At 40.6% G+C, this 143,456-nt stretch overlaps 6 protein-coding genes and 4 long non-coding RNA genes across 15 annotated transcripts; 5 read left to right on the forward strand and 5 right to left on the reverse strand.

Moving 5' to 3' along the window:
* Positions 1-1,029: 1,029 nt before the first annotated feature.
* On the forward strand, positions 1,030-7,935 carry LOC124190280. Its single transcript, XM_046582906.1, has 4 exons — positions 1,030-3,331; positions 3,449-6,934; positions 6,977-7,192; positions 7,808-7,935. Exons 1-4 carry the CDS (start codon positions 1,030-1,032, stop codon positions 7,933-7,935), a joined length of 6,132 nt encoding a protein of 2,043 aa, XP_046438862.1.
* A 3,789-nt stretch (positions 7,936-11,724) lies between these two features.
* On the reverse strand, positions 11,725-12,652 carry LOC124191537. 2 transcript variants are annotated; one of them, XR_006873470.1, is made up of 4 exons: positions 12,501-12,651; positions 12,345-12,420; positions 12,240-12,266; positions 11,725-12,010 (listed from the first exon to the last, which is right to left on the reverse strand). It is a non-coding gene; the product is annotated as an uncharacterized LOC124191537 (long non-coding RNA). The 2 variants fall into 2 exon arrangements; XR_006873471.1 differs by lacking the exon at positions 12,240-12,266 and having other exon boundaries at positions 12,501-12,652.
* Positions 12,653-12,731: 79 nt separating this feature from the next.
* Positions 12,732-13,724, forward strand: LOC124191539. Its single transcript, XR_006873473.1, has 2 exons — positions 12,732-13,033; positions 13,229-13,724. It is a non-coding gene; the product is annotated as an uncharacterized LOC124191539 (long non-coding RNA).
* A 508-nt stretch (positions 13,725-14,232) lies between these two features.
* LOC124191533 (NPC intracellular cholesterol transporter 1-like) lies at positions 14,233-28,202 on the reverse strand. Of its 3 annotated transcripts, XM_046584821.1 has the most exons (23): positions 27,972-28,202; positions 27,460-27,557; positions 22,290-22,408; positions 21,858-22,227; positions 21,647-21,794; positions 21,383-21,575; positions 20,615-20,824; positions 19,249-19,401; positions 18,970-19,187; positions 18,798-18,896; positions 18,544-18,734; positions 18,222-18,479; positions 17,956-18,157; positions 17,586-17,883; positions 17,396-17,523; positions 17,059-17,322; positions 16,695-16,989; positions 16,470-16,624; positions 15,989-16,402; positions 15,814-15,927; positions 15,583-15,745; positions 15,121-15,218; positions 14,233-14,750 (listed from the first exon to the last, which is right to left on the reverse strand). In XM_046584821.1, the coding sequence occupies exons 1-23, from the start codon at positions 28,056-28,058 to the stop codon at positions 14,739-14,741; spliced, it is 4,287 nt and encodes a 1,428-aa protein (XP_046440777.1). In that variant the 5' UTR covers positions 28,059-28,202; the 3' UTR covers positions 14,233-14,738. The 3 variants fall into 3 exon arrangements, with proteins under 3 accessions (XP_046440777.1, XP_046440776.1, XP_046440778.1); XM_046584820.1 differs by lacking the exon at positions 15,121-15,218 and having other exon boundaries at positions 27,972-28,201; XM_046584822.1 differs by lacking the exons at positions 15,121-15,218; positions 20,615-20,824 and having other exon boundaries at positions 27,972-28,197.
* On the forward strand, positions 22,288-28,078 carry LOC124191538. The gene is made up of 2 exons (XR_006873472.1): positions 22,288-22,405; positions 27,457-28,078. It is a non-coding gene; the product is annotated as an uncharacterized LOC124191538 (long non-coding RNA).
* Positions 28,203-29,469: 1,267 nt separating the features above from the next.
* LOC124191536 (pyridoxal kinase-like) lies at positions 29,470-31,339 on the forward strand. Its single transcript, XM_046584826.1, has 7 exons — positions 29,470-29,714; positions 29,838-29,937; positions 29,999-30,142; positions 30,250-30,370; positions 30,433-30,575; positions 30,664-30,746; positions 30,821-31,339. The coding sequence occupies exons 1-7, from the start codon at positions 29,619-29,621 to the stop codon at positions 31,046-31,048; spliced, it is 915 nt and encodes a 304-aa protein (XP_046440782.1). The 5' UTR covers positions 29,470-29,618; the 3' UTR covers positions 31,049-31,339.
* A 610-nt stretch (positions 31,340-31,949) lies between these two features.
* Positions 31,950-87,938, forward strand: LOC124191534 (monocarboxylate transporter 2-like). 3 transcript variants are annotated; one of them, XM_046584825.1, is made up of 14 exons: positions 31,950-32,048; positions 33,177-33,276; positions 33,418-33,569; positions 84,186-84,371; positions 84,519-84,666; positions 84,775-84,916; positions 84,989-85,123; positions 85,203-85,355; positions 85,983-86,112; positions 86,189-86,326; positions 86,534-86,859; positions 86,940-87,098; positions 87,177-87,245; positions 87,313-87,938. In XM_046584825.1, the coding sequence occupies exons 2-14, from the start codon at positions 33,185-33,187 to the stop codon at positions 87,613-87,615; spliced, it is 2,133 nt and encodes a 710-aa protein (XP_046440781.1). In that variant the 5' UTR covers positions 31,950-32,048; positions 33,177-33,184; the 3' UTR covers positions 87,616-87,938. The 3 variants fall into 3 exon arrangements, with proteins under 3 accessions (XP_046440781.1, XP_046440779.1, XP_046440780.1); XM_046584823.1 differs by lacking the exons at positions 31,950-32,048; positions 33,177-33,276; positions 33,418-33,569 and adding exons at positions 47,747-49,859; positions 51,690-52,163; positions 55,398-55,725; XM_046584824.1 differs by lacking the exons at positions 31,950-32,048; positions 33,177-33,276; positions 33,418-33,569 and adding exons at positions 69,538-71,905; positions 72,059-72,223.
* A 5,398-nt stretch (positions 87,939-93,336) lies between these two features.
* LOC124191540 lies at positions 93,337-94,023 on the reverse strand. The gene is made up of 3 exons (XM_046584828.1): positions 93,788-94,023; positions 93,625-93,687; positions 93,337-93,561 (listed from the first exon to the last, which is right to left on the reverse strand). Exons 1-3 carry the CDS (start codon positions 93,896-93,898, stop codon positions 93,403-93,405), a joined length of 333 nt encoding a protein of 110 aa, XP_046440784.1. The 5' UTR covers positions 93,899-94,023; the 3' UTR covers positions 93,337-93,402.
* A 10,186-nt stretch (positions 94,024-104,209) lies between these two features.
* Positions 104,210-104,899, reverse strand: LOC124191541. The gene is made up of 3 exons (XM_046584829.1): positions 104,662-104,899; positions 104,499-104,561; positions 104,210-104,435 (listed from the first exon to the last, which is right to left on the reverse strand). Exons 1-3 carry the CDS (start codon positions 104,770-104,772, stop codon positions 104,277-104,279), a joined length of 333 nt encoding a protein of 110 aa, XP_046440785.1. The 5' UTR covers positions 104,773-104,899; the 3' UTR covers positions 104,210-104,276.
* A 9,779-nt stretch (positions 104,900-114,678) lies between these two features.
* On the reverse strand, positions 114,679-115,512 carry LOC124191542. Its single transcript, XR_006873474.1, has 3 exons — positions 115,420-115,512; positions 115,266-115,360; positions 114,679-115,164 (listed from the first exon to the last, which is right to left on the reverse strand). It is a non-coding gene; the product is annotated as an uncharacterized LOC124191542 (long non-coding RNA).
* Between the last annotated feature and the right edge of the window lie 27,944 nt (positions 115,513-143,456).

Below are 143,456 nucleotides of genomic sequence, written 5' to 3' on the forward strand. Positions count from 1 at the left end.
CGACCCGGTCCTTCCGGTTCCATCACCGGAACAAGACGCAGCCAACTTCCGTCGAGTCTTAGACCGTCTCAACGCCGCTACACCCCCTCCAAGAAATTTCTTCCCGACGCCAGCCCAGGTGGCCGAATTTCAACAACAAATTTCGGAACGTCCCGCCCAAGACTACAGGATCACCAGGGGGCTGTTTACCGGCCCCAAACAGCATCGGACGATCGAGCCAGCCCAAGCAGCCGCCGAAGTGGAAGAGGAGGGAGCCGTTGGCGGAACAGAGGAAACAGAAGAAGGAAAATTTGGAGGTGATTTCAGCGACGACGACACTCTGCAGGTGCTCTGCGACAGCCTGTCACTAGAAGAGCAGACACCAGCCCCTATCCCGCCAACACCAATACAAGCAGAGCCAACACGGCAAGGCCGCTCAAGAGGGAGGGGGCTGCTGATGTACACGCGGGAGAGTCTCAAAGAAGCCTTCAAGGAGAGACCAAGGGAGCGATCCAAATCCAGGATCGCCTGGATCAGAAAACTAGAAGAGCAATAAGAAATTAAATTTCTCATCACTGTATTCCTAGGGATGTCGTATTTTCGATAAATACAGGATGCACCACTCTTCAATTATCTCACTCTAACTTTTCAATCTCAAAAAAAAAAAACATTCTTACATCAAACGGGAGACAAGCCAAAGGCCGACCTCCATAATAAAAACTTTTTTTCTTTTCCTCTCAACAAACAGGAACGCAGCATTCCAAAGGTGATTAGGTGAACGAGGGTCGAGCCAAAACTCAGCCGACCCACCGCTCATCACGCCATCTACTGAGAGGAAGGAGAGACGAAAAACTTTCACTCTCCAACAACACCGGCAGAGGCGCTGCAGTCAAACTTGAAGCAGCCACTCTCCAACAACACCGCAAGAGGCGCTGCAATCAAACTTGAAGCAGACACCTCAAGCAACCAAACAAACAAACAGGCTCAACAATTAATAATTAAACAAAAACAAACTAATCTAAAACCCTTTCTCTTTCAAAAACAATCAAGATGACTACTCCGACAAGCGAAGCGTCACGGAGAGGCATGAAAGGACATGTCACTCGCTGGATCAATAACATCCAGCAGTACGACAACGTGCAGATGGATCGCACAATCCACAACCTAGTGCTGGGAGCCGAATCCAACTTACGCAACATGTACAGCAAATACAAGCGACTCTCAGAGGGGGTCGCCAAAGACATGGAGCAAGCAGGAGCGACCCAAGAACAATTTCAAGCGGAAATCGACAGCCAAATCCAAGTTGAAGAGGATGTCGGTGACGCACTCATGATCGCAAAACGAAAAAGAGAAGAATTCAAAGAAATGCAAGACGCTGAAGAAAGAAAACGGCATGATCAGACGCTACTGCTCATGCTCCAGACGCAACAAGCAGCAGCGGACGCCACCAGGGCCCAGGAAAAAGCCGATCAAGATGCAGCCAGGGCCCAGGAAAAGGCCGATCAAGACGCTGCCAGGGCCCAAGAAAAAATCGACGAAGACGCTGCAAGAGCACAGGAAAGAGCAATCCGTCAACAAGAAAATCTGGATCAACAGAACTTGTTCCGACAACTGATTGCCGCCATTCCAGCAGCAGCTGCACCAGGAGCGCCAGCAGCTGCAGCAGCAGTTGCGTCAACTAAACTGCCAAAACGTCAAATCAAGCCGTTCAAAGGGGACGTGCTCGAATGGACAGCCTTCTGGGAAGGTTACAACGCAGCCGTCCACGAATCGGCCATTCCGGCGGTTCAAAAATTTGGATACCTTAAAGATTACTTGAAAGGTGAAGCACAACTGTGCGTGGAGAACCTGGAGCTGACAGACGCCAACTACACCGTCGCAATCACCCTCCTGAAGGCAAGATATGGCAAAACGGACGTCCTAATCGAGGCCCACACACAGAAATTGGACACGCTGCAACCAGTAAAAGACGTAGCTGATACCGCGGCACTCAGGTGCTTCCAGTTGACTATCCAGTCACACATCAATGCGTTGGAGACACTGGGAGTAGCAAGAGCCAGCCACGGGTGTCTCCTTGGATCAAGAATTTTGCGCTCGATCCCACTCAAACTTCAAGCAGAGTGGGCCAAATCAGCAACGAACAAGGTAACTGACATTGATCAAGTACTAAATTTTATCGAAGAGCAAGTTGAAGTCGCAGAGCGACTCAGCCGTCTGAGAGCTTCAACACAAAAGCCAGCCCAAAATTCTCAACAGCCGGCAAAATCAACACCACCTACTACACCGACAGCCTCTCAGCTCGGAGTCAGCAGCAAGCCGACTCCACAATCGAAACATTCAAGCAAAACAAGAAGAAATGGCAGTCCACCACCAAGGAGAGAGGCGACAGCATCATCTCCAAAAAAGCCAATGCTGCCATGCGTGTTCTGCAAGGAGATGCATTGGGCTATCAATTGCCCAATGGAGCTGAAAGAGAAAAAAGCAGTCATCACAAACGAAAAAAGATGCTCTAATTGTTTTGGTCATCACGAGACCACTGTTTGTTTTAATCCACACAGGTGCCAACGATGCCGAGCCAAGCACCACACATCCTTGTGTGCCGAGAAAGATACCAGATTCGGATCCTCAACGATAATTCCAAGCAAACCGGTCGCTGGGAGCAGCTCAACAACAGCATGTGCAAGCTCCTTTGGTGAAGTCATCCTAAAAACAGCAACCGTTTACATTACAGGCACGAATGGAAAACAAATCCGAGCGATTCTCTTTCTCGACGATGGCAGCCATAGAACATGGATTAAAAGGCAGATTTCGAAAGAGCTTCAACTAAAAATCATCCAAGTGGAACAGATCGCGACCAGGGCCTTCCGGCAGACAGAAGCCCCTCCAGCAGAAACACACAATGTGGTCGAGATGACGGTGCGGGGCACCTGGCCAGGAGCCCCAACGGTGCGTATTGAAGCTCTAGAAGCAACCGACAAAGTTGGAAGCACCGGCCCGTACCAAACCACAGAATTTGCAAGAAAGCTGTGGCTGGAGAATGAAAATTTGGCAGACGACCGATTCGAACGTGAAGGTGGAGACGAGGACGTTGGAATTCTTGTTGGAATGGACCAGATGTTCAACATCATGTTCAACGAACCAGCAACTATCAGCCCGTGCGGACTCAGAGCCTACACGTCCAAACTTGGGAAAGTCATCGGCGGTCCATCGCAAGAAAAATCATCGAAACAAAATCAAACAATTGTCAGTCAACTTCTAATCAATTCAAATCGCTCTCTTCCACAGATCACTTCACAGCCATCGAAATCCATCCAATCAAACAAGTCGGAAAGCAGGGAGACAGGAAATTCCAGTCTCCTTTCACTACCAGAAAATTCTGAACAGATCTGCTTTTACGACACAACAAAAGAAAACAAAAGGTTTGAAATGGAGAAATTGAATTTTGATCTCTCATTATTTTGGCGTCTAGAGAATTTTGCCAATCTGAACGACTGTGTTGCTGTGGAGAAGGACGATCAATTCCGCTCCTTCTGCAACGAAATCACACGATTCGAAGACGGCAGGTATTGCACGCCAATCCCGTGGACGACAGACAGATGGAGACTGGAAATCAACCACCAGATGGCAGCTACAAGATTGAGAAGCATGCTGTCCAAACTACGCAAATCTCCAGTCGACTTGGCCAACTACACCAAAGAAATCAACCAACTGATAACAAACGGATTCGTAGAAGAGGCTGATTTCAATTACGATGGCCTCCACACCTATCTACCGCATCATCCAGTCTACCGGACGGACAAGGCCACAACAAAAATCCGCCCAGTTTTCGACGGCGCCGCAAGATCCAAATATGGGCCGAGCCTCAACGATGTTTTGGAGACCGGACCGAATCTAAATCCTGATCTCCTCTCGGTCTTAATGCGCTTCCGGATGAACCGGATCGCCTGGATTGCGGATATTGAAAAAGCCTTTCTCAACATCGCGCTGCAACCCGAAGACGCCGAAGCGGTCAGATTTTTATGGCCGAAGGAGCCGAAAAATCCCGACTCCGAATTCATCGCGTACAAATGGAAAAGAGTGCCATTTGGGCTAAGTTCAAGTCCATTTCTTTTAAGAGTGACCATTAATAAACATTTGCTCTCAGTCAAACCCAGATTTCAGAAGACAGTCGAGCAAATTGAAGAGCAGCTTTACGTAGACGACTACCTCGGAGGTGCAGACATCGTGCCAACAGCAATAACCACAGTGGAAGAAACCGTCACGTTATTTTCAGAGGCCCAACTCAACATGAGGAGCTGGGCAACAAACAACAAAGAGCTCCGTGACTTTCTCACCGAAAAAGAAATGTCGAACCAGATAGTCGGAATCCTTTCTCCCACAATTGACGGACAGCACAAGGCACTGGGTCTTAGATGGGACACGAGCTCCGACTCATTTAAATTTGACCCTACATCTATAATGGAAGCAGCCGTGGAGATTGGAGAAAAAATCACCAAAAGGAAAATTCTAAGCATCTCAGCAAGAATATTCGACCCAATTGGTTTTCTAGCTCCCACAGTTTTACTCTTAAAAATAATCTATCAAAAACTTTGGGAAGGAGACATAGGTTGGGACGATGACGCCACACCCGAAGTGAAGAACACCTGGAGCAGCATCATGAAAGGACTGAAGGATCTACATAATTTGGAGATCCCACGATGGATCGGCTATTCAAAACCTTCCATCGTCTCCGCAGAAATTCACGTGTTCGGCGATGCATCAGAGGCAGCCTACGGAGCAGTAGCCTACGCACGGCTCCAACTGGAGAACGGAACTCCTTACACCATCCTCCTAGCCAGCAAAACGAGAGTGGCGCCTCTTCCAAAAAAGAAAGTAACGTTACCCAGACTCGAACTACTAAGCTCTTTGTTAGCAATCCGTTTAGGAGAGAAAATTCGAACCTCCCTTCACACCGAGTCGTGGAAAACGATCTACTGGACAGATTCCCTCGTCACACTCGGATGGATTAGAGGAGATCCTTATCGTTGGAGACCATTCGTACGAAATCAAGTAGAAACAATCAGAAAATTTTCAAAAGCGGAGTGGTGGAGACATTGCCCCGGATTGGAGAATCCAGCCGATCTCGCTTCGCGGGGAGCGCCAGCGCATGCGCTGGTAGATTCGAAACTCTGGTGGCACGGACCAGCCTGGCTAACAGAAGAAGAAAGCGAATGGCCGAATTCTCCAGAAAACCATTCCACCGAAACTCAAGAGAAAATCGAGGAAGAGGAGACGAAGAAAACGGCGACCGTCTCCTTTGCAGCGATCGAAACCGCCCAGCCAATTGAATGGCACCTCGAAAAGATCTCTACATGGACAAAACTACTCTTCAGAACAGCTTGGATCAACAGAGCGGTCAACCGTATGAGGAAAAGAACGCGCGGTCCAGGACTCGAACTAAAAGAAATAATCACAGTCGCCGGAACAGAAATCACAATCGACAAGATAGTCACCGAAGAGCTGAACGAAGCGGAGCTAGCCATCTGCAGACAGCTCCAAGTCGAACGCTATCCCAAAGCCTTTTGGACACTCCAGCACGGACTGGAGATTCACCCAAAGGAGAAAATCGCATCGCTCCGACCGGTCTGGGACAATCGAGATCGACTCATCCGAGTCACTGGAAGAGTAGCGCTCGCCCTCAGGGATCGAGACATTCAACCACCGATCCTTCTCCCAGCAAATCACCCGGTCGTAACTATGTTGATAATTAACAAACATGTATTCAATTCACACACAGGAGTAAAAACAACACTGTCAGAACTAAAAGAAAAATATTGGGTCGTGAAAGGACGCCAACAAGTGAGAAACGTTTGGTACACCTGTGTGAAGTGCCAGAAGCTGACTTCACCTCCTTTCCGACAAATAGCAGCGCCGCTACCAGCCAACCGACTCCGCGATGCCAGGGCATTTGAAATAACCGGAACCGATTTCGCTGGCCCGCTGTACTACAAAAACGCTACTCCGAAAAAGAAATCCAAATCGGCACCATCCGTCGAACAAGTCATTCCGGAACCTCCACCAGAAGAAGAGAACCCGGATGCAGCGGAGCTTCCCACCGAAGAAGCTCCCGAAGAAGAAGACGATGGCGACCAACCGGATCCAGCGCAACCAATCAACAAAAGGCAACCAAAAAGTTACGTGTGCATCTTTACTTGTGCCGTGACGAGAGCGATTCATCTGGAGCTGACCAAAGACATGACGGCTCGCTCCTTTCTATTAGCTTTCCGTCGATTCTCCGCCAGAAGAGGCCCAGTGTCAGTGATGTACAGTGACAACGCCCAAACATTCCGCTGTGTGTCTCGATTTCTTAAAAACATTCGATCCGACCCATCCGTTCACGACCTCCTCGCCATGAGAAGAACCAGCTGGATCTTCTCCGTTAGCCTCGCTCCATGGTGGGGCGGATTTTGGGAGAGAATGGTGAGGATCACGAAAGATCTCTTGAGACGATCCAACGGGCGTGCATGCCTCGCGTATGACGAACTGGAAGTGAGTTTAATCGAAACAGAAAGTGTGATTAACGCGAGACCGTTGAACTACATTGGAGAAGGAGCGGACGATCCGCTCCCGATCACTCCGAATCAGTTTCTCAACAATCGTCGTTCAACTTGTGCTACGCCGGAGCCAGCAGTCAACCTATTGGCTCCCGATTCAACAAGTGAACTACTCAAGAAAATGGATCAGAACAGGCGTGATTACGTCAGTGACTTGTGCTCGCGGTTCGTCTCCGATTACCTGATGCAGCTGGATAATTTTCACGCAAAAGGATCGTCAGGCAGAAAAATCCGCGTCGGAGAAGTCGTCGTAATCCACGACAAACTTTCCAAACGGCTCATGTGGGAGACGGGAGTAGTTAAAGAATTACTCCCCAGCTGCGACGGCCTAGTCCGATCCGCAATAGTTAAATTCCCAAACGGTAAATTATTAACCCGAGCCATTCAATGTTTATATCCCGTAGAATTGAGAGAAGATCAACCGGAAGATGTGGAGATCGCAGACGGTGCGTTGAATCCGGAGCCAGCTGAAGCAACTGCTCCGCAAATTCCAAATCCACCCGATCCGGCTCCACTCCCATTGCTCCCGATCGATCCAGCTGCCGTCGAAGAAGAAAATCCTGTGGCCAATCCGGCCGCAACTGACGTCGGCGAGGTCGAGTCCCAAGGCATGGGCTCTGGTGGGGAGTATGTTGGGAACGAAAGGCATCCCCAACGGCCGACGACTAGATCCGGCCGGACGACCCGGATTCCAGCTCACCTACGAGAATTCGATCTTCGGGGCCCCCGATAGGTGGCCCCTTGTTACCCGCCTGACTGTGTAAATTCTTTGTGCCCCTTCCCCCCCTGGTGTCAATGTAATGTTCCAGAGGGGGTCGGGCCCTCGCTGTCTTAATCTATTCGTACAACGAGTCAGGCTCAATACAATCAGTCTTGCAAATCTAAAATCAGTGTCATCTTTAATCATTTCAACTATTCGGTAAGGTAAAAAGTCTGACACACTACTTTCCTGCCGAACAAAAATTATGTTTCCATGAAGGCTTCTTCTTAGGCACATGTGCACAAGTTTTAACACTGATGTCAACACACTAGTGGAATTCCCATGGCCCAATAACATTCCGCAATTGCAACGTGACGCTATTACAATATGGCCATCTCTACCAGAAAACACGAAAGAAAGATACATCAAGAGAGCGAAGTACGAGTTTTTTCTCTATACAGGCAAAGTCATGGAAAATGAGTGAACATGAAATTATTTCAATATCTAATCCAATTGCATACGATTTAAAAAACAGGATCCAACGAAGGTGATGACATGGTCGACGAAATTCTACTGAAGAAGCTGCAGCGACCACCTCAACAATTAAGAGTTGTGTACGAGGAAGATTTCTTAACGGAGAGAAAAAATTGCGTTAAAAATTGAATAACGCTTAAAAATTCTCATGTTCTCTTTTCTTGAAAAATAAACGCAACTTAAGCTTTGAATTAAAAAGTGACCTTTTTAAATTTTTTTATGTGCGGCAAATCATTCATCTTCATTTTTTTCCGCTCCGACGCCTCGACATCCGGGTGAACAGCAAAATCGAATGTCGGTACGGCAACGAAGTTTCAGTAATCACCGGCTATCATTATACTCACCAATAGGTCTCGTGCGCCGTCCGGTCCTTGTGGTCCAGCCTGCCCTGGTGGTCCCGGTTATGCTATCGGGTTTGTTGTCATTTCGTCGTCTGTATGATGGGTAATCTTCTTGGGTTGTTGATAGATTTTTATCGTATACAGGGGCTTCTCTTGGATTCCTTTCGAATATTTCTTTTTTAAATTTTTTTTAAACGTCCCTACGGTGTTTACAAAAAAATATCGCCATTTCCTGCCCCAAGGGAAGAATGGAAAGAAGAGACGAAGGAATAAACTAAGAGGGGACAAAGGGGTGTGCGCGGGGTTCTCTTTCCTCGGGGCAGGATATAGTCTTTGAAAAAAAAATGCCTTTTACTTAAAAATTAATAATAAATAAACTACAATGACTATCGAGGGGAAATAAAAATTAAAAGATTATCTGATAACTAATGAGTGTAGTTATCCAATTATTAACGGGAACTGGAGACGACTGAAATGGTAAACATAAAACTAATACTGACACCGGCAAAACTCCATAAGCCGCCATGAAAAAACTGTTACTAGTTCACGTCCAATTTTTTTTCACAATTTCAGCGAACTGGAAACTTCGGACGTTAGCCAACTCTATTAAGTATTTCCTTTATATGTTTCTTCTCTGAATGACCAATCGTCACCTAATTTTGTACAAAATTCTGTCAAAATTTGATACGTGGAATATATAATAAACAAAAGAACAAAGGAGTAAGCACGTACTAAACAAAGGAGTACGAGCTTACTCCTTTGAGGAAACACGTTCTTAACAAAGGAGTAGTGCTTACTCCTTTGTTCTTATTCCATGATCTTTGAAAATACATGCCCGCATCTGCTTCTCCACGCTACGTTGCCAGATAAAACGGCTAAATAAAACAGGCCCCGAAGAGCCCTATCCATATATAATAAAAGAACAAGCTTTTTTGGGAGGAGCTTATTCATGTGCCTATGAGAGCACGCTGTGATTGGTCAGTCCAGTCGCCCATCAAGAGGGGTGAAAACCGCCGCAGGTTTTCACCCTCCTTGCTGATGGTCAAATAGGGGGGATTGCTGCAAAGGGGAAAGGGGGGAAAGACAATGGGGTAAATTTCCGCGCCGTTGCAAATAGAAGGGTGGGTACTGGCTCACACTCACAACGCAGTACGTGCATCGATTTCTACGCGGCAAATATCGATATGTCAAATAGCACCAAATTCAAATCGGCATTTCTGTTCGAAAAATACTGTTTTCCGCCCCCCTCCCCCCATAGATTTCCCCTCAGATCAAGTCACGTCTTATTTAAAGTTAAGCAATTGATGCAATTTTTTATCACGCGAAAATGTAGTTATTGGCGGGTAGAATAACGAATAGGAACCCACGGGCAGAATAACTTTGGACGAGATATCCACGGAATGATTTAAAATTTAAAAATATAGGTAGAAAATGACAATCTGTTGACTTGGCACGGGCAGATTTTTCAACGAGAAAAATTGGCGGGCAGATGGTAAACGGACATATCTGTCTTATAAAAAGAAATCAACTGAATTCCAATCGGCAGGCACCAGGCAGAAAACGAATAATTATCGAAATCACAACAATAGAAGAGCCTGTCACTACGCATGAAAAAAATTTCTTTTGTCTGGGAAGGGGCAGATTTCTACGATAACATTGGCACGGGCAGATGGGCAACGGCCCATGAGAATTTAGTAGTAAATGATCCATATTTATAATTTACCCATTTTGCTTAACAACCTGGGAAATAATCATAGGAAATTAATTAGTCGCAATCAAATTACATGGTTAAGTAATACGAATTGCTATCACAAGGCAACTACCTATGAAGAAACGGACGTTGCCAAAAAAGATTACATTTGAAGAAAAGCCTCCACGCAAGACCAAAATATCTATTGACTGGGCAGGGGCAGATTTTCACGAGAAAAATTAACAGGGCAGGTGGTCAACGGGACTACTTTTATGTTCACTATAGAAATTAGGAACACAAGTGAAAATTGCTGATCATTTTATTAGTGAAAGTTGCATCCATCGTTTTTGTTCTTTACGTTCGACACTCACGTTCCCTTACGTTCATTTCCTTTAAAAAAGGTGAAAAGCAAATGAGTTCAAATTTAAGCTAGACCTAAGTTCCCCGGTCTCGACCGGGCCCAAGTTACTAGTAGGAAAAGATAATAGAGGCACGCTGTCGACACAGATAAAGACCACTGGATGATTCTCTCCAAAAGAGAATTAACATGGCCAACTGTCGCCAACATTCTTGCTACCCTTCCTCCGATTTCTCCAATCTTGGACTACTTGTCCTGCCCTCTAGTGTTCGTTTTCATATCTACACTCTGCTTAATTCTATTCAATTGCAATGATTCAATTGATTTCTCTGCTTTTTCAATTGGAAAACGTCAAAATTAAATACAATATGAATTCTTAATAAAAATTTTCATGAAAAAATTACCTAGGACTTTTAAACGCCGGCAAAGAATTTTACCAAAACAGAAGGAAAACAATCTTCGTCTGCAAAACCCTTCGTAGCCTCGGTGCAGTACAGTACTTTATCCGCTAGAGGCACTACAAGCACTCCAAGAACTCGGGGCAGTAGGGATAGGGCTAAAAGGATAGCACATAATCAACCAGTCGTCTTTATCTATGCTGTCGAATTCGGCCATAAGGCTTCGTCCCAGCTTCTTTTTTTTTTTTTAAGTTGAGAAAAAGGGTGAGATCACCCCCCCCCCTCCCCCTATATTATTCGAATGAGACTAATGAAGTTCAATTCTGCTAGAAAGACGCTGCAACAGGTTTTGGTCGTTTTCATATGGAATCACCCTCTTGGTTAAAAGGGGCTGGATGTTAAATTGACAAATTTTTATTGGATGTATCTATCTGAAAAGGTACGCTCAAATTATAGCTAGTAATTTTCGCAACAAAGTATTGTTATGATTCGGGTTTTTTCTGTGAAATGTAGATACGACGTCAGTATTTCAAAGAAAGAAATGTCTTCCCGTCGTGGGAAGAGAAAGGAGAAGGAGAAGAAAGGGGATTGCGAGGCAGAGAGAGACGAGTAGGGAAGAGGAATAGTCGGGAATAGTTTCCCAATTTGGGGGCTTGTGGCTCGTTACGATGTGGCGCGTAACAGTATTGTCACGTAGCTATGGTATACAGGTCACAGTATGGTAACCTATCCTAACCAAACCTATAACCTATCCTAACATTTTCACCTTGCGGCTTGCGCGCGCTCGCGCATTCTAGTAGGACCATAAATGTAAAATGTTACCTCCTGAATCCTTGCCTGTGAGTCTGTTTGGAATGGAACCTATGTTCCGTTTGGTGTTGGGCTCTGTCTCTCTTACAGTATTATTATTACTTGCACTTTTTTAAGAATGTTTGTCATCTCATCATTTTAATTGTAATCAGTTAATTAATTTTTAATGGATAAGATAAGAAAAACCCCATTTTTTGGTAATGTGGTTGGTTAACGAACAAGAACAGTTCTTTTTTAGTTTTTCCGTTAATCCAAAGGTGTATACACACACACAAGAACCTTGCTAATACTCCTAAAACTTACAAATAAAAGAAACAGTCGTTGAACATTTAACTATTTATTAATTTTCTAAAGATGTACAGTTGGTGATGCAACAAAAGTGACTGAAGTATGAGTGAGTCACTCCCGTTGGTTTTATGATGCGAGGTCTAACCACTTCGCTAGTTACTTTAAAGGCCAGGTAGAGCAGAAGGGCAGCAAAGTACTTTGATGCCAGTCAAACATCTTTCTCCATCCCCAGTTGTGCTTGTGTCACGAACAACATGACCCTTTACGTTGCAACCTCCATCGCAAAATGGAGATGTTCCTTTCCAAACGCATCCATCACCTATAAAATAATTAGTTAAGCAGATTGAATTTTAATAATTCAAATAATAACCAAATTTCATAAGAAAATCATTGTAAAGGCTTCATTGGCCATTGGCCCCCCTAACCTAACCTAAACTAAAATCACTAGATCCCCTAGCGACAGGTACCAAGAGCTATGAATTCTCTATTAACACCCGGATCATTTTCATTTAAAATAATAAAAACTTATAATACTAATTTTTACATACGTGAATTAAAAACCTGGGCTACTTTATCTGTAACGGAAAAAGAGATTTTGTTATTAGTTGTTAAAAACTATAGTATAGACATTAAAGTTTTTTTAAAATGATTACCTAAGGTACTTTGAATATCAGATTGCGGTTTTGCAGCAATCAATACAGCCAAGGACAATACGGTGAAAAAGAAAACCTAAAACAACACATAATGAAATAAAGTTTAAAATGTTTGTGTTTTACAAAACAGAGCATGGCAGCTGCCGTTATTCCTACCGCGAAACGCGTGAAATGCATGATCAAAGCGTTGTATATGTTATTCGACTCCGCTCAACAAAGACAAGATGTATACTGATGCCAAACTGCGCAGGTTCCACGGCTTTTGTAGTTTTTCCTACGTGAGAGAATCACCATATTTAGAAAAAGAAGGCCAACAACCAACCAAGCTATAGTTGTTATAATAAGCCCGCCGTATGTTCTAAATACATTTTTCGGGGAGAGGCTATCAGATGAAGGTTGCTTGTAGTTAGCTGTAAATTCAAGGCAATGAATCTAGATACGCTTCCCTGTAAAGTTTCTAAACCTTGACAATTTATGTCATCTTCGTTTATTATGTCTTTTCTACTTCTATTTTCGTTTATGAAAATTCAACATTTTATCATTCATGCCACCTTTTTTTCTAAAGGTTGCACGATATAGGCCTGTAATAATGTGTGACTCAAATTTGAAATGTTTTTGCTGAATAAAACGAAGTCTGCAACAGGTCGTAATAAAACATCTTAAACAAGAATACGACGCCCATTTCAAAGGTAGGAACTAGGAAGGCATGATTAAACTTTTTAAATTGTTAAAAGAATTCGCATATCAGCTTCTCTACATATAAAGCATGTAGGCCAGAAATGGAATCCTAAAGCTTATTCATTATTTTCTACAGATTTTAAATTAATATGGAATTTTGTTTTTATTGTCCTGGCCTTCTCCCTTCTCTTATGCAAACGCCATAGTAACCATAAGAAATGTGAGCACCTCTTGCGTGACCATCCTCCAGGCACAAGCTATTCCAAGGTCACAATGCGAGATTATTATTTGTCTTTACAGTTCCAAGGTAATGATATTTATTATTATTACGCTGCCGTGTCTCACCGCAAACATTTTCGTTGAGGACCAGAGAAAAGGTGTTGAGGACGTTGAGTATTTGTGCGTATTTGTGTCTGGGTGACAATCAATCGCTGACTCATGTTCAAGGCCAACTCGATTGCAAGTACGTTTTTTTCTAAATGTTAATTATAAAAATTTCATGTTAAAAAACAAGTTTCATTACATTAAATTTATTCCGGAAAATTCCATAAAAAACGCGCAATGCATCCTTGAAAATCCAGCGTATTTTTCGTGATTTTAGAAGAAGGAACAACGCGTAAGAATGAAGGAAAACCCAGGTTGAGCAATAGGGAAAAAAAAAACTTGATTGTTCAGTTGCACAATTCAAATTAAGACGTGAATTCCAGAAAAGTTTTTGGTATACTAGAGAAAACCCAATGATTTTATAAAATATAAAAAAAACTCCTTGATTTGATCAGAAATGAACTTTAGTGGATTTTTATTACTCAAACATTAATGATGGGCCTAATTTACCTAGAAGCTGCCTAGAAGCGAATTACCAAAATTCTGAGCCTATACTATCGAGGTGAGTCACTGCTGTATACTAGCATAGACTATTATCATAGTCTATGCTAGTATACTAGACTATACATACTAGCTTGAATGAATTCCCAAACGTGTTTTTAAGTTGTTGCTAAATTGCTTGAAGTAATTTTTCGGCGACTAGGTACGCCCACAAATATCGGGATATTTTTTTTTCTTTACACATTGAATCTCAAATTATTATAGATATTGTAGATATTCCACGAAGAGAAGAAAAAAAAACAATTTCAAATGACGGGAATGTTAAAAAATTAACCCCTCAGAAATGAAAAATCAGGCGATAAAATGAAAAAAAAATAATCAAAAAGAGGAGGAATACTTTCTTGTTGAGTGACATTTACCGTCCACACTTGGAACATAAGTGAGGCAGGGTATACATTTAAGGTGACCGTAAGGGCGTAAGGAAAAAGAAAATTACAATAGCAACTAATCACCACATGCACGAAGACATGTGACATACAGAACAACGTATGGGGGGGGGGGAGGGGAGACGTGAACGAGGAGAGTGAGGGGGGGGGGGGGGAGGGTAGATAAGACAAGCGACAGAAATGGATATCGAGCTCAAAGCCAGATTCACATTCCATCCATCAACGACAGAGTCTGGAACGAACGACGATTATGAGGGAGGATGTGGATGCGACGCCTTGGCCACATCAGTCTCGCTATGAACATCAACCCTGGCGTTATGGCGGTGGATCTCATCCTCATGTCCCTCGTTCGGAATATCAGAAAATTGCGGATAACTTAGATTTTGCGTCGGCGACGGAGACACGTTGCCCGATTTACAATTTTTCAAAAACAGCTTGTGACGATTTACGCCAGGTCCTGCCAATTTAAAAATAAAAATTTGTTAATTCACGTTGAAGTAGTCAACTGTCATCACCACCACAACAAGAAGAGAAAATAAGAAAACAAAACTGAGGAGAGAAAAGAAGCGAGCACAACACGAATCCAAATACCTCAACCCCAGTCAACTGTCGTGAAGAGTTTAACGAAATGAAGGATCGACACATTTAAAAAAAAAACGGAGCAAATCAGCGTTAATAAGGACCAAAGTAATGAAGTGTGTGAGTAATGGAAAAAAGTTTTATAGATTTAAAAAAAATAATAATAATAATAATAAAAACGCAGGCAGAGTTCAAACGACTAAAACATGAAACAGCAGGCATGAAGTTTTGGAGTCTGAGAGCCTTACGTTATTCTCGGTTTCAGCTTGGCTGAGTGTTACGTGAACGGTTCGTCGTTGTAAGGAGACGCTGTGCTGCCACGCCTTCAGCTTATTTTGAGGGGGTCCTGAAAACGCGACCATACGGTGATTCACCAGTTAGACAAAACGGAACGAACACAAACCCGAGTAAAAATAAAGAAACATGACAAACATCATCCCGCAAATAGAACATCGACATGGCGATGTGACGAAACTACCAGTCTATCTCTTCAGTTCGCAAAGACAAATGTTGTTACTATCCCTTGGAAACAAACCCCTAGGTAATGGACTCGTGTTATGTCACGACTTCCGTATACCATCGGAATATTCTCGTATGTTTCGCAATTGAATAGAAAGTCAAGAGACAAATCGACGGAAAATACAGCGACAAAAACTACACCAGACTAGAAACGCATCATTTCGTACGCAGATAGAAAATGAAGTTCTTACCGATGAACGACAGCAAAACGGGCAAGAAGATGAGACCGTGGGCGGCGCCAATCAAGACGATACCCAAGTACATGCGGAAGTAAAAGACCTGGAAAATCTGCGATTTGGCAAATGCCAAGACGACTATTCCTCCGAATTTGGTCAGCGTGATGCCAGACAGAACCTGAGTTAAAAATAGATCTTTGAGTAATCAATTGTGCAGCCTAAAAACTGGGGAGGAATGTGGTTTACCGAGCTTCCCATTCTGACGAGAGACTCTTTGGATCTTGCGATACGAGTAGGTTCAATCGAAACGGCAAAGGCACGGACGATGTGACTGCAAAACTCGACAGAAATACCGACAGCCTATTCAAATGAAACAAATTGAATTAAACCGCGTAGGGTTAAAATCTGTAGAGAACCTTACCATGACAAGGTTGACGAGAGACACCGCATTGAGGGTAATGTCCCACAAGTACATAAGGCCAAACAGGTCGACCAAAATCATGATGATTGTGATGAGGACAACAACGGCTGAGTGGATGTCAAGACCAAGAAGGATAAACGTTACCACGAAGACAGCACTGATCGAAATGCTGAGACTGACCAGCACATCGCGCCACATGGTCAAGTATTGCTCGTAGTAAACGTAGAAAATACTGTAGGGGAACACCTCCACTTTGCTGTTGGTAATATTCGACAGTGTTTCTGAAATGCTGTCGGCAATGACTCGGGCTTCAATCAGGGACGAATAGAAATCTTTGGACGTCCTGAGGATTGTATGGTACGTCATAAAGTAATTGGCACCAACCACCTCTGTTACATTGTCGTATTGCACAGCCTGAAATTCAAAAAACAAAATATACGTTTAGGTTGCTAGTTTTGTCACACGCTAATTCGTATGGTACCTGTCCGTAAGCTGCGTGGCCACCCTTTGGACAATTTTCACAAGGGTTATCTTTCAAAAAATATGGCAACCAAAAGTTAAATGTATTTGGATCGGGCCAAAGGTTTTCCTCGTCGATGAAGGTCTTGTTGCATTCGTTGCAGTCCAAGAAAGGATCTAATTAATTTAGAAAATAAAAGCACCGTTAAAATATGAATGCGAAATGTTGCCAATAAAATAAGCGCACCAGGTTGGAAGGCGGGACAGAATTCGAATTCTCCGTGTTCGTCAAGTTTAGTTTTGCAACACTCTGAGATTCTGAACCAATCAAGGTAGTCATCGATCCAAGAGGCGGGCGTAGCGGCGATGTATGAGCGACTCTTGTTCTTGGATGCCAAATAGATTTGAGTGACGAGAGAGTCGGCGTCGCAGCCACGACCACCACACAGTTTTTGCTGCGCCAGCTGATCCGTGTAGTTGAACTGGCTTTCCTTGACGACGAAGTAAACGGGAGCACCGACAGACAGATACTTGGCAAGATACTGTCGACGTAATCAAAATACAATTTTAGTTTTGGGCATTTCAATTCACGTAATTGAGTGGAGACTTACGCTAAAGTAATCCAACATGTACGAGTCTTCAGGCATTGAAAGTTCCTGATCGAGTCCGACTTCAACTCGCGGAGTGAGAGCCACCGACGCGCACAACCAGCCAAAGAAAACGACCATGACAATGGCTCGCATAGGTTTCGACAAGATGAAAGGAGCGTAGGCATCCTGGAAAAGTTTGTAGAGGGCTCCTTCGGCGGCCGCAGCATATTTTGGATCGTTCTTCTTACCAACTTGAACGCAACAGCAAATGTCCAAGCGATTACTCTGTCGGCAGTCAGGTCAAATTGATAAGTTGAGGAAAACCGGGAAAATGTTTTAAAAACAGATGGAAATTTACCTCCTGTCTGGCTGTATCGAGGGAGAACAATCCGATAAAGCAAGTCATCTGGAGCAAAAAGTCAAGCAGTAGGGCCATGCCAGCATAAAGGGCGAACGCTTTCACGGCGGGCATATCCGATAAAGCACCTTTTGAAGAATAATAATATTAATTTGGATATTCTAAATTAAGGAAATGAGAAATTATTCACCGAGGAAAAAGCAAAAGGCTTCGGATATCGAAGAGAGCAACATGGAAGGTGCCACTTCACCGACAATTCGGCCAATATGCTCTTCGTGCGTCTCGTTGGCGCGACGGGGTTCACGTTGGTACGTTTGAACCAGGATGAAAATATTGTCAACACCCACGGCCAACACCAAGAAGGGGATGACTTCGATAATGATCAGAGTGGCGGGCACACCGACGTAACCGTAAAATCCGATAGAGGCGACGACAGACAGAAGCACAATAATGACACCTCCGATACCCAGCGTAATCTTGCTGTCAACCTGTAATTTAAAATAAAAATTTCGTTAAATTAAGCCGACCAAACACTTGAAAACAACAGTTAAATGTCTCACCAAAAGTCTGGAAAAGGATCTAGCTTGACCAAGAGCGATAGCAATATACGCAAACATGATGCAGTAAGAAATGGCGATGGTGATGACGTCCGACTGGCTGGCCCGCGTCAATTCGTCTTCGATGGAACGCTCCGCCATGTAAGCCACCGACATGTACTTTGGCATCTTGTTCTCCTTCCAGAATTTCATGTATTCCAAAAATCTAGAAAGAAAAGGCAGAAAGGTTAAATTAGATCTCGCACTAAAGTCTTCTTTGAAGGCATTACTTTTTTTCCCAGTCTTTAGCCGGACCTAATTGGTCTTTGTCTGCAATGTTTTGGACGATAAAGGTCAAAATAAGAGCAGTAGCGTTCATGTAGAGTGATTCGTCAGTAACGGATTCGTTTTCTCCGTTTCGGAAACCACCCAGGACGACGTACGGGAATGCCGGACCACCATATTCTGCCAAACAACCAATTTGTTCCAACGCACCCGTGGTTTCATTTTGCCATTTAAAGTTATTATCGTAGGGCATCAGTGGATTTCTGAAATAAAAGATAAACAAAACATTAGTTGGGTTTTAAAAAATCGAAATGTTCGTGTCCATACTTGGAGCAGTAAATGGCGTGATCCAAATACGTGTAGTTGTAACCATTCGTTGTTCCAACAACTGATTTGAGCAAATAGTCTTCGCGGCCCTGCCACCAGCCCAGCACGCTTTGAATGGTACATTCGTTGACATCGGGTTTCATGGGCATGTAGCAAATGTCATTCAAACGTGTGCCGTTATCTCCCATCAACTGTGTTCAAAGAAAATCAAACTTTAGATGACTGATGCAATCCAACAGTGGCAAAACACTCACCGCTTCGATATCGTGTTGCAAGTGCAAAGCTTCCAGAAGAAAGTCGAGTTGAAATGCGGGTCCAAACGTTTTATTCCCCGACAGTGTTTCATATTCAAACTGAAGGAAGATAAAAATAAATATATTAATTGAAGTTTTTAATTGTCACCATTTTTCCTTTTGGTAAACTTACGCCCTCAATTCCTTCGGCGTGAAGGATAACTTGTTCGGTACGGTAGAACGGGGTGAAACTTTTGTCGAAATAATCCTTTTCTTGACGAGAGCGACTCTCCGGGGAAGCCCACAACTCAACGGGATCGATCGTCACTTCAAGGAAGACAACGCCCACGGTTAGGGCGGCGGCAACCGACAAACCGAAAATGAGCACCATCCACGGCCACCTGGCACAGACTGTCAAACCACAAAATGTTATTCACTGAAAAGTATCATTAGCCAATTCACAATGACTTACAAGTTCCCCAGGCGGTGAAGAAGGATTCCAAAGCCTTTTCCATCGATGCTCCAGCTCGTTCCATAAAAGATCCCTCGACGTATTCATATTGGGAGTCGGTCGATGACGTGGTAGAGATGGTAGGCTGCAACGAACGACGTTTGACTCCGCGCGCTAAATTCAAAAGCAAGACGTCAAGCACAGTTTGGAAACACAGAATTAAAAGTCTTCAATCAAACTTTCGCTCGAATCCAATCGACTTGCAAAACATCGCCACACCAATTTATTACCGGGGACCGTTCTAATAAGTCCCACGTGTTACACTATCGGCTTGTAAATAAGTCGGAAGGCGTGGCGATGCTTCGGGTCGTCGAAATGGAAAGTGAAAGTTTGATGAAGCAATATTATCCAAGTTTAAAAACTTGTTGCGGAATGATCAGGTTGTAAGGAAAGAAATAGGGGGTTGGATCAAACAAAATTAGATTATGTTGAAACAATCGTAAAAGCAGTCGACGCATAGTGTTGCCGTAATACCGTGTAAAGCTCACGGAGCGCAATCAAGCAGATGAAATCAAAAAAAATATCCCAGATAAAAAATAGTGTAGAAATAAAACAGAGAAAGATGAAGACAACACTAAAACACTACGTAGAAATTTAAAAAAAAAAAGATTTCATCAAAACCTCAAGCTATTAACCAGTGCATGCAGTAATCGTGGGACGGTGATTCGTCAATTATGAAGCTTCTTCTTTTTTTTAAAAGACAAGTGAAACAATCAATCGCCATGACGTCAACGACTAAAAGAAACGCGAAATAGATCACAGGGGGAAAAAAAAAGTGAAAATAGATAACAAAAACCACCGATTAAACATTATACAATTATGCTTGCCGATGTGCTCCGATCTGAAAATAAGGCCGCGTTGGAATTTCCAAAGAAAGAAAAGTCTACACCGCGCCACCCATAGACGATACGTAAAAGATACTAATACTAATAATAAGGCGAACTGGCTTTTCTTCAAGTGGGTCAGTAGGTTTCGTTCGTTCCGTCGGCAAGCAAACGGCGGGCATAAACAAAACAAGGCCTTCTCTTTTCTCTTTTCCGTCTCTCCGCTATCCATCGTAATGACACGCAGCAGCAACCGCCAGTCAGCACAAACACACACACAAAACGAAGCATATCAACACACACACACACTCATAACTACGAGAATCGACACAAGAAAAAATATCAAAATACGTGCAAAAACTCAATCGATATCTCTGGAGATCCAGCGGAGATCCTAGTTGGCAAGTGTGATGGGGTTTCAGGTTGATAAGAAAAGGTATAAAGAGAATAGATAGAGAGAGAGAGAGAAGGAGGCTTAAAAGTAAACCGGCGGATCCACCTACAATGACTGTTTGGGTGTTGAGCTGGTCCTTGGCCAGAAGAAGCTTGTGTCGCCGAGGTGGGAGTTGCAGTGGTGGTTTTAGGTGGGTGCAGTGGTTCTATTTCGTCGTCGAGTGCTGGTAGCGAAAGGGTATGAGTGGCGGCGCCGGCAAGGCGTCTCCCCACCGAATCCCACCCTCGGCTGATCGTCTCCAGCCCGTCGTCCAGAATGACTACACGTACACACCGGACCGTTATACATACACAAGCTTGGTGTCTTTTGGTTTTGGCACAAAAGACATTGGGGGGACAATACGATCAATAACAACAGATGCGGACACCATCATAACGACCCAACGGAGTGTGACCCTACCCGAGTTCAATCATTTTACAATTTCTTACAGTTCCCTCATTTAATTGACATATTCCCCACACAGAAAAAAGCCCTGCACGGGTCGTGAGATTTTTCTTTAATTAAAATAATAAAAAAAAACAAGACGATAACCCAGCAAACATACACAATGGATGGGGCAATACGGGAGGAGCGACGACTAAATGGGACCCCTGAATGGAACAAGCGATTCCTTTGGTATGTGGAAGGTGTTGTTGTTAATCAAGTCCCACAGTTACGTCATATGTCAGTGTCTTTTCATAAAACACGGCATGTCCATTTCTTTGACCAAGTCTTTGGTGCCCCCATTATCCCAGTCGTTGTGAATTTTTTGGGGCCAACGAAAGTGTCGTCTCAGTCCACCGCAGGCGATTATATAAATTCAGATGAAATGACTTACCGACTCGGTCCACGTGCCACTTCCAGAAAACAGTCACCAAGAAGGTGCCAGAAACTGCAAGGAAGACCATCAACATGACGAAAGAGACGCCGTACATGGAACCGATGGTCCACGGCTCAGGCAGAGGGGGCCACGGCTTGGGAACCGGGCAACTGCCAGTACAATCGACGCAAGAGCAGGTTCCACTCGAGTTCTAAAGAAATGCAAAAGCATATTATAATTTCAAACCAAAAAAGAAAATAATAATTCGACGTTGATATTTACACTAATAGCTTCGTAGCAAGGGATAGCTGGAGGAGCAAAAGGTTCGACAACATCGGTGACAGTCTCTCCGTCAGGAATGTACTGGAAGTAGATGTCAAAGGGCGAGAATCCTTGATTGGCCATGCCAAGTCCCATGAAATCCAACAATCTACAGACAAAATTATATGAAAGGTGATTTTTATGAAATGGATTCAAAATAGACTTTTCATACCTGTGAGGAGAGCAGTCCTCGCCCCACTGGCCACAAATGGTCGGCATAACAAGACTGTTTGAAGATGGATTTGTAACTTCCTTGCACGAGTCGTACATCTCAGTCACATAAGTATCGGAGATGTAATATTCCAAAGCTTTGACGACTACGGTAGAATTGGTAATCGGTTCAGGTGTTGAATGCTCTTCTGTCGTGTTGTACGAGAGGAATCGACTGTGATGCGGATCGCAGGTCATGGTACAAAAGATCATCCGCAAGTTGCGGGCGCAACTCGGGCATCGTCCCACCAAATTGAGGGCCTGTCCAAAGTTGACAATCAAATCGTTGATTTGCCTTGAATCACAACAAAAATGCGGTTCTTCTCCAGGACCTGATTTAAAAAGAAATCCAGTTATTTGGCATCAAGTGGTGAAAACTTAACTGTTAATTTACCAAATTGATCAAAGAGTTCGGGACACACTGAATAGAGTGCTGCATGATCAGTGTCTGCTATTGGCATAGCTTCACCTGAGTAGGCATAATTGTAGGCGTAGTCACAGTCGCTGCAGGTGTGTTATAGTCTCCGCCTAGGCCCTGTCTCCCCCTCCGTCGTAGCTCGACATCTGAGCCCCCTTGCGGCTCATGTCGGCCCTACTTCCTTCCGGCCATGGGCCAGTCAGTCTTGCCTTAGTGTTCTGCCTGTACGGTACTCCCATCCCGTCGTTCAATACAGTTTGGTTAACTCGGACCTCGGTTTGTTTGTCGATCCTCGTTAGATCATAACATGGCGCAGTTGATAACTTAACCACTTATTTCGACTCGAGTGCTACAATTCTACTTTGCTAAAGTGGGTGCTTTCTGAGAGCATTTTCCCCTCGTGGCTCACGTGTTGGCCGCCATCTTAGACAGTTTTTGATCTCGTGTTCCCTGTGTGGTTTATCCGTCCTCATCTGCCAAAATGTCTGTCATCGGCAGTATTGGCGATATGCCACGAGACTATATGATCATTGACATTCCTGACGATGAAATCCAGCACCTCTCTCACGCCCAACTCATCGCTTTGGTGCACGAGCAAAGTCAGAAATTCCGAACGGCCATGGAACGCGAAAGGTCGGCTCATGACTCAGAGCTTGAGGCTCACATGGAAGAAGATCGCCTTCGTCGATCCGATGTTCGTCCCAGAAGCCATAGTGAAGTGCCGGACGAACTTGACCGTGATCGCCATCGCGAACGTCGCCGCCCAATCAACGTGTCGTGCATCGATAAAATGGCGGGTGATATTTCTTACCGTGACTTTTTGACTTGGCGCAACAAGTGGGACGATTTTTGTTATCTTCAACGGATTGCTGAATATCCGATACGTGAACAAGCTGCTGCATTGCGTATGACTCTGTCCTTGGAAATGCTGCAGACGGTCGAGATGGTACTTGATATCTCTCCTTACGACCTTTTATCGGCAGATGAAATTCTTGCACAGATCGCACATTACATTCGGAAGAAACGCAGTGTAGCTTTAGATCGCGTCGAGTTTGAAGAATATCGTCAAGACCACGGCGCCACTTTCGACGAATTTTATATTGGACTGCAACGCATCGCCAAGTGTGCTGATTTATGCCAACATTGCTTTGATCAGCGTATGACAACGCGTGTCATGAGTGGCATCTGTGACCAGGAGGTGCGTAAAAAACTGCTCGCTATCACACCGTTCCCATCGCTACAGACCGCAGTTGATCTATGCCGCAGTGAAGAAGCGGCCGGCAAAAACGAATCTTTGTTGAGCCGTTCTGGTGCGACTTCAGTGAACGTGGTAAAACAGCCGGAGGAAAAGGGAAATCGATCCCGCACGCATTTTCACCGCCGTGGAGAACACAGGGATGGACTCAGGTGCGGAAATTGTGGCCACCCCCCTCATGATTCGGGCAAAGATTGCCCAGCTAAAGGTAGAGAATGTCATAATTGCGGCAAGCCGGGTCATTTTTCGACGGTTTGTGACAAGCATAAAGCTAGGAGCGAGAAACAGGACTCAAGCGTCAAGAAACTCGCAAGCATTCGCCTTGCACACGTCGCAGCTGCACGTCGTGCCCCAACCATCCAGATCGGTATTCATAATCGGTCGGGTGGACACCTCTACACCGCCACCGCTATTCCGGACAGCGGCGCGGAAGCAACGGTAGCCAGTATGGCAATTCTTCGATTGATGGGTGAAGACGTCAATAATCTGTTGCAGAACGGTGTCGATAGCCTGACAGCGGCCAATAATTCGTCACTGGAATGTGCCGGTCGTCTCGAACTGCAGTTACGCTACAGAGGCCGATCAGTTACTACATCCATCTTGTTCAGCCCCGAGCATGACGGAATGCTGCTTTCTTGGTTCGTGTGTGTAGAACTAGGCCTTCTTCCACCCTGCTATCCGGAACCCATCATGATAAATACAATTGCCACCGCCTCTCCACCTCCAATCGACATGTCAGATATCCCAGCTTTGGAACAAAAGCTCTTGTCTGACTTTGAAGATGTCTTCGACGTGGAAGGCCCATTGAAAACGATGGCGGGCCCGCCAATGTCAATTGAATTACTGCCGGACGCCGTTCCGTTTGCAGTAAGCGGCGCTAGGCCAATTCCATATGCCTTGCGTGATAGGGCTAAGCAAATGCTGGATGACATGGAAGCCAACCAAATCATTGCCCCTGTCACCGAACCAACGCTGTGGACTCATCCAATGGTAATCGTCGAAGAGCCGAACGGAAAATTGCGGTTCTGTGCTGACCTGACGAAACTCAACCAGTACGTGAAACGCCCTTATTACCCGTTAGTTTCGCCAAAAGACGCTGTATCAAGCATCGCCAGCGGTGCAAAAGTTTTTACCACGTTCGACGCCCGACATGGATATTGGCAGATTCCGCTGGATGAAGAGAGCCAACTCCTGACCACCTTTATCACCCCGTGGGGGCGATTCAAATTCTTACGTGGACCAATGGGCCTCTCATCAACAGGCGACGAGTTCTGCCGTAGGATGGCAGCAGCACTAGGTCATTTGCCAAATCTTCATTGCGTCGTCGACGATTTGTTAGCCGCCCATGCTGATCTACCGACTCACTACAATGCTGTCCGGGAGATTCTGACCGCATGCCGAGAAAATAAAATCACCCTCGGCGCGGCCAAATTCAAGTTCGCGGCCAACTCGGTCCCTTTCGCCGGATATGTTGTAGGCAGTGACGGCATTGCTGCTGACCCAGAAAAGCTATCGGCGATTGCTGATTTTCCACGCCCGGTCAATATCACTCAGCTGCGATCATTTCTCGGTTTGGTCGGTCAGCTGGCCGACTTTTCCGATGAAATTTCAGCTGCCGCCGGTCCATTGCGGCCGCTCCTACGCCAAGGCAATCAATTTGTGTGGTCAGCTGACCAAGAAAAAGCTTTTGAGACCGTCAAACGCGCTTTAATATCCCCTCCCGTCTTGGCGAACTTCGACCCATCAGCTGAAACAGTTCTGCAGACGGACGCATCAAGAAAAAATGGCCTCGGATACGTTTTGTTACAACGCCAGGGCGACCATTGGAAGCTCATTCAGTGTGGTTCGAGATTTGTTTCAGATACCGAGAGCCGCTATGCTATGGTCGAACTGGAGCTGTTGGCGGTTGTTTGGGCTACAAAAAAGTGCCATCTTTACCTGGTCGGCCTCCCGAAATTTACCCTCGTCGTCGATCATCAGCCGTTAGTAACGATCTTGGACCGTTATACACTGGATTGTGTCGAGAACCCCCGTCTGCAGCGTCTAAAGGAGAAGTTACAGCGCTACGTCTTCCAAACCGTTTGGCGCCGTGGTAAAGACCACGCCATCCCTGACGCGCTTTCCCGCGCGCCCGTTGCTGACCCAATGCCGGACGATATGTTAATTCGAAGTCTTGACGACCAGGCACGCGTCACAATTTTCAACATCGTTGCAGCTATCGAATCAGATGAAGACGTTGAACCAGCCTCACACTTGCCAGATCCCCTGCTGGCCGATCTACGTTCCGCAGCGTCGTCCGACGATGAATATTGCGCCTTGATAGCCGCAGTCCAAGACGTGTTCCCTTCGCGCCAAGAAGAGTGGCCGATTTCAATCCGCGGATTCTGGAAGATCCGCAACGATCTGTGGACCGATGACGGCCTAGTGTTGTACAACAGCCGTATAGTGATCCCCCCCTCCAGACGTGCCGAAACATTACGCAAATTACATTCTGCGCATCAGGGCATAGAGCGCACAAAACGTCGTGCCCGTCAACTCGTCTATTGGCCAGGCCTAACCAGCGACATCACCAACATGGTGAGAGCGTGTGAAACATGCCAAAAGGCGTTACCAAGCCTCCAACGCGAACCTCTCATGTCTGATCCCAGCCCGACGCGCGTGTTTGAGGACGTCTCCGTCGACATTTTTTGCCACGCCGGCAACCATTATTTGATCTATGCTGATCGGTTATCGGGTTGGCCGGCAGTGTTCGAATTCGTGAAACGTGACCTTTGTTCCCGCGACGTGATTCGGTCGTGCATGCGGTGCTTCGCTGATTTCGGTGTTCCCGTCCGAGTACGTTCTGATGGTGGCACCAACCTGACATCGGCTGAAATCCTAAATTTTTTCAAGAACTGGGGCGTAATTTCCGTCAATTCGACACCCCATTACCCTCAATCTAATGGCCATGCAGAAGCGGCCGTCAAGGCTATGAAGAATCTGGTCCAAAAAGCAGCCCCAAACGGCCATCTGGACACCGACGCCTTCCAACAGGGCCTATTGGAGTGGCGCAACACTCCCCGTGAAGCTGGTCTATCGCCGGCCGAAATTGTCTTCGGCCATCCCATCCGATCCATTCTGCCGGCACATCACACCGCTTTTGCCAACAAGTGGCGCGAGCTGATGGACCTATCGGACCGCCTGGGCGATCAAGCCGAACGTGTGAAAGCCGCATACGACCAGCATGCACGCCCATTACGTCCGCTACGAGTTGGTGACTCTGTCCGTGTCCAAGACGCTGATTCTAAGCGCTGGGACAAGCAAGGCATCATTGTGTCAATCGGCGAAAGCCGCGACTACCGCGTCAAAATGCAAAGTGGCCGGATTTACTGGCGAAACAGAAAATTCCTCCGCCTTGTTTACCCCCCGCTCGCCACCGATGCCGACCCAGCTGCCCCGTCACCCGCAATCGACACGAATCCGGAGGAGCCCGGTCCACTGCCTCCGCCGGATCATTCGTCAAACCAGCGCCGCCGTCGGATTAATTTTGATCTCCCCCCTCGTCGCAGCAACCGTAACAGACACCCCAAAGTGCCTCACGATGCTTAAATTGATTTCCCTATTGTCATTTGATCCTGATCGCGAAAATTTTGTGTTTGTTAAGTTGTCATGTAATGAAAACTTGGTGGGGAGCTGTTATAGTCTCCGCCTAGGCCCTGTCTCCCCCTCCGTCGTAGCTCGACATCTGAGCCCCCTTGCGGCTCATGTCGGCCCTACTTCCTTCCGGCCATGGGCCAGTCAGTCTTGCCTTAGTGTTCTGCCTGTACGGTACTCCCATCCCGTCGTTCAATACAGTTTGGTTAACTCGGACCTCGGTTTGTTTGTCGATCCTCGTTAGATCATAACAAGGTGCCATACCAGACACAGTGGCCCTGTTTATCTTTGCTGCTTTTGGCTACTGTTTTCGGTGACCAAATGCTGTGGTGTTGAGCTTCAGAATCATGGAATAACTGAGCAATCCATAATGAAAGAGGAAAAACAAATGCATAAAAAGTTTGTACGAGATCATAACTTCTGCATATTACTGAATCAGCAAAACTAGTGACACATACATTTGCCAACATTTAACACCCATTGCAAAACCTGAAAATCAGTGAATTTAAATCCCTTTCGAACTTTCTAATTTATTGTACTGACAGCCTGCTTACAGTAAGAGCAGATGGTTGGTCTGATAAATCCTTCTAGAATGTAGACGTTGTAACCGCCTCATTGTTTACTACTTCGTTGGGCAGTATCAGGGCAGGGATCTTAAACAACACGACACTCATATGGTGCCATAAACCCTTTAGCTAATGTTAGAATTATCGCGAGAGCAAACCAGTCCTGACAACAAATTTATGAATTGGTGAAATTATTTCACTTACCTCATTATCGGCAGTTTCAGAGGTGACTTGGCCGTGCCAAATCGAGAACAGGAACAACATGAAGACGAAGGTCACGTCTCGCCTCATTTTGTTGTTCCTGTTTCACTCGAAAAAATTACAAGTGTTTCTGACCATTTATTTGGACCTGACAGACGTGACCACGTGACAGTACAGTAGGCCTTCAGCAATTGAATTAGAGTACGAACAGATTCGTTGAAAGATTTTTGCTGGATTTTTGCACACATCGGATGCTGAGTTGTTTCCAAAACCGCTTTAACCATATAAAAAATTTTCCAAAAGAATTTAAATTAGAAAAGAATATAAAATTAAAATTATGGCACGCCGAAAGGGTAAAAAAAAGTTTTAAAAAAATATATAAAAAAATTTGGGGAAAAAAAGAGAGAGAACCGTGGCCGCGTGGCGCCATTTAGCGAACGGAGATTAGTCAGAAGATGAAAAGCGTTTTTGTTGTTTGTTTTGTTTTTGGGGCGTCCCTAAACTGCGAAAGCGAAACGCGAAACGCGAAACGCCTAAAATGCGAAACAGCTGTGCGAAACGGACCCAAAAGTTGGGACCCTGTTTCGCATTTTAGTCTTTGGTCCGTACTAAACTGCGAAATCGGTGTGTGCGAAACGTGACAAACGTCGCAGTGTAAACGTCTTGGTAGCAGACGACAATGGACTCAACAAACAAATTGTTAGAGTTTAAATGTTTCGAGACTTCGAGTTTCGTGCAGTCGTGCACCTTATATGGCCGGTCTATTTGTGTGTTGACCATGAATACGGAATACCTTGAATGCAATAGGTGTTTTTAATTAAAAGATTGGTATAAAAAAATTAATGGGAAATTAAATTCATGTATCAGTCATTAACATTCTTAATTTTAAGGAAAGTTTTAGCCGATTAAATTTTAGCTTGATTTGGAACATGGGAGCTTTGATTTTTAGCTTGATTTAAGACACTCATGGCCGATTTTTGTCGTGATGGCCGATTTTTCTTTGTGCACGTAGCCTACTAGTTGATTTAAATAATTTAATGTAATGTATAGTAATCCCTGTGCCATTATCTAATATATTATTATTTACAAATATAAATATCACCATACCGTGCTGCTCTATGTCTTTTATTTGTTTAATCATAAGATGCGCATTAAAACATACAGGGGTAGTGGCGAAGAAATCGAATTTGATTGCCCCCCTTCCTCCTTTAAAGCCTCATCATAGCGGGAGACAATGAAAAATGGCGGCAATCTCCGTCAATTTGGACCTCTGTGGGGAAAAGGAAAACTTTTTGTTTCGCAAGATGTTTCGCTCTTTAGTATGCCCTCCGGCATTTGGTCCCGCGAAACGGTCCCAAAATTTTGGTCCGTTTCGCACAGCTGTTTCGCATTTTAGGCGTTTCGCGTTTCGCGTTTCGCTTTCGCAGTTTAGGGACGCCCTTGTTTTTGCGCCAAAACGCGCCACAACCATGCCATCTAGTGAATTTTTTAAGATGTATAGCAGACGACAGGTATCGTACAGAATGCAGTGAAAATAAGCAAGAATAAATATTTCGTAGTTTTTTTATTAGTGTTTATCATCTTCACCCAGCAGATAGATTACCTAATCGAAATCTACTCTTCGTGATTTTCATTTTACTGTTGTTCAAAATGGACTTTTCTGAATCATCACCACAAGTTTTATCCATCCAAAGTCATGTCGTGGCTGGTTATGTCGGTAACAAAAGTGCCGTCTTTCCCCTAAATGTAAGTGAATTAGTATTAAATACTTCATCTTTCAGTGGGAACAAGCAGCATTTTGTTATCTTGCATAATACTGGTATTCAGTGCATTTAAGAGTTGACCTACATTTTAATTTTTACGATGCAGGTTCTAGGCTTTGAAGTTCATTCCATTAATTCTGTGGAGTTTTCGAATCATACTGGTTACGGAAAGTGGAAAGGTCATGTGTTAAATGCCAAAGAATTAGGTAAGATTAATACTATACATCAGTTTAGTTATCATTCTCTGAATAATTTTTAACTTGACAGCTGAATTGATGTCTGGATTGCAGATCAATGACTTAGACAACTTCAGCCATTTGTTGACAGGATATGTGGGTTCTGCATCATTCTTAGAACAAGTATATGAGAATGTCAAACAGCTCAAAGAAAAGAATCCTAAGCTTGTTTATGGTATGAAATGTGCAATTAAATTGCAACAAAATTTAAACTTTGTAAACAAACTTACAAAATATTTTTCAAAAAATTCTACCAATAAAATATCTTGCTTTTCATTTTAGTTTGTGATCCTGTCATGGGTGACAATGGTCAAATGTATGTTCCTAAAGAACTTCTCGAAATTTATCGTGATAAACTAATTCCATTAGCAGATATAATCACACCAAATCAGTTTGAAGTTGAGTGAGTAAATTAGCCCTCATTATCTAAACCAACATTTTGATTTAAAAAAAACTTTGTAACAGACTTCTAACTGGAAAGACTATTACCAATGAAGCTGATGCTATTGAATGCATGGAAATGTTACATCAAATGGGAGTTAAAGTTGTGATTATCACAAGCTCAGTACTTGGTCCCAATGGAACTCTAACAGCTTTTGGAAGCACTAGTAAATATGACGTTTATTTTCATCTATCAAAGGATTGTGTACGTTTTTCGTTAGGTTAGCAATCCACATATCTACTATTTTCATTCAGAAGGAGCAGATTCCACGGAAGTTTGGAAGCTGGACATTCCACGCCTACCTCATCTATTTACTGGAACTGGAGATTTATTTAGTGTAAGAATTCAGCTTTTGTATACTTTTTGATGCACTACTATTGCATTGGCTCACTATATTCGTGTGGAATCTAGGCTTTGCTTCTAGCCTGGTTACATATCAGCGGCGGAAATTTATCGCTAGCCATGGCTAACAGTCTCGGCAGTTTGCAAGGTGTCTTGCATCGAACGTCAGCTTATGCCGAAGAGCAGGTCAAACAAGGGAAACCCTACGGTCCCAAATTACTGGAACTTCGACTGATTCAAAGTAAAGAAGACATCGAAAAACCACCCCAAACCTTCAAAGCTATCCGTCTGACATGAGGGAAAACGACTGCTGTCATCTTAGTGCACAAGTGATGCAGCGACGATGGGGAAAACACGGAGGAGGACCAATAGCGACAATAATTTTGTCTAAGTCACAATATGTCAGGAGACATGTATATGATGTAGTATTATATTAGTTCCGTAGACTATGAATGAAAAACTCGACATAGATATTATTTTACGTAGTGTAATATTTTTGCTGGAGCTGTCTTGTTTATTGTCTGTCTTGTACAATCTTGGCGTTGCTGTTTTCCAAGTAAAAATAATAAATACAGTTGGATAAATACATTAGACTTGAATTATTGACATTTTTAGACAAATTATGTAAATGGGTAGGATGAAGGTTATTTGTGATTAGGCAATGGTGATAACATGATTAGAAATACCTAACTGATATAATTAATAATTTGATTGCAATAAAAGTGGGTTTATGATTTCCAGTATACCATTATTTCATCCTGCCTTTTAAAGTTACATGTTACCAATTCTTAAAAAAGACAAAACATCATTAAAAGGCTGAATCAAAGTGAACGGAAGGAAAGTTAGCTACTGCCTATCCGTTGCCCATTATTAATAAATGGTATCCAACCTCTTGCTGTTCATCAATCATGTCTTTCATAATGGAGTTCGAAAAAGTCAAGATTTTCATGTTCTCTGGAGCGTTTCCCACTATAATCGACTGGTAGACGGTCTTTCGTGGAGGGAGGCGCCATTAAAATACCAACCGTTTTGAAGATTATCAGCTATAACAGGTAGCGACACATCATCATTAGGCTTTTTACTCATTCCCAAGAGAATGCTCCTCCTTTCAAAGCTCTTTCGCGGGATCCAAGTTTCCATCTTGCCCTCAAATGTGGATTTCCTCTTCGTCGAGTTTCAGTTATTCTCCAAAGTCCAGTTGGATCGGAAGCAATATTCTGGTCGCGATCTACTCGATTTACATTCACAACACACGAATTGGGCATTTCCACATACGTTCAAGTCGTTGCGTCGAAAGGTACATTATTGATTAACTGCGAGAGTGTCATTTTACTGATTCTAGAAAAGGGTGAATTACCAGACCAAAAATCTATACTGGGTCAATACCATTTGTTTAACTACTTGTTTTAACACACAAACTCGCTACTTTCTTTAAATTGCATAATTAACGATACGTTCAAATTCTTATATTCGGATCCTTATTTGTATTGAATATAAAAGTCCTTGTAGAAATACGATCTCATTAATCCATTCCAAAAACGAATCGGCTAAAAAATGTCTTAGTTTTACATCGGTCTTTTGATGTATTGATTTTCTCTATCTTGGTCCCATTTTTTTTAGGAAAAGTAGGTACTAACATTTGTTTCAATAAAATTCTTCGCATTTATATCCAGAATTTACTTGAATATTATTATTAAGAGCAACTGACTAATGTTACAAGATTACATATCAAACGGGAATTGTTTTTTCTTGTGCAACCCTCACGTTACTCGATCCATATTAGCTACTGTATTATTTATCCTCCTACTTTTTTATACTGTTAAATGTCAAGCTTCTCCTACTTCTGTACTACGTAGACTAGAAGTCAAACTTCGCCATTTCACTACATAAATTTTTTAAAAAGCTATGACGGTTGCGGATTATAGGGAAAACGCATTCAAATTTCAAAGACACCCAGTATTATTGATATGTTGTTTCTAGGCGATTTCATCCACCCAACAGAGGCAATAATAATAACAACAACCAAAAAATTGAAAATTCAAATGCCAAATCTACTTCTGTACTTCAATCGATAAGACTACAGTAATTTGATATCCGCGTATAGGAATTTCAGTCAAAAATATATGCGCAGCTGTATATACAGTATAGCCGGGGATATATTGGTGTTGACTCTGGTATAATGTGATACACATCGGATGAAATGTAGGAAAACGGCGCAGGGCTGGAAGTGCGCAAGCGTCTCTTGTGAGCTTTTGACGGAGCCAGTTTCCATCAAGTCGAGATGACAAGTGCTCAGCTTTATAGCTCCAGCAGCAGCGTTGAGAAATTGCGAAGTTGTGACATTTGTGATCGTCAAGATCCGTGAAGGCCCGCAGGAAAAGTAATGACCTGCTGAACTTGTCTTTTGGCACTTCATAACTTATAGGTAATAATATGGATGACAAACGATTGCCGCTAGTTGCTGCTGCCAACGGGAATTTTGATAATGCACCGACCATGGTCACGCGAGCTGCCCTGACACTCTGGTATATATATTCCCACAATCTTAATAACTTTTTATCAATTGAATTTATCTGGTGTGTGTACACTGTCTCTAATTTGCACTATACCCCAATTGGCCCATTTGAACTCGTCTGCTACCTGATGGCAACTCGTTTTTATATTAGGTGCCAATACTACTTAGAAGGGGGTTGGGGTTGGGTAGTGCTGGGCGCCAGCGTCGTTTCGACGATGCTAACATTCGGTTGCCAATGGACGATCGTCGATTACTTGTCTCGCACTCCCGCCGTCGTCTGCAACTCGTCCGCCGTTCAAAAAGGTAAGTTGGCGCCATTTTTGCTACTATCTCAGACCTCCTGTCAAGGGTCAAACGGCTCGTAAAAGAAAATAAGGCCTAGAGGCCTACTACATAGACCACCAAACTCGCAACGGTCGACGCAAAACCCACATCAAAAAGGTGCGCAAGTGAGCATCGTGCATCTCGACAACCACCGTTCAGAAAAATCGAAAAAAATGTGTCCTCTTTTGAATGACGAAACATTTCCATTTTGACACACGTCGATCGCAGCGTGACACGTCACGCCACGAATATTGAAATCCGGCTTAGCTATATCAGATTTTCGGGAAAAAATACTTTTCGTTCAGCGAGAGCCAAAACTTTTCAGGTTTCACTGAGCGTATACATACAACATACCCCGCAAGGCCCGCATAGACTATTGGGCGATGTAAATACATACATCAGTTTTGCGCGCGTCTCTGCATAAAGTCACATGCCAAACCAAAAACTGCAGCATCGGAAATTGGAATTGCTAATATGCCCAGTGCTGGCGTCTCTGTTCTTTTTTTCCCAAACAATGCTTTTTTTTTCGTATACAGTGTATATGTATACATTATATACATCTTGTTCGTTATGTGTGTCGTACGCAGACGTCGAAGCAACTCTATTTTCTTTTTTTTACCCCGAAACCTTTTTGTTATATAAGATTCATTCGGTTGGAAACGTGCTGATCGCTAAGCTAACCCCCCAAAAAAGCCAACGCAATTTTCGCGTTGGCGTTCACATCCGAGTGGGCGCCGCTTTGGCTTATAATTCGGTTACGTATATACCGGCACATATTGCGCACGCTCCCATCTGATTACGGTCGGATATGAGTCGATGGCACCGTTTTTCTATAGACGTGCATGCGCGACTGATTGGCACACACTTTAGGCAAGTGCCTTGATTTGATCTCCGCGTTCCTAAAGAATAACAAAAAAACAAACAAGGAAAATGGAAAGTAATTTATGCTTTATTTGTTTCCATGCCAACATCTCTACGGAATAATGCAGCCGACGCTGAGCGAGAGCGCAAAAGTTGTTCGGGGGTATATGCGGCCTATAGGAGATATATGCGTGCGATTGACGCAGTGGCATCATTCGAACGCGGTACACGCATTGTGTAGCAGCAAGACCCCAATAACCAGCGTGCACTCGACGTTCTAAGTCAACAAAGTTCTATACGTTTAGAAACTCGTGTGAGAAAAAGATCGGAAATGTTGGGCACGTTGCTTTGGCGGCTTAGCATGACCCCCCCCCCCCATCCGACACAGACGAGAGAAGGAATAATAGTAAGTCGCTGCTTTGAGAAGCAGAGAGAGAGTCTATATAAACCGGTACGTATACAGAAAAAAGAAAAAAGGAAAAAAATTTCCCATCGTTTTGCCCACCAACTAGATATGAAGGAGTTCCGCGTTCTGAAAATAAATGTGTCTCCTGCCTCATTGGGTATGCGTCCAGGATCACGACAAGTCGTGATGTTACCAGGATGTTACCCAGTACACCCCCCTCCCATCTACCACCAAAGAAAAAAAGAGCCATGACAAAAGGCACACAGAGTTCCAGGATAGTTTTGGGACTGACGGCTGCTGGCGTGCGACTGGCGTTCAAAACTGCCATGTGAAAAAGAGATCCCGCACTTGGAGCTGCAGCGCCACGCCCACCGAGAAAAAGAAGAAGAAGACATTGAGAGGTGTCACGATATTCGACTGCGGTAATTTACAGATGTCGAGTGAAACTATGCGTCCGTAGGAGAACTCTATGAGTTTAGTGGGCCACAAGGGGGGAATGACGGACGGACGGTCGGCCAGTGATGATAATACATCAGGCTTGTTAGCGCTGTGTTGCCCTCGGAATGTCTATAGATACGACTTACGAGAGAGCAGAGAGAACAGACTTCCTCCAGCATTCAAACAATTGCAATAACAACCTCAGCAGCAGCATTCTCTGGCGCTGCTGTTGTATATTTTTAAAAACGCTATCCCGCGACAAATTTACGATGCTGATGTAATATTCTTTCTCGGTTCCTTTGGCAAAGCTTTGTTTTCCTCCCAACCAGCGTTCTCTCTCTGTCGATATCCTTGCTGTCGCTCTTTAAATCACGGCATTTTTGCATACATGTGTATACATAACATGTAAACGTGTGGTTATTACATATTGGAAATCGCATCCTGTTCGACATCGCCAAAGGTCAAAACGACGAGTCGTTCGACCTTCAATGCTATTTAACCTTAACAATAATATGTTATACCTTTATATTCTAGCTATTAAGCGTGTGGATAAATGTGAGTTGCATACACTATAGCGTCAATGTTATGATATTAATTTCTCTTGATTTTATTCAACTCTGATTATATCGTCTGTTGAACTTTACACGACTGGTGAGCGAATTCAGCGTTTTCATTTTAAAAAAAATACGAAGAAATAGAGAAGAATGTCAATACTTAATCGTGAATTATTCCTGTGTCGTCAAGGAAAAAGAGCATTAGGCCATTAGCATCTGCCCCTTTTTTTCTCCGCTCCGTTCACTAACTGGATTTGCGTGAATATTCCAGGAATATTCAATGATTCGGTTATCGCAGAGGCTGCCGATATGAATACTAATCATTTGAATACCATTATATATATATTTGTTTATCGACATTCTTTCTCTCTACCACACACACATGTTCTGGGCTCCCGTCTTATTATACCGGTCTTATATAACTTTGGTCGCCTCACGAACCTCAATTCACGCGACAGATGTTCGCTAGCTGCCGGCCTGCCGCTGCTGCCTGCCGTCTCATACACAGACGATAAAGAAATGCATAGCCAACCGATTAACTATAGTCTCGATTTTGTCTTTTACAAATGGATGACACCGTTAGATTGCGTATAGACACAAGACAGGAGGGAGAGAGAGAGAGAAGCACACCACAGATCGGTGCTGGTCCATCTCGAAGTCACCGTGAAAGGGGTTCTACCAGAATAGGCAGCAGGTCTCTCTTATATACACACGTGTCGTGATTTTCCAATATTATTATTATTCGCCGGCCTTTGTTATACGGCTGGAAAATGCCGCCTTTCATTTGCATTGCCGTTTAATCTTGCCCCAACATTGATATCAGATCACAGTGTGTGTGTTGGAATGCAATGCTCATCCCTATATACATTGCTATAGCGGTCTTTTTTCAGCCCTATTCGGGTCATCGCCGATGGACAATCGCTGCTATTCTTTTCTCTTCTTCTTCTGATATCGGCAACCTTGCATTCAGCTGGAAGATTTTGAAAAAAATGTTTTAAAAATCAAATAATCTTCTTCATTTCCTCGTTTGTCCCGGCGATTGACTGGGCAGCTAAGCTTTCGCCGGTGTCCATATTATAGTTGAAGTCATATTTCGAGAGAGGGCGCTCTTAATGAAAGTACACGCTCCTAATATATTCACGCACTCATCAAGAAAATGAAACGAAAAAAGAAAAGAAAAAGAAAAAGTGTAGAAATAAACATTTTGTTTTCTTTCTTCCAGCACACGAGCAACTTTCTATCTCTTATCTGAAAACTGCTGTCGCCCCCCTCGTCCTATATTTATTTCGTGAATTTCTTCTTCTGATTAAATTCTTCTTCAGTGTGATGCTTGTGAAATCGCACGTACATGTTGTCATCGACACCCTGCTGGCTTTTTCCTGGCGGGTGTTGACGTCACCTCCTCGCCGGCCAGATCGCGGCCCGTTGGCTCGGCACACGACGAGAGATTGGCCGCTGCTGGACGCGACGAGATTGAAAACACAAGAGCCAGCAGCATTGTTTCATCTACCATTTAACATCGCCTTAAATATTCTCTTTTTGGGAAAAAAAAACCCCCAACGGAATAACAACAATCGCAGATGGATGCGGACGATTGGGATCTATTCCGCAAGTTGATGGATTACCGTGGGTTTTGCGCCGCAACGTGTGGGTTGCACGACCTGTCTACCCCCCCTATTTTCCATTCGTCATTTTTCTGGGGGATATATAGAATAAAAAAAGCTCCGAATAGTTGAGCTCTGGACTCGGTCTACTCAACGGGCGGCTGATAAAAGGTACATAAATATACTTATACTTTTAGTACATCTATAGCAATATGAAAAGGAGAAGGAGGAAAGAAATTGCTGGGCATCATGATGTATGATGGACCGCCTCCGCCGCGACCTAACTATCATCATGATGGATCTCTCTCGGAAGCTTGTTCGTTAAATTGGCAAATGGTTTTTGCTTTTCTTTCCCTTTTTATTTCTAGACCCATCATCATTTGACGAGAAAGTCAATATGCACCATGTCTAGATCAGCCGGCCAACGCGAGAGGTTCATCTGCTATTTTTGGGGGGTTCCAGGTTCACCAAACTTTCGACTGAACAAATAAGGCAGGAAAAAATACATCAATTCCCCCCTCTGCGACAATATTGACAGGGCGACAAACTGGGTGGCCAGCAGCAGCGATGGACACAGTGTATCACAGTCGAGATGGCAGCAGCAACCAACCCGAACGCCCCTTGAATAACAATCAAATACTTGGAAATCAAAAAAAGAAAAAAAGGAGAATCAATATGTGTTCTTATCAATCAAAGTCGCAACAACAACAAGAGAAAAGGAGTTGCCCTTGCTGTGCGCTCAGCGCGTTGCGTGGTCCTGTTATTTCAACAGCCCGTTTTGTCTATTTATTCTCCCGTTACACAAACTCTTAGAGCTGCTTTTTGCCAGGCGAGTTATATAGACCTCTCGGCTAGCTAGATCAACTCTATCTCCAATGGATGGTTGAATTCTCTCAAACAAATGAATCACACGCGTTTGTTTGCCTGCATTTCTTAGTTGGCACTTGACTGTATAGTCATGCTGGTCGTCGATCGCACGTCGAGCGGGAGAAGAATTCGACTTTCAACATCTCTGCTGGCGCTGCTATAGCTGCTGGGTCGTAAAAAAAAAAACTTAAAAATATATTATAAGTGCTGATGTATGTCTCCTATAGTTCGATAGTGCTGTTTGCCCTCCTTTGTCTAATCTGATCTCTTGTAACTGGCTGCGCGAAATTCCCCTTTTCTCGACTCGAATTATTCACGCGCGTTTTGGCTTATAATCGCTGATAGTGTGTGTATATATATATAGAAATTCTGCTTGGAAAGTGCCGAATTTGGTCTTACCACATTCCTGATTGATCCTGAAATTTCTATTCTGGGTTTTATTTAAAATACGTAACCACGACTTGCTATACATTTTGGCAATCTGCGATGGTGATGCAAGACGAATCAAACGCCATAAAAAGATAAGCAACATATGCTATCACCATCGAGTGTTTCTATCTTCAGCTGCCTCGTATATTTCACGCGTGAAAGCTTTCACGGACGGGAGTAAAAAAAAAAAAAAAGGAAAAGAAAATAACCGGGCTTGTAACGCAACTGACAATATCGCATGATATATTGGCAGAGTCAAGAGAGGGCACCGGGTCCGGACAAGTAACAAGCGTAACAAAACCAGCAGAAATTTAAATATCTATTCAAAAAAGCTAACTTACTGTGCAATAAAAAAAAAGACATAGTGTCCGTGTCCGGCGGACTATGAACATATTCCGGAACATTCAAAACTGTATAAATCTGAAGATATGATTACATTTAAGTCTGCTGTTTGTCGTCACATGGATTGCTGGTTGCTGGTCGTTTTGATTTTAACGAACAACCTCAAATATCTCGAGCAGGAGTTTCTTTCGCCCGACTCTTTCTCTACTACTATTATATGAACTATTATACCGGGAGGACTTTTTACGACACAACAGTTAAATACCGACGCGCTCAGTTCGAAAAAAAAAAGAAAAAAAACCTTGGCCGTTGGCCTTTTTGTTCGTCGATTTTTACGATCGCTCCAGATTGGTGGCTGGCGATTGGTTGCGTGACAATTTCGGCTTCTTCCGCCATTATTTCGTCTCCAGTCCAGGATTCGACTATATATATTTCTTCTGTTCTGTATTCCCCATTTTTTTTTTTACTTTTGATCTTCTGAATCTTCCTGCTCTTTTTTTATGATTTGTCGCTCATTTCAATATCCCGACAAGAGAATACACACGCAATGAAAAGGGGGAAAAAGTGAACGACGATAGGAAGCGAAAGGGTGACACTGTTATATGCTGTACGTATTCGATGGATTATTGCAGATATTAAACGGCGTGACCTGCTGCGGCTGTCCTCGTTCCGATTCATGACTTCTGACTTTGCTCCCAGCGGTACATCAATCAGTGTCTAGCTGCTCTTTTTTTCCCCTCTCCCAAGGCTTTTTTTATTTTTTTCATTTGTGTCTGTGGTTCAACTTATTCGACTGAATCCTCTCAACTGTTTGATGGTGGTCATATACATCAGCAGGTAGTGATTGGGGTAAACGGGGCTTTTAGACTCGAGATTGTACAGCATTTTAAACACACATGTAAAATATATATCTACACACAACAGTAGCCATTGTGATTATACGTGTAACTGCTGCGTGTTTTTGGTTTGTTTAACTCTTGCGAGTTACTACACCCAATATACTCTCAGACAGGAGGGGAGAGAAGAAAATCAGAGCGGACACGACGACAAACGCGTGTCATGTAAGAAACTCTTGTTTCTGCCTTTGAAATACAAAAAAGGGGAAGCAGTTGATGGACGGTGGTGTCGTGAAACTGTCGCTCAACTGGAAATGACACCTCCACTTGACGAGCTGTCGTGTGTGTCTGCAACAACAAATCAAGTCATCCAGCTCTCACACACACAAGACACAACGGTCGAAAAGAAAAACCAAGAATGTCAGTTCAGACTTTTAGTGATGGGGGTCTGGAATAAACAACACGGCTGGCCAGTTGTTTTGCTACTTGGCTTTGTGAAACACGACGCTGTCGGTTTGGTTCTCAAATTCAAAATCGGTTTTACCTGCTTCTAGCTGGTGAGTTGGTGGTGAGCTCCTGCATGCAAACGAGCCATCGAAAATAGATCACGACGTTGACAGTGACGTTTGGTTTTTCGGCTATCTGCGAATATATTTAGAGTCAACAAGCCAAACTAGATAATACTATACGTAATCGGAAAAATGTTTAGAAAAAATCCTGTTTTCCCATTTTATTACGCCATCATCCCTAGAGGCGCTGAGGACTCCTTCTGGCGTTATATATTGCGTATATATAATAGTCTAGAAGGTCAATAAAAAGTTCACACAGATGTCAAGTGTTGCGTTATTTGTATCGTAATCAGCACTGCTGCGATCACGACACTTCTGCTCGCTTTCTTTCTTTACCTTTTCTAGAAAAATCGTTCGTCTTTTATTTTTTTGAAGGTTTCTCGCGCCAGCTTCATAGTTATAGACCACCGCCGACGAAGGCTTTTTATAAGTGCCGCCGTTTTTGGGAGGTTCCACATTTCTCAGAATCGATGGGGCCAGGAAAAAAGAAAATCAAAAGAAAAAATATGTCAACTTAGAGAAAACCCTGAATAAAATATATACACAGCGGTATATGTGTGCTGTGCACCCACTTGAGAGCTGTAAGGGTTTACAGCAGCCACACCCTTTTCAGTCCCACTATGTAACACCCGGTGGACCGGTCGTTATTGGCATCAGCATTTGTGATTTTGAGCGATCGATATTTGAACTGATTAAGCGAGACATTATCAGATGGGGATAATAATCAAAATATCTAATGGCAGGTAAATTATAACAAGGTTAGATGTTGTTATACAAAAGACTTTTGGGTTGTGCGATCGATACAAATATTATAGGAGAGAGAAGCCGCCAAAAGGAACAGCTCCGGGATTGTTCTCCACTCGACTTGACACATTTGATATTCTTTTTAAAGGGGGGAAAAAAAGAAAAGAAAAGCTTTGCTTTGATTTATGTCATAAAGCACTCTTAAAAGGGCGCGCGCTTCGGTTATATAATTCGCCGCTCGGGCGATATGGTGTAGATATGTGTGTGAGTGCCATCTTCTTCAGTCCTCCTCTCTCATCCAGACCAGAATCCAGAATCTCATATTCCGGTCCAAAGTGGAACTTTTCGGCCTTTTATTTCATTTTTTTGGGGGTCTAAGTTTTTGAAAAGAGATGGGCGGTTGATTTACAACTGTCGGTCTGATTCATCCAGCGCCCAGCTCTAGCTGCGCCTTCTGCGTTGGTGCTGACAGTCTGATGTCTCTCTGCTCTCTTCACAACAACTTACGGAAGACAAACCCCCTGGAAGAAAGAAGAAAAACGCACATTCCCGTGATTCCCTTGCGCGGCTCTGATTCCGAACGAGCCGCCGAGCCTGGCCCATAATCGCGCCCCAGTGCCCCAATGTCTCTATACAAGAGAGACTGAAAACGGCGTCTATAATCTATAGAGATGAGTCTATGGGTCGAAAAGAGAAAGAAAGAAATAAAAAAAAATAAGAAAGAAAGAAGAAGAAAATGGGCAGCTAGAGCAACAGCCTCGGCGGCAGCCAAAGGAGAACTCGGTGGGATGTGGATAGCCAAGTGCTTCGGAACAGACCGAAATAAACATAAAACACACACACACACACACACGCCCACAAATAGCGAAAGGCGCCCACATGCAACAGAAACTCGCCAGTTTTATTGTAATAGAAAAAAGTCAAAAAAAATCTCCTGACCGACGACCTGACCCGACCAGAAGACGCGACGTAGTGCAATTCAAGCCAATCAAATAAATTCCCAGAAAAGAATGTCTAGAAATAATCAAAATAAATCATTCAGCCCGCAGATATATAAATACATATATATAGCTGGGACGATCATCACATCGGTTAGAAATTTTGGGTTTCTTATTGTGTGGCCCTGCTGCAGGGCGGGGTGAAATTGTTTGTTATTTTTTTAAAGCTATATACACCCAAAAGACTTGATGGCTTTTCTTTATTTTTTCTTCTTTTCAGACATCCCTTTTATGTTTTGTGTTTGTGTTTTTTTCGGGAGGTTGATGAAAATGAATTTCCATTTGTTATCCTATTCTCGATTTGGGATTTGAGGTTTGTTTTTCCAGGTATACCAGTTTGTCCGGTTTTATTTGTTGCTTTTTCCATTTCGTGGTCGTCGAAATTGTTTAGCAATCGAACGTGCCCGCGCTAAGAATTCGAACAAACTCAAAAACGACGAATTTAGAACAGAAACTATACTATACACACAGACACAATGTGTGTATTATATATATATATATATATACGTGCACACATTCCGACTATAAGCAACACTCACGCAACCCACAAAAAAAACGAGTGATGGAAAGACAAACAGAGCTGGATGGGTGGGCCGGCCAGCCAGCAGCAGCACCGCCGTGTGTTTTTCCATTTAAAAACAAAAAGTGAGCGCCGCTGTAAAACTACATCAGCTAAGAAAATAGCTGCAAATGTCCTCCTCTCGCTAAAAAAACGAAGTATTAGTAGAAGAAGAAGAAGACCCTTTTTTCCAATCTGCTGGTGTTTGTGTGCACACGCATCACGGAGATGAGGTGTTGTTTGTGCCGGGCTTCATGCTGCACGCGCGCTATACGCAATAATGGCGTCACAACTATATATAAGACTTTCTCTTCAACAGTTGCTTAACCTCATTCTGCCACTTTTTCCTCCTATACCCATTTTTCGTCGTGTTATAAAGGAGGAGTATCTGAAGGATTTTTCAGAAATCAAATATACCTATAGCCATTTTTCTATTTCTATTTGATTCTTTTCTTCCATCTCCAAAGGCGGACGGGTGAGAATATAACGAATAAGGCTCACTAACTATTGCTTATTCAACTTGCCAACTGCTGCTGGTGTCGAGGACTTTGGTCTCCCTGGGGGCGAGTAGAGTCTCGCAGCGCAGTCGGGTGACGGACTGCGCAGTTAGGAGCGCTACTAACGTAACTTCCCAGCAAGGGCAGCGATTTGCTGCCCGCGCGAAGTTGTTGACACCCAGCAACGGCCATCACGATGCAATGCCTTTCTATCAATTCTATACCCAGCAGCCAGGCCACCACCGCCACCCTATACACACACACAGCACACACACACTGTTGTTTGTTACTGTGTACAGCCCAACATATTATTTTCAAGGGAAAAACAGGCCAGCAGCTCTGGCGTCCTCCGCCGACTGCGTGCGAACGCTGGCATCGATTTTTCTTGCGCGACTCGTAGCGTCTAATTTTTCACGTCCGACGACCAACTATTTATCTTGTTGGGCCCCACACTATACTACTACTGGTACTACAAGTTCCAGCAGCTCGCGCGCATATCCCGCCACAGCAGCTCATATCAAAAGCGACTTTGGGAAACTTGTTTGATACGCTGCTGCATTAGCCACACTCTCTATCATTGATATTATAACGCTATAGTATGTAGTAGGAGGACTCTATTGTGTTGGGTCGGATGACTTCCAGCTCTACTTTGCCGGAATGAATTAGTAGCGTTCGATTGTTTTTCGCCGTTCAAAAAGGCATTCAACTATAAATGAAGCGCAAACAGGCAGCAAACAGAAACGGCCATACCAGACCAGTAGACCAGCCAGTCGATGCGGTGAAGGCTTGATATTATATTGGCAATTGCCAGTATAGCTTCGTGATATTATTACGCGAGTGGACGACACTACCACCAGGAATAGACGACGTCCATCCGTCTTTCTTTTATCTTTTATATAATATTTATTTGATTCTTCCCAAGGTCCAATTTTTGTCGCTCTAGCTGCTCTACCGGGGAATGGCACGATCAGCGATCCTTTGACTCGCCAGCGGCCGTCATAAAACTTTGAGCGCCGCCACGCCAACAATAAAAAGCCAAAAAACGGGGGGAGGGATATCAACGTTTGGCCACTCGTGTCACAATCTATTCATGTGCACATCTATATACTATTGATACTAGCTATACTGCTTGGTCTGCTGGGTGTGTAATGTAGATGTGAATTTCTTTCAGAAAATAACCAATAGCGTCGGCGGGAGAGAAGAAATTGACTACACGATCGTCGTCTGCTGCTGACCTGGGCCGTTTGACACTGCCATTTGCGTCACCGCATCTCTTATTTACTCCCAAAAGTCAAACGATCTGGAGAAGGGCGACGAGAGCTAGGCGAAGGGGGAAGTTCCTTTTGTTTGGAAATAATCTTATCACGGGGCTCCGAGAATCTGACCAATGCTACTCTACAACCACCGCAGAGCCACTACTATAATAAATAAACGAAAGGCCAAAAAAGTCCTGCAAGAAATCTCTCCTGAGCTGCTGCTGCCACTGCTGCTGCTGCTGTGTTTAGACTATTTTTCGCAACGGGTGGTTGCAGAAACCAGCACAGTCTGCTTTTGTTGTGTTGTTTTATTTTTCTCTCTTTTCTGATTATTGCTGCGAGGAATTCCTGCTGGTAATAACACGCCGTTCATTGGCAGAAGCGAATTAAAACAACGGCAAACAACAAAACCCCAAAAAAGAATAAGAAATCAAAAGGGGGGCTGTGAACAAAAAAAAATAATAATAAAAATAAACAAGAAGAAGAAGAAGAAGAAGCCGTAAAAGGCGAGAGAAGAACTATAGACACGTCCGTCGGCCAGTGGGCTTGTGTTTTGTTTTCTCTCTCTTTTTGTTTGCCGAGAGTGGCAGGCAGGCAGCAGGCAGCAGGCAGCAGCGAGTCTTCCACACACACATCACAAGACGTAGATGGTATATACTAGATGGGCGACGTCATGCGGCGGCGGTGGCCGTTATCACGCAAGGCATTTTCCTTTTTTCTCTTATTTCGCCCAGCAGTCCAGCACCCTTTCTCCGATATGATAATAGTCGTCTACACGGTCCTCAAAATGCGACTCTCTCGTCTCCTCTACACACGTTCACAATAAAGAGGGAAATTAGAATTTCGTGAAAAATTTAAATGGACAAGTGACACCCGAGGCAGATCCTTAATGAATGGTGTGGGTGTAGCTATACAGCCAGGCTTGAGCTTGCAACTCTTTTGTGGCTCTTTTTTCTTTTTCTTTGCGGACGTTTGGGGCATTGGACTCGCTCGCGCTGAGCTCATCATCGGCCTTGCGCAGTAAGTCAGCGGCTCTCTCTCTCTCGTCTGAATTCGCTTCTCATCAAAGCGCTGCCTCATCCGCGATTTGTTCAGTTAGAACGTCAGACATTCCCTAGGCGCCAATCTGGTCGCCATTTCTCCGTTCGTTGCCGTGTGGGACCCCGCAAACTCTCTGATTTCCACTAGTTTGGCCGCCGCTTCCAATTGGCCAGCCTATAGAGAAACTGGTGTATACAGGCTAGTTGCGTTGCACCTCTTTGATGATTATTGGGACCAGTAGTATAGCTGGGAAAACTCGGACCCGCTATCGACGGCTATATCCTCCTCCCACGCAAATGCCAATCCAAAGTGAAGACGCAATAAGACGACGCCATTTTTCTTCCTGTTGACTGGCAGTCGAAATATCCAGAGGCAATTACAAGACATTTTGTAGAATTTAACTGACAATCTATTGACGCCTCAATGGGGCTCTCGGTCGCGACAAGTTTTCCAGCACAACAGTACACACACGTCTGCCAGTAGTTTGGTAATAAAATGAAAGCCTTTCCATCAGCGATAGAACTAAGACATTTTTACCATTGCCAATAGCACAAGATCTATACTATAGTATAGATATAGACCTAAAATATACAAGTCTCTTCTGCCATCAGCAGTAGCACCGTATAGAGATATAAATATGTTGGTTGTGAAGCGTAACGACACTAGGAAGCGCCCGACTACATAGCGCAGCAGCCTAGCTCTCTGGCGACGGCCCTGGGATATGGACGACTGGCACTCGGTCGTCCTTCATCGATAATGACCCGACTGCATGGCATCAGCTTCAGATATTGTGTCACCGTATGCCCGTTCACGTGTGTCTACCCTATAGACACAAGTCACGGTGCCAACGGGCTAGACGGTTATGTTATATTATTGCCAGTTGAGAGCATATCGTCGTTTTCATATTAACTGGAAGAGATCGGCTATTATCTAATAAGTAGTCGGACTCATTTACCATATTACTTGGAACACCCAAAAAACCAGCTGCTGTGATGTGATGCGTGTAGAGCAGATCGACAATTGCCATCGAACCAGACCACAGATATATGACCCTGTCATAGTATTCTACTATACTTATTCGTGATCGGTTGGTGAGTTTCCAGCACCAGCGCTCCTTATTTTATTTCTTCTTTCTTTTGATTCGATATTATTGGCAACTTTTTTTTTTCGGTCGAGCCCAGCAGTCACGAGAGAGATGGATACCCATACCCGTTCGGCAGCTTCCATTTTGGCTCATGTTATATGACTGTGTGTGCCGCTGGCAATGGTTGACTGCTGGTCGGTTTCAGTTTTGTTTTACGACCGGATTGATGACTTTCGCCCTGGCCATCAGCAGCAGCAGCAGAGCGGCGGTTTTTCCCGTTTAGCCGCGCGTCGATTCTTCTGACGGTCGAATAGAAATGCCTTGGCTGCTGTACGTCGAAATATATAGAAGCTGCAGCTAGAGATATGTAGTCAAAAGGAAGAAGAACTCCCAGGAGAAAAATCAAAAAGTTTGAAATCTCATATCGTAATAATCTAGCCGAAGAGAAGACCATATGAATGCCGTTTCTAGTTTCACATATTTCGGAATATTTGTGTAACTGTTTCAGTACGTACTATAATGCAACGGACGTCATAGCTATATTATGCACGTGCAGAAGAAGCACAGCTGCAGACGCCAGCAGGTCGGTGAAGAAAGTCCCGAATATTTGTCTTGTGCGTGGGCTCTAATTGATATAAATGACTGTGTACGCACAAAGTCGAAATGACAAAGCTGGTTTTTGTGGTAAGTTTTGCAAAGACAATTGATGCTGATGCGTGCCGACCAAGAGAAAATAAGTAAAGGAAAACTTGGCGATCTATGCTCAGTTATGAGACGTGTGTAACAGGGCGTCGGTGTGACTATGGCGACGTTCTTTTCTATTCACTCCTTGACTGTATCTAGTGTACAAGGGAGTGGAAATATGGCTGGGCAGCAGCATCCTTTTTCTTCCTTATATTCTTTTTATTCTTCTTCTTCTTCTTCGCCTCGTTTTTCTTGTTCTCTCTTCCCTTTACACACACGCGTGTATACAACAAGACAGGCGCTCAGCACCAGCACACTCTCTCTTCTTGTGATGCCAGCGCGGTTTGTGCGTGAGCGACACTCTTAAAGGCTGGCAACGGTGACGCGGCCAGAGTCAGTCGACTATCAACCGTGCAGCGGTGCGGCTGCTTCTGGCAACGACGCTCCTGTACAGCAGCACGCCAGCAAACAACTATCGCCAGCCACCAACTTTGATTGTTTTGGTTTTTTTCCTGACATTCCACATTTTAATATCCACGTCCGTTCGCGCCGTTAATTCTGTTGGCCGTTTGATTTCATTTTTTCAAAATATTCCTGGTGTTGTTATTATTCGTTATCGGTTCTTCTTTTATTTCGGTTGATAAATGCGGAATACGTTGGACGCTCTCATCGTCGTATCAGACTCTTGCGGATGAATGGGACTTTGCTACAGTAAATAGCCCATAAGAACCACACTGAACGGTTTGATTCATCGCCACCAGCTCAGTTGTATCGATTGAAGCGGATTCGACTTGATTTGACATGCAAAAGAGGCCGCTCGGGAGCCAACGATCGAGACGGGCGAAACAAAGGCAATAAGAAGAAAAGGAAGGGAAAGGAAAAGGAAAAAGAGAAGCCGCCCAATCCCGCGCCTTTGCATGTTGATGGGGGCGGCGTGAATGGGACAAAACGACGACACCAACGTACGTCAACCTTCCAAGTGAACCATCCTTTTCGCTCGCTCGCGCTCTGCTCGAATTTTCCCACTCGTGAGAGACAAACTGTCGTTTCCCGACGCGTGACTTTATCTCTTTTCACCACTGGCAAAAAATTCTGGGAAAAAAACAAACGAATAAATAAATCAAATCAAATAAATCAAAGAAAAGGCGCACCCGGGCTGATCCCGCGTTCGAATTTGTTTCTCTCTCGCCAATTATTAACCGGAGCAACGCGGCAGTGTGTACACGAGTGTGAACCCAACATTTGGAACATAATTCAGTCAAATGGAGTTGCTGCAACACGGCGTGAACAGTCGTGAAAGTTTCGTGCTACAATTTGATTTCCTCTCTTTGAATGAAACAAAATAAATGAAAATTTCAGAAAGAAAAGTAGACGAATTGGTCTGATATCAAAGCCGAAAATAGTGGCAGACTCGTAATCATCATCATCGCACAACTTGGCGAGGCGATAACAGCGATCTAACGGTTATTGGAGGAGCACGCGCGACGTTTTGCATGTAATGTTCCAGTCTGAGGCCAACTCATCCAGCAAGTCTTGCTCGGTCGTCGTGCGTTGAATGGCTTGCTCCTAGATATACTCGACACAGCGCAGTGCCTGCCGCCGAGATAGATCCAAAAAAGAAAAAAAGAAAAAAAGAAAAAAGAGAGCGAGTGAAAGAGATAGAGAACACAGGGCCAAGAGAGTCGGAGTAGCAGTGGCTGGAAAGTAGAGCAACTAGCTGGGCTGGCTGCTCCCTTTGCTCTAGCATCTCTGACTGCTCATTTTCCTAACTCACCCGACTCTTTCCGATGTTGTTTCTCTCCTGATCTTTTCGACTTCAGAGTGAAACGCGTGACCGTTCGAAAAACGACTAGAGAGCCCAGCAATTGCCCTCCTTCTTTACGGTTTATACCCGCAAACTCATTGACTTGGATTGTGTTGGTTAAAGGTGAAATTGCCCCCTACGCGCCCTGGCCCCGGCCGCCCACTTGTGAATAAGTTGCCCGCTCTTTAATCTGTGTAAACATTTTTCTTGACGGCCGGATCCTCCTCGCTCCCGTCACAGACTGGGCGGCGTGACGGTGTTTGCATTTTTGCTGGAACTGTCGGATTTTTGTGTTCAAATTCAGTGATGTTATTTTTCGATTGGCCGTCCAAGCAAACAGAGAAGGGGTTGATCGTGGCGAGCGCTCGACTCCGATCGAAATTGCAATTAGTGATTATGTAATCGTGAAGTGCAAGTGCAAGTGCAAGTTGTGAGTTTCACAGTCCCCACCCGAAAGCGGATTAATTCTAAAAGTTTCTACATATTAAACTTGGATAGTGCCGAGTGAATATTAGAATTCCACATTAGACAGCGCAGCTGCAGTGCTGGCATTGAATGGCCGGCCAGAAGAAGAGTTCCCAGCTCTTGTCTTCGAGTTGCGGCCCGCTGGGTTGGTTTCCAAACTCCGTCGGAGTCTCAGCACCACCTCCGGCCAACTTCAATTCAAGAGCTGGCCTGACTGAGACACGACCACATGTAGGTGTATATATACAGATATGATAAAATTATATCCTCCTTCGTATGCACGGTCGTCCATCTGTGTATATTATTTTCATTTCGTATTTCTTTTCTTGTATAAAATGTAATACGCATTTGACATTTTCTGTCTCTTTCGTATACGTGTACAAAGCGTATGTGTTTGGCTGAGAAGGGATTTGGACATGGAGACTCTTGATGTTGAATAATTTACGCAAATATCTCAGCGCCCATCTGCGCTGTGAAAGCGCATCACAGCCATCACACGTAGAGCCCACTTGTGTCTCCCATCTGTCTTCTCTTTATTCTCATTAGGGAAAAAAATTCCCCCGGCTCGCATAATGGTGCCAATCATTCACAAGTGCGTCTAATCTTCTCCTTCTTTCTCACGATCACGCCGGTTCTTCATACCTATACAAATCTCACTCGAGGTGATCTTTTCGGACGTAATGAATTATAGCCTAGCCGCTGCCTATACAGAAAACCGAGTGGCATTGGCATCTATTTGAATTTCTCCTTCCTTGTAGACCGTTGCAACCTCTCGTCTTTCGTCAAAGAATACGGCACCAAAACAAGAAGATTCCAGCGCCCGTAAAAACCAGAGAAAGGGTTCGAAAATGTGATTACATATAGCTTCGAAACTTTAATTTTCTTTGGCGTTTTCTATGATAATTATTCACAGACAATAACCAAACCCCCCAACCAAATCGTTCGGAACGAGCGGTTGGCTCACTCAAGACTCTTGAGTCGAGAGTCATCATTATTAATTCATTGGGAATGGCGGGGAGATTCTTTTCATATGCGCAGCTCTTTTGTTTTCTCATTGTTCTTCTGCGAAACTTTGGGACGTCAGAAAAGATTTGAGAGAGAGAGAGAGAGAAGAGAGTTGAGCTGCTGCTCTCTGTGGCCATTATTCGCCGCCAGCAGTTTCAACAGTATATCCAAAAAGCCTCTTCACCATTGCCATTGCCCATGTTCGGGTGGTGGGGGGAAAAGAGCGCACGGGGCCGGGGTTATAGGATGTAGCAGAGTATAGGCGAGGAGCATTACTCAGCATGACCGGAGTCTTTTGTTCCGTTGTTCGCTGTTTTTGTTTCTTCTTTTCTTCTTGTCTTTCCTATAAATATACTCCCACCAGCAGCCCAAAAAACAATCAACAGTTCACGATGTTGCGCGCACCGGATGAGTAATATCGGCTGTTGTGATGGCTGGACAGCATTTAAAATGCCAGTCGATACACCAAAACCAATGCGTGTATAACAAAGTTTAGAACAGCGAGAGATAGAGAGAGAGTGGAGAGGGAAAATAGGAAAGTATATATAAATATGTACATATAGGAGAGATAGGAGGCGAGAGTGAAGAGAAGAAGAAGAATGACCGCCAGGAGAAATCTGCTTCAGTTAGCCGGGGGTTGTTATATAATACAAAACTCCCGTTTGTTTTTTTGTTTTTTTGTTTTTTCTCCCCCGGCCGCCTCTCTGTTGTAAACGGTTATTTACCCGCTCGTATAATCGGGTTTGATGAGGCAGTTAGGCTGATTAGAATGTGACGACTAGAGGCGCAGCAGCCACAGCGCCCACGGTCCAGAAAGAGTCTCTCTCTTCACTTTGTCTCTTCTCTGTTATTCGCCTTCATTTTCTTTAAGATAAGAAGAAAACAAGACTCGCAAAAAAGAGCCCATGTCCTCAGCCTTTAGCCACACACACACACATGTTTCAAAGTTTTATTTTTCTACGGCGACTGAGAGTATAGCCTAGTAAAATTAAAATCGGCTAATTGATTTTGATTTGACCGTGCGATCCTTCCCGATCAAAACCCCCGACAACGCAGAATAATGTCGAAGAAGAAGAAGAAAAAGAAGAAGAAGAAGTGGAGGAGGAACTCAACGCCACAAAGGAAGACGAGGTTGAGAATCTGAAGAGCCGATCGTCGCTCGTCGTCACCAGCAGCAGCGCTAGGAAAGCCAAGACATTTATTGGCGGTCGGACGATGCGCTTGACGTGGCAAGAGACGGAAAAGCGGCGGGACAGTGACGCGCTGGATCTGGTGACTTCATCAGTTGTTCTGCCGCTAGTTGAGACATCCGTCGCTCTTGCACAGCCGCCGACGAATACTCGGGTCGTCAGACGGGTTTCCAGCTTCGAGGACCCGCGTCCGCGTCCGCTGCCGGCCAAGACCAATTACGAGCTGAGGCGGTGCAAGAGCGAAGTCGCCCAGCCGTCTGATCCGTCCGCTCCAGCCCTCGATGCCGGAAACCCGTCGGGCACAGCTCAAAACGCGCTCACGTCCAAAGACAAAATCCAGGCAAAGTTTCATTTCATTTCTTTTTTTTATCCTCCCGCTACTTAATCATTTCTACATTTGAACAAGTAGTCCACACGTCAGCCAGAATTGAGTGTGATTGATTACAAGTCTCTCGTGTAATTAGTTCTGTGAAGAATCTCATTTCACCACGAAATGGATCAGTATTTGAATCCATTCGAAAGATAATATCTTTTATTTCCAGTACCAGACGGCTGGGTATTTGTATATTTTTATTTTATTTTTTTAAAAAAAGGTTAGATAATGGTTGTGTAACAACTTGTACAAAAAATAACTTTCCAGTTGGTCACGTTCTTATATACAGACCGATAAGGACTTGTCGCCAAGTAGAAAAACAACAAAAATAGAGCTGTCGTTTTCAAAAATATTTGAAATAACACTTTTGAACAGGAATGCATATAGATGGAGAGCTAATCAAATGTATGATCCATTAAAGGAACGAGACAAAAAAATCGAAAAAAAAAGAGAAAAGCCTTTTTTCAAAAATGGTTTTGTCTTTCGAACAGGCGCGTCGTGTTGGCTCGGTTGGCGCGCGTTATTAGTCAAGGAATGGGAGTCATGGGAGATAATTAGCAAACGATTTCGATCAAAACTCGCTGATATTTCGAGGTTGAAGCGAGAGTCAAAAAGATTCAAGTTAAGATATTCGACACAGACTGGAATGACGGGCTGATGGCGTGTCAAGTCTCACGTCATCACGTCAAGTCCTTCGTCACAGTCATGAAAGCAATTTTATTCTTCGTGTAGTATACAAAACCGGCGCCTCATTTCGAAATCAAAGGGCTGTATATAGACTTTAAAAGGCGCGAAGCCAGACTAACAAAGCTATAGATAAATATAATGTATTGGGAAATGTATTTTTAAAATGGAGAGTTTTTTTTTAATTAAAATTTAAAAAGAAAAAAAAATGGGGATTTCCCTACAATTTCGCCAAAATCTTCGAAAGTCAATATTCGATTTCGATTTGATCGATTTGAATTAGATTCGATTAATATTAGTCTAGAAAATTTTGCTCAGAAATTAATCAAAATGAAATAAAATTATAGGCCTATGATAACAGAGATAATTCATTGCGAGAATTGTTAATGATATTCAAGATAGATACCGTAGACCCGTAGATACCGTAGAAACGAATTATATAAACGAGAACCACTGGGTGGCGAGTATGCTAAAAGAGAGAAGCAAAGCAATCTTGTTCCCAATTCGTGTTTGTCTACTTACGTCACTTTACGTCACTTCCGAGATCATCAGTAGTGCGGTCAGGCATCAAAGAAGGAAACAAGGATTTCAGTTTTCGACCGTGATTATATAAATTTCAGAGACTTTTGCTGGGACATAAATCAGGTTACGAAATTTAGATTTGAAAAAGAAATTTAAATTCTGATTGCTGACGAAGCTCGATTTCTACCGCAAACTTTTCTTTATTCTTTTCTTTTTTTTTAGTAAATTAAAAAAATGTCGAAATATTTCTTCGGGAGTAAGAATTTAACGAGGAGAATTACAAGCAAATTGCAACATAAAAAACGAAGACAAGATTAATTGCGACAGACGGGAAGAATGAGAGATGCAATAAGAATGAGGGAGGGCTTCTAAAATCCACAGATGAATCAAAAAATCAATGACAAAAGAATAAATTGCTATCTGACGTTTATAAACCGCTTTTAGAATGTACCGGCTACAACTGAGATGTGGCCCTACTTTGCATGCAATAAATTATGCTTGATTTCTATCTTACCGTACGACCCATCTGGGGTGGAAAACAACAAGAAAAGAAAAAACGGAAAAAAGCAGCGCATGGCATATTTTCTCTCCTCTCGTTTAGAATACAGCGGGATATGAATTCAGAATAACTGGCATACATAAAACAAAAAATACAGTCACGGTGGGAGAGAAAAAAAGATTGTTTCTATTAATGGACATGTAAATGATAGAATAAAAAAAAAAGGAAAAATGAAGCCGAAAAAAGGTCATCCATTTTGGGTCTCATTGTTAATTGAAAAATATTGGGATTGTGTAGGTAGGCCAAGATAAGAATGGTATATATATAGGTATATACCATAGCCTCTTTCGGCGTTCAACGAATATTTTGGTTAATATTTCAAGATGATATTATTTATACATGGCCGTGACGTCGAGAGTCGGCACAGGCCCACATATTAGCCCAGCCTGACTCACTGTTTTATTTATCGATCGTTTTTATACATGGACGACGACGTCAGTCGCGCGGTCTGTCCCTAATAGAAACGGGTTCTTTTGTTGCGGCGCCGTCCGGTCGTGACGCTGACGTTCGTGCAATCATCCACTCGCCGCCCAATTAAAGCAAAAGTTCTGCCTTATTTGGTTGACGATCTTTTGCTGGCCGTCTCTCGCGCACAGTCAGCACTGCTGTGCTGCTGCGTCCTGCCCGCCCCAACTCTGTTTCTATTTTCTCTTTTTCTCCACTCTTCTTCTTCCTCCACTTCTCTCCTAAACCTATCATTCCCTCGGCTGCACCCTGCATCTGCATTATTCTCTTATTCTTCAGTTCGAATTCTTCTTCTTCTGATCTTCCTTTTTCCTTGGCATTGCCCATTTTGGCCAATAATGGACACAAAAAGCGCCAGGGCCGTCCAAACCAGGGCGTATCCCAACTAGCTATTCGTTTAGAGTCCTAAAGGCACCGCGCGAGTGTATGACTCGGGTCGATCGATTGAAAAATGTAGTCCACGCCAACAAACGAGCCAACGACTGCGGCCAGCCAGCGGTTCGGACACAATAACGAAACAACTTGAATAGCTCAGCAGTGTATTATATCAGAAGCCTATATAGTAAACACGTAGTAGCCTATATATAGGGCTCACTCTCTATTGATGTTTGACGAGTGAACTTGTTTAGGCTGGACGCCAAATGACCATCAGTTCCAGTACAAGCGCACACGCTGAATCAATGGTCTATAATCTCGGCTGTATTATAGCTGGTCGACATTTCGTGTCTATTGCCTATATAAACCGTGTCGACGGGGAAGCTTCCGGCCACAACTCCTCCGCCCAACCCCAACTCCCTCGCTGGTATGGCCGAATCAAATCATGGCTGAAACCCAGATTAGATTATCTAGAATACTACTGGCTATTAGATATAGAAATGAATTTAGATCTTATATGATAAATGACTTATTATTAAAGAGACACGTCTATTTTTAATTTTTCTAACGAGACTTTATATGCGTTGGTTCGTTAGGCGTTCGCTCGAACGGCCCGAGAGTTGCGAACTTTGAAGCTTCATTATTACCCCGAAGCGGGCTGGGGTTGGGTTATCCTCTTCTGTGCGTCGGTGACTCAATGCGTTTCGTACGGCCTCCTCCTGGCCGCCGGCACGCTGATGACCGCCACCACCCGTCGCTACGGATGGACGCCGGCGAGCCAACCGGCTCAGCGCTTCCTGGTCAAACCTCTGCCAGGCTACGTCACGACGTCCGCCCTGGACCCGGCCATACTGGCCCACTACCGACCCGTCTACCTGTCGTCGGCCGTCAATTACCCAGCGCCCATCTCCAGTCCCGTTGCAGGTTAGTAGTTATATATTTGAGGTCAGAAAAACGATCGCCCCAGCAGCTTCACATCGCATTACCACTTCAATGTTGCTGGACCCTGTGTATAAAGCCATAGCGAATGTGGCGAATGTGGCAGCACTTACATGGCCCGTCTCATTTCGATGCTTTCTTTATGACTGAACGCTCTTTTTGGGGCTCTTTTTCTTCTTCTTCTTCTTCGTAACATTAGGCCATTTTTACGAGGTTATTATGGAGATATGGTCGAAGCGAAGCGGTCAATTAACTCCATATAGAGCCAAGTCCGACACGCCTTGAAATGCGCGGTTGAAATACTTTCCTCTCGCCAGCTGCCCAACTGATGAGCAATTTAGGATTTTTTTTTATTATTAAAGGCTAAAAGTCTGAAAAGACGACGGAAATCTGACGCGTCCGTCGACATTTGGCAGCGTCTTCAACAATAGCCTCAAATGTTCATCCTGTCTCTCCTCTTTTGAATTGTGTTAACTTCTATGGTACGACTATTCTGCGTATGAATAGGCCAATTTGATAACGGTTTCCTTTAAAGATGTGCACCATAAAGATTTTGGACCATCTACCGAATATCCGATTTTTGAAACGTCGCATCAATTTCACATTTTTCGTGACCAGTTGCTGGTCGCCTTGCAATGGCATGAAAACTACCATTTTGGTTATTATTTTTTTCACAGCCAAAAAATTTGACACGCAGACCTTTTATGAAAAAAAAAAATGTCGTTTTGCTTCTATATAACCACCGTTAGGCTTTCTGCCTAAATAATAATCACGTTCCCATTTTTGACCACCTAAAAAAAATGTCTCTATATCCCGCATATTCCAACGACGAGAAAAATAGCGCTACTGCGCTAAAACATAAAATGCGTGGGCATAAAAAAAATGTTGCGGTTCTTCTGCGGGGAGCAGCAGTATATTTCTGTTATTGAATGCGCGCCATCGTCATCATCAATGTCTGTGTTCGCAATGCATTACTACTTGATTCCTCCTTCGCCCTTAAACAATTCCCGGCGTTCATCCCGCACTTTCGTCAAACACTTTTTATTTTTTATTTTATTTTTCAAACTTTTACGGCGTTTCTCAATGTCGTAAACGATGATGGTTTTTCTTACAACGCGGAGGTGATAGAACCTTTTCCTTGTCTCAACTGTTGAGGAGGAACAGGTTTATGGATCTGTTGCTCTGTCACGTACAACACGTACCATCCTCTTTGGAACAATAATGGTTCTAGTGACATGTTAGTCAAATTTTTGCGATCGACCCATAAATGATTTTTTCAGTGATGAAAATGACTGAAACTATAATAAAACTGACGGGATTTCATGTCTGTACGACTGGGAATAAAATATATTCCATCATTCGTTTCTTAGAAGCGGACCTTGGCTCCTGCATGTACGTGAAATCGAAATTGATTTTGCTTGAGCACAGAAACATATGGCTGTAAAAGCTAACGATTGTAATTGCCTTTTGGTATAGAGATTGGTGATCGCTATATTTGGCTGATCCATATATGTTCTCTATCGGGGAATATCTGTAATAGCCGTCGTTGTCGTCGTCTTCTCAGATTTCCGATGCCAAATGGCGCGACGCTCAAACGGATTCTGGCTGCTGGCTGGCTGCTGCTGTATTATAGCCGCCTGCTTCGAGTCGACCTCTTGCTTGACAACGTTTTTTGGCTTTTGCCGCATGTTGGATAATGGATATTTTATGTATTCCAGATTGCCAACTATCGCGGAAACCGGTATCTCTATATATTTTACCAGACCGTCCGAATAATGGCACCCAGCACGCCAAGATCTTTTGTTGAAATGATCGAACTAACTGCTCGGCAGCAGCGCCGTTCGGATTTTGTTAGGTTTTCTCTCGCCTTATTGCGTTTCGGGTCCGTCCCGGCCGTCTCTTTTCTTTTGGCTCTTCAACCCTATGGCATTGCTATAATATCAAAACATCAATCGCCAAGAGAAATAGAACATAGCTAGTATAGACGACTAAACTCTTGATCGCTATCCGAGTCTTTTGGCGACTTGCGAGTATATTTATTTTTCCGGGCCATCTTCCAGGTGTTCCAGAGCCATGTGATATATACATCCAACCAAGCACTGCCCATTATAAAAGTAGACAACTGCATCTTCCAGGCGATCCGGTTCCCTCCGAAATCATTCTCGAATTTATTATACAGTACTGCGATGCGCATTTCGGTGCAGTGAACAATATGAGATATTTAGGCTAGTATAAATTTGCTTCCATCCGACCTATTTTATCTATGGGATATCAGAATATATAGCCTGTATGGTACACCTGATTTAATGGCATAGCTGCGCAGTTGTTGCCTCTAGTCATATCTAACGATAAAGCCTTTATCTTTCCAATTGCTTTGGTAGGATGAAAAGAAGAGGAGAACCATTTCGTCGAACACGGTCTAGGGTCTACTATACTACTTTCACTCTCATCTAAACAAATGATAACATCCGTTGGCATTTTCAGATAAACCCGGCATTGACAGTCGTCGCACTTAATGGGAACTCTCATGCTAATCTTTTGAAAGCATCTTTGGAATGGACTGGGCTAACGCCCACGTATAAATGTTGGAACAACGTAATACGATAAATGGTAGAACAAACATGTCAGCAGCGGGATCTAGCCTATATTGAAGCGTCCGGTACATATAGCCACTTCTGTTTGTAGTATATTACTGGTCGAATAAACGGATCTAATTCACCGAATGATCCCGATGACCTCTCTCGACGAAATGGGAACGACCAGCACTCCCACGCAATAATGTTGTCCTATACCATTTCATCAATTCTTTTGTTTGTGTGTGATGGGTCATTGGAAAATGATTCCCGGGGGGGGGAGGGTCCAATTTCACGCTGACGCTGATCGATCACGTTGGTTTTCCACGATGGATGAGACGTGGTCGACATCTCTTATGGTTTTCGCTCATGTCTGATTTTGATATATAATTCACAGCATTGTCCAGTTATGCTGAAACGGTCACCATCCGTATGAAACCAGAATATTCGTGTACGAACTGTGATTTTTTTTCCCAGCTTTTGCCAAAGACGTCAGCATCAGCACATTTTTTCGATTTTATTCTTGTTCAGTTGTGTGTCTGCCCTGTTGTTCCTTTGCCTTTTGCCCTTCACTTGACTATCGCCGGGCTGCCCGTTGCTGCTGCTGGCCCTTTTATTTCCGGAACGCGTGTGATTGACGGGAGCATATTTCTTCTCGTGCTGACTCGGCCACGGGACGTCTGTTTGTTGTCTGCGGGGACGACCCGTGTTGTCGGGACTCGGGACAACCTATTTTTGAATACAAATCGAAGAAAGGGGAACCAAAAAGAAGGGGGCGGAGAGTCCGGGGGTGGTGTCACGCGCATTAGGCGCTATTAACAGTTGATGGTTTCTTCTCTTTCTCTGCTATAACCTCTCTTCACTTTGACGTTGATATATTTATCCGTGGTGCCGTTTCGGGACCAACATTTTGGCAACCGTGAGATAGTAGGAGGCTCTCACGTTCCGCGTCCTTGTCGTGATATCTTACTGTGGCATCTTTGAAGGAATATACACCGTAATCACTTTATTATTTCGCGCTTCAAAACGTTTGCGCTCGTTAGTCACGCAGCAGAAATGCTGTGTGCAAGAAAAACAAGAATGATATTAGAATGATTTCAAGAATTCGGTGGAGCTCTCAAACAATCGAGACATATTTTTATGATGTGATTATATATCTAGCTTTAAAAAATGTTGTACTTTTTTTTTCATCCGACACTGAAGGCAGCATCTTTTACCATTGATTAAATTTTTTCAGCTAACATTTTATAGTGAAATTTTCCTTTTGTCGTTTGGGTAAAAACTGTCGTGAAAGATATTAATGGCGCTACTTTCTCACAATATTGCTGGAATATTGTCTCAAGTTGTCTTCTGTCTTTGACGACGTAACGGATCATGATGACGATCATTTACGGACAAAAAAAAAGGGAAAAGAAAAGAAATGATGCATCACTGAACGCATAACAAAGCACCTTCTCATCATCGATCAAAACTTGATGAATCTTGTTGGTTACGCACGAGTTCTTTTTTTGTGTGTGTGTTATGTTGTTGCGTCCAAAATGATGCGGCGTTGATCGATTTCCTCGTTAGCGATGGCCCAATAGTGGCAATCGTAGGAGGTGTCGCGTGCCAGATATAGCCTATGTAATAAGACCCAGTCAAAGGCTGTACCACCACATCGCTAACAACTCTAAGCATAATTACATTAATGCTTGTAATACAGTAAACAGTATAATCACCAATTAGTTAATACTAGTAATACTTATGCTATTAAATAAGATAAATAATAAATAATACCATAGAGAAATTGATGCTTATCGATGAATTGAGTAGTGAATATTGACAATATTTTAAAGACACGGCCATGCATCCCAATCACATTTCATGACGCCGATCTCTAATGCTGCCCATAACAAAATTAATTCGACACGCAGATAATTGCGTTTAAAAAATTGCTGCGGAAGTATAATGAACGCAGACATCAAGAGGATGAAACAAAATACAACAAAATCCTTTCAAACGAGTTGCCTAGTGACTAGCGTGACTAGTGTCGGTTGAGGAAGCGATGCACATATACTTTTTACCTGTTTTGATCTGAAAAATAGTTGGGTACGTAGCCAATTCCGTTTACACTAATCTTTTTATCGTAGAAAACTTGCAATAAAAACCCTTTTACTTATTCACAATTTTATTCTTTTGAAAATTTCATGTCTTAGCCATTCTTGGGTTGTAACCGGTTGAAACAAGTCAACTGAGATGCACGGGGTGTTTTGCGACATATATTTAAATATTGATGGAAACCAGAATTGAGGCAATTAAAATGACCCGCGTGAAAGAATCAAAGGGAAATATCCTGCACGTATTTGGAAATCTGTGGTTAAATCTATCAGGGTCGTAGATCAGGGCGGTATGGAGTATTAAATTCTGCCATTGAACCGTATAGATTCCAGAATTACTGAAAAATCAGAATGCAGAAAATTGGGCTTGGTTTCCCTCAATAGGAAATTAAAATTAAAGAGGTAAAAGACTCCTTTTTTCCGTCTCATTTCACTAACAATGTTTAATTTTTAATTTGCGCTCGAGTCATCAGTCAAAAGCTTCCAACATCTCGTGTATCGTCAAAATAGAAAGTCGGGATTTGAAGTGAATGCTGTGTCAGTGGGAAGTCAAGGTAGTAAGGAAAGAAAAAACCATTAACATACCAAATCAGCCATGTGTCTAAATAAAGTATAATCAACGATAACGTTGCTATTTAACCAAAACTAAATCCTAATTATGAAAAAATGAGCCATTCACGATGCATTGCCTTATTTGTGCGAGCCCAGATTATAAATAAAAAATGTAGTGCAGTGAGAACCTATTGTTTTAGAAAGATAATTAGTTGGGACTTGGGAGTTTGTACACATCCTCTAACCTTTTGCATTTATTATTATTATTGTTATTTTGGCAAGCTATATTTGGTTTGATATATTTAAATAGACACACGCCTACACACCTATCAGTCATAAACAATGAACAGCAGTCTGTTTCTTTAGGCTAAGTCATTCCTCTCACGCAACCAGAAAGCTTTCTTGTTTATTTATAATGAGTTTTTTTTTAATTCTAACAATTTGACTGAAAAGGAAAAGCCAAATAGTATACTGAACCGATTTAACACATAAGAAAACTATCGCAATTATCTTATTCTGACACACTATTTAGAGTCATAAAATAGATAATAAATTTAGTTTTTTTGAGTCTTGACGACTTCGGAAACATTAAAAGTAGCCAAACAATTGGAGGGTTCCAAAGCGGCAGTAAAAAAAAAATGTGGAATGTGACTTGAGAGTATTGTGTTGGCATCAACATTTTAGTAGGTTTTAAAATCGCATCTGTTATTCTGTCCATGGGTCGAGTGGACCATTTAACCTAGTAAGCCATTGGCATGGCCATTTCATCTTTATGTCTGGGCTTTCATACTCAGCCTCCGAATTTGTACTGCCATATTTGTTGTTACCATTATCTCACATCTCCAGCAGTTGGCTTCCAATGTAAAAGCGCAATCCTCTGCGGGAAGCGGGTCTTACGGCAGGATACTTGATTGCTATCGTCAAAGCGAAAATCAAGTTTTTCATTAATAAAACCAAGTACAATTTAATTGCATCATACTTAACCTTAAAAACGGAAACGAGCATCTTTGTAAAAAAAAAGTATATTTAATCATTTATTACTGAGATCAGAATGCTGATTCTGCACTTCTATATGATATTATATAACAACTAAAGAAGGTTTCTAATTCCCCGACCGCATCTCTGCATTTGCTAGTCATGAAGACCTGCAAAATTTAGTTCGCCGTTAAGAATCGAAATTGCTTTGTATAGAACCGGTCTCCACTTACTGTAACACTGCACTGTGGTTGTTGAATGGCATCTTTTACTTGCGATTGTGCGTCTACACAAAAATTTGTTCTAGTTTAAACGTTCTGCAACAACTGAATTTTACAGTTAAAATAAATTTGGTCATAGACTTTATTTACTGTATTAATTCACGGTAAATTTTTTTCACTATAATAATGATATGAAATATTTTTCTGAAGCCTATTCTGTAGATTTACGCAATCAAAACAAGGAAATCGCAACATTTTTTCCTGGTAAAGAGGATGCCTCAAAAGTCATAACTCTAGCGATTGTTCCAAAATTCTTGAATCACTAGTTTTAATAGCTGTTGAATGATTGCCAAGATGCAAATCATGTGTTGGTTGAATTCTTGTAATTGCAAGAAGATGGCGGTTATGTTACAACATGGGCGCTTCTAAAATAAAACCACCGACATTAAATTCACAAAAGGCACTCAAGTCGTCAGTCAATACGATGCTGTAAGGAAGTGCTCTCCACCCGCGTCCATCTTTGGTTTGATGGAAGGAACTCAGACGAGACGGATGAGAACATTTATTTTTGGGTGCTTGGTTTTCATGATTAGTATAAAACGGGGAGTAAAAGGATTTGAGACGTTCGTCTCTATGGTCTACACTCCCGTTTTATCGCCTTAAATTAATGAATCGAACGTCATAAAAGATATGCTAAAAGGGTTTTTGAGTATTCTGAAAAACAGAGCTATGAAATTATTCATCGTTTTATTTCTACAATTTTTTAGTCATCTTATTTTAATGGTAGGTTTAAAATGAGCGAAGCATTACTGATGTTCATCTTGGCTATATGACGTTTTCTTCAAACCGGAGTTTTTTTTTACTATTATTATTATAAAAATAGTCATCGAACAAGGATCCTAATGATCGGTGTACGAGCGAGAGAAAAATGATCGGCTTGTAACAGAAGTTTTGGAGGCACTACACGGATGAAATACTACGTGTCTAGACAGCTTATCACGTGAAGAAAGGTTAGTTAGCTTATAATAAAGACGGCAGCAGCAACCCGAGAGAGAAGTTTAGATAATGGCGAAGTTAACAGCCTTACAGCTAGCGCGGGTGAAAGTTTGAGGAATCAAAAGGAGCTCAAAAAAAAAAAATACCGTTCACCTTCACCTCCACTAATCAGCACTTAGCGTCGCTCAGCACCTACGATGTTATTTGTGGTAACAGGGACAGCTTGATAAGTGAGAAAGAGAGAGAGAGAGAGAGAGAAATACCCGGCTTATATAAATGCCTTTCATCGGAGTGGAATCAGTCACATCTATATACTTCGCGGGCTTATTTGATATATATATAAACGGCTGCCGCATGTTTACAAATAGCACGGCCGAGAAGAGAAAGCCAAGGCGGTGCTGAGCGTAGCACTCTCGGGGTTGTTATTAATGTCAATATATCTGTCAGCGCCTTGAGCGGCGAGGGAAACCAACACCCACTTGAAAGAAGAACAAAATTTTGCGGCTCCGGCCGTTTTTCTTATCGAGATGAGACAACTTCTTTCTCATTTGATTCATTAGACCTTTTGACGGTTTCTTCGACACTTAACGTGCAAAACTGATAAGAGCGGAAAGTGGGGGGATAAGAAGGAATGTGGAAAAGGCAATCATCACGCGGAATAAGAGGATAAAGAGCAAAGAGTCTACTGAAGAGACAAAGAAAGTGCGCTGCTGGATGCTTCGCTCACCAGGGAATATATATAAATAGGTCGACATGTCAGCAACCGCGTGATTTCCAGGTCGGTTACTCATTGTTTGTTACTCGCTTTCTTTGTCCCTGTCTGCCCAACTCTGATCCTCCCTGGTGTCTATTTCTACGGTTCAATACAGAAAAAAGAAGGGATTCTGAGAAGAAGCAATCGAGATAACTTGAACAGCTACCGTCCCCTCGGAGTAAATATATTTATCACTTATAGCGGTCATGATTTTTGCGTTTAATTCTACACGAATTAAACGCGAAGTTGCCAAATTGGCGAGATTTTCTTTACATTCTGGTTTAGACGCTTAGTTCTAAGATCACAAAATTCACAACGTTATGAATAAGTAACCAGATATACCTAAGTGATTTTCTCAAATGTTCAATTTTACTGTTTATCTATTGCTGTTCTAAAATAATGAACGCAATTGATCAAACGTATCGTTATACGTAATATGTCTTGCCCAACTCCATCGGTTAGTCATTATCGAAAACAGGAATGTGAAAGAACTAAAGAAGCTCATGAATAATTGCAGCACTAAGTGAATACAATTTCGAATCTGGTTATCATATACCTGGGGAAGCATCACATGTAACAATTTTGTTAGACATTAAATTCCCAGCCGTGTTTCCGAATTGTTGGAAGTTGGAAGAAAGAACGATATGTGTGTGAAAGGAAAATGTTTAGAAAACTTTTTTTTTTTATTTGCCGCATTTTTGTTTCATGAACGCCTCAATCACCTATTTTAGGCGCGTCCGCTAGATGGCCCCTCGTCTCAGGCTAAATCACAATTTAGTTGGCATTAAAAAAATAAAAATAAAAATAAAATAAAATACCCAGGAGAAGTTCCTCACTGGATTAGTTACAAGGGAACGCTTGAGCTACTCGTGCCAAGCGCAAGAGATGGCGTTTCGTCGAGATTCAGAATTTAAGACTTAAGATTTTTTGATTACAAAAAAATCGCTTAAACGCGAGACAAATTAATTGCAAAGCAAACGCGAAAGCTACTTGATGGGAGGTCAAATTTAGATCCACGCGATGACGCGACCATAATAAGACGATCGTCTTACGAGCAGGGCGGTTAATTGGGAAATTCACACCAATATCCGGATGGAATTTTAACTTCATGTTTCCTCTCATTCCACCCCTTAACGAGTATGTGAACCGACTTGCAGCGCCATCTATGGAGCTTGGCAAGCGCAACTCGAGTTCCCCATGTCCACTGGTACCGAGTACCGACTGGTACCCCACTGACTGACTGGTGACCCACCATGGCATAAAATAAAGCAAAAACAAATCATCGAAGCAATGGAAAGACTATTCAAAAACTCATGTATTTATAACAATCATTAATTTGGCACGCAAAAAAACATGTATTCTTTAATTTCATGTTCCTTCGCACATGTGTTGTTCCAGATGTTCTCTGAAGTTTTCGAATATTCTACATGTTCTCCAACCTTTTTTTTGGCAGTCAGGAATTCATTTGATAACGTTTCGAAGGGAAGCTGAATAATATAGAGACGGTCGAAACAAATCACATTCTTTGCGAGGGGTAGGCTTCTGCATTCAAATGTCTTACGCGCTTCATATAGCCGCGCTCTCAAAAAGTCTGAAAATTTCTTCGGGGACAACGCGATGACAACACGCATCTCTTTCGCATTCAACTAGACATGTGAAAGTTTATACAGTCTAGCGAAAAATAAAAAGAAAAAAAAACGGGAGACGAATAGAAAAATCTAAGACAAGGGAGAGTCAGAAAGAAAGACGATGCCACGCCCATCGTGGGACGAGACGATATTATACGACGAGAAGAGTGAAGCGCAAGAACGAGACGAAGAGAGAGATAAACTCCGTTTTTATGGCTCTTACTCGTTCATCATCACCCATCCATTCCAGCCTATTAACCGTGGATTACACACAAGTGCCACACACACCACACACTCTCCCTCCCCCTCCAACCCCAACCCCGGCCGTCCCTTTGCCAGAAAAGCCCAGTATAATATATATTTATATATAATATCATGGCGAATGGGGGTATAGAATGCATAGACGAGGGGTTGATTGTATAAGGCATAGTCGCGTAGACTCGCAGCGACGGATCTTGGCGCCGGCCACGCTCGGCACTCATCCCGCATGTCTCTTATATTCGCCATTGCAAATTTGGAACAGCGTTCCGCACTTAAGCAAGACACATATATGCACACGAATGCGCAACCACAGACACACATAGACACACTGTGAAAAATAAAAAGAATGCACGGAAAAGGGATATGAATCTCTTGCTATCTTTTTTTGAGTGCCAAGCGTGTGAGAGATAATAATTCCACCAGTTTCTCATTTTGCAACTGATGAGAAATAGAATCTCGGTTACAACTTTACGATTAGATGCGACTCTGAGCAACTTCCCAGATCATTAAATGGGACCGCATTAGCACTGTACGTACTAGCCGAAGCTGTATGAGCGATTGACGGCAACACTTGGCCAAAATCGAATCACCGACTATGGTTGGTTTATTTGGGATAGATGTTGTTACATAACTGCACTCCCCACACAGTATCTAGAGATAGATTTTTTTTTATGTTAGCTCTTTTGTTTGGGAAGTGTGTTCCGAGCGAAAAATCAGATTACAAGTGAGAGAGAGAGAGAAACGCGCGTAGAACGCCTGGAGACTCTAAGATACTAAAGTACTGGTAATTGATTTCTCCTGAAAATAGACTCACGCCATGTGATGCGACTATCTATAAAATTACATCGATAAGAGTAACTGATTGTGCCGCAGGCCTTTACGGTTCCTCTCCGGCTGGTTTCTCCTTAGTGCCGCATTGACCTCCTTTTTGGCAAGGTATTTTTAGAAGGATTTTCAATCTAAATATGAAATGTGACCCGTGATTTGAACGTCGTGCATATAATATGCAAAATGGGATGTCAACTTTGTCTGCATAACGGAATGCTTTTTAAAAAAGGGGAACCAGACCCGTATTTCCTTGCGTATTTCAAACGACACTCGTTGACAGTGAAGGCAGAAAATCATTATTTTCTCAATTTAGTTTTCAGTTGAAAATTTCACAAATTCGATTAATAGAGCGCTATAGTGATTGGCATTTGTTTAATTGGCATTTGCTTAATTTACATTTTTTAGAAATTTTTAATCATTCTAGGGTGCTGCCGGCCAGCCAAAAGTTTTATTTTATAGTTTCTTGGTATTTTTATAGTTTCTGTGACAGGTTGGTCTTATGTTGCTGTCATGACTGGCGGACACGCGCTGGAGACAGCGCAACTTTGGTTGATGAATAGATTCAGTAGTGCTGGCAGTCGATCATTTTGAAAGGATGCGTATTCTCTTTCGCTTACAGATTTACATACACCCATGTCTCCCGACATTGAAACCTGAGAATCCCTGTTCATAGAGACACCCGAGAAAAATATAAAAAAGGCCAAACAAAAAAGTTGGATCCGACACCGCGTGATTTCTCGAGCGGGCGGGATTTCACTTGGACGCCGGAGGGCCCAAAGCTCGATAAGCCGCTCTTCGTCTTCACGTCGGCGTTTGTACACTCTTACATAGGCTCGCAAGCGTATATTTATAATGGATGACATGGAATTAAGAGAGAGAGAGAGAGAGAGAGAGAGGCAAAAAAGTCCATGGGGCGCGATCCTTCCCACAAATATCGAAAGCTATAATATTTCCAGACATCAACGACGTCGAGTAAGATGGAGTCATATGAGATGAGCAGAGACCATAGATAGACTGATAGAGTTGCACCTTCTAAATGAATGGCAATTCACGAATTCCTCTCTTCTAAATAATAGTTTTCTCCTTGTAGTTTTGGATTTGGTTTTTTTTTCTTTTTCTTTTCTGATTTCATGTTTACAAATCAGCCCGCTTAGCGGAGATACATAACTTGCGCGTCGAGTCTCGTAAATTAAATAGCTTAGAGATCGGAGTTCGAGAGGTATATATACGAGAAAGAAAAAAAAAGCTAACAGGAGAATGCTGGAGTCCAGTGCAGAGCCATTCCGCATCAGCACAGATATGCGAATCTTGTATAAATCAAAGTGCTTCTCTCTCTTCATTCTTCTTTTTTTTTACGTTTTATTTTCGGGATAGCTTGGAAAATGGTGGGCCAGATTAGATATATGCTCACCAAAAGTATATAGTGAAGGCGACGATGGTTTATATATATTCGCATCAGCCGCAATATACGGCATCCCTCGTCGAACTGAAATAGAAGGGACCACGGCGGAGCTTTGCCAGATGTATTTGAGCTTTATTTTTCTTTTTTTTCTTGTCTCTCCCGCCGGCCTATAACTGATAAAAACCCAACGCAACAAGCTTATAATATATTTTCCACGCGTCATTCGATTATCGTACATATCCAATATAAGTGCGCATAAATCCGGCGACCGAGAAGCAGCAGCCAAGAATCATAGAGGGGGAGAAAAGAAAAGACGATTCAGTGTCATGAAAATCAATGGCGGTGGTTTTCACCCTTCACCGTAGAAAGCCATGACGGTCATTAACTGTTCCGCAAAAGCTCTAAGGATTTCCGCGATCAAGGCCTATGCACTCTCTTCTTTTTTTATGGCGCGTATAATTACATACTGTGCGTATTGAGTGCAGAATGCGTATGCGCAGTGGAGACGAAAGGGTCTAACCGACTCTAACGGTCTAACGCGGAATTGCCAATTCTTTCCGTTGGGAAGAAAACAAAAATTCATATTGGTTATATGTCTGCGCCCGTTGGCCGTCTGTGGAATACCCTTTCCACGTTCGACTGGCTAATGTTATAGACATATAGATTTTGTATTCGTTTGGTTTTTTTTTTTTTTCTTTACCTGGCGAACAAATTTCTGACATCGCCAACATGGTATTATAATGCACTGGCTTTCATTGTCGTATTTGGTGTTGAGCTGTTGACTCGAGGCCATCAAGCCACGATGTGGCGATCGAGTCTTTTTTGTTTTTTCTTTTGTTTTTGTTTTTCTCGTGGAAAAGAAAATAAACCTTGACTGCTGTGTCCTGCCGAAGCTCTTTATATTGGTCCAGCAGCTACTAATACTTGCCACCGAAAATGTGAGCCCATTTCGTAACTCGTATCAGTTACAGTTACAGACCAGTGAATTCGAAAACTAGCAGCGGAATGTTGACCGGCCAGATTTTGAATTCCTGTTCCGTTTTATTGGCATTTTTTCGTTCGAGTGTGACGATTGTTATTATATACATTTGATTCCGACTGGTATTTTTTTTTCTTTTTTTTTTTTTTTTTTTTTTTCTGGCAGAATTAGACATTCAAAAGCATCAGACTACTAAAGGATAGATAAAATGCTTCGACATTTCTTTTTAAAAAATTGTTTTCCTTTTTTTTTAAGTGTACAGGTGGTACCGGTATACGATAGTCCTTCCAAAAGTAGCTATAACGTATTCCTTCCTAAAAAAAACAAGTTTCTATCGTCTGAAAAAAACAAAAAAACCCGAAAGTTAAATATACACACGTTAAAAAAAATAGATTTCGTCCGTCGAGATTTCTATCTTTTCCAGTCCCCTTCCCCTCCCCCCCCCCCTCTCCCCATTTTATTTCGATTCCAATTTGTCCCGATTACGTTGGATCTCATCTATTTACGAGCCAGCCAAAGCAACCCGATAGCTTGTGCAATTGATTACGGGCTGGGGCTCGGCCGGAGTTCAAGAAGTTCGTGTTGTTTTAGTGACTCTCCTGATGAGGCTGATGAGGTGAGACGTGTGGCTGGAAGAGTCTCGACTTTTGAGCTTGATGGCCCAAAAAGCCATTGGTATATTGGTATAACCGCAAGCGACACAAGTTGCGGTAGTCACGTCAAACCAACCGAAGCAACACAATGAAAAGCACAGGCCCAGTAGCGTCGATAGCCGGCCATGGAGAAAGAGAGAGAGAGAGTCTAGCTAACTTGTACATTGCAGAAGAAGAAGAAGAAGAAGAAGAAGAAGAAGAAGGAGGTATGAAGTGGGAGGTGGCGTTTGCAGCAACAGCAGGAGGAAGGTATACGGCGTGCTGGCCACTGGAGTTGATTCAGTCGGTTGGTGACTTTCAGTCCAAACGCACGGCTGTTTGTTAGTGCACTCTAGTATATTATTTCCTCTATTGTTTCACTCCATTCCACTTGTTTCGTTGGCCCCATGAAATGAATTCTTTGCAATGTGACAAACTCATTACCGGTTGGGCGATAACATGAAGAATTCGGCGGCCGCAATAGTCAAGACAAGGTTGTTGCAACGTTCGTTAATGACGCACTTCTCTTTGGCTCGGCTCCGACGGCCAACGGTGAAACTCTAAACAATTTCGCATCGAAAAAAGACGAAAAAACGAGTGACAAATCGGTGTGTTTCCCGTCGTTGACTTTGCCAGACACGCGAGTATCGTGTGTCAAGTGATATTCTGTCAATCAAATCTAAATAAGAGCCATGAGCAGAAATCAGTTTCAATCTGCATGGTGGCGATAGAATCAAACGCGAAAGAACCAACGGTCTGCTGGTCAAGATAAGCGATCGATCGTCAAACGGGAGGAAATGTTGGATTCTCGCGGCGAAATCTTAACTGCCGATAGACGATTCCCCGTAATATTTAACTGTTCATTATATCTGGTGTGACCATCTCGGTGGGATTTCGATAACCGGCGACCGACCGATGAAAATATACGCAGCAGCGCGTCAAACGTGCAGACTATTTTATCTCGACTGTCCCGCGTTCGAGATTGCCGTGTGTCGAGCCATAGAGAAGACGCTGGCCAGAGATTCTAAGGACTGATCGACCTTGACGGGCGAGTTAAAGGAGAACAAGATATACATTTTGATTCGACGATTTCGGCTTTCTTTCTTTCAAAAAAAAAGAAAAGGAGGCAGGCACCCGGTTCGAGGCGATCTCGCAAGGAGACACACAAGGCGACGCGCTGGACAATGACCGCCAGTGGAATCTCCGCCGTCGATTTCCAGCCACCAACTGGCCAGCAGCAGCAGCAGCACTCTGAGGGTGTGACAGTGAGAACTGGAGACAACTAAATAGTGAAAATTAAAAAACAAACAAAAACGGATTGGATATACAATCAAAGAGAGAGAGAGAGAAAGGGCTCAAGTGACAATAGGACGATGGCGTGACAGGCCCGCCGACTTTTACCAACGAAATAGAGAACAACGACAACTTGCTGCTGCATCAATTGTTATACAAGTCCGGTCTTATCGGATACACTAAACAAATAAAAAAATAGTTCTCTCCGGCTAGGCGAAAATTGAACAATAGTGTGACCGTTTGGATTATAAGAGCCGTTGTTCGACTCCCATTCTCGAATTTCCTTCCTGTTTAATTCTTTCAATATCCCTTTTTTTTTTTTAAATCTTTCCTCCGTATAGTCTCAGGATATACTCGGAGATCATGCATAATCACTAATCGCCTAGTCGGCATCATCCGAATCCCGGTGGCAGTTTCTTTCCTTTTTGGAATCCAAAAAGAAATAGAAATCTAGCGGTAAAATACAGTTCATATTAAATATCCACAAGAGCCAAAGAGACAATCGAGTCTTTTGGCCAGCATTTGAGCTACCGCTACATGTCCGCTCGGCTGCATCAGCTCTTCTCGTAGCCCATAATAACCGACGGCCCAAAATGGTTCTCGACCATTCGCAGAGCAGCGACAGTAGCGCTAGTGGCAATAATCGTCACATTCGCGAGTCCAGCAGCCTGATGGCCTGCACGGAATTGCTGCTGGGAGCCGCCGAGCCGATGACCATGTCGGCGGCCGCTTCCTCCGCCGCCGTTGCGGCCGCTCTGTCGGCCGACCTGGCCGCCGCCGTCGCCGGCTCTTCCGTCCCGACGGCAAATCAGCAGCAACTGGACGCCGTGGTGCTGGAACTGTCGCAGTCGGGCGAATCCGGCGAGGCCGTCCGACACATGCCCCACCACTGGATGAAATCCGATGTGGCCGCCACTATCCGCACCATCCACAATAACAAGAAAGCCACAATTCGACAGCATTACTACCCAGAGGGTATGAACCCGGACAATATAATTAAGTTAAAATAGGAAAAAAACTTTTTTTTATAATTAAAAAAAAAAAATGAAAGTAAAACTGGTCATCACCATTTTAAAAAATTGGATTTAAAATTGACTGGAATCATTTTGTCGTTGGGTCCGCATCAAGGCGGCTGGGGCTGGGTGATCGTAGTCACGACGGCACTGGCGCTCAGCATCGGCCACGGAGTCCAATTGGCCATCGCCGCTTTGCTCCCGTGGCAAATCCTTCCGCTCAACACCAGCAGTATTCGCCATTCGCAAACGTGGCCCGTTCTCTCTTTGCATTCAAGAGGTACATATGTCGTGAATTACATATCTAATTAGTCCGTATATAGTACTACCATATTTCAACTCGCTAAAACCTGACTCGTTATTTATTAAGAATTGACGTTTTTTAAAAATAAGCAGAAATGGCTTTTTATGGTCTGTTAAGTGTGTCATACTTGACGAAATGAGGTTTCATTATTTTGGGTGAAGTGCGCGTTTGGTGCTGGATGAAGCAATACAATTTTTGATGGAAATTAAGCGCAGCATAGCAACAAGGTCAACCCAATATAGTATTAAGCCATCGAGAACATTGACGAATGACTGGACGGACTGGTCGAGTATAGTATCCAGACGGTACTAATACATGCCCGGTCGGCTTTTTTTTTTCTTTTTTAAATAAAAGAAGCCCAGCATGTCTGAATGTCTGGAATATCTTATTATCAAGTTTCATTCGAAATCTTGTTCCATCGTTTAACTGCTGCTGCTGCTGCAGCGTCTTCGATGAAACTTGACCAGCACCTTTTTTCTCTTCTTATTGTGGTAAAGCTCATAAAGCTCATAAGTCATCCGGCAATTTCTTTGCCTATAAGCGTCTGATTTATTGTCGTAAGTCATAACGAACGGCGCTCCGGATCGTTGGCGAGCCTTTGCCCCAGTGAGCAAGAGCCGGGGGTATAATATAAGCTCCAGGCTTCTTTTCTTTTCTTGCGAGTTTTCTTGCGAGTTTTCTTGCGAAAGTAAAAAATAAAAAGCTTCAAGTGGTGATCAAGTTCTATCCCGAAATAAATAGCTGTTGTAATTCACTGATGGACAAGACGGCGGTTGGAGTGGACTGCACTTCACTTTCAAGCCCATCGATCCCCGACCCTACGTGACCCAATAATTGAACCCAATTTTTCTTTGTTTTCTTAAGTGCTTATACTTTCGATACGTCTGTCTTGCAAATCAGTCAAAGCCCCCGTGTTTATCCACAGCTACAGTCCACAACCAAGAAGTGGTCACCAACACTATAGCTATACACTAAGAGACATTTACGGCCAGGCGTGGTGCTGGGGTTGCTGGGTCACCCATGCAGCGTGTAAAGTTATGGGCCGCTCTCCTGAAAAGTGAACAGATCAGAGTGCTTGTCAGAGGGGCCGTATACGTACAAGTGAGGATCCACAATGAGGAAGACGACAAGTTAGATGACAGCCAGTTTCATTATTCCAACTCTGCTAGACGCAATGGGAGATTGGGAGACACACAAGTAGAAGAAAGAAAGAAAGAAAGAAAAAGAGAAATGAAAAACATAAAAACTAGGATATATTATATTATGCTGCTGTGAACCACTTGAATGGCTAACAAGTGGCAGGAGAAGCCACACAATAGTAGATGTGTCAGCACCTTGAACGGCTGCAATGGCACTTTGCCCTTTTTTTCCCTTTTTCCCTCTTCTCTCTAACTGATAAATGTTTAACATGCTAGTCATCTTTTGGCTGTATACCCCCATGGTGTTCTTACTTAATACCAAAAGTCTTAGACGCCTACCAAATTGAATTAATATCAAGCTTTGCTGGCAGGCTTTTGAATCCTGAACAATTGGAATGGCCGCCAGACACCGGGCGTTTAGCTGTAGTATTTCCTATGCGACCATTCAATAGTTATTTGACCTCCAATAGAAATGAATCGGAATTATTCGGCTGTATACTGCACTGCGCAGTACAGAAATCTCGAGTTATTGTGCGCATTATTATCTTCAAGCTTTCGAATGAGAAAGCGCAAAGGCGTTAAGTGCCAACGATTTCTCATCGAAACACTTGATTATTAGCACGTCATCCTGGATTCCTGGGCTGCGTAGCTATAGAGAATCTAATCCGGTACGGACATTGTCCGAGCACGTGCCACATTTACACTTCTTTTCTCTTAATCTGGCCAGCCTTTCAACAAGTCGAAATGGCGTTCTTCAATTGAAACGAAAGTGAATCGAATAATAAAAAAATCCGTTTCCTATTTCTGCGCAGAGGATTCAGGATTCATTCGTTGTTTTTTTTTGTAACTTTATTATGTTTGATATAACCTTCGAAATGAAAAAAAAAAAACAAATTGATAGAGTTTGAAATGTCGGGTTTTTTCGGGCTGAATATGAAGCCAGTTTAGAGGCGAATAGATTTCCCGTTCCAAAACTGGACATTTATTGCGCAATGCAGCCCCGAAAATGTGTATCCGTCTCGCGTGACCGAATCATAACCAGCAATAGATCCGGCGCTATAGATTGCGGAATGGTCATAGAAAATCGCCTCAAAGCTGAGATTGTTGACTTCGACGATTGGCAATATGGAAGCGAAAATCTTCCATCGTGCCGACTGTGAGCGCAGAGCCTAGACAGTGCCGAAACCCCTACACAATACAATAAGAAAAAAAGAAAAAGAAAAAAAAAGTCTTCATAAACAAAGCCGAGAAAGCTGAGTTTTTATAGAGACAGATACTGCTGGGCAGAAAATGGCCTCGCCACGCTGCGCAGCACGGCCGGCATGGCCTGCATGGCCTGGCGTGGTCGCGGGCGAAGGACGAGAAAGGACGTGAAGAGACGGAGGGAGTGAGAGGAGGGTGGAAGCTAGCCTGCCTCTCTCTCTAGCTCTATTGTATATGTACGTAGAGATATAAGGATATATAAGACGGTGAAGTGGGCCAGGCCAAGCCGGGCCACACCAGCGCCAACTCGATCTGTAAATCCAGCCTGTCATCGTTGTTGTGCTCGTGAGAGAGGCTTTTTCTTTTCTTTTATTTTTCTTTTCTTTTTATAACGGGCCATTGGCCGGACGAGAGTTGTGCGACGGAGACAACAATAATAATAATCTAGAAAAAAACAAAACAAACAAAAAAACCTCATCAACCTTGCATCTACATCATTCAGGGGTGCTGTGCTGTTGCTCATCATCACGCCGATCCGAATGTTATATGTTATGTTATTATATGCCCGGCACCTTTCCCTTTTTTGTCACTTCTCGCCATTTTGGCGTCCTCTATCGCGTGTCTTATACTATATTCCTGCCCTCCGTCCGATTGCTTTACTACACATCGTTTGGGGTCCATTCAATTTTCCAGTCATTTGAACCTCTTCATTCCCTGCCCGGAGGATCTTTTTTCCCCTTTTTTCTCCTTTTTCTTCTGTTTTCATTTCCTAGATGATACGGGACGGGACCCCCGTCTCTCTATTCCAAGAATAAAGTTGATGACGGGATATTCTTTTATATTCCTCTCATTCTCTTCTCTGCCATCTATCCGAATGGATGGACGCGCTGCGCCGGGCCACGAATTCAATGACGTCCGTCACGCCGGCCCATAATTCGTGTTATTGCAGCTGCTTAAAATGTTGGGAATTGTGGCTGGACCGAAATTGTATAGACTATAGACACACAGAGCAGTCTTTTTTGGAGGCGCTGGCCAGCAGCAGTACACAATGGAAGGTTCTTAATTTCGCTAGAAATCTTCTGTCGTGTGATGTCGTCTCTTCGTTTCGTTTCATTCAGTCAAGCGTTACGTAATTTATTAGTACTTGAGTGGCAAAGATGTTCTCGACTTGGTCTGCTTAACTTTTGGTAGCCAATTGAAAATATTTCCCCCGCTCAATCAGCGAGATTGAAATGAATTCGAAAGGAAAAGGAGAACCACATCCATTCGTCAACACCTTTTATGCCACCCACTTTTAATGGCGTTCTGCTTTCTTCTCTAGAAAAACAAAACAAAGCAAACTAATAATCAAACCCCTCAGACTCTGATCCTCCCACACCAAGTAATAGAACCGGTTCCGACCTGGAATCCATTTGAAACGGTATTGTTCATTTTCATTTGATGTTTTTTTCTGTTTTTTGACGCTTGGCAAATGAAAAAGGGGCGAAACACTTATTATACCGGCGCGCTCTCACCGCACATCAGACTCTGAGTCGATTTTTCTGTTACTGGAAAATATCGAAATTCCAGGCAAAGGCAGACGGAAAATTTTTCGCTAGCCTGAAGGCCAAGTTTTGGAAAACTCCAGAAGCGCAACAGCTGCGAAGCCTGTACAGTGTACTGGTACAGACTTTACTGTTAGAGCGGGTAGACGATGACTATTGGCTCGTCCTCGATAAACATGCGCGTTGTATTATAACTGCCAAACCCGATAAAACAAAATTATCTTGGCTACCGCAAGCCCTCGGTTGTTTTTTTTGTTCTTCCTGTGCTTATACATTATGTACACCGAGGAAAGTCATAAAAAGACCATCGTAAATAAAACAAGCGCTGAACCGAACGAGAACTCGACAGTCTACGAAAAATGTCAACCCGGCAGACGAAATTCAAAACTTAAAAAAAATAAAAATAAATAAAATCTATTGCTCATTATATCCAGGTCTTTCTCACCGTTTGTTTGATGTCGACATTTTGAACAATTTGGATGTGACAGTATCAAAAAACAAACATTACACCATGTTTTTCGCAATTTATTTCCTTTTGATACGCGGAGCTGCTGCATTATTCGATCGTGATGCGCGCGTCCCCGTTGGGTGAAAGTCAGCCCCGTTTGAAGATTTCAATCTAGAAGAAAAGGAGAGCCATCTGAATGTAGTTAAGCGCTCGTAACCTCGTAGATAGTATAGTCAAAGTCGTATAAACCGGGATATATAAGGCGCCTTGTTCGCAAATTGATTCGGATTACCTATAATAAAGTGCGACTCGTCGTGTCAATTAGAATTCTCTTCAATCATCCGCATTTTTAAAGTGACATAGTCTAAATAAAAATATAATAGCCTATACATGTATGGTATGGGGGACGGAAAATGGGGTTGCGTTCTCAGCAATATCGCTTGAAATCAGCGTCACATTTCGGCGAAAAATATTAGAGTCCTTTTCTCTTTTTGAAAAGGAAACGACGGAATTGGGAGGGGGAAACATGATAGCAGTGAAAAAGAACAAAGGCTCGCGGGCCAAGAAAGTCGTTGTGTTGCTTACTACATAGCGTGACGGTGTTCCATATAACTCACGGATTACTTACCCTCAGACTTATATATATACTACTACACAGTGCATATCTATTCGATAGAGAATTCTTATTGATTTAACCCTTTAAGTTTGAATCGCAAGGCCTATTATATGGCCCACAGATGTGCTGCGTGCTGCTTGCGCGTGTCGTTTGTTTTGTGAATTTATTTGGTTGATTGTGTCCAATCACAGCGGCCGTCATCCTTTAATGGCCGGCGCCTGTATGGACCAATTTCCGATCCCCTTTCTCTTTCCTCACTTCCTTTTTCCACACAGAAATACCCCATTTCCGGTCGTGTTTTCGCTCCGTGTTCGACTCGCCCCACCGCCTTTACTTTGACTTGATTGAGTGTGCACGATAAAGAGAGTGCACAGATATACGAGCCTAAATAACAAAATCAAGCAAGCGGAGATATATATAAACAAAAATAAGAAAAAAAGAAAGAAAGAAATAAGCGATAAATAAGAAACGTCGGCTTATAAATCCGTTCCATTCTAGATATTTTGAAAAAAACAAACCAAAACAAACCAAAACAATAACTATCTTTGTCTTATTTTTATTGCCACTGCGTCTCTAAAAATTACAGTAAAGTAAAATCGACGAAGCTAGCCGAAATGAAACGAAAAGCCAATTTTCGTAATCCAATTAAACGCAACAATGCTGATTGCAGACCATATATTGAAAGAACCAGTCACTGAAAAGTCATTTTTTTAAAAACCGAAATGAAAGGCAGCCGTGCGATTAATAGATTACACGGCATATACCATTATGAGAGATAAATACAGCTGAACTTCGGAGAATTGTCTTTTACTTATGGTATTTGTGTCACTGTTGACGCAAGCCGTTGTATATATGCTGACAATCAAATATAACTGTTCCATTATCGATATTCATGTTTGTTGTTAGACTTTTGTATGAGGTTTCTTCGGAGACATATCTATTGTCTCGAGTCGTATCATTCTGGCTACGACACAATTCATAACGACGACAGAAAGAATGGGGGCATTATATATATATGTTGTTCAGCGCCAGAATTCACCTGATGGGCTTGTTGAGAGCTATAGATGATGAACGGCCGCTAAAAGAATAGTCAAGCTCCAAAGGACAACAAAATAAGAAAAGAGCCATTAAGATATTAAAATATATGGCCACTGTTAGAGTGCTAGATGTGTGTGTGTGTATAGCCAACATTATCAGCCAGGAATCTACTTCGTATATATAGGTGACTGGTGACCGTAGGTAACTCAAATAAAAGAAATATATGATAATAACATGTAAAGCAGTAGCTGATTGGATGGTATATCTGTCTGTATGGCGCGTGACGGCCGATTGGGTTTGTGGCACTATCGCCGAGGTTTATATAAGTGATGGAGTCGAATAAGCGCGGCTCTTGCAGGGCAGAAATGGGGGTAGAAGATCTGCTTGCCACTTGGGAGAAATCCACAGATCGATCACCCACCAGCCAGGGCTTATTCTGTGTCCTTCGCTATATATATAAGAATAAGTGCACACCCGCACATTGTTGCTGTTGTTGTAACATCAGATAATAACGGGGTGCCACACGGACATGCGGTTGCTACTGCAAGCCATTTCTTTTCTTTTCCTTTTCTTATTCGTGCGCATTTTTTCTGTGTTTCTAAATAAATATAAGCCTAGATGTATATATGTATTTACGCCTCCTTCGTCTGGCTACATGGCGGCAGCACTCTGCGCAATAAACTTGTTTCGCAAACACAATAACGGATGACTGACCATGCACGTTTTCTACATAACTCTTTTTTCAGCCTTTTGAATTACTTGACTTTTACTCGGGCTGCTCCAGTTTTTTTTTCTTTTTTTCTGGCTTATCTTTCATGGTGCCGTGGCTTCTAAATTTCGATCAGAGACTCCGCTCTCTCTCTCTCTTCCATCGCGCCCACAAGTGGATAAAACGTGATACATTTGCGATAACTCTATATAGTGAAGCCCATACGAAACACCCCCCTCCAAAAAAGGCTGTTAGGGAAATGTTGACCACTTGCCAAGACGTAAACACAATAGCGGTCAAACCTCGTTTTTTTTTTCTTTTTTCACGGTATGCCAACCAAACTGATTTGAGGTTTTCGGCTTTTGCGCTGCTGGTTTTTGTTTTTCCCCTTTGTTTTCATTTTTTTTTTTTCGGATTGTTGTTTGTTTCTCGGACCAAATGGTTCAAGGTATTTGAACGTGCGGTTGTATACGCCACTATAATGTAATGCTTAGTTATTTATCCTTTGAAGAATCTGAAGCCATCGGATTACATTGTCGCTGATGAGTTATTGAATCGAGTTTGGGTGTGGACTGTTGAAACGTCCCATTGTTTATGAACGTCTAACCTGGCGGGTTGGTGAACCCTCACCAATCCCGATTCTCCCCCCCCCCCCCCCCCCTGAAGCTTGATTGTATTTCCTTTCAGGGAATGACGTCAAATATGAGTGATCGTTTTTGACTGGTTAGAAACCGAAGGAAAAAATTCCTTCTAAAGTCGATATTATATTTTATAATACAAATGTAAAAAAAAACAAAAATGTGGTAGCACAAAATCACCCCAATAAATGACTTAACACTTGACTTGATCAGAGTCAGTCACTACGTCTATACGTGTGTTTGCCCGCATCCGGGGTCCGGGCATCCAATCATCCTGTTGTTCTGCACAAGACGCGCGCTACCAGTCACAGACGAAGAACCCAGCAGACATAAAGCTGGCCATAACATATTTATTTAGAAAAAAAGAATTTCTCCTTGTTGAGGAGAATTCTTCCCTCTATCTCTTCGATTGTTTGATTGTTCATTACAAATAGAAAATCCTTCATTTATGGGCCATAGGGCCATACAGCAGACAGACGAAAAAGAAAAAAAAAGGATTAATAATGTGAAGTCCTAATTTGGATGTAATTGAAGCTTTCTATTTCTCCAAGCAGAGTACCGACGAACAAGTGTTTATCTCACGCATCAGTGAGAGACCAAGACGACTGGGCGCGCCGTTGTTATGTCACGGGTTGCGTGTATAACACGATTTTTTTTCCCCCCAATCGTAGCATCGCGTGCTGCGGTGCTAACAAACTTACGTTTATCAATTTGCATGCCGGATTGAACCCTTCATCATCCGGCCGACAGATTAATTTGGCAAGCTCCCGACGTTTTCTGGCCGGCAGCATCCCGCCGAGAGCTCTCAAGTCTGTTGTGCTGCGGAGGTCACCAAATCTTTTGACGTTCCCAAATGGCTTCAAGTAACCAAACAAAGTGGAACAATTGATTCCCTCTTTTTAAGCAATTGATTCTCCGCGCTACCGCCTCTTTCTGAGCAGTTCTAATGGAAGCCAAAAAAACAAACAGCCCAGCACCCGCGTTTTCATGCACGCCAGAGACGGCTGTAGGGCCGGCACTTGTTCTCACGTTCGATTATTGCTTTCGCCTGGCCTAAAGCGTGTTGAACTCGATTCTCATTTGTACTCCTTTGAGCCGAGAAACCTGCAGAAAAACCAAAACAAACTAGAAAAGAGAGAAAAAGGAAACGCAAACAGCGGTAGGCCCCGCTCTTTTTCCCATATTTTCTTTGTTCGGCAGCAGCAGGAGCTAGGTGCTAGGCCACCGAAAGCGAAACGAAAGAGAAAACTGGCCTATTAACAGATGTACTTTTGAGTTTTCGAAATGGCCGTTGATTAGACCGCACGCACTGATGAGAATCCGTAGCTCAAAAAGGGAAAAGAGAAACAAATTGAGATTCATTTAAACTCAGCGTTGCACACTTGTTATCGATTCCGTAACCACAGCAGGCTACTCTATATCGGCATAAATTCTCATGTGTGTGTTCAGAAAGATCTTTAGACTGTGTTTAGCCTATATAGCTTAGTTTTCTTTTTCGTTAATGAAAAGCACAAAGTACACTTCGAAATATTTGCCGTTGCCTGATATGAATGAGTCGGACTGAAATGCAAACTAATATTTCGCCCCCTTCCGCTCATAAATGAAAGGTACATGTGTATGTTTCTACAAAGCAATCGTGGTATTGAACCCTCAGAACTGGGTTAACGTTCTCTCTATTGTGTGTGCTCAGAGAAAACATGAAACAACCAGTAACTGGTAAAAAAAAAACACGTACCAGTTGCATTGAGTACTGTTGCGTCTTTTGGGCGTTGCTGTTGTTTAGTGCTCTAGTGTAGATATTTCGGATAGGTTTAGCACATTACTGTCGTTGCTGGTGTATCTTTTAAGACTCAGTCATTAAGAGGCCAATTTGCAATAACTTGCAAACGATATTTTAAAATATTTTCATAATGACAAAATAAATTTGAAATTCAATTTTCCTGGTGAGAATAATTTCAAAATAAAGTCGTTTGGCGCTCTTATGACGTGGATAGACAAGCACATGCGATATTGACGCCGCGACTAAACTACTCCAGTTGGCTGAATGCTGATAATTTACGGCGCATCTGTTACAAACGATGGCCGCAGTCGTTCTTTGCCTGTGACAGTTCTTCGCCATAGTCTCAGAAGAGGAAGTAGCGATCCGCAAAAAATGATGAAAAGGAAGGAAACGAAGCGAAACGAAAACAGCCATGGCGTACGTACTAAATAATAAAGCGAGAGCAGCAGCAGCAGCAGTATGATGAAAGCGAGTGAAAGTGTAGACGAAGAAAAGAAAAGAAACGTTTCGTGCTGGATCGGATGTCCGAAAGTTTATATCTTTCCTCGTCCATTGCATTCATTTCCCTTTCTTGTCTCCAACATTCCTCTAAATCAACTGTACGCCCTGCGCTCGCTCGCAGCATGCAACAAAACTAGCACTTGTATAACAATGTTCAACTGCACGCGTTATTTATACAGCCAGAAAGAAAAGAAATTTCTATAGGGGATGACTAGAGAGAAGCAATCGACATGTCGATTCGAGGCTTCTCTGCATTCGGAAACAGCCTCGTCAACATCAAGAGGAAGAAGAAGAAAAAGGGAGTAGAAGGGAAGAGAAGACACTGTTCAGAAATATGAGGGCAGTGCATGGGTGTTGAGTTCAGCCGCCATCGATCCGTCCGCACGCAACGCTCCCGTCTTATAGACGGTTGGCTGCCCTGTTGAGCTGTGCGCTGTTGGTCCATTCATTGTGCGCTGTTGGTCCATTCATTGTGCGCGTTTATCAGTTTATCCATGCATACGAGAGTGCAGCCCTCTCGCACTCCTATTACCCGTATGTAACTGTGCATATTCCACAAGATATTCCATCGTATATTGCATATCACTGACTTCACAAATCAAATCAGTCTTGAAGCTTTTAAGCGCAGAAGTATTTTATTTTATTTATTTTTTTAAATTTATGTACCATAGTTAGCTTGGCCACAATAACTCTCGTTCGCAAACACTGTCGGTACGACAATGGCTGTCAAAGTGTCAAGTGTCAACAGACACGTAGAATTAACAACATCCGAGTCTCATTTTCCTTTTCTCCCGGAAACCATGTAGCACATCCGACTATTACAAATTGAAAACCCGATCGTGAGGTCTACATAGATTAATTTCTGGAGAAACTCATTGCGCTTCTTCTGATAGTTTGGAGACATTTCCCGTTTGAGTTATACTACACCGGCAAATACAAAATGGATTGATTGCAATTTTTGGTGGCGGAACTCTCCTATGCAGCGTCAAATTTAAAAAAATTATTTTATTGAGTGGCTCAATCAATTTTTAAAGCCAATAATAATTCAGAGTAACGCGGTTATGCTATAGATAAGTATGGCTTTTTGTTTAACAAAGAACGAACGAAGTGGAAAGTGAAATGTTTCGTGTATAATAAAATATGGAAGCAAAGGCGGCCGTAAACTGCTCGAGATTGGCAGCGTAAACTTCCTAAGTGACGGAAATATCTCGTTTCCATTTGGCTGAACTCGATACTGACATACCGTTAGCGAAAGCCATTGTATCCATTTGGATTCTGGCCACTAGACCGACAGAGTTCATTCGTTCAAGTCAAGTGCCGAACTACTGCGACTGGACTTGAATGATGATGAAAACGGTGTCCACTCCTCTGTCATCGTATCAAAGGAGAAAACGAGAAACCTTTGAAAAACAGGATCCCGAGTTTCCTGCGGACTCCTTGCTCGCTTGGCAGATTGACGGAAAATTCTTCTTCTTCAGAGAATTTCGGCCAAAAAGAGATGAATTCCAGGAAGAATCCACTAGTCGTATACGTTCCCCTATCTATATAGTAATGATCGCGGATCGCTCCACGTTCCATCAATCAGACAATAAAGTTTTCCCAGTTCAAAAAGTCTTGTCGATATGAATTGATCAGCTTGATGGCTCACGTTGCTGGTCAGTAAATTTAATTCAGTTGGCTTCGATCTGTCTTCTCACTGATTATTCCATGTCTTACCATCTAAAAAAAAAGTGTTGAACCACTAACAGGAAGAATGGATTTGGAGGTAGCCTGAAAAAGGATTATAATAACGTTTGTAAATTGTAAACCAGACTTTTGTATCTTGCGTAATATTTTCACTCCGTCAAAGTCATTCCAAGAAAATAATGCCGGAAGATTGATGGGTTCTTCAAGAAGTATACAACTTATTCCAGATCTATCATACAATACTGTATCTACTTGCCACTGCAACTCTGTTAATCTAGAATCTACGTTTATTGTTTCAATGAAAGGCGCAGCAACAAAGATTGCATGAATAAATTCGAATCAATATTAGTTTAGTTACAAAATAATTATTTAAAATTGATTTCTTTTTATGGAGACGTCTGGCGGGGAAAATATGTTTTATGTTATTTATGTTTCATTGAATAATAAATTTGATTGCGCATGTTACGTATCATTCTTTAATTAATAGCTAATCGATGATTTTCTACTTGTGAAATAATAAAAATTCGTGTGATAATTATTTCTATATTTCCTTCAACAAGATCATATCTCATACCGTATTGTATGTTTAAAATTACAAATAAAAGCCCTTGTGAAATATTTCCATTCCGTTTTCAGGTGCATTGGCTGCTCTCTCGCTGTGCGTAGCGTCACTGCTCTCGCCAGTGATCGTGGCCTGGTGCCGCCGGAAGTCGACGAGACTGACAGCGGTTTTTGGTGGACTCCTGGCCGCGTTGGGGCTGCTTTTTACTTCGTTTGCTTCCCAGTTCCATCAGTTATTTCTCAGCTATGGATTGATCCTAGGTAATAACACGATCAAAGCGATATATATACAAATGCTTTTTTCCATTTAAAAAATATAAACAAAAAAATTTATATATATATAAAAAGCGTGTAGACTCTACTGTATGTATAATATTTAATTAATTAATTACAATAATTTAATTCCAGGTGTTGGGGTAGGTTTAACCCGTGACACGGCCACACTAATGGTCGGCCAATACTTCAAACGTCGCAGGGAAGCGGTTGAAATTGCTCTAGTCGGGTCTTCCGGTATCGGATTGGCCCTCATGACCGTCTTTCTTCACACAACGCTTGGGTACGGCACACGTTCAAGCTGTCAATGCGTTCAGCATGAATATACCGAGTCGTTTCTGTACTTTCCCTGTATTATTACTCAAATTATTCCCAATATTCACTTATGCAGTGCCATAGGTTGGCGCTTGGGTCTGCAGGCTGTCACCGGCCTCGTCTTGTTGACCTTCATTCTCGGATCCTGTTACAGGTCGGCCTCTCTTTACCACCCGCAAAGGAGAGCCATTCTACATTTAAAGAACCAACGAAAGAAAGTACTGCAATAAGTGCGATTTCATCGATAAGAACATTTTATTATTTTTTTTTTTCAATTTAATATTCAACAGATCAAAGAGAAGAACAAGCACGAAGAAAAGCCACCGTTCTTTGATTTTACTTCACTCAAATCACGAACCATTCAAACTATTATGGTCTCAACAGCTTCTATAGCTGCTGGCATCTACACGCCTCTTATATACCTGGTGGGTCTATTTTTTTCTGTTTTAGTATCGATGAAAATACACTAAATTTACTTATTTATTATTAAAAAAATCAAAACAGGGCTACGAAGCAGAAAAAACCCAAGGGCGAGATTCTTCCATGTGGCTCCAAGTGTACATAGGACTTGCCTGGACATTAGGTTGCGCAGCTGTCGGTCTTCTCATTGTCCGTGAACCCGCCGAATGCAAAATCGGACGTCAATACCTGTGTCAAGTATAAACATATCTACTGGTAGACTAAATTAATTTCTCGGATATTCTCACAAATCACCGGAATGTCATTTATCGTTCACAATTTTTATCGATTTTTTTCTAAAGCCTTGCAACAATACTGTAACATGCGGTACCCACATTCCTCGCCTAACTGAATTTTCATAACAATTTACTCAGCTAGGGCAAATTTAAAATTGATAAAAAAAGTCAGTCTAAGGCTCATCAATGTCATTCCAATGAGCAATTGCTCATCCGCATTGATCTGAAAACATTTTGTTGCCGTTTTCAAATCTTCCCGGTCCTCACAGAAATCCGGCAGACAATGGCGCCACCTCGGAGCCATTGTCCAATCACAAACGTCAAAAATCTATCCGTTAGATTAAACGAATTTGTTACTCTGCGTTACTCTGTCTAGAAATGGACGAGTTTTTCCACATGCATTGAAGGGTTCCGTGGGATTTCACTAAAATGCATTGCTTCAAAACTTTATTTCTGCATTTCATTCGTGCGGTTTCATTAAAACAGAATTAAATTTGCAATAACTGATCCTGAATAGATGAATTATAATATGGTCGACCCCAAGCTCGTAGTCATACTTTGCATCATTATTTTCAATTGATTACCATAGGCTGCGGGTCTTTTGGCTGCCCTGTCTCTCCTTTCACAAGCCGTTGTCTCAACACCTTGGTCGTCACACTCGCCAATCAGTCAACAACCAACAGCTGATGGCCGTTACAGTCTTTTTTGCTGGGTTTACGGTAAACAGTGATTAACAAATAAAATATCCATCCAATATAATTTTATTTTACGATGCATAAAAAAAAAATTAAACAGGCTTTGGGTTGGGAGCGTATCACTACGCTCTGAAGATGTTCGTCTATCAACGTGTTCGCGCTCGCAATTTTGCTCGTGCATGGAGCTTCGTTCAGGCATCACAAGCTCTACCTCTAGTCTGTGGTATACCTTTCACAGGTAAAATTTACTGTCACATACGTAAATATTTCAATAGCCTAATAAAGATGTAAAAAACTAAAAAAGCAAAATGAGCATTGAATATTGAATAACCCAGCAAAATAGAAAAATTCGTAAATCATAAAGGGAAAATAGCTCGGAATATAGCAGCAACAAATTCTGATCAATATGATATCCTAACGCTTAGTACAACATCCTACAATTCAGGTTTCTTAAGTACCGAGTATGGCCAAGAAACAGCTTATTATGCCAGCAGCGCGTTCGTGTTTAGCGGCAGCCTAGCGCTGTTCATAATTGATTTGCGCAAATATGTGCTGTCACATTCGCATTCGCATTCTCACAAGCACCAACATAGAAAGAAACAAAAGGGAGCAAATCGGCCACGTACACCTAAAGTGGCCAGCGAGCCCAATACCGACGGCGCAGGAGGTGGAAGTGTAGTAGTAGATGGCGAAATATGCCGAATAGATGTTGATGGAATTGAAGTCCAGCCAGACGAAGATGAAGAAGATCCTTGCCCACCGTCTTGCAAGGTTTTTCATTTACTCCTCATAAAACATTTCTTATCACAGTCGATCACAGTTAAACTTACATGTCTGTTTACCCATCTTAGAGTCGTATTCGAAGAGATTCATTGGCCGAAGAGGAGATTAATCTTCCGCCGCTAACGCTTTTGCAACAGACTTCCTTGGTTTTAGCTCAGTTGGGAGAGTTACCATACGGAGCTGCCGCCGCTGAACTAACCTGCATTTCCGAAGAAGGCATTGCCGATGTAAGGATTGCAGAGCTTTATGTTACGTTATTGGTCGATAAAATGTTGTAATTAATTATTTTTTTTTTACAACCCCAGATGGACATTCCAGATCATTTACTAGAAGAACTTGACTTTGCAGCCGATTGCATTACTTCTTGCGACAAGGTTTTTCTGAATTATTGTTTCATACAAAGCAAGTGATTATTTGAAAATCCCATCTATTGATCACCAGGTCGAAAATTACTTGATGCTCAGTGAATACGAGAACAACCTAATTCAACAATCTTCGACATCTTCCACGGAGCGCAAGAGTCGAAAGTCTTCTATTTTTCGACAAATCGGTCAAACGTTTAGTGGCCGTTATGGAAGTAAGGGAGACTACTCTGAGAGGTGCCTTCATGCACCAAGTACACATCACTTTGGGCACGGAAATCGACGGTTATCTAATGTTCAACGAGGCGGTAGAGACCACTGCGATTCACCATTGAAAATGATCCAAATTCATGAGAACAACGAGGCTGAAGGTCGAGTTTGAGACTACGTTCTCTAAAAGACCATATCTTCGATTAGGACATTCTTAAACAATAAACTTCGATTGTTCAAGGTGTTTATAAATAAAACGTCACTATACTCTCGCCAGAAAATTCCTATCCTGGATGAGTTATACAGCTCGTTCGCCATTACCGTTATTGCAGCATATAGGTTTTAAACATGATTTATTTGTATATTTTGGTGACATACTGTTGAAAAAAAAAAGTTGTTGCAAGTTATAGAAACACAGTAAACAAAATGCACAACATACACATTTCTAATGTAAAGCAGATGCAATATTAAATGTAAAGTTTCGTATTTAAAAAATCTATTGTGCGTTTGTCATTGAAGAAGACGGCTTGACGAAAGGGGATTCGGGGTATTGACAACTCTCAGAATCCTCATACACCGTGATTAGATTCTCCCAGAATCCCCAGAATCTTCAAAATCTCGTAGATCCTTCAGAATCTCACAGAATCCCGTAGAATCTCGTAGAATCTCGTAGAATCTCGTAGAATCTCATAGAATCTCCAGAATCTCGGTTAATTTACTACTTTTTAAATTTAAAACTACCCCAAAACCGTAAAAAATTACAGGTATTTATTGAATTTGATATACTAGATCTACTAGAAAATATCGAAATGTGGGATTTAATTTTTCCTCCTTTTTCCCACCGGTGGGTGGCGCACACATTTTGTCGTCTGCTCATGAATTGAGGATGAGGCATATTTAATTTATTTATGATTAAAAAACATAATTGATAATGTATATGATTCCCAGAAAATAGTCACTTACGGTTAATTTTCCCTGTATATTTTCTTTTTTAATTAATAACATGGATGTTTATTTCCAAACCCATATAAAATAACTACACCCTACATGAAACTACATGATATCTTTTTCTACCAGGAGGTGCCGGTGTGGCGGCAGCCCGTAGAAAATAAACGGCTTAGAGCAGGCTTGCGCTAGACTTGTTGCCAAGCCCAGCACAAGCTCGCGGATTCCAATCTTAAAAACTTTAACTTTTAATAATACTGTTTTTAAGCTTGGACCAAACTTGTTTATTCAAGGTTACCCCAAGCCTTTTATTTTAATGTTGTGATAAGCAAACTTTACGTATTATTGAAAAAAAGCTATGACTTTGATGAGGTTTGAACCATCAACCACTGAAGTTTCAACCCAGCTTGCTAACCACTCAGCTATAGAGACCTTATCAATAGAGGCAAATTGTATGTAGTAATTACATTAATGGTTAATGAAATGGACTCTGTCATTTTTTCGTTGCAGCAGAGAAAACATTGGAGTACGTTTATAAATAAAGTAAATACGTTAAGTTTATGATAATTGTGTTGCTTAAAGGACTTGTTCTTTTTTATTTAACATACTTATAAGCATTAACATACTTTTTAAAACTTTATAAGTACGTTAAATCTATGATAAGTGTGTTGCTAAAAGTACTTGTTCTGTAAACATACTTAATTTCATTTTATAAACATACTTATTTTTTTGTAAGCATGTTACACTTCGAAGAAGCATGACATTTTGCTTTTCAGTTTGTTTATAATTCTTACCAAAATGCTTAACGTGTTAAGTAATATATCTTAAAGTGCTGAAATAGGGCTAAAATAAGCATCCTACCGCTGCTGTGCAGTGTTGATCTTGAAAGAAAAAATGCAACTTTAAAGTATAAATATATTTTTATTCATATAAGGAATTCAAATGAAACATATATGCAATATTTATTTCATAATTAGCCTATAATATATAATCAGTTAATTTGTTAATATTTATGCTTGCGCCAAGGTTATTCCAAGCACAGCAAACATGAAATGTTTGCTGTGCTTGGAATAGCCTCATTCTGAGCAATCAATTTAAAAAGTTAAAAACTATTGCCTTGAAATAGCCTTGCGCAAGCATAAATAAAAAGGGGAAATATAATACAGAAAATAACATGCTTGGAGTGGCTTTAGTTTCAGCATTAAAAAGAAGTCCATCAAATACTTCATTAGGGTATACTTGGTGCAAGCTGGTTCCAAGCCTAAAGCTTGGAACCAGTTTGCACCAGGCAGTCGCGCTATCGGCTAAGCTAAACTTTTTCTACGGGAGGTCCCTCTTTGTGTTGTCTTTTTTTTTGTGAATTTGTGTCGTGACTGTCGTCTGGTTGAAAATTTAAACCAAACAAACGCCACGACACTTTGACTATAGGGGGTGGGGGTGGAGGGTAGGCCCCCCCAGTAGAAAAATCGACTCCTCCCCGTCTTATCCCCCTCCAAAAAGGCCGACCCCTTTCCAACCAACCCCCCGCAAAAAAGAGCCCCGCTTCCCACATACCACCTGCCAAAAAATCGACCCCTTCCTTCAATCCAAACCGCAAAAACGAAAAAAAAGCGGTTTAATCACCAGCGCTTACGATCCGCTGAACAGATCGGGATTATTTTTACATCAGATTGTTCGTCTCAACAAGTTTGATAACGCACTCCATGAACGGACAAATTTTTAGTAAAAATATCCACGAAACCCGCAAATTGTCCGAAAAACCGGTCCTAATAACACCCCCAGGAGCCTCTTGGAAGCCAAGAGAGAATAAGTAAGGTATCTTAAACACGAAAAGATTCACATGTCTATAGACCTATTTCCAATTACTTCGTATCCGCAGCAGGGAGGAGTATAGAGGAGAAAGCAGTCCTATCCCCCGCTGTGGGCCATAGAAGTCCGGGGAGTGAAAGCCGCCCGCCAGTTGGCAGCACAATGAGGTAGAGGGTAAATTTTCAGCCGTTTCCCCATAAGCTTGCGTGGAACAGCTGACTACCCGCCGATGATTTTGTTAAATAGCAGGGGTTACTTACGCAACGCGATAAAAACCACATATCGCGTTGTTGAAAAATTCAACAAAAAAAATCACATGATACTTCGCTCTAAAATTAACCTTTGAAAAATTTTTTTATTGAATTCCACTGAGAATTCTATTTTTGGGAGCGTTTTGAAAAACGCGTTTTTCCTACTGATCCTCTCAGCCGTACGGATACTTTCGGTACCCACTGTACATACATACATACATACATACATACAGACAAAGTGACATGGTTTTTATTTTTCTGCGTACACGATTATTAGCTTCGCCCTTCGGGCTCGCAATAATTAACATTAGGTTAGTTTTTTTTCAGATTTTTCTGATAAAGGGAAGGGTAGGCTTAAAATGGATCCCTATAAGTTTGGGAACGCTCCATAAAGCTCCATGAAAAGTAGGGTACTTTGAAAGGGTATAAGTACAGAATGGGTTAAGGTAGAAAGACGCGAAAAACAGTGAAATGAAGAACTTCGCAAGCTCAAAAGAAGTCTTCATTTTCAGATTTTTCGCGTCATATTTAATCTAGTCAATTGTGAATTGAAAACAGAATTAATTTTATGGCCCGTGTTTGTCCCTTTCTCCCCCCCCATTCCTCCCACATTGGGTTGTAGCCCCCTCATAAGCGCGTGATTTCTCTGTTTTACAGAGAAAAAGGCGCGAGGGTTGGTTTCGTAAGTATAATTTTACTCTGGATTTTGTATCCTTAGTCCTACCTCCTACGGCCCTCGCAAGAAAAACAAGACTGCTGTCATCACAAAAAGATATATGTATCTTTGAGGCTGAGCGCTAGATGGCTACTTGTTTACAAGTCGTCACAAAAAACCACTACGCTAATCTACTGATTTGATTTCTGAAGACTTTATTTGCATACAGTTCTGGTAAACGGGTTGCCCCACAAGCTGCGCATAGGCCAAGCAGAACTAAAAACTTCAAATGCGTGTGTCGCGGACTCTCGTTTATTTACACACATTGAACCCTATATATTAAAAATGATCACCATTACGAGATAGGAGAACCCTACTTGATAGGAGAAAACCGGTCTTCCGTATGATATTGCCCATAATGGCAAGAGAAAACGGTCTTGCTAGGGTACTGCCAATAAACCATATTTATTAAAGAGATACAAATAAATGGCGGAAAATGGAGCCATTTTTTTAATGAGAAATACTAACGTAACGATAAGAGTAATTGAGTCTCAGTTCTCTTTAATTGACGGTCACTATGTAAAGGTCTCGAATATGGAAGTGTCCCATTCAACCTTTCTATTGAGATACTATCGATTTAATTATTTGGGTGTACATTGCCCTTTCTCGTTAGTATCGATCCGCGTTCCAATTTGCCATATAATTTTTCTCGTATTATTGCTAGCTCAGCTGCAACTGCCACAACCCAATGACACAAAACAACCAGTTACTCAAACAAACGCGTGTCTATGCACTTGTTTATGCGTCACCTACTTATACTGTATTGAATTATGAACATATTTTTTTGTTGCAACATGTGTCTGAAAGTATGAAAAAAGGAAAAACCCATACTTTCCTTTTCTCCCTTTTCTTCCCTCGGGCAATTTTCTGAAGATTCGGTCGCGAAAAAAGTAAACAACAGGGGAAATTTTTTTTTAATACAAGGAATGTGATCCGGAGACACAAATTGCTACACATACTAACCAAGATACGTAGCAATTAACTGACACACACAAAAAAAATAACACACTGATTCACAAAATCCACTTTGTATTGGAAAACCCCACTTTCAGCTGATACAGACAACCAAAACAACCAACAACGATGGCGGACATCGAAACAATTGACTCGCGAAACCGTGAGGTGAATAGCCTCTTTAATGTCGGATCAATGATCTATAGGTTTATTAATTAGGGAAATTATTTAAAAATTATCCCTTAGGGTAATATTCATTCTTATAAATATATGGAAGGTTTTAAGTTCCTGTAGGGCCTTTAGCCTCTTAGGATTTAGCTTCCTAGGTAGACTTCAAAACCTTTCTTCTCGTATGATTTGGCTCAGGTAAACCTCCCTTCACTGACCTTTCTCCCATTGGTGTGCGCAATTTTCATCGCTCAATCCCCTTTCTGTCGCGCTTGACATTGGACTTAGTCAGCCTCGTAATAATCAAAATTTTTAACGCTTTTTCAGGCACTCCCGTTCATTTGCACAACCCCTATATTAAAAATGGCGTTTTACAACTCTGAATTTTTTGGCTTTCGATCGGAGAAAACCTGTTATGCTGGATATCTGCCAGGACATTTTTGAAATGTGTCAATATACTAATTTGAATTATTAATTTTCGTAATTGAAAAAATTAATTTTTAACTAATATAATTTTTCAACATAATTAGTTTTTTACTTTCTTTTCTGTTCCACACAAAAATTATTTTCGCCAATCTTGTTCTTGATCGCGAACAATTACCATCACCGATTTTTCAACTTTCACTAATTCCAGAAATTTTCCTACACACAAATATTTTTTAAAAATCGATTTCTGATGATGATGTTATATATGAGATTAAAACCCTAGTCTATCCATGTAGCAGCTTACCTACTATCCATTACAAAAAAAAAAATGACAAAACAAAAAAATCTCAAACAATGACAACAAACATTATAAAGCTAAAAGGGATGCACAACTGTAACTAATTTTTTATTTGCAAACTTAGACCCGAAGGTTTTTCTAGAAGGCATCTATAGTTTAAGGGGGTTGGGGGTACTGCACATGATCTTTGAGTTGACTGTATAAAAAATATTTTTCTATATGAAACGCCCGACAGGGGAACAAACTAATGAAAAAAAACAGTTAGTGTGCACTTACAACACAAAATTTCAGACCTTTTAGGCAAAAAAGAAATTTTTAAACAAAATGTCGTGAATCTATGCTTTGATTGTATTTTCACAAAATTTACTTTATAAATAAAATTTTTGATTTTTTTTAGTCGTGTTTGACCGCAGGAAGACTCATAGGGACTACGTCGCCAAGGAGCCTGACGGTAGTAGAAGAATCAAACCTTGGCCTTGGTGTAGTTGATGCTCTTTCAAACTGTCTGAGTGCTTCAATTTCCATTTTGATAATCAGGTCTTTCAAAATAACCTGTAAATTATTAACAGCATTAATACAAACCGTTAAGATCATAAAGATTTAAAGTAGACATGCATTTTTTTGCTGCAACGCTTCTATTCGACTCTCTGTAGACACTAAAAGTTCTCTAAGTTCCATCTATGGTCAAAATAAAACAATTATTTATAAAAACCCGGTGTCAATTTTGGCTATTTTATAGTTAGCAATAAGCCATTGAACACTTGATTACTTTACTTACATTTTCATGTCTTTGCTGTTCCAGTAGATCGTCAACGGGAAAGCCAGTAGTTGAATAAAGTGATAACGCGCAAATGAACAAACTCAAAATAATAGCTGGGAATGGAGTCATGTTAAATTATAGTTGTAGTATTGATATGCTTATTGTACTATACCAATTGATTCTCTAGAAAGACTGATTTGTTGGTTTCTGTACCGAGCTATTTGAAGGGCTCGTCTATTTACTCCTGTATTGCAGGGTTTCGGTAATGACAGTGTTTTTCGTAAGTATGAATGCGTTTTCATAGCGCTCGCAACAAAAGTTCATTGAATTATTATTATCGCGTATCGATTCATCGGTTAATTGCGATAATTAGAACATTTGTGTCTTATGTAAACAGAGACGAGCATAGCTCATGCTCAAAGCTTAGCTTTCGCTCACGCCCTCTTTTATCCGTAAAACTGTTGAGCGGGAAAAGTATGAGAGTGTTCTAAAATTAGTATAAGCAAAAGTTCAATAATTTTAGTGTGCATGTAAAGCAATTTCAAACTTTGTCCTTAATTGATCGCTGGGCTGGGATCACCGATAAGATGTGCAGAACATTACTATTTGTTCATAATCCAACACAGTATAAGTAGATACTGCATAAGCAAGTGCATAGAAATGCATTTGTTTGAGTAGCTAAAAAAATAATTGTTTGTTTTTTGTCATTTGTTCGTGGTAGTCGAAGCTAGGGTAGCAATAATGCGGGATAACTTATTTCGAAAATTCGAAAACGGACCCTTAAGGGAAATGGCCCTATAAGCACCCGATCCCAGCTCCACCACAGTGTGGCTATTGAAAACATGTGCATAGCATTCGTTTGTATTTGGTATTTTATTTCCGTGAGGCTGCAGGCTGAAGAAACTCATGAACTTTCCCGACCAAGAATAAAATGAAACTTGGTGAATATCAGAAAAAGACACCATTTTCAGAATTCTAGACTGCCTTGTTTCAAGGATAGTGCTTTCGATGCGTAATTATCCGTTTTCTACAAAATTACCTTTTTATTGCTCTGGAAATTGCATCAGTTTCTTTCTTTTCTTTGCTTCAGCCTAAAAAAAAGACTCGAATTTATCTGACCAGCCAATAGGTGGTTTAGGAGAGAAAAATTGCTGTTCTAGTTTATGCGCAGAATACTGTACATCAGAATGTGAATTAACGTGTTCCTGGCACGACAAACCTTTTGTAAATTCAAAAATGAATTCTTTTTTGGGTTGTTCCCACGCCGTGTTTGTGTAGTTGCAGATGTGGAAAAATACAGAAATAATTGATCTTTTTGTAATGCTTCATTTTTCTGTGAGTAAAAAACAAAATTGTATTCCTAGAAAATTCAAAAATGTTATCTGGCATCATTTGTTTCAGACTTCAAAATTGAAAAAAATAGATTTAAAATTAATAAACTTTTAAAGTGAAGAAAACTTATAAACTAGGTTTCAATAGATACCTCGTTTAATGCTCCGTAACGTTGTTACGTTTTAAACATAAACACAGCAAAAATAAAAATGACAAAGATAATTTAAGACATTAAATTTGATTTTTTCAGTGAATTTCAAACCTCACAATGAGAATGCTACTTTGCTACAGATACAGGGGAAAGCGCGCGGGGGGTGCGTTCGCAAACAAAGTAGGGTACGCGTCATGCACTATCCATGCTATCCACTATCCATCCTAGCCCTATTAAATTACTTGCCTATATCAGGGCATTTTCAGTGTTGGCAAAATCTTATTCTATTTAACCACTTTTGATTTAAATTGCGGTTTGGCCAAAAAACGAAGAAATTTTCTGGAATTTTTTCCAAATTTTGAATCATTCATATCTCGGCTTCTAAGCTGAGTATGGAAAAAATATGAAAAATGATTTGAAGAGGTGGGCTATTCCATAGTTTTAAAACAATTAAATTATTTTTAGGTGCAGCAGTTAACGAGAAAATTGCTGGACAAAAAACAAAAAAAAGTCAAAATTTTGGCTTTTGTTAAATTTTAGATCCCTAGCTATGATTTCCGCAAAATCAAATCCCCCAAAACGGTCTATTTGAGTGGCGGACGGCTTGTTAAAGAGCAGGAATTTTTTGCTATGATTTTGATTATGATTAAAAAAATGATTTACATCGCGATTTATATAATTTTTTGATGATTTTGAATTAGAATTTAAATAAGGATTTAAATCAATAAAAGAGTTATTTGGTTTTAAATCACTTTTTATTTGACTTTGACAACACTCGACATTTTACGTGAAAAATTCTCACTCAGAAATCATGTTAGTTCATTTGTTATTATAATGTTTTTGTAAACATCCTTACTAGTGTTAAAAAAATTGCTTTTATCTGGCTCGAGGAAGAATGGAAAGAAAAGACGAAGAACAGATTAAGAATAGAGCCAAAGGGGTGCCCGGTTTTCATCTCTTTCCACGGGGCATTATCTATTCTACATTACATAAATAAAAAACAAACTAATATCTTTCCCTTAAAAATAAATAACAGAAAAGGTAAAATTAATTTGTTGTTGAAGTAAAAATAATTAAATCATCCGATAGTCAAGTTTTTAAATGCCATGATCATGACGAATGTATATAGCTGTTAAAAATATTTTTTAACATTTTGTTTTCCATCGGTCAACTAAGCCTTCGAGGGAAACTTCGTTTGCTGGAAGAGCCTTAGGCATTGCGCCTCGCTTTGTTTGACTTTGTCGGACTTATCCGATGCTCTACGCCATCCTAAAACCCACCCAGACAAGCGAGGCGCAATACCTGAGGTTATCAGAATCAGAATGATCTGATGTTATGGAATGATCTAAAATCTATGGAATCATTGCTCTTGATGAGAGATCACCACCGATATTCCTGATACTTATCACGCGGAGGTCTTCCAGTGCTACTGCCTATAACGGCCAAAGAAATTGGTCTTGCTAGGGTACAGCCAACAAACAATATTTATTTATAAGTTTTCCTTTATGGGTAGAGAAAGACGATCGAATATGTTGAATGTACAAGCCATTATGAAGAAACTAAAATGAATGGCGGAAAATTGAGCCATTTTCGAATGAGAATACAACCGTAACGACAACAGTGATTGAGACTCCATTCTCTTAAACTGTTGATCACAATGTAAGGTTCAACCAATCTATCTAGATTATATCGATTTCATTATTTTAGTGTACATTGCCCTTTCTTATTAGTACCAATCCGTATTCAAATTCCCCAACAGCTTCCCTATCTCGCCCTGTTTTCGTCTTGACGCAGTCTCTACCTCCCTTTTCCCAAAGTCGAATGAAACATGCGCACTCTTGTGATGGTGAAGAACAACTAAAAAAACAAAACATGCCGAATATTTATAATTTTTTTTAATTGCCATTAAAAAGATCTCCCGTGGGTGCGAACGAACATTATGATACTGCGTCGAAGGCGAGTGCGCTACCTTTGAAGCCACTAATAGTAGATCAGTTATCCAAATCAATCTAACACCTTAAAAATTACATTTTGTGGCAATAACAAACCATATTTGTATCTTTGCCACGAGATATTTGGACCAAGGGATTGGGAAGTGCAGAGGGGAATTTTCCGTGGGTGCCGCCCCCCCCCAAAAATTTTGAAATAAATAGACAATTTTTTAAAACGATCTACCGGGAAGTGACAATACTTCCAAAAGCCTAGGGGAAATAAAAAAAAATTCCCTTTTTTCCCTTTTTGCTGGAGAAAGTTCCAATTTAAATGGTTCAGCAACCACAAGTAGTTTTTGCTCAAAGCCTATCACATTGTCCCACAGGACATCTCAATAGTTGAATTTTCCATCCACTAGATTCATCACGCGAAGGGCTGATTGTACAGGTTAGTTTTCACGGCTGACTTGACTAGTTTTTCTGAAATTGTTTTGATCAAGGGTGATATCCGTGGGCTCTCTTAGCACTAATTAACTAGTGGCTATAAAAGTAACATTTCCTTCCTTCCTTTTATTTTCCTCCCCCGTATAATTCTTCTTTTTTCGTTTCCATTTGTCTCTTTTTACCCCTCTTGAAAAAATTAACCCCAATTAACATAGAACTTCCCTTTTTGCCTTTTCAGCTGGGGATCTTTCCAAAAAATGTTTCAATTCTGCACTACCCAACCCCTTGATTTGGACACCTTACTTTTTATATTTCAAAAATCAGATTTCTCGATTTTTATTTTTTTTAAACTTTTGCTTGAAAAAAGCTCGTCAGGGTTAAGCCTAGCGGTTAGAATTTCTGAATTCTGAAAGCCGGGATGAACGGAATCCAAAAAAATAAATTTTGTTGCTCATAAATCTTGCTATAACTTATATAATTATATTCATGTTACAAATCACATCTTTTGTGGCAATATAACGTCATTTACGTGGATATGGACAAACGCTAAATAAAGTTCTTATATTTGTTGTTGGTGACTTTAGTGTCCAGCCCACAAAAAGCTCCTCCTATCGCACGAGGGCTGCGTCACTTTTGGAGCCCGATATTCCAGGCTTGAACTAGTACATCAAGTAGGCTATGCATAGATGCGACTGACAAAAACAAATGACACAAAGCAAACATTTTTTTCGTAGCTACTCAAACAAACTCATTTCTATGCACTTACTTATGCATTATCAACTCATACTGTGTTGGATTATGAACACATTTTTAAATATTGCAACATATGTCAGCGACCTCAACCCAAAGATAAATTTAGGTTAAATTTTAATGGCTTTACATGGAACACGTATGTTCTAGTTATCGTGGAAATCATCGATAAATCGATAGTAAGAGTTAAACGGAAAATTGTTGCATTTCAGCTGTGAAAAAGCAGTAATACTAAGGAAATGACTGTTCTTAATATAGAAAGACTGCGATACAGGAGTAAACATACAAGTCCTTTAAAAAGCCTTATTGTCTTTTCAGGGAATCACGACATATTTTTTAAAACTTAAAACTTTCTCTATCCTAAAATGTTTGAAAATTTGTTTCAAAGTGTAAACACGAAATTTTGTTTACTTTTATGCAATAGTTTTTTTCCCTGCCCCAGGTTTGATAAAGAAACAGTTTTTTGTGAAGACGAATAAGAAAACATGTGCAGCTCCACCATGTAATAAATACAATAATAAGTTATCATTTGCTGTTTTTAAAGCTTTTTGAAAGCTACAACGGTTCCGAAGTGACAAAAATCTTGCGACTTCGCGACTAATATGCACCGTAGCATGAAAAATAAGTCGAAAAAATCAAGTTTTCTTCTGACGAAAACGATTTTGGGACTAGGGGGTTCTAAGACCTAAGTTTAATAGCATATATTTTTTGGGGATTTTTTTTTTGTTCACGGGAAGAGCCCTTTTAAATTAGGACCCAAAAGTTTCCGCACTGACGAGAGGGCCTGTATTAAATGGTACTACTTTGGCTTTCTTTTACAGGGTCAAAAATAGGGCCTGGTGGGTTCGTTGAGGTCTAAAAAAGAGCGCCGTTAGATCTATAACATGCATAATTTTGACCACCATGCCAGATGAAAAATCACTTTAATTCCGATTTAAAAATGGCAATTTTTCATTCCTATAATATTTTCTCTTTGTTAATCCTTCCGTAATATTTTTAATAAGACAGGATATCGCTAAGAACTTTTTTTAAATCTCGGTATTTTTGATATGCTATAGTATGTTTTTTTATTTATTTTTTGCTGTTTAATTTAGGGAAGGGGTTTAATTTTGGGGGGGGTGGGGGAATGGGCGGAGAGGGGCTTCGATATTTTGACATTTTTTCATCATTATCCTTGAACCAAAAACTGCCCGTAATAATAAAACCCACGTTTCTCTTTTCCCGATTATAACACGATTTTCAATCCTGTTGGAAGACATTGAGTCTCAAAAGTTAGATGACGAGTGGAGAGAACACAGAAAATTGAAATCTTTCGAGAAATCCCCTAACTTTTTTATTTAAACTTTATGACATTCAAATTCTGCATCAAATCACAGTTGTGAAGTTGATACATGGAAATAAATATCACAGTATAACTGCAATAATACACCTTGGCACAAGTTACACAACGGATGTAACTGCAGTTAACCATTTTCTTGCAAATCCAGCATACAGTCGCGGCTGAAAGTTTCTTTACGTGTAGCTCCAAAACCCGCCTTTTTACTGTGTATTGGCGGATGGTGTGAGCCTATGGTAGAGGTTGAGCTACCTTATTTGCTCGTTTCTTTATTTTTTACCGCCCTTCTTTACTTAACTCTACCTCTTAACATTGATTACTAATTTACCCGCGATAACGCAAACGTTACGCATTCCTACTGCCCAATGCTAAAATTAAACTAATCAATGCAGAAATTGTCACAGTTACAAACTGATCAATCATCTGTCATTTTATCGTTTCATTTAAGAGCTATTGCTAGTTTATTGGGCATCGATGCAATTGCCTGATTATCGGCCATCGTTACCCATAGTTTAGAAAGCCGCGCCAACAAATCATTGTCGGAGGTGTAAGGGGGTAGGGGGTAAAACTTGAGAAAATCGAGCAAATAAGGTAACTCAACCTCTACCATAGGCTAATACCATCCGCCAATACACAGTAAAAAGGCGTATTTTTGAGCTACACGTAAAGAAACTTTCAGCCGCGACTGTATATCCGATCCGACTTTCTCCGCTCGTACTTCACCTATTCGTTTTTCCCGACAACGAGATTAGAACACTATAAGTTTGTGTTGTTGACGTTGACTTTGTCTTGGAATTGAGATCGCAAATACGCCGCTGCTGCACATGTGACTGTGATGATGCCTCCGCGTATAATGCTTAACGAAATACTGTCTTATGAAGAGGAATGTTGGCACCATAGGAATGCGGAGGAAGAAGATTTTTTTAAATTGATTGACCGAGATACTCTACTTTCACAGTAAGTAAACTGGTAAAGGATTGTCCCACCCGCGGCTGAAATGATCGTCCTACGAAGATATGCGCGATTGTTTGAACAGAAATTTGGCACCATTGATGATTGGCAGATGCAACCCAGGGTGCGTCGAAAATGAGTGAGATTGCTGAAAGAAGTTACCTTATTGTTGTCACGGGTAGTACCTGTTTCGTTCTGATGCTGATTATTTCCGTCGTTATCCCCCATTTCATTCCTTGTTTATATTCGAGCTTTGCGGGTTGGAGGTTAAGGTCGACTGGTTGCAACGATCTGTCATGCTGAGGGATGATGCCAAGGACTCGTCTAATTGGCGGTTAGGCTGAACCCGCTGATTTCGAGTGACTTAGTGACATCTTCGGCGAAGTAGATTGCCTCTTTTTCGATTTCGAAGGAAAGCCTTTCATTTTTGTAGCAACCTGTAGGAATTTCTTGCACTGGTTGGCTGTGTGTTGTAATATGTACACGGCAGCAGGCAATGAAAAACGTCGCCGAAGATCAGTGCAGTGAATTTTTATGTTTTTAATTGTCCTTGCTACTTAACTCGCGATAAAAAAAACGTTGGAGCGATTGATGATGCTGTGCGACGCCAACAGAATGATAGAAGGCGGTGATTTTGTCTGAGAGTGCGACGTGAAATTGGTTTTCCCCTATCCAGGTTTGGAATACATAGTGGTCCTCTCGGCAGAAGGTCATTGTGACACAGAAACTGAAAACACGCTGCAGCATCAAATAGATCTCGTATCTCGACCGGTTTGTTTGGGTACAAAACGAAAAAATGAGAAAGATAACAGATTGAGCATGTGGGGCTACAGAGCCAACAGGATGCCAGATTCCCACCAGAACGGACCGCAACAGACGGGAGGCGACCGGATCTAGTAGACAGGAGTGAACACCAAGGCTTGAATACCGTGAGTTGGTTAAAACAATACAGACGATAACAAGAAAATATAATTTGCTTCGTGAATTATTTAGCCGCCACAAATGGCAGGAGTCAAAGAATCATTGTGCTGAAACAAACCATATTTATTAAAGAGATACAAATAAATGGCGAAAAATGGAGCCATTTTTTGGAATGAGAAATACTAAAGTAACGATAAGAGTAATTGAGTCTCCGTTCTCTTTAATTGTCGGTCACTTTGTAAAGGTCTTGAATATGGAAGTGTCTCATTCAACCTTTCTATTTAGATACTATCGATTTAATTATTTGGGTGTGCATTGCCCTTTCTCATTAGTATCGATCCGCGTTCCAATTTGCCATATAATTTTTCTCGTATTATTGCTAGCTCAGCTGCAACTTCCACAACCAAATGACACCAAACAAACATTTCTTTTCGCAGTTACTCAAACAAACGCGTGTCTATGCACTTGTTTATGCGTCACCTACTTATACTGTATTGAATTATGAACATATTTTTGTTGTTGCAACATGTATCAGTGACTTCAACCCAACGATCAATATTTAGGACGAATTTTCAATTGCTTAACGCAAACACACATGTTCTATTTATAGGAAATCATCTTTAAATCGATGCATGATAATAATAATTCAAGGAACTATTGTTGCAGTTTAGCATAAATACTTAGGGAATGACTGATAATTATCGAAAGACTGCAATACAGGAGTAAATAGACGAGCCCATTAAATAGCTCTAAAGAAACCAACAAATCAGTCGTTCTAGAGAATGAATCGGTATAGCAATTAAATACCAACAGTACAAGTGTTTCCAACTACTATTTAACGAAATGTGAACACGTAGAAGTACAATCCCCGAGTCCGCACGGTCACATAAATAAGATTTCACATTTAATGGTAGCAAGTCTCATAATGCACTCATCCTCATCAAAATACTACATTTGGGAAGGACAGGTTTATTAACTTCGATTAACTTTTGTAAATATTCTTCATCGTCAAAACACTTACTTTACCTGTTTCGAGTTGATTGTCTCAATGAAGTTACTGTTCTCGATTCTTTTTCTATGCTACTTGAACAAACACGTCCTGAGCCAAGAGATATTTTGGTAACTTTATCGAATCTTTCTTTCACGGCTTTTTTCATTTTTGGTTACTCATGGTTAAATTTTACGACAGTAATGGGCTTGTAGCAGAAAGCAGAGTTATGTGTTGAAAGTAACTTTCTTCGATCAACAGACGCGACATCTACTTTGATGTGCCTCATGTAAAAAACGTTGCGATATGACATGAAAAAAGTTGATTCGGAAAATAATACAACGCAATCTTAAAAAACTATATTTTACACAAGTAATCATTTTGACTAGTGAAACAATTAATAAATTATTATTGACGGCGAAATAAGTTTCGGAATGCAACATTTCTTAAGTATTGAAAATCACTGCCAAATACAATAATGTCGGATCAATGATCTATAGGTTTTTTATTAGGCAAATTATTTAAAAATTGTCCCTCAGGGTTATATTCATTGTTATAAATATATGGAAGGTTTTAGTAGAAAATCACTGCCAAATACAATAATGTCGGATCAATGATCTATAGGTTATTTATTAGGCAAATTATTTAAAAATTGTCCCTCAGGGTAATATTCATTGTTATAAATATATGGAAGGTTTTAGTTCCTGTAGGGCCTCTAGCCTCTTAGGATTTAGCTTCCTAGGTAGACTTCAAAACCTTTCTTCTCGTATGATTTGGCTCAGGTAAACCTCCCTTCACTGACCTTTCTCCCATTGGTGCGCGCAGTTTTCATCGCTCGACCCCCTTTCTGTTGCGCTTGACATTGGACTAAGTCAGCCACGTAATAATCAAAATTTTGAACGATTTTTCAGGTACGCCCGTTCATTTGCACAACCCCTATATTAAAAATGGCGTTTTACAACCCCAAATTGTTTGGTTTTCGATCGAAGAAAACCTGTTATGCTGGATATCTGCCAGGACATTTTTGAAATGTGTCAATATACTAATTTTTATTATTAATTTTCGTAATTGAAAAAAAATAAATTTTTAACTAATACAATTTGTCAATATAATTAGATTTTTACTTTCTTTTCTGTTCCACACAAACATTATCATCGCCAATCTTGTTCTTGATCGCGAACAATTACCATCACCAATTTTTCAACTTTCACTAATTCCAGAAATTTTCCTACACACAAATATTTTTTTAAAATCAATTTCTGATGATGATGTTATATATGAGATTAAAACCATAGTCTATCCATGTAGCAGCTTACCTACTATCCATTACAAAAAAAAACAATGACAAAACAAAAAAATCTCAAACAATGACAACAAACATTATAAAGCTAAAAGGGATGCACAACTGTAACCAATTTTTTATTTGCAAACTTAGACCCGAAGGTTTTTCTAGAAGGCATCTATAGTTTAAGGGGGTTGGGGGTACTGCACATGATCTTTGAGTTGACTGTATAAAAAATATTTTTCTATATGAAACGCCCGACAGGGGAACAAACTGTTGAAAAAAAACAGTTTGTGTGCACTTACAACACAAAATTTCAAACCTTTTAGGCAAAAAAGAAATTTTTAAACAAAATGTCGTGAATCTATGCTTTGATTGTATTTTCACAAAATTTACTTTATAAATAAAATTTTTGATTTTTTTAGTCGTGTTTGACCGCAGGAAGACTCATAGGGACTACGTCGCCAAGGAGCCTGACGGTAGTAGAAGAATCAAACCTTGGCCTCGGTGTAGTTGATGCTCTTTCAAACTGTCTGAGTGCTTCAATTTCCATTTTGATAACCAGGTCTTTCAAAATAACCTGTAAATTATTAACAGCATTAATACAAACCGTTAAGATCATAAAGATTTAAAGTAGACATGCATTTTTTTGCTGCAACGCTTCTATTCGACTCTCTGTAGACACTAAAAGTTCTCTAAGTTCCATCTATGGTAAAAAAAAAACAATTATTTATAAAATCACGGTGTTAATTTTGGCTATTTTATAGTTAGCAATAAACCATTGAACACTTGATTACTTTACTTACATTTTCATGTCTTTGCTGTTCCAGTAGATCGTCAACGGGAAAGCCAGTAGTTGAATAAAGTGATAACGCGCAAATGAACAAACTCAAAATAATAGCTGGGAATGGAGTCATGTTAAATTATAGTTGTAGTATTGATATGCTTATTGTACTATACCAATTGATTCTCTAGAAAGACTGATTTGTTGGTTTCTGTACCGAGCTATTTAAAGGGCTCGTCTATTTACTCCTGTATTGCAGGGTTTCGGTAATGAAAGTGTTTTTCGTAAGTATGAATGCGTTTTCATAGCGCTCGCAACAAAAGTTCATTGAATTATTATTACCGCGTATCGATTTATCGGTTAATTGCGATAATTAGAACATTTGTGTCTTATGTAAACAGAGACGAGCATAGCTCATGCTCGAAGCTTAGCTTTCGCTCACGTCCTCTTTTTTCCGTGAAAATGTTGAGCGGGAAAAGTATGAGAGCGTTCTAAAATTAGTATAAGCAAAAGTTCAATAATTTTAGTGTGCATGTAAAGCAATTTCAAACTTTGTCCTTAATTGATCGCTGGGCTGGGATCACCGATAAGATGTGCAGAACATTACTATTTGTTCATAATCCAACACAGTATAAGTAGGTACTGCATACGCAAGTGCATAGAAATGCATTTGTTTGAGTAGCTAAAAAATAAATGTTTGTTTTTTGTCATTTGTTCGTGGTAGTCGAAGCTAGGCTAGCAATAATGTAGGATAACTTATTTCGAAAATTTGAAAACGGACTCTTAAGGGAAATGGCCCTATAAGCACCCGATCCCAGCTCCACCACAGTGTGACTATTGAAAAAATGTGCATAGCATTTGTTTGTATTTGGTATTTTATTTCCGTGAGGCTGCAGGCTGAAGAAACTCATGAACTTTCCCGACCAAGAATAAAATGAAACTTGGTGAAAGAAAAATCAGAAAAAGACACCATTTTCAGAATTCTAGACTGCCTTGTTTCAAGGATAGTGCTTTCGATGCGTAATTATCCGTTTTCTACAAAATTCCTTTTTTATTGCTCTGGAAATTGCATCAGTTTCTTTAGCCTACAGCCTAAAAACAAAGACTCGAATTTATCTGACCAGCCGCTAGGTGGTTTAGGAGAGAAAAATTGCTGTTCTAGTTTATGCGCAGAATACTGTACATCAGAATGTGAATTAACGTGTTCCTGGCACGACAAACCTTTTGTAAATTCAAAAATGAATTCTTTTTTGGGTTGTTCCCACGCCGTGTTTGTGTAGTTGCACATGCGGAAAAATACAGAAAAAATTGATCTTTTTGTAATGCTTCATTTTTTCTGTGAGTAAAAAACAAATTTGTATTCCTAGAAAATTCAAAAATTTTATCTGGTAACATTTGTTTCAGACTTCAAAATTGAAAAAAAAAATAGATTTAAAATTAATAAACTTTTAAAGTGAAGAAAACCTAGTAAACTAGGTATTAATAGATACCTCGTTTAATGCTCCGTAACGTCAATACGTTTTAAACATAAACACAGCAAAAATAAAAATGCCAAAGATGATTTAAGACATTAAATTTGATTTTTTCAGTGAATTTCAAACTTCACAATGAGAATGCTACTTTGCTACAGATACAGGGGAAAATGCGCGGGGTGCGTTCGCAAACCAAGTGGGGTACGCGTCATGCACTATCCATGCTATCCACTATCCATCCTAGCCCTATTAAATTACTTGCCTCTATCAGGGCATTTTCAGTGTTGGCAAAATCTTATTCTATTTAACCACTTTTGATTTAAATCGCGGTTTAAATAATTTTTTCTTGATTTTGATTTAAATTGCTTTTAAATTTTACTATTTTTTATTCTATTTTAGCGCTGCACCCCCTTCTTGATGTTATGAGGGAGACCACTCAACAGACCCTACAGGCAGTAAGGGGGGAATTTTTGTAATCGCCAGTGCTAAGTAGCTTTTAGGACGAAGGCCGGCATGGCCAAAAAACGAAGAAATTTTCTGGAAATTTTTTCCAAATTTTTAATCGTTTATATCTCGGCTTCTAAGCTGAGTATGGAAAAAATATGAAAAATGATTTGAAGAGGTGGGCTATTCCATAGTTTTAAAACAATTAAATTATTTTTAGGTGCAGCAGTTAACGAGAAAATTGCTGGACAAAAAACAAAAAAAAAGTCAAAATTTTGGCTTTTGTTAAATTTTAGATCCCTAGCTATGATTTCCGCAAAATCAAATCCTCAAAAACGGTCTATTTGAGTGGCGGACGGCTTGTTAAAGAGCAGGATTTTTTTTCAATGATTTTGATTATGATTAAAAAAATGATTTATATAGCGATTTATATAATTTTTGATGATTTTGATTTAGGATTTAAAAAAGGATTTAAATCAATAAAAAACTGATTTGGTTTTAAATCACTTTTTTATTTGACTTTGACAACACTCGACATTTTACGTGAAAAATTCTCACTCGGAAATCATGTTAGTCCATTTTTTTATTATAATGTTTTTGTAAACATCCTTACTAGTGTTAAAAAAATTGCTTTTATCTGGCTCGAGGAAGAATGGAAAGAAAAGACGAAGAACAGATTAAGAATAGAGCCAAAGGGGTGCCTGGTTTTCATCTCTTTCCACGGGGCATTATCTATTCTACATTACATAAATTAAAAACAAACTAATATCTTCCCCTTAAAAATAAATAACAGAAAAGGTAAAATTAATTTGTTGTTGAAGTAAAAATAATTAAATCATCCGATAGTCAAGTTTTTAAATGCCATGATCATGACGAATGTATATAGCTGTTAAAAATATTTTTTAACATTTTGTTTTCCATCGGTCAACTGAGCCTTCGAGGAAAACTTCGTTTGCTGGATGAGCCTTAGGCATTGCGCCTCGCTTTGTTTGACTTTTTCGGACTTATCCGATGCTCTACGCCATCCTAAAACCCACCCAGACAAGCGAGGCGCAATACCTGAGGTTATCAGAATCAGAATGATCTGATATTCCTAAAATCTATGGAATCATTGCTCTTGATGAGAGATCACCACCGATATTCCTGATACTTATCACGCGGAGGTATTCCAGTGCTACTGCCTATAACGGCCAAAGAAATTGGTCTTGCTAGGGTACAGCCAACAAACAATATTTATTTATAATTTTTCCTTTATGGGTAGAGAAAGACGATCGAATATGTTGAACGTACAAGCCATTATGAAGAAACCAAAATGAATGGCGGAAAATTGAGCCATTTTCGAATGAGAATACAACCGTAACGACAACAGTGATTAAGACTCCATTCTCTTAAACTGTTGATCACAATGTAAGGTTCAACCTATCTATCTAGATTATATCGATTTCATTATTTTAGTGTACATTGCCCTTTCTTATTAGTACCAATCCGTGTTCAAATTCCCCAACATATAAGTTTTTTCGCATTATTATTTGCTCAGCTCATAGCCTACTTGATGGACTAGTTCAAGCCTGGAGCTTCCCTATCTCGCCCCTGTTTTCGTCTTGACGCAGTCTCTACCTCCGTTTTCCCAAAGTCGAATGAAACATGCGCACTCTTGTGATGGTGAAGAACAACTAAAAAAACAAAACATGCCGAATATTTATAATTTTTTTAAATTGCCATTAAAAAGATCTCCCTTGAGTGCGAACGAACATTATGATACTGCGTCGAAGGCGAGTGCGCTACCTATGAAGCCACTAATAGTAGATCAGTTATCCAAATCAATCTAACACCTTAAAAATTACATTTTGTGGCAATAACAAACCATATTTGTATCTTTGCCACGAGATATTTGGACCAAGGGATTGGGAAGTGCAGAGGGGAATTTTCCGTGGGTGCCGCCCCCCAAAAATTTTGAAATAAATAGACAATTTTTTTTTACGATCTACCGGGAAGTGACAATACTGCCAAAAGGGGGCCAAGGGGAAATAAAAAAAATTCCCTTTTTTCCCTTTTTGCTGGAGAAAGTTCCAATTTAAATGGTTCAGCAACCACACGTAGTTTTTGCTCAAAGCCTATCACATTGTCCCACAGGACATCTCAATAGTTGAATTTTCCATCCACTAGATTCATCACGCGAAGGGCTGATTGTACAGGTTAGTTTTCACGGCTGACTTGACTAGTTTTTCTGAAAATTGTTTTGATCAAGGGTGATATCCGTGGGCTCTCTTAGCACTAATTAACTAGTGGCTATAAAAGTAACATTTCCTTCCTTCCTTTTATTTTCCTCCCCCGTATAATTCTTCTTTTTTCGTTTCCATTTGTCTCTTTTTACCCCTCTTGAAAAAATTAACCCCAATTAACATAGAACTTCCCTTTTTGCCTTTTCAGCTGGGGATCTTTCCAAAAAATGTTTCAATTCTGCACTACCCAACCCCTTGATTTGGACACCTTACTTTTTATATTTCAAAAATCAGATTTCTCGATTTTTATTTTTTTTTAACTTTTGCTTGAAAAAAGCTCGTCAGGGTTAAGCCTAGCGGTTAGAATTTCTGAATTCTGAAAGCCGGGATGAACGGAATCCAAAAAAATAAATTTTGTTGCTCATAAATCTTGCTATAACTTATATAATTATATTCATGTTACAAATCACATCTTTTGTGGCAATATAACGTCATTTACGTGGATATGGACAAACGCTAAATAAAGTTCTTATATTTGTTGTTGGTGACTTTAGTGTCCAGCCCACAAAAAGCTCCTCCTATCGCACGAGGGCTGCGTCACTTTTGGAGCCCGATATTCCAGGCTTGAACTAGTACATCAAGTAGGCTATGCATAGATGCGACTGACAAAAACAAATGACACAAAGCAAACATTTTTTTCGTAGCTACTCAAACAAACTCATTTCTATGCACTTACTTATGCATTATCAACTCATACTGTGTTGGATTATGAACACATTTTTAAATATTGCAACATATGTCAGCGACCTCAACCCAAAGATAAATTTAGGTTAAATTTTAATTGCTTTACATGGAACACGTATGTTCTAGTTATCGTGGAAATCATCGATAAATCGATAGTAAGAGTTAAACGGAAAATTGTTGCATTTCAGCTGTGAAAAAGCAGTAATACTAAGGAAATGACTGTTCTAAATATAGAAAGACTGCGATACAGGAGTAAACATACAAGTCCTTTAAAAAGCCTTATTGTCTTTTCAGGGAATCACGACATATTTTTTAAAACTTAAAACTTTCTCTATCCTAAAATGTTTGAAAATTTGTTTCAAAGTGTAAACACGAAATTTTGTTTACTTTTATGCAATAGTTTTTTTCCCTGCCCCAGGTTTGATAAAGAAACAGTTTTTTGTGAAGACGAATAAGAAAACATGTGCAGCTCCACCATGTAATAAATACAATAATAAGTTATCATTTGCTGTTTTTAAAGCTTTTTGAAAGCTACAACGGTTCCGAAGTGACAAAAATCTTGCGACTTCGCGACTAATATGCACCGTAGCATGAAAAATAAGTCGAAAAAATCAAGTTTTCTTCTGACGAAAACGATTTTGGGACTAGGGGGTTCTAAGACCTAAGTTTAATAGCATATATTTTTTGGGGATTTTTTTTTTGTTCACGGGAAGAGCCCTTTTAAATTAGGACCCAAAAGTTTCCGCACTGACGAGAGGGCCTGTATTAAATGGTACTACTTTGGCTTTCTTTTACAGGGTCAAAAATAGGGCCTGGTGGGTTCGTTGAGGTCTAAAAAAGAGCGCCGTTAGATCTATAACATGCATAATTTTGACCACCATGCCAGATGAAAAATCACTTTAATTCCGATTTAAAAATGGCAATTTTTCATTCCTATGATATTTTCTCTTTGTTAATCCTTCCGTAATATTTTTAATAAGACAGGATATCGCTAAGACCTTTTTTTAAATCTCGGTATTTTTGATATGCTATAGTATGTTTTTTATTTATTTTTTGCTGTTTAATTTAGGGAAGGGGTTTAATTTTGGGGGGGTGGGGGAATGGGCGGAGAGGGGCTTCGATATTTTGACATTTTTTCATCATTATCCTTGAACCAAAAACTGCCCGTAATAATAAAACCCACGTTTCTCTTTTCCCGATTATAACACGATTTTCAATCCTGAAGGAAGACATTGAGTCTCAAAAGTTAGATGACGAGTGGAGAGAACACAGAAAATTGAAATCTTTCGAGAAATCCCCTAACTTTTTTATTTAAACTTTATGACATTCAAATTCTGCATCAAATCACAGTTGTGAAGTTGATACATGGAAATAAATATCACAGTATAACTGCAATAATACACCTTGGCACAAGTTACACAACGGATGTAACTGCAGTTAACCATTTTCTTGCAAATCCAGCATATATCCGATCCGACTTTCTCCGCTCGTACTTCACCTATTCGTTTTTCCCGACAACGAGATTAGAACACTATAAGTTTGTGTTGTTGACGTTGACTTTGTCTTGGAATTGAGATCGCAAATACGCCGCTGCTGCACATGTGACTGTGATGATGCCTCCGCGTATAATGCTTAACGAAATACTGTCTTATGAAGAGGAATGTTGGCACCATAGGAATGCGGAGGAAGAAGATTTTTTTAAATTGATTGACCGAGATACTCTACTTTCACAGTAAGTAAACTGGTAAAGGATTGTCCCACCCGCGGCTGAAATGATCGTCCTACGAAGATATGCGCGATTGTTTGAACAGAAATTTGGCACCATTGATGATTGGCAGATGCAACCCAGGGTGCGTCGAAAATGAGTGAGATTGCTGAAAGAAGTTACCTTATTGTTGTCACGGGTAGTACCTGTTTCGTTCTGATGCTGATTATTTCCGTCGTTATCCCCCATTTCATTCCTTATTTATATTCGAGCTTTGCGGGTTGGAGGTTAAGGTCGACTGGTTGCAACGATCTGTCATGCTGAGGGATGATGCCAAGGACTCGTCTAATTGGCGGTTAGGCTGAATCCGCTGATTTCGAGTGACTTAGTGACATCTTCGGCGAAGTAGATTGCCTCTTTTTCGATTTCGAAGGAAAGCCTTTCATTTTTGTAGCAACCTGTAGGAATTTCTTGCACTGGTTGGCTGTGTGTTGTAATATGTACACGGCAGCAGGCAATGAAAAACGTCGCCGAAGATCAGTGCAGTGAATTTTTATGTTTTTAATTGTCCTTGCTACTTAACTCGCGATAAAAAAAACGTTGGAGCGATTGATGATGCTGTGCGACGCCAACAGAATGATAGAAGGCGGTGATTTTGTCTGAGAGTGCGACGTGAAATTGGTTTTCCCCTATCCAGGTTTGGAATACATAGTGGTCCTCTCGGCAGAAGGTCATTGTGACACAGAAACTGAAAACACGCTGCAGCATCAAATAGATCTCGTATCTCGACCGGTTTGTTTGGGTACAAAACGAAAAAATGAGAAAGATAACAGATTGAGCATGTGGGGCTACAGAGCCAACAGGATGCCAGATTCCCACCAGAACGGACCGCAACAGACGGGAGGCGACCGGATCTAGTAGACAGGAGTGAACACCAAGGCTTGAATACCGTGAGTTGGTTAAAACAATACAGACGATAACAGGAAAATATAATTTGCTTCGTGAATTATTTAGCCGCCACCAATGGCAGGAGTCAAAGAATCATTGTGCAGAAACAAACCATATTTACTAAAGAGATACAAATAAATGGCGAAAAATGGAGCCATTTTTTGGAATGAGAAATACTAAAGTAACGATAAGAGTAATTGAGTCTCCGTTCTCTTTAATTGTCGGTCACTATGTAAAGGTCTTGAATATGGAAATGTCTCATTCAACCTTTCTATTTAGATACTATCGATTTAATTATTTGGGTGTGCATTGCCCTTTCTCATTAGTATCGATCCGCGTTCCAATTTGCCATATAATTTTTCTCGTATTATTGCTAGCTCAGCTGCAACTTCCACAACCAAATGACACCAAACAAACATTTCTTTTCGCAATTACTCAAACAAACGCGTGTCTATGCACTTGTTTATGCGTCACCTACTTATACTGTATTGAACTATGAACATATTTTTGTTGTTGCAACATGTATCAGTGACTTCAACCCAACGATCAATATTTAGGACGAATTTTCAATTACTTAACGCAAACACACATGTTCTATTTATAGGAAATCATCGTTAAATCGATGCATGATAATAATAATTCAAGGAACTATTGTTGCAGTTTAGCATAAATACTTAGGGAATGACTGATAATTATCGAAAGACTGCAATACAGGAGTAAATAGACGAGCCCATTAAATAGCTCTAAAGAAACCAACAAATCAGTCGTTCTAGAGAATGAATCGGTATAGCAATTAAATACCAACAGTACAAGTGTTTCCAACTACTATTTAACGAAATGTGAACACGTAGAAGTACAATCCCCGAGTCCGCACGGTCACATAAATCAGATTTCACATTTAATGGTAGCAAGTCTCATAATGCACTCATCAAAATACTACATTTGGGAAGGACAGGTTTATTAACTTCGATTAACTTTTGTAAATATTCTTCATCGTCAAAACACTTACTTTACCTGTTTCGAGTTGATTGTCTCAATGAAGTTACTGTTCTCGATTCTTTTTCTACGCTACTTGAATAAACACGTCCTGAGCCAAGAGATATTTTGGTAACTTTATCGAATCTTTCTTTCACGGCTTTTTTCATTTTTGGTTACTCATGGTTAAATTTTACGACAGTAATGGGCTTGTAGCAGAAAGCAGAGTTATGTGTTGAAAGTAACTTTCTTCGATCAACAGACGCGACATCTACTTTGATGTGCCTCATGTAAAAAACGTTGCGATATGACATGAAAAAAGTTGATTCGGAAAATAATACAACGCAATCTTAAAAAACTATATTTTACACAAGTAATCATTTTGACTAGTGAAACAATTAATAAATTATTATTGACGGCGAAATATGTTTCAGAATGCAACATTTCTTAAGTATTGAAAATCACTGCCAAATACAATAATGTCGGATCAATGATCTATAGGTTTTTCATTAGGCAAATTATTTAATAATTGTCCCTCAGGGTAATATTCATTGTTATAAATATATGGAAGGTTTTAGTTCCTGTAGGGCCTCTAGCCTCTTAGGATTTAGCTTCCTAGGTAGACTTCAAAACCTTTCTTCTCGTATGATTTGGCTCAGGTAAACCTCCCTTCACTGACCTTTCTCCCATTGGTGCGCGCAGTTTTCATCGCTCGACCCCCTTTCTGTTGCGCTTGACATTGGACTAAGTCAGCCACGTAATAATCAAAATTTTGAACGCTTTTTTCAGGCACGTCCGTTCATTTGCACAACCCCTATATTAAAAATGGCGTTTTACAACCCCAAATTGTTTGGTTTTCGATCGAAGAAAACCTGTTATGCTGGATATCTGCCAGGACATTTTTGAAATGTGTCAATATACTAATTTTTATTATTAATTTTCGTAATTGAAAAAAAAATAAATTTTTAACTAATACAATTTATCAATATAATTAGATTTTTACTTTCTTTTCTGTTCCACACAAACATTATTTTCGCCAATCTTGTTCTTGATCGCGAACAATTACCATCACCAATTTTTCAACTTTCACTAATTCCAGAAATTTTCCTACACACAAATATTTTTTTAAAATCAATTTCTGATGATGATGTTATATATGAGATTAAAACCATAGTCTATCCATGTAGCAGCTTACCTACTATCCATTACAAAAAAAAAACAATGACAAAACAAAAAAATCTCAAACAATGACAACAAACATTATAAAGCTAAAAGGGATGCACAACTGTAACTAATTTTTTATTTGCAAACTTAGACCCGAAGGTTTTTCTAGAAGGCATCTATAGTTTAAGGGGGTTGGGGGTACTGCACATGATCTTTGAGTTGACTGTATAAAAAATATTTTTCTATATGAAACGCCCGACAGGGAAACAAACTGTTGAAAAAAAAAACAGTTTGTGTGCACTTACAACACAAAATTTCAAACCTTTTAGGCAAACAAGAAATTTGAAAACAAAATGTCTTGAATCTATGCTTTGATTGTATTTTCACAAAATTTACTTTATAAATAAAATTTTTGATTTTTTTAGTCGTGTTTGACCGCAGGAAGACTCATAGGGACTACGTCGCCAAGGAGCCTGACGGTAGTAGAAGAATCAAACCTTGGCCTCGGTGTAGTTGATGCTCTTTCAAACTGTCTGAGTGCTTCAATTTCCATTTTGATAACCAGGTCTTTCAAAATAACCTGTAAATTATTAACAGCATTAATACAAACCGCTAAGATCATAATAATAATAATAATAATAATAATAATAATGTATTGCATTTATATTCAATAGCGCCTTTTCCATTATATGATCAAAGGCGCTATGAGCCCCGACAGAAACAGGAGAATTCAATTACAAAAGGAAATTTGAAAGAGATGTGATCATAAAGATTTAAAGTAGACATGCATTTTTTTGCTGCAACGCTTCTTTTCGACTCTCTGTAGACACTAAAAGTTCTCTAAGTTCCATCTATGGTAAAACAAAAAACAATTATTTATAAAATCCCGGTGTCAATTTTGGCTATTTTATAGTTAGCAATAAACCATTGAACACTTGATTACTTTACTTACATTTTCATGTCTTTGCTGTTCCAGTAGATCGTCAACGGGAAAGCCAGTAGTTGAATAAAGTGATAACGCGCAAATGAACAAACTCAAAATAATAGCTGGGAATTGAGTCATGTTAAATTATAGTTGTAGTATTAATATGCTTATTGTACTATACCAATTGATTCTCTAGAAAGACTGATTTGTTGGTTTCTGTACCGAGCTATTTAAAGGGCTCGTCTATTTACTCCTGTATTGCAGGGTTTCGGTAATGAAAGTGTTTTTCGTAAGTATGAATGCGTTTTCATAGCGCTCGCAACAAAAGTTCATTGAATTATTATTATCGCGTATCGATTTATCGGTTAATTGCGATAATTAGAACATTTGTGTCTTACGTAAACAGAGACGAGCATAGCTCATGCTCGAAGCTTAGCTTTCGCTCACGCCCTCTTTTTTCCGTGAAAATGTTGAGCGGGAAAAGTATGAGAGCGTTCTAAAATTAGTATAAGCAAAAGTTCAATAATTTTAGTGTGCATGTAAAGCAATTTCAAACTTTGTCCTTAATTGATCGCTGGGCTGGGATCACCGATAAGATGTGCAGAACATTACTATTTGTTCATAATCCAACACAGTATAAGTAGATACTGCATAAGCAAGTGCATAGAAATGCATTTGTTTGAGTAGCTAAAAAAATAATTGTTTGTTTTTTGTCATTTGTTCGTGGTAGTCGAAGCTAGGGTAGCAATAATGCGGGATAACTTATTTCGAAAATTCGAAAACGGACCCTTAAGGGAAATGGCCCTATAAGCACCCGATCCCAGCTCCACCACAGTGTGGCTATTGAAAACATGTGCATAGCATTCGTTTGTATTTGGTATTTTATTTCCGTGAGGCTGCAGGCTGAAGAAACTCATGAACTTTCCCGACCAAGAATAAAATGAAACTTGGTGAATATCAGAAAAAGACACCATTTTCAGAATTCTAGACTGCCTTGTTTCAAGGATAGTGCTTTCGATGCGTAATTATCCGTTTTCTACAAAATTACCTTTTTATTGCTCTGGAAATTGCATCAGTTTCTTTCTTTTCTTTGCTTCAGCCTAAAAAAAAGACTCGAATTTATCTGACCAGCCAATAGGTGGTTTAGGAGAGAAAAATTGCTGTTCTAGTTTATGCGCAGAATACTGTACATCAGAATGTGAATTAACGTGTTCCTGGCACGACAAACCTTTTGTAAATTCAAAAATGAATTCTTTTTTGGGTTGTTCCCACGCCGTGTTTGTGTAGTTGCAGATGTGGAAAAATACAGAAATAATTGATCTTTTTGTAATGCTTCATTTTTCTGTGAGTAAAAAACAAAATTGTATTCCTAGAAAATTCAAAAATGTTATCTGGCATCATTTGTTTCAGACTTCAAAATTGAAAAAAATAGATTTAAAATTAATAAACTTTTAAAGTGAAGAAAACTTATAAACTAGGTTTCAATAGATACCTCGTTTAATGCTCCGTAACGTTGTTACGTTTTAAACATAAACACAGCAAAAATAAAAATGACAAAGATAATTTAAGACATTAAATTTGATTTTTTCAGTGAATTTCAAACCTCACAATGAGAATGCTACTTTGCTACAGATACAGGGGAAAGCGCGCGGGGGGTGCGTTCGCAAACAAAGTAGGGTACGCGTCATGCACTATCCATGCTATCCACTATCCATCCTAGCCCTATTAAATTACTTGCCTATATCAGGGCATTTTCAGTGTTGGCAAAATCTTATTCTATTTAACCACTTTTGATTTAAATTGCGGTTTGGCCAAAAAACGAAGAAATTTTCTGGAATTTTTTCCAAATTTTGAATCATTCATATCTCGGCTTCTAAGCTGAGTATGGAAAAAATATGAAAAATGATTTGAAGAGGTGGGCTATTCCATAGTTTTAAAACAATTAAATTATTTTTAGGTGCAGCAGTTAACGAGAAAATTGCTGGACAAAAAACAAAAAAAAGTCAAAATTTTGGCTTTTGTTAAATTTTAGATCCCTAGCTATGATTTCCGCAAAATCAAATCCTCAAAAACGGTCTATTTGAGTGGCGGACGGCTTGTTAAAGAGCAGGATTTTTTTTTCAATGATTTTGATTATGATTAAAAAAATGATTTATATAGCGATTTATATAATTTTTGATGATTTTGATTTAGGATTTAAAAAAGGATTTAAATCAATAAAAAACTGATTTGGTTTTAAATCACTTTTTTATTTGACTTTGACAACACTCGACATTTTACGTGAAAAATTCTCACTCGGAAATCATGTTAGTTCATTTTTTTATTATAATGTTTTTGTAAACATCCTTACTAGTGTTAAAAAAATTGCTTTTATCTGGCTCGAGGAAGAATGGAAAGAAAAGACGAAGAACAGATTAAGAATAGAGCCAAAGGGGTGCCTGGTTTTCATCTCTTTCCACGGGGCATTATCTATTCTACATTACATAAATTAAAAACAAACTAATATCTTCCCCTTAAAAATAAATAACAGAAAAGGTAAAATTAATTTGTTGTTGAAGTAAAAATAATTAAATCATCCGATAGTCAAGTTTTTAAATGCCATGATCATGACGAATGTATATAGCTGTTAAAAATATTTTTTAACATTTTGTTTTCCATCGGTCAACTAAGCCTTCGAGGGAAACTTCGTTTGCTGGAAGAGCCTTAGGCATTGCGCCTCGCTTTGTTTGACTTTGTCGGACTTATCCGATGCTCTACGCCATCCTAAAACCCACCCAGACAAGCGAGGCGCAATACCTGAGGTTATCAGAATCAGAATGATCTGATGTTATGGAATGATCTAAAATCTATGGAATCATTGCTCTTGATGAGAGATCACCACCGATATTCCTGATACTTATCACGCGGAGGTCTTCCAGTGCTACTGCCTATAACGGCCAAAGAAATTGGTCTTGCTAGGGTACAGCCAACAAACAATATTTATTTATAAGTTTTCCTTTATGGGTAGAGAAAGACGATCGAATATGTTGAATGTACAAGCCATTATGAAGAAACTAAAATGAATGGCGGAAAATTGAGCCATTTTCGAATGAGAATACAACCGTAACGACAACAGTGATTGAGACTCCATTCTCTTAAACTGTTGATCACAATGTAAGGTTCAACCAATCTATCTAGATTATATCGATTTCATTATTTTAGTGTACATTGCCCTTTCTTATTAGTACCAATCCGTATTCAAATTCCCCAACAGCTTCCCTATCTCGCCCTGTTTTCGTCTTGACGCAGTCTCTACCTCCCTTTTCCCAAAGTCGAATGAAACATGCGCACTCTTGTGATGGTGAAGAACAACTAAAAAAACAAAACATGCCGAATATTTATAATTTTTTTTAATTGCCATTAAAAAGATCTCCCGTGGGTGCGAACGAACATTATGATACTGCGTCGAAGGCGAGTGCGCTACCTTTGAAGCCACTAATAGTAGATCAGTTATCCAAATCAATCTAACACCTTAAAAATTACATTTTGTGGCAATAACAAACCATATTTGTATCTTTGCCACGAGATATTTGGACCAAGGGATTGGGAAGTGCAGAGGGGAATTTTCCGTGGGTGCCGCCCCCCCCCCCCCCCCAAAAATTTTGAAATAAATAGACAATTTTTTAAAACGATCTACCGGGAAGTGACAATACTTCCAAAAGCCTAGGGGAAATAAAAAAAAAATTCCCTTTTTTCCCTTTTTGCTGGAGAAAGTTCCAATTTAAATGGTTCAGCAACCACAAGTAGTTTTTGCTCAAAGCCTATCACATTGTCCCACAGGACATCTCAATAGTTGAATTTTCCATCCACTAGATTCATCACGCGAAGGGCTGATTGTACAGGTTAGTTTTCACGGCTGACTTGACTAGTTTTTCTGAAATTGTTTTGATCAAGGGTGATATCCGTGGGCTCTCTTAGCACTAATTAACTAGTGGCTATAAAAGTAACATTTCCTTCCTTCCTTTTATTTTCCTCCCCCGTATAATTCTTCTTTTTTCGTTTCCATTTGTCTCTTTTTACCCCTCTTGAAAAAATTAACCCCAATTAACATAGAACTTCCCTTTTTGCCTTTTCAGCTGGGGAACTTTCCAAAAAATGTTTCAATTCTGCACTACCCAACCCCTTGATTTGAACACCTTACTTTTTATATTTCAAAAATCAGATTTCTCGATTTTTATTTTTTTTTTTACTTTTGCTTGAAAAAAGCTCGTCAGGGTTAAGCCTAGCGGTTAGAATTTCTGAATTCTGAAAGCCGGGATGAACGGAATCCAAAAAAAATAAATTTTGTTGCTCATAAATCTTGCTATAACTTATATAATTATATTCATGTTACAAATCACATCTTTTGTGGCAATATAACGTCATTTACGTGGATATGGACAAACGCTAAATAAAGTTCTTATATTTGTTGTTGGTGACTTTAGTGTCCAGCCCACAAAAAGCTCCTCCTATCGCACGAAGGCTGCGTCACTTTTGGAGCCCGATATTCCAGGCTTGAACTAGTACATCAAGTAGGCTATGCTCAGATGCGACTGACAAAAACAAATGACACAAAGCAAACATTTTTTTCGTAGCTACTCAAACAAACTCATTTCTATGCACTTACTTATGCATTATCAACTCATACTGTGTTGGATTATGAACACATTTTTAAATATTGCAACATATGTCAGCGACCTCAACCCAAAGATAAATTTAGGTTAAATTTTAATGGCTTTACATGGAACACGTATGTTCTAGTTATCGTGGAAATCATCGATAAATCGATAGTAAGAGTTAAACGGAAAATTGTTGCATTTCAGCTGTGAAAAAGCAGTAATACTAAGGAAATGACTGTTCTTAATATAGAAAGACTGCGATACAGGAGTAAACATACAAGTCCTTTAAAAAGCCTTGTCTTTTCAGGGAATCACGACATATTTTTTAAAACTTAAAACTTTCTCTATCCTAAAATGTTTGAAAATTTGTTTCAAAGTGTAAACACGAAATTTTGTTTACTTTTATGCAATAGTTTTTTCCCTGCCCCATGTTTGATAAAGAAACAGTTTTTTGTGAAGACGAATAAGAAAACATGTGCAGCTCCACCATGTAATAAATACAATAATAAGTTATCATTTGCTGTTTTTAAAGCTTTTTGAAAGCTACAACGGTTCCGAAGTGACAAAAATCTTGCGACTTCACGACTTATATGCACCGTAGCATGAAAAATAAGTCGAAAAAAATCAAGTTTTCTTCTGACGAAAACGATTTTGGGACTAGGGGGTTCTAAGACCTAAGTTTAATAGCATATATTTTTTTGGGATTTTTTTTTGTTTACGGGAAGAGCCCTTTTAAATTAGGACCCAAAAGTTTCCGCACTGACGAGAGGGCCTGTATTAAATGGTACTACTTTGGCTTTCTTTTACAGGGTCAAAAATAGGGCCTGGTGGGTTCGTTGAGGTCTAAACAAAGAGCGCCGTTAGATCTATAACATGCATAATTTTGACCACCATGCCAGATGAAAAATCACTTTAATTCCGATTTAAAAATGGCAATTTTTCATTCCTATGATATTTTCTCTTTGTTAATCCTTCCGTAATATTTTTAATAAGACAGGATATCGCTAAGAACTTTTTTTAAATCTCGGTATTTTTGATATGCTATAGTATGTTTTTTTATTTATTTTTTGCTGTTTAATTTAGGGAAGGGGTTTAATTTTGGGGGGGTGGGGGAATGGGCGGAGAGGGGCTTCGATATTTTGACATTTTTTCATCATTATCCTTGAACCAAAAACTGCCCGTAATAATAAAACCCACGTTTCTCTTTTCCCGATTATAACACGATTTTCAATCCTGAAGGAAGACATTGAGTCTCAAAAGTTAGATGACGAGTCGAGAGAACACAGAAAATTGAAATCTTTCGAGAAATCCCCTAACTTTTTTATTTAAACTTTATGACATTCAAATTCTGCATCAAATCACAGTTGTGAAGTTGATACATGGAAATAAATATCACAGTATAACTGCAATAATACACCTTGGCACAAGTTACACAACGGATGTAACTGCAGTTAACCATTTTCTTGCAAATCCAGCATATATCCGATCCGACTTTCTCCGCTCGTACTTCACCTATTCGTTTTTCCCGACAACGAGATTAGAACACTATAAGTTTGTGTTGTTGACGTTGACTTTGTCTTGGAATTGAGATCGCAAATACGCCGCTGCTGCACATGTGACTGTGATGATGCCTCCGCGTATAATGCTTAACGAAATACTGTCTTATGAAGAGGAATGTTGGCACCATAGGAATGCGGAGGAAGAAGATTTTTTTAAATTGATTGACCGAGATACTCTACTTTCACAGTAAGTAAACTGGTAAAGGATTGTCCCACCCGCGGCTGAAATGATCGTCCTACGAAGATATGCGCGATTGTTTGAACAGAAATTTGGCACCATTGATGATTGGCAGATGCAACCCAGGGTGCGTCGAAAATGAGTGAGATTGCTGAAAGAAGTTACCTTATTGTTGTCACGGGTAGTACCTGTTTCGTTCTGATGCTGATTATTTCCGTCGTTATCCCCCATTTCATTCCTTATTTATATTCGAGCTTTGCGGGTTGGAGGTTAAGGTCGACTGGTTGCAACGATCTGTCATGCTGAGGGATGATGCCAAGGACTCGTCTAATTGGCGGTTAGGCTGAATCCGCTGATTTCGAGTGACTTAGTGACATCTTCGGCGAAGTAGATTGCCTCTTTTTCGATTTCGAAGGAAAGCCTTTCATTTTTGTAGCAACCTGTAGGAATTTCTTGCACTGGTTGGCTGTGTGTTGTAATATGTACACGGCAGCAGGCAATGAAAAACGTCGCCGAAGATCAGTGCAGTGAATTTTTATGTTTTTAATTGTCCTTGCTACTTAACTCGCAATAAAAAAAACGTTGGAGCGATTGATGATGCTGTGCGACGCCAACAGAATGATAGAAGGCGGTGATTTTGTCTGAGAGTGCGACGTGAAATTGGTTTTCCCCTATCCAGGTTTGGAATACATAGTGGTCCTCTCGGCAGAAGGTCATTGTGACACAGAAACTGAAAACACGCTGCAGCATCAAATAGATCTCGTATCTCGACCGGTTTGTTTGGGTACAAAACGAAAAAATGAGAAAGATAACAGATTGAGCATGTGGGGCTACAGAGCCAACAGGATGCCAGATTCCCACCAGAACGGACCGCAACAGACGGGAGGCGACCGGATCTAGTAGACAGGAGTGAACACCAAGGCTTGAATACCGTGAGTTGGTTGAAACAATACAGACGATAACAGGAAAATATAATTTGCTTCGTGAATTATTTAGCCGCCACCAATGGCAGGCGTCAAAAAATCATTGTGCTTCCAGGTTGGTGTGTGTTTTTATGTGTGTGCGTGGGTGGAGGGGCTAATAAATTATAGAAAATGAATTCCACGTGTTGTGGGTTGGAGAAAAAGGCGCCAGACATGAAACGCGATAGTATCCAATGAGCTGGAAATGATAAAATCCTGATCTCTTTCTCGCTTAGACTTCGCTAATCTAATGCTGCGCCCAAAGATAAGGAGATGGAATTATTGCTTCACTTGGCGGTATAGTTCAAAACGTGAAGGGGTCTAGGGGGAGCACTACTAGGAAATGCTTCTGGAGATCGCCGAATGGAGCAACGTAGTCGAATTCGTTCTCTAGGGAGGGGGAAGGGGGAAGGTCGACTAATAAATAAAATACTACTAAGACTAATAAAGTAAGCCATCTCCTTATCTCTGGCTGCACCCAATACATCCACTAGGGCACTATAGAAGATTGCAACTTTAGCATATATGACTTGGAAAGTTAAAGTGAGGTACGTGAGCCAATATTTTCGCCCCTGGTCAGTCAAGGCGTCCCCTGCATTCCGAACGAAGCTACACGATTTTTCAACGGCTTTTTTTATATTTTTATTTCAAATTATTTCAAATTATGTGTCTTACGTTTGAATTATAAGAGGATAGCAGTTTTTGGTAAACGTTCTCGTTCCAGCACTGTTAATGGCACTGTTAAAAACTTCAACCCTTTTTACGGGGTAGCCTAAAAACCCTAATTTTCCCGTTCCACCAGATACGGGGTTAAAACCCCAAAAAATATGTTGCGAAATGCACAACAAAAAACAAGGCGTTTTATCTACGAAATAAAACGAATTAATTCCTCTCGAAAACTGAAGTTTAATTAGACTTCGCCGGGATTCGAACCCACAACTTTTAACTTGCTAGGTCAGATCGCTAATCACTACAACCAATGACTAATTAATTGTACAGAATCCTTTTGACTAAGTCGTAGTTTAGTGCATGAATGATTAGGACTTATTTTTTCAAATTTCTCATTGTGAAAATGGAAAAGAGTGAGCGGGTTTGACCACGTATATATAAAATTGGCTATGCTCACAAATACTAACTTTCATACATACTTGAAATAAAATGTGTGCTAGACTATATAATGTGACGATGATGAGCATATATTTTAGTTTTTAAAAAAATCCCCGATGATTTCCCTGCTGCTGCTGATAATTTAAACCGTGCCCCATGCCCAGGAATTTCGTGGATTTTTCCCTAAATAGTTACATAACATTGGGGTGTCATGTTACATAACAGGGTAGTCATCGACTGGATTTGCCGAATCCCTGTGCCAGAGGATGATAACCACAATATAATGCACCCAGGTTTTCATGATCAAATTCGTTATCACCACATGCAATTGTATCTTAGGCAACATGACCGTGTCCCTCACCAACTTACAAATTTGAATAAAATTGATAATTAAAACAAAATTAGTTCCAAAAAGTAAATTAATTGAAAATTATTTCGTGGGTAATTCAAAAAAAAATTTCACACATAAATAGTGTAACATATGATATGAAGCATGCATGATGAGAAACACTAATAACCATCGAATATCCAAAACGAAACTTGCATGGTGGCGATCGTGATGGCGTCGCAAAAGATAGAAGGTGCTCCACGGTATTGTGTTTGGATTCCTCTTTAGCCTTAAGGATATTGCACTTGCTAACACCGTGAAAAATTAAACGAAAAGATGTGTCACAAATGATAAGCACGTCTTGTTTAGTTATAAAAAACTTGTTCTGATTTTTTCATATTTTTGTGTCTACCCCCCATTATATTCATTTTTACTTTTCTCACTTGAAAAATATATAAGCTCCCTTTCAGAAATGTAAATTGCACTATTCCTTGATTTGTTCCTTTGACTTTTGTTTTTAGCCAATTCATATGTATTGATCTTTTGAATCATAATGAAAGAATAGGCACAAACAATACCCCTATCTATTAACGTAACGTCACATACATATGATATATTTGCCTGTATTCGTATTTGAAATTAATGCAAAGCAAAACTTGTTTAATCGATTGAATATATGTCATGTAGGGGAGAGCGGGGTCATACAGGACACGTACCAGAGGACAGTAGCATTTACGGGTCTTGGTGATGATGAACTGGAGGGGGATACTGGGATGTTGTCAATGTAAATTTCTAGATGCGACAAAAAAAATAATCTTGAAATTCTTTAAAATACACGAGTTATGGGGGAAACGGCTGACTTTTCATCTTTATTAACAGCACATTTTTTGGTATACCTACGAAATGACTCATCAACAATTAATATTATAGTTATAGCTAGTTCATTCATTTACTTCTGCAGATCCGGTTAAAAAAAAATTTACGGATTATAGTTTAAGAGTTATGAATGAATTTAAAAAAAGACCCTCATTGGGGGTGATACTGGACTAGAGGCAATAGATAGGCAATCTAAGTTTTGAACTTGAACAAAACTTCTCCGTTTTGTCCAGTCCTCCCACCTCAACTTCATTCGTTAATTTTCTTCATGTTAATTTATTTTTTTTTTTATTAATTTAGGCTATAATAGATGTTCTATTGATAAAGTATTTAGAGAAATTTAAAAATAAATTAATAACTAGAAACTCTTAGTGTAATTAACAGTGTTCACTATGGGAAACACTCTGTCCAGTTTTCTCCCCACATTTTTCCTCAATAACCATTTTACCCCTATTTTTCTGAATTCAAATACTCAAAAACTATTTAACGTATGGCAATGAAAAAATTCCCTAATGTTAAAGAAACAAGGCTCTTTCAAATAATATAATTTTTTTTACCATAACACTTTTACACACTGAGTTACAGACAAAACAAAGTTTTTGTCCAGTGTGACCCCGCTCTCTCCTATCAGCTGATTATTAGTGTGAGGACTGAGGAATTAGCAATATTATCTGACTGTATCTCATTAAACATATATTTGCGTGAATCCACAAACTTAGACTTTATGAAACCTTGATTTAATTTATTATATATTTCTTATTATGTAGATATTGTTTGAATCGGTTGCTGATTGTTAGTATCTCTGTAGCATAGAAAAATGAACATACTTTCTCAAAGTATACTGAAATTGACAACCACATGCTAGCTCTAGAATTATCTATGTTAAGCTCTGAATTTTAGGTCAGAAAAAAAGGTTTTTTAAAGTGTTCTAACACTTAGGACAAGGGGGAAAGGAAATATGGTTGTGGACAAACCCCATGAAAAGAAACTTTCCCAATTTAGTAGTAGTTGGGATAGACTGGTATGATAGGTTGAGATAGAGTAAGAGTTTGCATACAAAAAGATTTTCATTGGTAATTCGGCAAGAAAATGGACTTCCGTTCGGTTTCTTTTGGCACTTTTTTACATGACAACTATTCTCAACATATACAGTCAATGGAAGATCGGGACATCTTAGGCAGGATCACACTCGGATAGAACTGCTGGTGGACTAGTTCCTTTTCTTTGTTCAACTCGTCCTTTTCATAGGCGCATTGTATTTTGAAACTCTTTTATTTTCGAATTCTTTCTTCTCCTGTGCAATCCTTAGTCTTTCCTGGTATTGGTGGTCGATAATAATATATATATTGTAAATTGCAAAGTATAATAACTATTTACTTTACATTGCTAGTACAACTAGTTTTTGTTTATCTACTTTAGCGCAGTTGGTAACATGGTATCATGAATACCTGGGTTTCGTTCTTGGTAAAGTTGAAGGAGTTTCACTTTTAATATTTAAATTGCTTCTCCTCCACAGTAATTCATTGACTGAAGGTTTAAACCCTCTCAAAACTACAGTGGAAATGGAAGAGAAGCGCAAATTGGAACCCTTGTTCAATAAATTCAAATCCCTATCACAATAAAAGGACGCAAGAAATGGGAAAATAAAGTAAAAGGAAACGAAATACAAAAGAAAAACACAATATTTTATCATTATAATGTTTTTCGAGACTATGGATGTGCTCCGGCTCGTATTTGGATGCAAAAGGGGACGTTTGGTATTCCAACTTTGACCGTTGCATCCGTACTTGCCTGGTACGTCAGTACATGTATGTTGCATAAAAAAACCTGAAAGACCCTATGAAAAACGGAAATTAATAAAATACATAAAAATTATAGCGAACAGAAATAAGAAAAGACCAGTAATCTGCCACATTGTTTTTTTTCTCTAGTTCATGCCATCTAACTCTCAAATTCAACTTTTTCTTTTCTTTGTTGGAAGCACTGCCAGAATTTCTTGCAGCATACTGTACCAGGGACATTAAAAAAATGTTGTAGTAGTGTTAGGTTTGGTCTGTTAAATACGATATATAAATTACGATTACTGTACCGTTTGATCGTGTGGTTTTTATACATACTGTACCGGCTGTACTATTATTTAGCTCGAGACTGTGTCATTTGGGAAAAAAGAGTTGAATAGTAATATTTATTTAGTGTTTCTAAATATTATTTAGATTACAATTTTCTTATCCTTTTTTAGGCACTCATTGATCATTTCTATCCCTTTTTTATTGACAAAATGTGCTGCATGTTAGCACATCAGTTACTTTAATTTGTCGTGTGATTTATTGTACAGGAACCCAAGCTTTTCATGATCTCAGCTTTTCAACATCCACATCAAACATTGACGTCCTATCTCAGAACTTAATTATTGGTGAAGAAGCAACAACATCGACCGATTCACGATTCGTGAGGTGCAATCTATAGGTATAACTAAATTGTTCTACACTACAATAATAGTGAAGTCTGTGATCAATATTGATTCAAAACGTATTTCTTCTAGGTGATGATGATTCGCAATTCCCTATGGACGATGAAAATGAAACATCTGCTTCTGAAACAACACAAACTGTAGACGGGGAAATAAGTAATCCACAATTTGGAGTGAGTGATGTTTACCCAACTCAATCTGGAGCAAGAGCTGTTTACCCAACTCAATCTGGAGTCAGTGGTGTCTATCCAACGCAATATGGAAGCAGTGCTGCATATCCAATAGCTAAAAAATCTGCACATAATGCTGTTAGCCAGACTCAGCCTGGTAGCAGTATTGCTTTGCCTCCACAACCTGGTGTCAGTGGTGTTTACCCCCAAAAATCAAGACTTGGCAAAATTAACACACAACCTGGAGTCTTATCATCGAAAACAGTGGTTAAATAAAAGAAAGGCATGCAAAACCTGCGTTAAATTCTACGATGCCACTGAGAAATATTACTGACCACACTCGTCCAAAGCAGAATCTCAATTGACATCGCTTGAGTCTGTCCCTCTTCCCTATAAGGTTGATGATAGTGTTATGAAAATGTTATTCAAATGTATGGAAGAATTTAAGGCTATTAAGCAACATTTGCGTGTCATCGACGAAAAAATCGAAGGAAATCAACTACAAGAGGTAGAACAAGTTGAACTTGACGAGATTCCACTTACTAGTGTGGACGACTTTATTTCTTTCAATGCCGAAGTTTCATCGAATGCTGGGAAATCTAATGTCCCTCTAAGGCTCTACATTAGTTTTACCCATTTTGAGATTTCATTCTGGATTAAACTTATACATTTTTTTTATTAGGTGAAGTTTGTAAAATCAATTGGCGGTGCCAATGGACGAGATGCCATCAAGAGAGCCTGGTCCGTCTTAACAAAAATCGACTGCAGAGCTTACTGCAACTGGCTCGGAAAAAAAAGGGTGCAAACCAAAAATATGGCTTGAAAGGAACTGCCATAGTTAAAGCTGTTTTTGGTAAGTTATTACAAACTTGCTTCATGATTAAATTGGTTCTAACTTCTATATTTTTTCTTTTTGCACACATGGAATCAAACTGAATGCTTCGACCAAGGATATTACACTGCAAGAGTTTGAGACTTCGACAATGTCTTTATTTGTTAGAGCTCCTGGTTTAATGTAAAAAAGAAAAGAAGGGTACTTTAAATGGAAGTCGTGATAGCGATGCTGGGTAAGATGACGACCTATAATCATCCAGAAGAGTTCATCGTTTATCAATTGATCGTTCAATTTCTATATTCATTGAGTTATCCTGTGCTCTGGTAGCAATGTTCTGTTTTGTAAAGGCTGGTCAATGACAATAAAAAGATTTTGGATTCACGATAATTGTGCTTTATCTAATTACATACGTTTTATATACAGAAATGAATGGTGAGCATACAAATAACAACAGTAGAGGGACATAATAATCTATGTTTTTTGTATGTTCAATGAACATACCAAGGATATTAACAAGAGAACTATTATAGTATGACTAAATGGACATTGAATGAGCGGCAATAGGGAATCAAAAATGAAAATTATATCCATACACCATTTTAACATCCACATACATTTTTTAAATCTTAAATTAACATGCAAAGAACGTCCATGTTTTAGTAGGGAATGTACTTCTTGCAGTCAGCTCTCACTGCTGCTGCTGCAGCAAACGATCTCCACTTCTTTTACTTGACAAACAACAATTTTCAGTAATTGATCCAGAAGCTGCAAAAGAAACTGTCAGCCAATTTCGAGACACCTGTCACACCTAGCTGAAGAGTTAGTTGTGTTTTCGCTTTTTGACAACTCTCTGAATTATGCGGAGAAAACTATGATTGGGAAGTGGTTATATGACACCAATAGATCGAGAAATATTCCACCAAACAAACCTAAACTTCCCAATATTGTCGGGCGCTTCGATGAAAAACCATTACTGTCATCTTTTTAGACAATAATTTTTGGGGATATGACTATTTGAATCATCTTTTATAACTTATTAAAATCCCGCTGCGAAAAATATAAAGTTGCAAAACGGACCACACTAAGGAAGATCTTCATAAGAATCCGCATCCAAAGAGGATTCCGCTCAATACGGGTCTTTTCAGCTCTTCTGGTTCTAGTTTTTCAAGATTGGAGCAGAATGACGAACTGCTTTCAGAGGCAGAACACAAAAAAAGTCTTCAGGTATGATGCAATAATTCATAAATCTGCACATCCTTACATTATAATTGCGGCCGTCCTTGTCGATATACTGGGCAGCTGTTTTCTTAAACTGCTGTTGACTTTTCCCACAGATTCGTTCTAATTTTTGGAAAAAATCCAACAGAAACAATATCATGTGAAAATTGGTCCTGATATTGTTTCACAATTGTTAAGTCATCTGATAATTCAAAATAATAAAGTTACGAAACACAGGCTAGGAATAAGAAGTATATACTTACTACTGAACAACAGTATTTTGGCAAACTGTTTCAATTTGAGAATATCTTGTTCAGTACTACTTTTAGTTAGACGATTTGGCAAAAAAAAGAATATGGATTCCTTATTATCAAAATCATGGTCTGATACGTCAGCAGATGCGATGTCGATTAAACACTAAGACCTGTAGCCACAGTACCATCATCAAAATAGTAAAATGCATACTTAGGCGATTTGTTCGTGGAAGGCATCACGCACCAAATCAAAATCTCATCGTTAAAATCAAATAAATAATCAAGAATAAAGCGAGTTTAAGCAAAGCGTCTCACGTGTTCTCCCCCCCCCCCATTTCCACCCCGCGCGCCTTTTCTCTGTTTAACAGAGAAATTGCGCGCTTATGAACGTGGGTGTGAATGGGGAGGGGGGAAGAAAAGGGACTAGAACAGGCCAAAAAATTAATTATGTTTTCAATTCACAATTGACTAGATTAAATATGACGCTAAAAATCTGAAAATGAAGACTACTGTTGTTGAGCTTGTGAAGCTCTTCATTTCAGAGTTTTTCGCGTCTTCCTGAAAAATCTAGAAAAAAATCAACTTAATGCTAACCATAATGGCTACGGCCCCAAAAAAATTCGTTGCAATTTTGACGAAAATTTGATTTTTGGGAACCCCGAGAAAAAACGCCTTCCCCCATAAGATTCTTTCGCTCGCGCTCGCGCGTTCCCAAACTTTAGGTAGGTACTTTAATTGCGCCATTAAATGCGAAAACAAGTGGTATCGTGCAATTATTTATTATTTGACGTATTTTTTTTAATTTTTTATGTTTACTATCGTACAAACCAGTGGACAGGGAATGCATTATTGGAGGAGACAAGCTAGTTATAACATTTTGGCCAACGAGGATCATCACCAGAAGCAACAAATGAGGATTGATAGTGACGTTGATATTCGTCCAATACAGCTGACCATTTCTTAACAGAGTACTCAAGTGGTTGAATGCGATTTTGATCAAGATGCTGTCGATGAAACAATTGCCCCGAATTCAAAAGACGAAACTAAAGGGGAAGTTTTATCTCTTATAATCGCCTTATTAGTTAAACACCAACTTTCCAATGGTTGCTTAGACGACCTTTTACAACTCCTCAATATTGTTGTCCCAAACTGCGTGCCTAAAACGACGTATTTCTTCGACAAAAAATTCTTTTCAGACACGATAGTCAAGACGCACTTTTATTGTCCTAATTGACAATCATATGTTGGGGAACCCAGCACCGTACTTTTTTGCGAACTCTGCAAAACAGAGTTTGAGGAAGAATCACTCTTGAAATCCAAATGTTTCTTTTTCTCGAGCTCCATTGGTGATCAATTAAAAAAGATCCTTGAGAAAGACGCAAGAGTTTGGGACAAAATTTGCTCAAAAAAACAAAATCCCTAATTCAAGATGGGACCTTAAAGGGAGAGATCTACAAAGGTTCACAAAAAACCTTTACAAAATACACGAAATTCGTTAATTTCTTTTTTCTGGGGATAATTTCTCCATGGCAGTGGCCACAAACGGGATCCGTCCATTCAAATCCTCTAGATTAGAAATTTGGCCCATATTCTGTACCATTAATGAATTAGATTTTAACGATAAATCTAGACATGTTTCATTAAGTAGCTTGTGGTGAGGACCAAAGATATCAAGGGTTGAAACATAATTCGTTCCATTTTTACGAGAAGCACATCTTTTTATTAATGGACTAAATTGGACAATAAATGACAGTAAACGTTTGTCAAAAGTAATTTTCCCCCTTGTCATAGCTGATGCACCTGCTAGGGCAATGGTGTCAAACGTCGTGCAATTCAATGCGTTTTACGGATGCGGATACTGTTTGCACAACGGACAAACTGTCGAAAAGAGATGTGGATTGCTGAATGTCTTCCCTCTGTCACTTTCCATTCCTGATAAAAGAACGCATGAAACAACATTCCAGCAAGCAGTTGAAGCAACAAGAATACGTAGACCAGTGCAAGGCATCAAGGGGCCAACCATACTTTCTTATTCCATTATTAAACGTTATCACTGGTTTGATTCCCCATAATTCACTGTGCGTATCTTGGGGTTGTTTTGCAATTCATAAGAATATGGTTAGGAAGCCCAGGGAAATCTTATAATATATCTAAATGCTCCCTAATCGATGATGAGTTAGCAAATTTAAAATTGCCTAATGAAATTTTGCGTGATTTCCGTAGCATGCAAAAAAATCTTGGAGATTGGAAAGCTATTGAATTTCGCAATTTCCTTCTTTTCTATTCTACTGTCGTCTTGAAAAATTACTCCCCCGGCATATTACAAACACTGGATGTTTTTTGTAGCTGCAACGATGAGACTCTTATTGCAGAAAAACGTTTCTGTACTATCGCAAATCGAAACTGCTCACTTGATGATTTATAAATTAGTAGCTTTGATACCCAAACTTCATGGCGTAGAACATGTTAGTTACAACGTACAGTACCTTTCATAAAAACGACTCGGGCCCATGACAAAATTAATAAAAAAGTCGAACTCCAGCGCAAGATGGCCACCTAATTCGTACAAAAAAGAGTGAGGTCGGCAGATTCCTGGCCATATCGAGTTTTTATTTCCTTCTTTGTTTTAAGAAACAGGCAGGGGGGTGGAATCCAGACGGATAGATAGACGAAAATTTCTTTTCATTGTCAATCTTACATTATGGGGTATAAGTATGAAAAACGTCTTGGTAGAAAGCTAACATCGACCGGATAAACGAAGTTTTTTCTACCCTGCCCATCTCCGGCGGGATTATAAAGACGCTAAGGGCTAGCGGGATAAAAATTCTTTGTAAGGCCATGGCATAGGAGACTTTTCCCAGAAATATCGAGGGAAAATATTGCCAAGCCCTAGAGCAATATACCCGTTTTCTTAACCCAGCCTATTTTACAAAACTTTAACCCAATCCCGAAGAAAAACAAAGTAAAAGGCCGGGAATCTGTCGACCTCACTTTTTTTGTTCGTCAGGTTAAGACACCTAACGCTAGAAATGGACTTTTCTGCTTTCTTTGTCGAAAAGCCCGAGTCGTTTTTATGAAAGGTACTGTACATCTACTACTACATGTTGCTGAGGGAGCTAAAAACTGGGGTGCTCCATGGGCATCCTCTGCCTTCCTATATGAAGACGGAACTTCCTATAGATTGCGGGATGGTCATAGAAAATCGCCTCAAAGGCGCAAAGCTGAAATTGTTGACTTCGACGATTGGCAATATGGAAGCGAAAATCTTCCATCGTGCCGACTGTGAGCGCAGAGCCTAGACAGTGCCGAAACCCCTACACAATACAATAAGAAAAAAAGAAAAAGAAAAAAAAAGTCTTCATAAACAAAGCCGAGAAAGCTGAGTTTTTATAGAGACAGATACTGCTGGGCAGAAAATGGCCTCGCCACGCTGCGCAGCACGGCCGGCATGGCCTGCATGGCCTGGCGTGGTCGCGGGCGAAGGACGAGAAAGGACGTGAAGAGACGGAGGGAGTGAGAGGAGGGTGGAAGCTAGCCTGCCTCTCTCTCTAGCTCTATTGTATATGTACGTAGAGATATAAGGATATATAAGACGGTGAAGTGGGCCAGGCCAAGCCGGGCCACACCAGCGCCAACTCGATCTGTAAATCCAGCCTGTCATCGTTGTTGTGCTCGTGAGAGAGGCTTTTTCTTTTCTTTTATTTTTCTTTTCTTTTTATAACGGGCCATTGGCCGGACGAGAGTTGTGCGACGGAGACAACAATAATAATAATCTAGAAAAAAACAAAACAAACAAAAAAACCTCATCAACCTTGCATCTACATCATTCAGGGGTGCTGTGCTGTTGCTCATCATCACGCCGATCCGAATGTTATATGTTATGTTATTATATGCCCGGCACCTTTCCCTTTTTTGTCACTTCTCGCCATTTTGGCGTCCTCTATCGCGTGTCTTATACTATATTCCTGCCCTCCGTCCGATTGCTTTACTACACATCGTTTGGGGTCCATTCAATTTTCCAGTCATTTGAACCTCTTCATTCCCTGCCCGGAGGATCTTTTTTCCCCTTTTTTCTCCTTTTTCTTCTGTTTTCATTTCCTAGATGATACGGGACGGGACCCCCGTCTCTCTATTCCAAGAATAAAGTTGATGACGGGATATTCTTTTATATTCCTCTCATTCTCTTCTCTGCCATCTATCCGAATGGATGGACGCGCTGCGCCGGGCCACGAATTCAATGACGTCCGTCACGCCGGCCCATAATTCGTGTTATTGCAGCTGCTTAAAATGTTGGGAATTGTGGCTGGACCGAAATTGTATAGACTATAGACACACAGAGCAGTCTTTTTTGGAGGCGCTGGCCAGCAGCAGTACACAATGGAAGGTTCTTAATTTCGCTAGAAATCTTCTGTCGTGTGATGTCGTCTCTTCGTTTCGTTTCATTCAGTCAAGCGTTACGTAATTTATTAGTACTTGAGTGGCAAAGATGTTCTCGACTTGGTCTGCTTAACTTTTGGTAGCCAATTGAAAATATTTCCCCCGCTCAATCAGCGAGATTGAAATGAATTCGAAAGGAAAAGGAGAACCACATCCATTCGTCAACACCTTTTATGCCACCCACTTTTAATGGCGTTCTGCTTTCTTCTCTAGAAAAACAAAACAAAGCAAACTAATAATCAAACCCCTCAGACTCTGATCCTCCCACACCAAGTAATAGAACCGGTTCCGACCTGGAATCCATTTGAAACGGTATTGTTCATTTTCATTTGATGTTTTTTTCTGTTTTTTGACGCTTGGCAAATGAAAAAGGGGCGAAACACTTATTATACCGGCGCGCTCTCACCGCACATCAGACTCTGAGTCGATTTTTCTGTTACTGGAAAATATCGAAATTCCAGGCAAAGGCAGACGGAAAATTTTTCGCTAGCCTGAAGGCCAAGTTTTGGAAAACTCCAGAAGCGCAACAGCTGCGAAGCCTGTACAGTGTACTGGTACAGACTTTACTGTTAGAGCGGGTAGACGATGACTATTGGCTCGTCCTCGATAAACATGCGCGTTGTATTATAACTGCCAAACCCGATAAAACAAAATTATCTTGGCTACCGCAAGCCCTCGGTTGTTTTTTTTGTTCTTCCTGTGCTTATACATTATGTACACCGAGGAAAGTCATAAAAAGACCATCGTAAATAAAACAAGCGCTGAACCGAACGAGAACTCGACAGTCTACGAAAAATGTCAACCCGGCAGACGAAATTCAAAACTTAAAAAAAATAAAAATAAATAAAATCTATTGCTCATTATATCCAGGTCTTTCTCACCGTTTGTTTGATGTCGACATTTTGAACAATTTGGATGTGACAGTATCAAAAAACAAACATTACACCATGTTTTTCGCAATTTATTTCCTTTTGATACGCGGAGCTGCTGCATTATTCGATCGTGATGCGCGCGTCCCCGTTGGGTGAAAGTCAGCCCCGTTTGAAGATTTCAATCTAGAAGAAAAGGAGAGCCATCTGAATGTAGTTAAGCGCTCGTAACCTCGTAGATAGTATAGTCAAAGTCGTATAAACCGGGATATATAAGGCGCCTTGTTCGCAAATTGATTCGGATTACCTATAATAAAGTGCGACTCGTCGTGTCAATTAGAATTCTCTTCAATCATCCGCATTTTTAAAGTGACATAGTCTAAATAAAAATATAATAGCCTATACATGTATGGTATGGGGGACGGAAAATGGGGTTGCGTTCTCAGCAATATCGCTTGAAATCAGCGTCACATTTCGGCGAAAAATATTAGAGTCCTTTTCTCTTTTTGAAAAGGAAACGACGGAATTGGGAGGGGGAAACATGATAGCAGTGAAAAAGAACAAAGGCTCGCGGGCCAAGAAAGTCGTTGTGTTGCTTACTACATAGCGTGACGGTGTTCCATATAACTCACGGATTACTTACCCTCAGACTTATATATATACTACTACACAGTGCATATCTATTCGATAGAGAATTCTTATTGATTTAACCCTTTAAGTTTGAATCGCAAGGCCTATTATATGGCCCACAGATGTGCTGCGTGCTGCTTGCGCGTGTCGTTTGTTTTGTGAATTTATTTGGTTGATTGTGTCCAATCACAGCGGCCGTCATCCTTTAATGGCCGGCGCCTGTATGGACCAATTTCCGATCCCCTTTCTCTTTCCTCACTTCCTTTTTCCACACAGAAATACCCCATTTCCGGTCGTGTTTTCGCTCCGTGTTCGACTCGCCCCACCGCCTTTACTTTGACTTGATTGAGTGTGCACGATAAAGAGAGTGCACAGATATACGAGCCTAAATAACAAAATCAAGCAAGCGGAGATATATATAAACAAAAATAAGAAAAAAAGAAAGAAAGAAATAAGCGATAAATAAGAAACGTCGGCTTATAAATCCGTTCCATTCTAGATATTTTGAAAAAAACAAACCAAAACAAACCAAAACAATAACTATCTTTGTCTTATTTTTATTGCCACTGCGTCTCTAAAAATTACAGTAAAGTAAAATCGACGAAGCTAGCCGAAATGAAACGAAAAGCCAATTTTCGTAATCCAATTAAACGCAACAATGCTGATTGCAGACCATATATTGAAAGAACCAGTCACTGAAAAGTCATTTTTTTAAAAACCGAAATGAAAGGCAGCCGTGCGATTAATAGATTACACGGCATATACCATTATGAGAGATAAATACAGCTGAACTTCGGAGAATTGTCTTTTACTTATGGTATTTGTGTCACTGTTGACGCAAGCCGTTGTATATATGCTGACAATCAAATATAACTGTTCCATTATCGATATTCATGTTTGTTGTTAGACTTTTGTATGAGGTTTCTTCGGAGACATATCTATTGTCTCGAGTCGTATCATTCTGGCTACGACACAATTCATAACGACGACAGAAAGAATGGGGGCATTATATATATATGTTGTTCAGCGCCAGAATTCACCTGATGGGCTTGTTGAGAGCTATAGATGATGAACGGCCGCTAAAAGAATAGTCAAGCTCCAAAGGACAACAAAATAAGAAAAGAGCCATTAAGATATTAAAATATATGGCCACTGTTAGAGTGCTAGATGTGTGTGTGTGTATAGCCAACATTATCAGCCAGGAATCTACTTCGTATATATAGGTGACTGGTGACCGTAGGTAACTCAAATAAAAGAAATATATGATAATAACATGTAAAGCAGTAGCTGATTGGATGGTATATCTGTCTGTATGGCGCGTGACGGCCGATTGGGTTTGTGGCACTATCGCCGAGGTTTATATAAGTGATGGAGTCGAATAAGCGCGGCTCTTGCAGGGCAGAAATGGGGGTAGAAGATCTGCTTGCCACTTGGGAGAAATCCACAGATCGATCACCCACCAGCCAGGGCTTATTCTGTGTCCTTCGCTATATATATAAGAATAAGTGCACACCCGCACATTGTTGCTGTTGTTGTAACATCAGATAATAACGGGGTGCCACACGGACATGCGGTTGCTACTGCAAGCCATTTCTTTTCTTTTCCTTTTCTTATTCGTGCGCATTTTTTCTGTGTTTCTAAATAAATATAAGCCTAGATGTATATATGTATTTACGCCTCCTTCGTCTGGCTACATGGCGGCAGCACTCTGCGCAATAAACTTGTTTCGCAAACACAATAACGGATGACTGACCATGCACGTTTTCTACATAACTCTTTTTTCAGCCTTTTGAATTACTTGACTTTTACTCGGGCTGCTCCAGTTTTTTTTTCTTTTTTTCTGGCTTATCTTTCATGGTGCCGTGGCTTCTAAATTTCGATCAGAGACTCCGCTCTCTCTCTCTCTTCCATCGCGCCCACAAGTGGATAAAACGTGATACATTTGCGATAACTCTATATAGTGAAGCCCATACGAAACACCCCCCTCCAAAAAAGGCTGTTAGGGAAATGTTGACCACTTGCCAAGACGTAAACACAATAGCGGTCAAACCTCGTTTTTTTTTTCTTTTTTCACGGTATGCCAACCAAACTGATTTGAGGTTTTCGGCTTTTGCGCTGCTGGTTTTTGTTTTTCCCCTTTGTTTTCATTTTTTTTTTTTCGGATTGTTGTTTGTTTCTCGGACCAAATGGTTCAAGGTATTTGAACGTGCGGTTGTATACGCCACTATAATGTAATGCTTAGTTATTTATCCTTTGAAGAATCTGAAGCCATCGGATTACATTGTCGCTGATGAGTTATTGAATCGAGTTTGGGTGTGGACTGTTGAAACGTCCCATTGTTTATGAACGTCTAACCTGGCGGGTTGGTGAACCCTCACCAATCCCGATTCTCCCCCCCCCCCCCCCCCCTGAAGCTTGATTGTATTTCCTTTCAGGGAATGACGTCAAATATGAGTGATCGTTTTTGACTGGTTAGAAACCGAAGGAAAAAATTCCTTCTAAAGTCGATATTATATTTTATAATACAAATGTAAAAAAAAACAAAAATGTGGTAGCACAAAATCACCCCAATAAATGACTTAACACTTGACTTGATCAGAGTCAGTCACTACGTCTATACGTGTGTTTGCCCGCATCCGGGGTCCGGGCATCCAATCATCCTGTTGTTCTGCACAAGACGCGCGCTACCAGTCACAGACGAAGAACCCAGCAGACATAAAGCTGGCCATAACATATTTATTTAGAAAAAAAGAATTTCTCCTTGTTGAGGAGAATTCTTCCCTCTATCTCTTCGATTGTTTGATTGTTCATTACAAATAGAAAATCCTTCATTTATGGGCCATAGGGCCATACAGCAGACAGACGAAAAAGAAAAAAAAAGGATTAATAATGTGAAGTCCTAATTTGGATGTAATTGAAGCTTTCTATTTCTCCAAGCAGAGTACCGACGAACAAGTGTTTATCTCACGCATCAGTGAGAGACCAAGACGACTGGGCGCGCCGTTGTTATGTCACGGGTTGCGTGTATAACACGATTTTTTTTCCCCCCAATCGTAGCATCGCGTGCTGCGGTGCTAACAAACTTACGTTTATCAATTTGCATGCCGGATTGAACCCTTCATCATCCGGCCGACAGATTAATTTGGCAAGCTCCCGACGTTTTCTGGCCGGCAGCATCCCGCCGAGAGCTCTCAAGTCTGTTGTGCTGCGGAGGTCACCAAATCTTTTGACGTTCCCAAATGGCTTCAAGTAACCAAACAAAGTGGAACAATTGATTCCCTCTTTTTAAGCAATTGATTCTCCGCGCTACCGCCTCTTTCTGAGCAGTTCTAATGGAAGCCAAAAAAACAAACAGCCCAGCACCCGCGTTTTCATGCACGCCAGAGACGGCTGTAGGGCCGGCACTTGTTCTCACGTTCGATTATTGCTTTCGCCTGGCCTAAAGCGTGTTGAACTCGATTCTCATTTGTACTCCTTTGAGCCGAGAAACCTGCAGAAAAACCAAAACAAACTAGAAAAGAGAGAAAAAGGAAACGCAAACAGCGGTAGGCCCCGCTCTTTTTCCCATATTTTCTTTGTTCGGCAGCAGCAGGAGCTAGGTGCTAGGCCACCGAAAGCGAAACGAAAGAGAAAACTGGCCTATTAACAGATGTACTTTTGAGTTTTCGAAATGGCCGTTGATTAGACCGCACGCACTGATGAGAATCCGTAGCTCAAAAAGGGAAAAGAGAAACAAATTGAGATTCATTTAAACTCAGCGTTGCACACTTGTTATCGATTCCGTAACCACAGCAGGCTACTCTATATCGGCATAAATTCTCATGTGTGTGTTCAGAAAGATCTTTAGACTGTGTTTAGCCTATATAGCTTAGTTTTCTTTTTCGTTAATGAAAAGCACAAAGTACACTTCGAAATATTTGCCGTTGCCTGATATGAATGAGTCGGACTGAAATGCAAACTAATATTTCGCCCCCTTCCGCTCATAAATGAAAGGTACATGTGTATGTTTCTACAAAGCAATCGTGGTATTGAACCCTCAGAACTGGGTTAACGTTCTCTCTATTGTGTGTGCTCAGAGAAAACATGAAACAACCAGTAACTGGTAAAAAAAAAACACGTACCAGTTGCATTGAGTACTGTTGCGTCTTTTGGGCGTTGCTGTTGTTTAGTGCTCTAGTGTAGATATTTCGGATAGGTTTAGCACATTACTGTCGTTGCTGGTGTATCTTTTAAGACTCAGTCATTAAGAGGCCAATTTGCAATAACTTGCAAACGATATTTTAAAATATTTTCATAATGACAAAATAAATTTGAAATTCAATTTTCCTGGTGAGAATAATTTCAAAATAAAGTCGTTTGGCGCTCTTATGACGTGGATAGACAAGCACATGCGATATTGACGCCGCGACTAAACTACTCCAGTTGGCTGAATGCTGATAATTTACGGCGCATCTGTTACAAACGATGGCCGCAGTCGTTCTTTGCCTGTGACAGTTCTTCGCCATAGTCTCAGAAGAGGAAGTAGCGATCCGCAAAAAATGATGAAAAGGAAGGAAACGAAGCGAAACGAAAACAGCCATGGCGTACGTACTAAATAATAAAGCGAGAGCAGCAGCAGCAGCAGTATGATGAAAGCGAGTGAAAGTGTAGACGAAGAAAAGAAAAGAAACGTTTCGTGCTGGATCGGATGTCCGAAAGTTTATATCTTTCCTCGTCCATTGCATTCATTTCCCTTTCTTGTCTCCAACATTCCTCTAAATCAACTGTACGCCCTGCGCTCGCTCGCAGCATGCAACAAAACTAGCACTTGTATAACAATGTTCAACTGCACGCGTTATTTATACAGCCAGAAAGAAAAGAAATTTCTATAGGGGATGACTAGAGAGAAGCAATCGACATGTCGATTCGAGGCTTCTCTGCATTCGGAAACAGCCTCGTCAACATCAAGAGGAAGAAGAAGAAAAAGGGAGTAGAAGGGAAGAGAAGACACTGTTCAGAAATATGAGGGCAGTGCATGGGTGTTGAGTTCAGCCGCCATCGATCCGTCCGCACGCAACGCTCCCGTCTTATAGACGGTTGGCTGCCCTGTTGAGCTGTGCGCTGTTGGTCCATTCATTGTGCGCTGTTGGTCCATTCATTGTGCGCGTTTATCAGTTTATCCATGCATACGAGAGTGCAGCCCTCTCGCACTCCTATTACCCGTATGTAACTGTGCATATTCCATCGTATATTGCATATCACTGACTTCACAAATCAAATCAGTCTTGAAGCTTTTAAGCGCAGAAGTATTTTATTTTATTTATTTTTTTAAATTTATGTACCATAGTTAGCTTGGCCACAATAACTCTCGTTCGCAAACACTGTCGGTACGACAATGGCTGTCAAAGTGTCAAGTGTCAACAGACACGTAGAATTAACAACATCCGAGTCTCATTTTCCTTTTCTCCCGGAAACCATGTAGCACATCCGACTATTACAAATTGAAAACCCGATCGTGAGGTCTACATAGATTAATTTCTGGAGAAACTCATTGCGCTTCTTCTGATAGTTTGGAGACATTTCCCGTTTGAGTTATACTACACCGGCATATACAAAATGGATTGATTGCAATTTTTGGCGGCGGAACTCCCCTATGCAGCGTCAAATTTAAAAAAATTATTTTATTGAGTGACTCAATCAATTTTTAAAGCCAATAATAATTCAGAGTAACGCGGTTATGCTATAGATAAGTATGGCTTTTTGTTTAACAAAGAACGAACGAAGTGGAAAGTGAAATGTTTCGTGTATAATAAAATATGGAAGCAAAGGCGGCCGTAAACTGCTCGAGATTGGCAGCGTAAACTTCCTAAGTGACGGAAATATCTCGTTTCCATTTGGCTGAACTCGATACTGACATACCGTTAGCGAAAGCCATTATATCCATTTGGATTCTGGCCACTAGACCGACAGAGTTCATTCGTTCAAGTCAAGTGCCGAACTACTGCGACTGGACTTGAATGATGATGAAAACGGTGTCCACTCCTCTGTCATCGTATCAAAGGAGAAAACGAGAAACCTTTGAAAAACAGGATCCCGAGTTTCCTGCGGACTCCTTGCTCGCTTGGCAGATTGACGGAAAATTCTTCTTCTTCAGAGAATTTCGGCCAAAAAGAGATGAATTCCAGGAAGAATCCACTAGTCGTATACGTTCCCCAATCTATATAGTAATGATCGCGGATCGCTCCACGTTCCATCAATCAGACAATAAAGTTTTCCCAGTTCAAAAAGTCTTGTCGATATGAATTGATCAGCTTGATGGCTCACGTTGCTGGTCAGTAAATTCAATTCAGTTGGCTTCGATCTGTCTTCTCACTGATTATTCCATGTCTTACCATCTAAAAAAAAAGTGTTGAACCACTAACAGGAAGAATGGATTTGGAGGTAGTCTGAAAAAGGATTATAATAACGTTTGTAAATGTAAACCAGACTTTTGTATCTTGCGTAATATTTTCACTCCGTCAAAGTCATTCCAAGAAAATAATGCCGGAAGATTGATGGGTTCTTCAAGAAGTATACAACTTATTCCAGATCTATCATACAATACTGTATCTACTTGCCACTGCAACTCTGTTAATCTAGAATCTACGTTTATTGTTTCAATGAAAGGCGCAGCAACAAAGATTGCATGAATAAATTCGAATCAATATTAGTTTAGTTACAAAATAATTATTTAAAATTGATTTCTTTTTATGGAGACGTCTGGCGGGGAGAATATGTTTTATGTTATTTATGTTTCATTGAATAATAAATTTGATTGCGCATGTTACGTATCATTCTTTAATTAATAGCTAATCGATGATTTTCTACTTGTGAAATAATAAAAAATTCGCGTGATAATTATTTCTATATTTCCTTCAACAAGATCATATCTCATACCGTATTGTATGTTTAAAATTACAAATAAAAGCCCTTGTGAAATATTTCCATTCCGTTTTCAGGTGCATTGGCTGCTCTCTCGCTGTGCGTAGCGTCACTGTTCTCGCCAGTGATCGTGGCCTGGTGCCGCCGGAAGTCGACGAGACTGACAGCGGTTTTTGGTGGACTCCTGGCCGCGTTGGGGCTGCTTTTTACTTCGTTTGCTTCCCAGTTCCATCAGTTATTTCTCAGCTATGGATTGATCCTAGGTAATAACACGATCAAAGCGATATATATACAAATGCTTTTTTCCATTTAAAAAATATAAACAAAAAAATTTATATATATATAAAAAGCGTGTAGACTCTACTGTATGTATAATATTTAATTAATTAATTACAATAATTTAATTCCAGGTGTTGGGGTAGGTTTAACCCGTGACACGGCCACACTAATGGTCGGCCAATACTTCAAACGTCGCAGGGAAGCGGTTGAAATTGCTCTAGTCGGGTCTTCCGGTATCGGATTGGCCCTCATGACCGTCTTTCTTCACACAACGCTTGGGTACGGCACACGTTCAAGCTGTCAATGCGTTCAGCATGAATATACCGAGTCGTTTCTGTACTTTCCCTGTATTATTACTCAAATTATTCCCAATATTCACTTATGCAGTGCCATAGGTTGGCGCTTGGGTCTGCAGGCTGTCACCGGCCTCGTCTTGTTGACCTTCATTCTCGGATCCTGTTACAGGTCGGCCTCTCTTTACCACCCGCAAAGGAGAGCCATTCTACATT

The sequence above is a fragment of the Daphnia pulex genome, chromosome 3 (assembly GCF_021134715.1).
Source record: "Daphnia pulex isolate KAP4 chromosome 3, ASM2113471v1".
Classification (NCBI taxonomy): domain Eukaryota; kingdom Metazoa; phylum Arthropoda; class Branchiopoda; order Diplostraca; family Daphniidae; genus Daphnia; species Daphnia pulex.

What these genes read in the sequence shown, in the direction of transcription:
- LOC124190280 (XM_046582906.1), top strand. Translation starts at nt 1,030, where the DNA reads ATGACTACTCCGACAAGCGAAGCGTCACGGAGAGGCATGAAAGGACAT. An exon ending in AATAGTTAAATTCCCAAACG is followed by an intron (nt 6,935 to 6,976) that starts GTAAATTATTAA and finishes TATATCCCGTAG; the next exon opens with AATTGAGAGAAGATCAACCG. An exon ending in GTCCCAAGGCATGGGCTCTG is followed by an intron (nt 7,193 to 7,807) that starts GTGGGGAGTATG and finishes TTTAAAAAACAG; the next exon opens with GATCCAACGAAGGTGATGAC.
- LOC124191533 (XM_046584820.1), bottom strand. Translation starts at nt 28,058, where the DNA reads ATGAGGCGAGACGTGACCTTCGTCTTCATGTTGTTCCTGTTCTCGATT. An exon ending in CTTGCTACGAAGCTATTAGT is followed by an intron (nt 21,576 to 21,646) that starts GTAAATATCAAC and finishes GCATTTCTTTAG; the next exon opens with AACTCGAGTGGAACCTGCTC. An exon ending in AGCCTTTTGCTTTTTCCTCG is followed by an intron (nt 17,524 to 17,585) that starts GTGAATAATTTC and finishes ATTCTTCAAAAG; the next exon opens with GTGCTTTATCGGATATGCCC.
- LOC124191536 (XM_046584826.1), top strand. Translation starts at nt 29,619, where the DNA reads ATGGACTTTTCTGAATCATCACCACAAGTTTTATCCATCCAAAGTCAT. An exon ending in GTGCCGTCTTTCCCCTAAAT is followed by an intron (nt 29,715 to 29,837) that starts GTAAGTGAATTA and finishes TTTACGATGCAG; the next exon opens with GTTCTAGGCTTTGAAGTTCA. An exon ending in GAATCCTAAGCTTGTTTATG is followed by an intron (nt 30,143 to 30,249) that starts GTATGAAATGTG and finishes TTTTCATTTTAG; the next exon opens with TTTGTGATCCTGTCATGGGT.
- LOC124191534 (XM_046584823.1), top strand. Translation starts at nt 49,719, where the DNA reads ATGGCCGGCCAGAAGAAGAGTTCCCAGCTCTTGTCTTCGAGTTGCGGC. An exon ending in CGTCCAAAGACAAAATCCAG is followed by an intron (nt 52,164 to 55,397) that starts GCAAAGTTTCAT and finishes TTGGTTCGTTAG; the next exon opens with GCGTTCGCTCGAACGGCCCG. An exon ending in CTGTGGTATACCTTTCACAG is followed by an intron (nt 86,327 to 86,533) that starts GTAAAATTTACT and finishes CCTACAATTCAG; the next exon opens with GTTTCTTAAGTACCGAGTAT.
- LOC124191540 (XM_046584828.1), bottom strand. Translation starts at nt 93,898, where the DNA reads ATGACTCCATTCCCAGCTATTATTTTGAGTTTGTTCATTTGCGCGTTA. An exon ending in AACAGCAAAGACATGAAAAT is followed by an intron (nt 93,688 to 93,787) that starts GTAAGTAAAGTA and finishes TTTTGACCATAG; the next exon opens with ATGGAACTTAGAGAACTTTT. An exon ending in AAGCGTTGCAGCAAAAAAAT is followed by an intron (nt 93,562 to 93,624) that starts GCATGTCTACTT and finishes AATAATTTACAG; the next exon opens with GTTATTTTGAAAGACCTGAT.
- LOC124191541 (XM_046584829.1), bottom strand. Translation starts at nt 104,772, where the DNA reads ATGACTCCATTCCCAGCTATTATTTTGAGTTTGTTCATTTGCGCGTTA. An exon ending in AACAGCAAAGACATGAAAAT is followed by an intron (nt 104,562 to 104,661) that starts GTAAGTAAAGTA and finishes TTTTTACCATAG; the next exon opens with ATGGAACTTAGAGAACTTTT. An exon ending in AAGCGTTGCAGCAAAAAAAT is followed by an intron (nt 104,436 to 104,498) that starts GCATGTCTACTT and finishes AATAATTTACAG; the next exon opens with GTTATTTTGAAAGACCTGGT.